This window comes from Pseudophryne corroboree, assembly GCF_028390025.1.
Source record: "Pseudophryne corroboree isolate aPseCor3 chromosome 3 unlocalized genomic scaffold, aPseCor3.hap2 SUPER_3_unloc_16, whole genome shotgun sequence".
NCBI classification, from domain to species: Eukaryota; Metazoa; Chordata; class Amphibia; order Anura; family Myobatrachidae; genus Pseudophryne; species Pseudophryne corroboree.
The window spans coordinates 859,563-1,003,741 of record NW_026967504.1 but is presented as its reverse complement, the minus strand read 5'-3'; the positions used below and the strand labels follow the sequence as shown (position 1 = coordinate 1,003,741).

The 144,179-nt window shown below is 49.8% G+C and overlaps 1 protein-coding gene and 1 pseudogene across 1 annotated transcript; one reads left to right on the top strand and one right to left on the bottom strand.

The window, feature by feature from the left end:
* Window positions 1-60,299: 60,299 nt before the first annotated feature.
* LOC134983492 (oocyte zinc finger protein XlCOF6.1-like) lies at window positions 60,300-62,037 on the top strand (annotated as a pseudogene).
* A 21,352-nt stretch (window positions 62,038-83,389) lies between these two features.
* Window positions 83,390-142,650, bottom strand: LOC134983490 (gastrula zinc finger protein XlCGF17.1-like). Its single transcript, XM_063949160.1, has 2 exons — window positions 142,396-142,650; window positions 83,390-85,712 (listed from the first exon to the last, which is right to left on the bottom strand). The coding sequence occupies exons 1-2, from the start codon at window positions 142,487-142,489 to the stop codon at window positions 84,748-84,750; spliced, it is 1,059 nt and encodes a 352-aa protein (XP_063805230.1). The 5' UTR covers window positions 142,490-142,650; the 3' UTR covers window positions 83,390-84,747.
* Window positions 142,651-144,179: the final 1,529 nt, after the last annotated feature.

Below are 144,179 nucleotides of genomic sequence, written 5' to 3'. Positions count from 1 at the left end.
CGGCCTGGCCGCTTGATCCTGGTCTCCGGCTGGATTCATTAGGTCAGTGCTTACTGTCACAACTGAGGGCCTGAGCTGACGGGAGGCAGCCTCAGTTGTAGGGGCTGAGATGTACCGGAACCTGGGAGGTTGTATCAGATCCCTGGACATGTAAGTAACATGAATAATAACTGCCCGAAGGCGTGACCACGACAACTTGGATAAAAGTCAATGATGTTTATTATGACAACTCCGCAACACAGCAGCAGTAAAAGAAAACGTAAAAGTCAGCAAAGAATAAATACAGTTCCTGGGTACTAAAGGGTGGCAGGAGCCACAGGGCACTGGTAGTGTGAGATAGTTCTTATGATCTTCTAGATGGAAAGTCCTTACCAGGCCCGACTGTAGCAATGGAGATAACCCAGGATTGTGCCAGCTGGTGTTCCAGGAAAAGCTGGGTTGCTGAAGGTAAAACAGCTGCTGTGGATACTGGCTGGAACCAGACTGTTGTTAGCACGGAGTGGATACTGGCTGGAACCAGTTAAATAATAAATGAACTTGGGAGCGATGAAATATGAACTGAAATGTAGAACTTGAGAGCGGAGAAATAATAATACCGGTGGAGAGTGGTAAAGTGTAGAAAGGACACCGGCCCTTTAAGGGAAGCTGTACTCTGCTGGAAGCTGAGCTGGAAGCAGGTAATGTTGTAGCTGGAAACAGATGAATCCACAATGGATTGGAGAGTCAGGCTACACCGCAGGTGGAATGCAGGTGCGGGTCTCTATGGTGGAAGTCTTGAGACAGGAGCTGGAACCTGGAAGACAATCACAGGAGAGAGACAAACAGGAACTAGGTTTGACAACCAAAGCACTGACGTCTTCCTTGCTCAGGCACAGCTTACTTATACCTGCAGCAAGGAAGGGGTTGGCTAGGCAATTATGCAAATCAACAATACAGACAGCAGATTGGTGGAAATGATCAGATGACAGAATCCAAGATGGCTGCGCCCATGCAGACACTTGGAGGGAAGTTTGGTTTGTATTCCATGTGGTCTGGGAAACAGTAATGGCGGCGCCGGCCACCGGAGACAGGAGACGCCAGGCTGATAGATGCACATTTAACCACGCGGGCACAGCGGAGGCCGCGGCTGATGAAAACACCACTCTGACACTCTGCATGTGGAAACTCAGGAACAGCGGGATCCGGTCCTGGAACGCTGAGCCCGCCTTAGGAGGCATCTGAAGGGTAAGTAATGGCGTCCAGATACCCGGATCGTGACAGCACCCCCCCCTTTAGGAGTGGCCCCAGGACACTTCTTAGGCTTTAAAGGAAACTTTGCGTGGAAATTTCGGACCAAGGCAGGAGCATGGACGTCAGAGGCATTGGTCCAAGAGCGTTCTTCAGGACCATAGCCCTTCCAGTCAATGAGATACTGAAGTTGACCGTAACGGTGACGTGAGTCCAGGATCTTGGCCACTTCATACTCAACACCTCGTTGAGTTTGGACTTTCGGAGTTGGTGGAAGTGAGGAATGAAACCGATTCAAGATTAGCGGTTTCAACAGGGAAACATGGAATGTCCTGGGTATTTTTAAGAAGGGAGGTAACTGGAGTCTGTAAGCAACAGGATTGATGACTTGATCAATTTTAAAAGGACCGATGTAGTGAGGTGCAAACTTCATACTGGGAACTCTTAACCTCAAATTCTTCGTGGATAACCATACCCGATCACCCACCTTGAGAGCAGGAACTGCTCGACGCTTCTTATCCGCAAACTTCTTGTACCTGAACGATGCCTTGAGCAGAGCTGATCGTACGCTCTTCCAGATATTGGCAAACTGATGCAAGGTAATATCCACTGCGGGAACAGAAGTTGCTGGAAGCGGTTGGAACTCAGGGACTTTAGGGTGGAATCCAAAGTTGGTGAAGAATGGTGTTGAAGAAGATGAAGAATGATACTGGTTGTTATGACAGAACTCGGCCCAGGGAAGTAATTGAACCCAGTCATCTTGAGAGGAGGACACATAGATGCGGAGGAAGGCCTCCAAGTCCTGATTCACCCTCTCAGTTTGACCATTGGTCTGAGGATGGTAAGCCGTGGAAAACTTTAACTTGACTTGGAGGACTTGACATAAACTTCGCCAGAATTTGGCTGTGAATTGAACTCCTCGATCTGAGATAATTTCTTCTGGAAGACCGTGGAGTCGGAAGATCTCTTGTATGAATACTTGAGCCAACTTGGAAGCTGACGGAAGACCGGTGAGAGGAATGAAGTGTGCCATCTTGGTGAACCGGTCAACTACCACCCAGATGGTATTGAACTTGTTGCACATGGGCAAATCTGTAATAAAATCCATCGACAAATGGGTCCATGGTCGACGGGGAACAGATAGTGGAACCAGTTGCCCCGCAGGCGACTGGCGGGATACTTTATGTTGAGCACACTTTGGGCAAGATGCAATAAACTCCAAAACGTCCTTTTTCAGAGTTGGCCACCAATAGGACCTAGAGATAAACTCCAGGGTTTTTTGGATACCTGTATGTCCGGCAAAACGGGAAGCATGGGCCCAATGCATGAGCTTCTTCCTTAGTGTCGGCTTCACAAAACTTTTCCCTGATGGGGGCGTAGAGTCCATCCCTACCGTGGAGAATGCCAACGGATTTATAATAGGATGCTTGTCTGAAGATTCTGACTCATTTTCTTGCTCCCATGAGCGGGAAAGGGCATCGGCCTTGCGATTCTGAGAGCCCGGACAGAACTGGAGTTTAAAGTCGAACCTGGAAAAGAAAAGTGCCCATCTGGCCTGACGAGGGTTGAGACATTGTGCACCTTTTAGATATAGAAGGTTCTTGTGGTCTGTAAGGATGGTGATTGAATGAGAAGCTCCCTCCAACAGATATCTCCACTCCTCTAGAGCGAGCTTGATGGCTAGCAACTCCTGGTCGCCAATGGCATAGTTGCGCTCCGCTGGGGAGAACTTCCGTGAGAAGAAACTGCAAGGATGTAAATGACCATCTTTAGCCCTCTGAGATAACACCGCTCCTACTCCAACGGAGGAGGCATCCACCTCTAAGATGAAAGGAGAGTCGATGTCAGGCTGTTTCAGGACAGGTGCAGAGATGAACCTCTGTTTTAAAAGATGAAAAGCTTGCATGGCTTCTTCAGACCACTTGGACGGGTTAGCACCCTTCTTGGTGAAAGCAGTAATAGGCGCCACAATGGTGGAAAAGTCTCGTATAAACTTTCGGTAATAATTGGCGAACCCTAAGAACCTCTGGACCCCTTTGAGGGTTAAGGGTACCGGCCAATTCTGGATTGCTTGTAGTTTCTCAGGATCCATCTCTAGTCCGGAACCGGACACAATGTATCCTAGAAACGGAATGGACTTGACTTCAAAGACGCATTTCTCTAATTTGCAGTAGAGATGATTGACACGGAGACGGGACAGAACCTCCTTTACCCAGAAACGATGTTCCTCTAAATCGTTGGCAAAAATGAGGATATCATCTAGATAGACCACGACATGACGGTATAGAATGTCTCTGAAGATCTCATTGACGAAATGCTGGAAGACAGCTGGAGCATTGCTCAATCCGAAGGGCATGACGAGGTACTCATAATGTCTGTCACGGGTGTTAAATGCGGTCTTCCACTCGTCACCCTCACGGATCCGGATGAGATTGTATGCACCTCTCAGGTCCAGCTTTGTAAAGATGGTAGCTCCGCTAATTCTGTCAAAGAGCTCAGTAATCAGGGGTAAAGGATAGCGGTTCTTGATGGTAATGTCGTTCAAACCTCTGTAGTCGATGCACGGCCGCAGACCACCATCTTTCTTCTTTACAAAAAAGAAGCCTGCGCCGGCTGGAGAAGAAGAAGGTCGAATTAACCCCTTTGCTAGGTTCTCTTTAATGTATTCCTCCATAGAATGCGTCTCGGGGAGAGACAACGGATAAGTTCGGCCTCGAGGTGGAACCTTCCCTGGAACGAGGTCAATCGGGCAGTCCCATTCTCTATGAGGAGGAAGGATATCGGCAGAAGCTTTACTGAACACATCCGTGAAATCTTGATATGGAGGAGGTGGAACATCAGACGACCTGGGGGAGGAAGAACAGACAGGCAACACTTTAAACAAACATGTCTTAGTACAGGAGGAACCCCATGCCAGGATTTGCGTAGTCGTCCAATCAATTGTAGGATTGTGAAGACGGAGCCATGGAAGGCCCAGGACCACAGGGTGTGTGGCTCTTGGAATCACTAAAAGTGAAATAAGTTCGGAATGAAGAACTCCCACTCTCAGACGAACTGGTAGAGTCCTTAGAGAAATAACTGTATCAAAAATTTTACTGCCATCCACAGCAGTTAAGGAAAAGGACGAAGGAAGTCTCTCGGTGGGTAGGGACCACCGTTTAACATAGGCTTCGGTAATAAAGTTCCCAGCTGCTCCGGAATCCAGGAGGGCAATGACGTTCTGATAACGTTGAGCAACTTGAAGCGAGACTGGGAGGTTACAATCTTGAGGAGATGGAGAGGAGATCATTACTCCTAGCCGGCCCTCTCCTTGGCGAGCTAGGATTTGGAGTTTCCCGGACGTTTGGGACAGGCATTAATGGTGTGAGACGGAGCTGCACAATACAGACAGAGAAACTCGGAGAGACGTCTTCGGCGCTCAGCAGGAGTTAAACGGGAACGGCCAATTTGCATGGGTTCATCTTTAGTTGGTGACAGTTGGCGAGGAGGAGGAGCAGAAGATTTTGGAGCAGATGATCTTCCACGCTCAGTTGCTCTCTCTCTGAAACGTAAGTCAACTTTCGTACAAAGTGAGATTAGCTCATCTAACTTGGAGGGTAAGTCTCTGGTAGCTAACTCATCTTTAATACGCTCGGATAAACCATGCCAGAATGCAGCATACAGGGCCTCGTCGTTCCATGCCAGTTCGGATGCCAGGATCTGGAACTGTATCAGATATTGTCCTACAGTACGTGATCCCTGGCGTAAACGGAGAATCTCAGACGAAGCTGAAGTTACCCGGCCTGGCTCGTCGAAGATGCGCCTGAATGTTGACACGAATGCAGTGTAAGAAGATAGCAGGGTGTCGGACCTCTCCCATAACGGTGATGCCCAATCAAGGGCTGAGCCACTGAGAAGGGAAATAATGTAGGCAATTTTTGTACGGTCACTGGGAAAATTGCCAGGTTGTAGCTCAAACTGAATCTCACACTGGTTGAGAAATCCCCTGCAGAATCTTGGAGATCCGTCAAATTTTGCTGGCGTTGGAAGATGAAGACGTGGAGCAGAAATGGGTAAGGTGGGTGGGGTTATAGCTGGAGTCACTGTGGTTGACGCACCAGACGCGCCTGATCCACGGAGAGTTGTCTGAATCCCATCCAGCCGAGTAGAGAGATCCTGGAGACAGCGGATGATGTGGCCCTGTGCAGCCTCCTGATGTTCTAGTCGGGCTGCCAGTTCTTGCATCGGCCTGGCCGCTTGATCCTGGTCTCCGGCTGGATTCATTAGGTCAGTGCTTACTGTCACAACTGAGGGCCTGAGCTGACGGGAGGCAGCCTCAGTTGTAGGGGCTGAGATGTACCGGAACCTGGGAGGTTGTATCAGATCCCTGGACATGTAAGTAACATGAATAATAACTGCCCGAAGGCGTGACCACGACAACTTGGATAAAAGTCAATGATGTTTATTATGACAACTCCGCAACACAGCAGCAGTAAAAGAAAACGTAAAAGTCAGCAAAGAATAAATACAGTTCCTGGGTACTAAAGGGTGGCAGGAGCCACAGGGCACTGGTAGTGTGAGATAGTTCTTATGATCTTCTAGATGGAAAGTCCTTACCAGGCCCGACTGTAGCAATGGAGATAACCCAGGATTGTGCCAGCTGGTGTTCCAGGAAAAGCTGGGTTGCTGAAGGTAAAACAGCTGCTGTGGATACTGGCTGGAACCAGACTGTTGTTAGCACGGAGTGGGTACTGGCTGGAACCAGTTAAATAATAAATGAACTTGGGAGCGATGAAATATGAACTGAAATGTAGAACTTGAGAGCGGAGAAATAATAATACCGGTGGAGAGTGGTAAAGTGTAGAAAGGACACCGGCCCTTTAAGGGAAGCTGTACTCTGCTGGAAGCTGAGCTGGAAGCAGGTAATGTTGTAGCTGGAAACAGATGAATCCACAATGGATTGGAGAGTCAGGCTACACCGCAGGTGGAATGCAGGTGCGGGTCTCTATGGTGGAAGTCTTGAGACAGGAGCTGGAACCTGGAAGACAATCACAGGAGAGAGACAAACAGGAACTAGGTTTGACAACCAAAGCACTGACGTCTTCCTTGCTCAGGCACAGCTTACTTATACCTGCAGCAAGGAAGGGGTTGGCTAGGCAATTATGCAAATCAACAATACAGACAGCAGATTGGTGGAAATGATCAGATGACAGAATCCAAGATGGCTGCGCCCATGCAGACACTTGGAGGGAAGTTTGGTTTGTATTCCATGTGGTCTGGGAAACAGTAATGGCGGCGCCGGCCACCGGAGACAGGAGACGCCAGGCTGATAGATGCACATTTAACCACGCGGGCACAGCGGAGGCCGCGGCTGATGAAAACACCACTCTGACACTCTGCATGTGGAAACTCAGGAACAGCGGGATCCGGTCCTGGAACGCTGAGCCCGCCTTAGGAGGCATCTGAAGGGTAAGTAATAGCGTCCAGATACCCGGATCGTGACAACACATTATTAATGTCCTTATAAACATAATGCGCCTTACACATTATGACAACCTTTATTAATGCCCTTTTACACATAATGTCCCTTACACATATGCCGCAAATTATTAATGCCCTTAAACACATAATGACACACATAGTGCCCCCTACACATTTGCTGCACATTATTAGTGCCCCTATACACATAATGACACACATACAGTAGTACCCTGTTACACATATGCCGCACATTATTAATGCCCTTATACACATTATGACACACATAGTGCCCCTTACACATATGTTGCACATTATTAATGCATTTTTACACGACACATATAATGATCCTTACACATATTCTGAACACTACTGCACAACCAACCCACTCACATGCACACAGCACTCACACTGCCACTAACTCTGTGACCTCTGCCTCTGCTTGTATACAGATGTGTCCTCATAAATCTTGCCTTAATGCTAACATCGGGCTCCTTTTTTTTTTAAATGAAAATGCAGCTTATTTGCATTGTTATGTGGCTAGGATGCACAAGCAGCTTCTGCTGATTAAAATGATATGCAGCATGCCTATATACTGTGTGAGCTGTGGCTGTATCTGCATATGAAATGCTACACACAGAATATAGGCATGCCGCATATCATTTTAATCAGCAGAAGCTGCTGATGCCCCTAGGCATATAAAATGCCCCAGGCGATTGCCTAGTTTGCCTATGCCTATGGCCGGCTCTGCCTGGGTACATGCCTCTCAATGCCCACTAAGGATGGCCATCACTGCGTTACCTGTGTAATGCCCCCTGCCCGGTCTCCCCATCTCACGCCTCACCTGGGTACATGCCCCTCACTGCCCGCTAGGAATGGCCATCACTGTGTTACCTGTGTAATGCCCCAGCCCTGTCTCCTCCCTCTCACACCTCACCTGGGTACATGCCCCTCCCTGCCCGCTAGGGATGTCCATCGCTGTGTTACCTGTGTAATGCCCCCACCCTGTCTTCTCCCTCTCACACCTCACCTGGGTACATGCCCCTCACTGCCCGCTAGGGATGGTTATCACTGACTTACCTGTGTAATGCCCCCTGCCCTGTCTCCCCCTTTTCACACCTCAGCTGGGTACCTGCCCCTCACTGCCCGCTAGGGATGGTTATCACTGAATTACCTGTGAAATACCCCTCGCCCTGTCTCCCCCCTCTTACCTGGGTACATGCCCCGCACTGCCCGCTAGGGATGGTTATCACTGACTTACCTGTGTAATGCCCCCTGCCCTGTCTCCCCCTTTTCACACCTCACCTGGGTACATGCCCCTCACTGCCCGCTAGGGATGGTTATCACTGAATTACCTGTGAAATACCCCTCGCCCTGTCTCCCCCCTCTTACCTGGGTACATGCCCCGCACTGCCCGCTAGGGATGGTTATCACTGAATTACCTGTGTAATGCCCCCACCCTGTCTCCCCCTCTCACACCTCACCTGGGTACATGCCCCTCACTGCCCGCTAGGGATGGTTATCACTGACTTACCTGTGTAATGTCCCCTGCCCTGTCTCCCCCTTTTCACACCTCAGCTGGGTACATGCCCCTCACTGCCCGCTAGGGATGGTTATCACTGAATTACCTGTGAAATACCCCTCGCCCTGTCTCCCCCCTCTTACCTGGGTACATGCCCCGCGCTGCCCGCTAGGGATGGTTATCACTGACTTACCTGTGTAATGCCCCCTGCCCTGTCTCCCCCTTTTCACACCTCACCTGGGTACATGCCCCTCACTGCCCGCTAGGGATGGTTATCACTGAATTACCTGTGAAATACCCCTCGCCCTGTCTCCCCCCTCTTACCTGGGTACATGCCCCGCACTGCCCGCTAGGGATGGTTATCACTGAATTACCTGTGTAATGCCCCCACCCTGTCTCCCCCTCTCACACCTCACCTGGGTACATGCCCCTCACTGCCCGCTAGGGATGGTTATCACTGAATTACCTGTGTAATGCCCCCCGCCCTGTCTCCTCCCTCTCACACTTCACCTGGGTACATGCCCCTCACTGCCCGCTAGGGATGGTTATCACTGAATTACCTGTGAAATACCCCTCGCCCTGTCTCCCCCCTCTTACCTGGCTACATGCCCCTCACTGCCCGCTAGGGATGGTTATCACTGAATTACCTGTGTAATGCCCCCACCCTGTCTCCCCCCTCTCACATCTCACCTGGGTACATGCCCCGCACTGCCCGCTAGGGATGTCCATCACTGTGTTACCTGTGTAATGCCCCTGCCCTGTCTCCCCCTATCACACCTCACCTGGGTACATGCCCCTCACTTTACGCTAGGGATGGTTATCACTGAATTACCTGTGTAATGCCCCCACCCTGTCTCCCCCCTCTCACACTTCACCTGGGTACATGCCCCTCACTGCCCGCTAGGGATGGTTATCACTGAATTACCTGTGAAATACCCCCACCCTGTCTCCCCCCTCTTACCTGGGTACATGCCCCGCACTGCCCGCTAGGGATGGTTATCACTGAATTACCTGTGTAATGCCCCCGCCCTGTCTCCCCCTTCTCACACCTCACCTGGGTACATGCCCCTCACTGCCCGCTAGGGATGGTTATCACTGAATTACCTGTGAAATACCCCTCGCCCTGTCTCCCCCCTCTTACCTGGGTACATGCCCCTCACTGCCCGCTAGGGATGGTTATCACTGAATTACCTGTGTAATGCCCCCACCCTGTCTCCCCCCTCTCACATCTCACCTGGGTACATGCCCCGCACTGCCCGCTAGGGTTGTCCATCACTGTGTTACCTGTGTAATGCCCCTGCCCTGTCTCCCCCTATCACACCTCACCTGGGTACATGCCCCTCACTTTCCGCTAGGGATGGTTATCACTGAATTACCTGTGTAATGCCCCCGCCCTGTCTCCCCCCTCTCACACCTCACCTGGGTACATGCCCCTCACTGCCCGCTAGGGATGGTTATCACTGAATTACCTGTGAAATACCCCCACCCTGTCTCCCCCCTCTTACCTGGGTACATGCCCCGCACTGCCCGCTAGGGATGGTTATCACTGAATTACCTGTGTAATGCCCCCGCCCTGTCTCCCCCCTCTCACACCTCAACTGGGTACATGCCCCTCACTGCCCGCTAGGGATGGTTATCACTGAATTACCTGTGAAATACCCCCACCCTGTCTCCCCCCTCTTACCTGGGTACATGCCCCGCACTGCCCGCTAGGGATGGTTATCACTGAATTACCTGTGTAATGCCCCCGCCCTGTCTCCCCCTTCTCACACCTCACCTGGGTACATGCCCCTCACTGCCCGCTAGGGATGTCCATCACTGTGTTACCTGTGTAATGCCCCTGCCCTGTCTCCCCCTATCACACCTCACCTGGGTACATGCCCCTCACTTTCCGCTAGGGATGGTTATCACTGAATTACCTGTGTAATGCCCCCACCCTGTCTCCCCCCTCTCACACCTCACCTGGGTACATGCCCCTCACTGCCCGCTAGGGATGGTTATCACTGAATTACCTGTGAAATACCCCCACCCTGTCTCCCCCCTCTTACCTGGGTACATGCCCCGCACTGCCCGCTAGGGATGGTTATCACTGAATTACCTGTGTAATGCCCCCGCCCTGTCTCCCCCTTCTCACACCTCACCTGGGTACATGCCCCTCACTGCCCGCTAGGGATGGTTATCACTGAATTACCTGTGAAATACCCCTCGCCCTGTCTCCCCCCTCTTACCTGGGTACATGCCCCTCACTGCCCGCTAGGGATGGTTATCACTGAATTACCTGTGTAATGCCCCCACCCTGTCTCCCCCCTCTCACATCTCACCTGGGTACATGCCCCGCACTGCCCGCTAGGGATGTCCATCACTGTGTTACCTGTGTAATGCCCCTGCCCTGTCTCCCCCTATCACACCTCACCTGGGTACATGCCCCTCACTTTCCGCTAGGGATGGTTATCACTGAATTACCTGTGTAATGCCCCCACCCTGTCTCCCCCCTCTCACACTTCACCTGGGTACATGCCCCTCACTGCCCGCTAGGGATGGTTATCACTGAATTACCTGTGAAATACCCCCACCCTGTCTCCCCCCTCTTACCTGGGTACATGCCCCGCACTGCCCGCTAGGGATGGTTATCACTGAATTACCTGTGTAATGCCCCCGCCCTGTCTCCCCCTTCTCACACCTCACCTGGGTACATGCCCCTCACTGCCCGCTAGGGATGGTTATCACTGAATTACCTGTGAAATACCCCTCGCCCTGTCTCCCCCCTCTTACCTGGGTACATGCCCCTCACTGCCCGCTAGGGATGGTTATCACTGAATTACCTGTGTAATGCCCCCACCCTGTCTCCCCCCTCTCACATCTCACCTGGGTACATGCCCCGCACTGCCCGCTAGGGATGTCCATCACTGTGTTACCTGTGTAATGCCCCTGCCCTGTCTCCCCCTATCACACCTCACCTGGGTACATGCCCCTCACTTTCCGCTAGGGATGGTTATCACTGAATTACCTGTGTAATGCCCCCGCCCTGTCTCCCCCCTCTCACACCTCACCTGGGTACATGCCCCTCACTGCCCGCTAGGGATGGTTATCACTGAATTACCTGTGAAATACCCCCACCCTGTCTCCCCCCTCTTACCTAGGTACATGCCCCGCACTGCCCGCTAGGGATGGTTATCACTGAATTACCTGTGTAATGCCCCCGCCCTGTCTCCCCTCTCTCACACCTCAACTGGGTACATGCCCCTCACTGCCCGCTAGGGATGGTTATCACTGAATTACCTGTGAAATACCCCCACCCTGTCTCCCCCCTCTTACCTGGGTACATGCCCCGCACTGCCCGCTAGGGATGGTTATCACTGAATTACCTGTGTAATGCCCCCGCCCTGTCTCCCCCTTCTCACACCTCACCTGGGTACATGCCCCTCACTGCCCGCTAGGGATGTCCATCACTGTGTTACCTGTGTAATGCCCCTGCCCTGTCTCCCCCTATCACACCTCACCTGGGTACATGCCCCTCACTTTCCGCTAGGGATGGTTATCACTGAATTACCTGTGTAATGCCCCCACCCTGTCTCCCCCCTCTCACACCTCACCTGGGTACATGCCCCTCACTGCCCGCTAGGGATGGTTATCACTGAATTACCTGTGAAATACCCCCACCCTGTCTCCCCCCTCTTACCTGGGTACATGCCCCGCACTGCCCGCTAGGGATGGTTATCACTGAATTACCTGTGTAATGCCCCCACCCTGTCTCCCCCTCTCACACCTCACCTGGGTACATGCCCCTCACTGCCCGCTAGAGATGATATCACTGTGTTACCTGTGTAATGCCCCCTGCCCTGTCTCCCCCATCTCACACCTCACCTGGGTACATGCCCCTCACTGCCCGCTAGGGATGGTTATCACTGAATTACCTGTGAAATACCCCCACCCTGTCTCCCCCCTCTTACCTGGGTACATGCCCCGCACTGCCCGCTAGGGATGGTTATCACTGAATTACCTGTGTAATGCCCCCACCCTGTCTCCCCCTCTCACACCTCACCTGGGTACATGCCCCTCACTGCCCGCTAGAGATTATTATCACTGTGTTACCTGTGTAATGCCCCCTGCCCTGTCTCCCCCTTCTCACACCTCACCTGGGTACATGCCCCTCACTGCCCACTAGGGATGGTTATCACTGAATTACCTGTGTAATGCCCCCACCCTGTCTCCCCCCTCTCACATCTCACCTGGGTACATGCCCCGCACTGCCCGCTAGGGATGTCCATCACTGTGTTACCTGTGTAATGCCCCTGCCCTGTCTCCCCCTATCACACCTCACCTGGGTACATGCCCCTCACTGCCCGCTAGGGATGGTTATCACTGAATTACCTGTGTAATGCCCCCACCCTGTCTCCCCCTCTCACACCTCACCTGGGTACATGCCCCTCACTGCCCGCTAGAGATGATTATCACTGTGTTACCTGTGTAATGCCCCCTGCCCTGTCTCCCCCTTCTCACACCTCACCTGGGTACATGCCCCTCACTGCCCACTAGGGATGGTTATCACTGAATTACCTGTGTAATGCCCCCACCCTGTCTCCCCCCTCTCACATCTCACCTGTGTACATGCCCCGCACTGCCCGCTAGGGATGTCCATCACTGTGTTACCTGTGTAATGCCCCTGCCCTGTCTCCCCCTCTCATACCTCACCTGGGTACATGCCCCTCACTGCCCGCTAGCAGAGGCGTATCTAGAGTAGGGCGAGTGGGGCACGTGCCCTGGCAGGCCCAGGAGAGGGGGGCGCCGCCGGCGTCCAGGGCATCATGCCCCACTCGCCTCGTTAACCCTAAATGTGAGGGGAGGAGAGAGCGCAGCATCTCTCCCTCCCCTCACCGCCGCTGGGAGCACTAGCAGCGCTGCCGTGTCCGGTCTCCGGCGCTAGCCAATCAGGGCTTGCGGTCCGGCTCCTGATTGGCTGCCGGTCCGCGAGCTCTGATTGGCTAGCGAACCGGCGCCAGACAGCCGCCGGCATTCGGAGCCCTGGAGCGGCGAGGGAAAGAAGAGGCGCTGCGCTCTCCTCCCCTCACAGGTGAGTGACGGGGGTCCGGCGGCGGCACGGTGGGGGCCTGGCACTGTGGGGCATTGTATGCAGCCCTGTGGGGCACTGTAACTGGCACTGAGGGGCATGTAACTGGCACTGTGGGGCATTGTATCCAGCACTGTGGGGCAATGTAACTGGCACTGTGGGGCATGTAACTGGCACTGTGGGGCATTGTATCCAGCACTGTGGGGCATGTAACTGACACTGTGGGGCATTGTATCCAGCACTGTGGGGCACTGTATCCGGAACAGAGGGGCAATGTAACTGGCACTGTGGGGCATGTATCTGGCACTGTGGGGCATGTAACTGGCACTGTGGGGCAATGTAACTGGCACTGAGTGGGGCAATGTATTCGGCACCGTGGGGCAATGTAACTGGCACTGTGGGCCATTTTCAGTGGCCACACCCCTTCTGGTGTGTGACCACGCCCATTTTTTCGGGGCGCGGACATGCTTCTTTTAGTGTTTTTTTTTTTTTTTTTTAGGGGGGAGGCGCCATTTTCCATCTTGCCCTGGGCTCCAAAAACCCTAGTTACGCCTCTGCCCGCTAGAGATGGTTATCACTGAATTACCTGTGTAATGCCCCCATCCTGTCTCACCTCACCTGGGTACATGCCCCTCACTGCCCACAAGGGACGGTTATCACTGTGTTACCTGTGTAATGCCCCCACCCTGTCTCCCCCCTCTCACACCTCACCTGCTACATGCCCCGCACTGCTCGCTAGAGATGCTTAATACTGAATTACCTGTGTAATGCCCACACCCTGTCTCCCCTTTCTTACACTTCACCTGGGTACATGCCCCTCACTGCTCGCTAGGGATGGTTATCACTGAATTACCTGTGTAATACCCCCGCCCTGTCTCCCCCCTCTCACACTTCACCTGGGTACATGCCCCTCACTGCCCGCTAGGGATGGTTATCACTGACTTACCTGTGTAATGCCCCCCACCCTGTCTTCTCCTCTCACACCTCACCTGGGTACATGCCCCTCACTGCCCGCTAGGGATGGTTATCACTGTGTAACCTGTGTAATGCCCCCCACCCTGTCTTCTCCTCTCACACCTCACCTGGGTACATGCCCCTCACTGCCCGCTAGGGATGGTTATCACTGTGTAACCTGTGTAATGCCTCCCACCCTGTCTTCTCCTCTCACACCTCACCTGGGTACATGCCCCTCACTACCCGCTAGGGATGGTTATCACTGAATTACCTGTGTAATACCCCCCACCCTGTCTCCCCCCTCTCACCTGGGTACATGCCCCTCACTGCCCACTAGGGGTGGTTATCACTGAATTACCTGTGAAATACCCCCCGCCCTGTCTCCCCCCTGTCACTACATTCCCCCATGGGCCCATCACCCCCCAGTCCCACACTGGCTCTCCACCATGGCTGGCACTGTGTGTGCTGGGATATGAAGACTAGGTGGCTGCAGCCCGGTCACTAACACAGCAGCTGTGACCACACATCACCCATTATTATTATACACACATCACAGCATCATGACGGGGCAGGCGCCATGTTCCCGGCTCCCTATGGGCGCCACCATGTTGGCTTAGTCTGAGCTAGCGCTGATTATGAAGTAACAGGGAGCCGGGTAGAGAGTAGGCGGGGCTAATGATGGCTGAGAGAAGGGAGGCAGCATGCTGGGGGCGGAGCTGGAGGTAGTTGAGTGACGGGGTATTGCGGCCTATGAGAGGGAGAGAGGGCGGGACTGGATGTAACTGTGACGGGAAGCTGCGGCCTTTGAGCAGGAGAGTAGGCGTGGCCTCCGGCAATTGGCAGTTGATAGGATACGGCAGCCAATGGGCGGGACAGTGGGCGGGGCAGTGTAATTCTGTGACGAGCCGATGCGTCCTATGGGCAGTGAGTGGACGAGGCTGGAGAAAAATGAGTGACGGAGCATTGCGGCCTATGAGACAGAGAGAGGGCGGGGCTGGCTGTAACAGTTACTGGAAGCTGTGGCCTATGAGCAGGAGAGTGGGCGTGCCCGCGGACATTAGGGAGGAGAGTGACAGGATACATCGGCCAATGGGCGGGAAAGTGGGCGGTGTAGGACGGGTTGGTGAGTGACGAGTACCTGAGTCCTATGGACAGTGAGTGGGCGGGGCTGGAGGTAAATGAGTGACGGATCATTGCGGCCTATGAGAGGGCGAGGCAGTGACTGGAGGCCGCGACCAATGGGCAGTGAGTGGGCGGGGCTGCTCGTGGTTGCTGAGTTACCGTGGTAGTCACTACCCATAATCCCATTCGCTATGCAGGCGATGGCTCAGAAATACCGCCCCGCCCACTTCCGGTACACATTCCTCCGTCCACGGTGTGATCTGTCCTGCCCACTCATCCTCCAGGTAATGTTCCCTCATCCCACCTGTCTCCTGCCCCATCCTCTCCTAATACCCCCTCTCCTGCCCCCATCCTCTCCTAATACCCCCTCTCCTGCCCCTATCCTCACCTAATACCCCCACAGTGCCCCCATCCTCTCCTAATACCCCCATCCTCTCCTAATACCCACTCTCCTGCCCCATCCTCTCCTAATACCCCCTCTCCTGCTCCCATCCTCTCCTAATACCCCCTCTCCTGCTCCCATCCTCTCCTAATACCCACTCTCCTGCCCCATCCTCTCCTAATACCCCCTCTCCTGCCCCTATCCTCACCTAATACCCCCTCTCCTGCCCCTATCCTCACCTAATACCCCCTCTCCTGCCCCCATCCTCGCCTAATACCCACTCTCCTGCCCCCATCCTCTCCTAATACCCACTCTCCTGCCCCATCCTCTCCTAATACCCCCTCTCCTGCTCCCATCCTCTCCTAATACCCCCTCTCCTGCCCCATCCTCTCCTAATACCCCCTCTCCTGCCCCCATCCTCTCCTAATACCCCCTCTCCTGCCCCATCCTCTCCTAATACCCCCTCTCCTGCCCCATCCTCTCCTAATACCCCCTCTCCTGCCCCATCCTCTCCTAATACCCCCTCTCCTGCTCCAATCCTCTCCTAATACCCCCTCTCCTGCTCCAATCCTCTCCTAATACCCCCTCTCCTGCTCCCATCCTCTCCTAATACCCCCTCTCCTGCCCCCATCCTCTCCTAATACCCCCTCTCCTGCCCCCATCCTCTCCTAATACCCCTCTCCTGCCCCATCCTCTCCTAATACCCCCTCTCCTGCCCCCATCCTCTCCTAATACCCCCTCTCCTGCCCCCATCCTCTCCTAATACCCCCTCTCCTGCCCCATCCTCTCCTAATACCCCCTCTCCTGCCCCATCCTCTCCTAATACCCCCTCTCCTGCCCCATCCTCTCCTAATACCCCCTCTCCTGCTCCCATCCTCTCCTAATACCCCCTCTCCGGCCCCATCCTCTCCTAATACCCCCTCTCCTGCCCCCATCCTCTCCTAATACCCTCTCTCCTGCCCCATCCTCTCCTAATAACCCCTCTCCTGCTCCCATCCTCTCCTAATACCCCCTCTCCTGCCCCATCCTCTCCTAATACCCCCTCTCCTGCTCCCATCCTCTCCTAATACCCCCTCTCCTGCCCAATCCTCTCCTAATACCCCCTCTCCTGCCCCATCCTCTCCTAATACCCCCTCTCCTGCCCCCATCCTCTCCTAATACCCCCTCTCCTGCCCCCATCCTCTCCTAATACCCCCTCTCCTGCCCCCATCCTCTCCTAATACCCCCTCTCCTGCTCCCATCCTCTCCTAATACCCCCTCTCCTGCCCCATCCTCTCCTAATACCCCCTCTCCTGCCCCATCCTCTCCTAATGCTCCCATCCTCTCCTAATACCCCCTCTCCTGCCCCATCCTCTCCTAATACCCCCTCTCCTGCCCCATCCTCTCCTAATACCCCCTCTCCTGCCCCATCCTCTCCTAATACCCCCTCTCCTGCTCCCATCCTCTCCTAATACCCCCTCTCCTGTCCCATCCTCTCCTAATACCCCCTCTCCTGCCCCATCCTCTCCTAATACCCCCTCTCCTGCCCCATCCTCTCCTAATACCCCCTCTCCTGCCCCATCCTCTCCTAATACCCCCTCTCCTGCTCCCATCCTCTCCTAATACCCCCTCTCCTGCCCCATCCTCTCCTGCTCCCATCCTCTCCTAATACCCCCTCTCCTGCTCCCATCCTCTCCTAATAACCCCTCTCCTGCTCCCATCCTCTCCTAATACCCCCTCTCCTGCCCCATCCTCTCCTAATACCCCCTCTCCTGCCCCATCCTCTCCTAATACCCCCTCTCCTGCCCCATCCTCTCCTAATACCCCCTCTCCTGCTCCCATCCTCTCCTAATACCCCCTCTCCTGCCCCCATCCTCTCCTAATACCCCCTCTCCTGCCCCCATCCTCTCCTAATACCCCCTCTCCTGCTCCCATCCTCTCCTAATACCCCCTCTCCTGCTCCCATCCTCTCCTAATACCCTCTCTCCTGCTCCCATCCTCTCCTAATACCCTCTCTCCTGCCCCTATCCTTTCCTAATACCCCCTCACCTGCTGCCCCAGACATTCTCCTAATAGCCCCTCACCTGCTGCCCCAGACATTCTCCTAATACCCCCTCACCTGCTGCCCCAGATATTCTCCTAATACCCCCTCTCCTGCTCCCATCCTCTCCTAATACCCCCTCTCCTGTCCCATCCTCTCCTAATACCCCCTCTCCTGCCCCATCCTCTCCTAATACCCCCTCTCCTGCTCCCATCCTCTCCTAATACCCCCTCTCCTGCCCCATCCTCTCCTAATACCCCCTCTCCTGCTCCCATCCTCTCCTAATAACCCCTCTCCTGCTCCCATCCTCTCCTAATAACCCCTCTCCTGCTCCCATCCTCTCCTAATACCCCCTCTCCTGCCCCATCCTCTCCTAATACCCCCTCTCCTGCCCCATCCTCTCCTAATACCCCCTCTCCTGCCCCATCCTCTCCTAATACCCCCTCTCCTGCTCCCATCCTCTCCTAATACCCCCTCTCCTGCTCCCATCCTCTCCTAATACCCCCTCTCCTGCCCCCATCCTCTCCTAATACCCCCTCTCCTGCTCCCATCCTCTCCTAATACCCTCTCTCCTGCTCCCATCCTCTCCTAATACCCTCTCTCCTGCCCCTATCCTTTCCTAATACCCCCTCACCTGCTGCCCCAGACATTCTCCTAATACCCCCTCACCTGCTGCCCCAGACATTCTCCTAATACCCCCTCACCTGCTGCCCCAGATATTCTCCTAATACCCCCTCACCTGCTGCCCCAGACATTCACCTAATGCCCCCTCACCTACTGCCCCTGCATTCTCCTAATGGCCCCCCACCTGCTGCCCCTGCATTCTGCTAATGCCCCCTCACCTGCTGCCCCTGCATTCTCCTAATGGGCCCACACCTGCTGCCCCTGACATTCTCCTAATGCCCCCTCACCTGCTGCCCTACATTCTCCTAATGCCCCCTCACCTGCTGCCCCTGACATTCTCCTAATGGCCCCTCACCTGCTGCCCCTGACATTCTCCTAATGGCCCCTCACCTGCTGCCCCTGACATTCTCCTAATGCCCCCTCACCTGCTGCCCCTGACATTCTCCTAATGCCCCCTCACCTGCTGCCCCTGACATGCTCCTAATGCCCCCTCACCTGCTGCCCCTGACATGCTCCTAATGCCCCCTCTCGTGCTAGCCCTGACATGCTCCTAATGCCCCCTCACCTGCTGCCCCTGACATCCTCCTAATGCCCCCTCACCTGCTGCCCAACCGGCTGCCCCTGACATTCTCCTAATGCCCCCTCACCTGCTTCCCCTGACATTCTCTAAAGCCCCCTCACCTGCTGCCCCTACATTCTCCTAATGCCTCCTCACCTGCTGCCCCTGACATTCTCCTAATGCCTCCTCACCTGCTGCCCCTGACATTCTCCTAATGCCCCCTCACATGCTGGCCCTGACATTCTCCTAATGCCCCCTCACCTGCTGCCCTACATTCTCCTAATGCCCCATCACCTGCTGCCCCTGACATTCTCCTAATGCCCCCTCACCTGCTGCCCTTATATTCTCCTAATGCCCCCTCACCTGCTGCCCCTGACATTCTCCTAATGCCCCCTCACCTGCTGCCCCTGACATTCTCCTAATGCCCCCTCACCTGCTGCCCCTGACATTCTCCTAATACCCCCTCACCTGCTGCCCCTGACATTCTCCTAATGCCCCCTCACCTGCTGCCCCTGACATGCTCCTAATGCCCCCTCTCCTGCTAGCCCTGACATGCTCCTAATGCCCCCTCTCCTGCTAGCCCTGACATGCTCCTAATGCCCCCTCACCTGCTGCCCCTGACATCCTCCTAATGCCCCCTCACCTGCTGCCCTACCGGCTGCCCCTGACATTCTCCTAATGCCCCCTCACCTGCTTCCCCTCACCTGCTGCCCCTGACATTCTCCTAATGCCCCCTCACCTGCTGCCCTTATATTCTCCTAATGCCCCCTCACCTGCTGCCCCTGACATTCTCCTAATGCCCCCTCACCTGCTGCCCCTGACATTCTCCTAATGCCCCCTCACCTGCTGCCCCTGACATTCTCCTAATACCCCCTCACCTGCTGCCCCTGACATGCTCCTAATGCCCCCTCTCCTGCTAGCCCTGACATGCTCCTAATGCCCCCTCTCCTGCTAGCCCTGACATGCTCCTAATGCCCCCTCACCTGCTGCCCCTGACATCCTCCTAATGCCCCCTCACCTGCTGCCCTACCGGCTGCCCCTGACATTCTCCTAATGCCCCCTCACCTGCTTCCCCTCACCTGCTGCCCCTGACATTCTCCTAATGCCCCCTCACCTGCTGCCCCTGACATTCTCCTAATGCCCCCTCACCTGCTGCCCCTGACATTCTCCTAATGCCCCCTCACCTGCTGCCCCTGACATTCTCCTAATGCCCCCTCACCTGCTGCCCCTGACATTCTCCTAATGCCCCCTCACCTGCTGCCCCTGACATTCTCCTAATGCCCCCTCACCTGCTGCCCCTGACATTCTCCTAATGCCCCCTCACCTGCTGCCCCTGACATTCTCCTAATGCCCCCTCACCTGCTGCCCCTGACATTCTCCTAATGCCCCCTCACCTGCTGCCCCTGACATTCTCCTAATGCCCCTTCACCTGCTGCCCCTGGCATTCTCCTAATGCCTCCTCACCTGCTGTCCTTATATTCTCCTAATGCCCCCTCACCTGCTGCCCCTGACATTCTCCTAATGCCCCCTCACCTGCTGCCCCTGACATTCTCCTAATGCCCCCTCACCTGCTGCCCCTGACATTCTCCTAATGCCCCCTCACCTGCTGCCCCTGACATTCTCCTAATGCCCCCTCACCTGCTGCCCCTGACATTCTCCTAATGCCCCCTCACCTGCTGCCCCTGACATTCTCCTAATGCCCCCTCACCTGCTGCCCCTGACATTCTCCTAATGCCCCCTCACCTGCTGCCCCTGACATTCTCCTAATGCCCCCTCACCTGCTGCCCCTGACATTCTCCTAATGCCCCCTCACCTGCTGCCCTACATTCTCCTAATGCCCCCTCACCTGCTGCCCCTGACATTCTCCTAATGGCCCCTCACCTGCTGCCCCTGACATTCTCCTAATGGCCCCTCACCTGCTGCCCCTGACATTCTCCTAATGCCCCCTCACCTGCTGCCCCTGACATTCTCCTAATACCCCCTCACCTGCTGCCCCTGACATTCTCCTAATGCCCCCTCACCTGCTGCCCCTGACATTCTCCTAATGCCCCCTCACCTGCTGCCCCTGACATTCTCCTAATGCCCCCTCACCTGCTGCCCCTGACATTCTCCTAATGCCCCCTCACCTGCTGCCCCTGACATTCTCCTAATGCCCCCTCACCTGCTGCCCCTGACATTCTCCTAATGCCCCCTCACCTGCTGCCCCTGACATTCTCCTAATGCCCCCTCACCTGCTGCCCCTGACATTCTCCTAATGCCCCCTCACCTGCTGCCCCTGACATTCTCCTAATGCCCCCTCACCTGCTGCCCCTGACATTCTCCTAATGCCCCCTCACCTGCTGCCCCTGACATTCTCCTAATGGCCCCTCACCTGCTGCCCCTGACATTCTCCTAATGGCCCCTCACCTGCTGCCCCTGACATTCTCCTAATGCCCCCTCACCTGCTGCCCCTGACATTCTCCTAATGCCCCCTCACCTGCTGCCCCTGACATGCTCCTAATGCCCCCTCACCTGCTGCCCCTGACATGCTCCTAATGCCCCCTCTCGTGCTAGCCCTGACATGCTCCTAATGCCCCCTCACCTGCTGCCCCTGACATCCTCCTAATGCCCCCTCACCTGCTGCCCAACCGGCTGCCCCTGACATTCTCCTAATGCCCCCTCACCTGCTTCCCCTGACATTCTCTAAAGCACCCTCACCTGCTGCCCCTACATTCTCCTAATGCCTCCTCACCTGCTGCCCCTGACATTCTCCTAATGCCTCCTCACCTGCTGCCCCTGACATTCTCCTAATGCCCCCTCACATGCTGGCCCTGACATTCTCCTAATGCCCCCTCACCTGCTGCCCTACATTCTCCTAATGCCCCATCACCTGCTGCCCCTGACATTCTCCTAATGCCCCCTCACCTGCTGCCCTTATATTCTCCTAATGCCCCCTCACCTGCTGCCCCTGACATTCTCCTAATGCCCCCTCACCTGCTGCCCCTGACATTCTCCTAATGCCCCCTCACCTGCTGCCCCTGACATTCTCCTAATACCCCCTCACCTGCTGCCCCTGACATTCTCCTAATGCCCCCTCACCTGCTGCCCCTGACATGCTCCTAATGCCCCCTCTCCTGCTAGCCCTGACATGCTCCTAATGCCCCCTCTCCTGCTAGCCCTGACATGCTCCTAATGCCCCCTCTCCTGCTAGCCCTGACATGCTCCTAATGCCCCCTCACCTGCTGCCCCTGACATCCTCCTAATGCCCCCTCACCTGCTGCCCTACCGGCTGCCCCTGACATTCTCCTAATGCCCCCTCACCTGCTTCCCCTCACCTGCTGCCCCTGACATTCTCCTAATGCCCCCTCACCTGCTGCCCCTGACATTCTCCTAATGCCCCCTCACCTGCTGCCCCTGACATTCTCCTAATGCCCCTTCACCTGCTGCCCCTGGCATTCTCCTAATGCCTCCTCACCTGCTGTCCTTATATTCTCCTAATGCCCCCTCACCTGCTGCCCCTGACATTCTCCTAATGCCCCCTCACCTGCTGCCCCTGACATTCTCCTAATGCCCCCTCACCTGCTGCCCCTGACATTCTCCTAATGCCCCCTCACCTGCTGCCCCTGACATTCTCCTAATGCCCCCTCACCTGCTGCCCCTGACATTCTCCTAATGCCCCCTCACCTGCTGCCCCTGACATTCTCCTAATGCCCCCTCACCTGCTGCCCCTGACATTCTCCTAATGCCCCCTCACCTGCTGCCCCTGACATTCTCCTAATGCCCCCTCACCTGCTGCCCCTGACATTCTCCTAATGCCTTCTCACCTGCCGCCCCCTGCCTGTAGCCTTCCACCCGCTGCCTGTAGCCTTCCACCCAGTGACCGATGGCAGCATGGGGTAGGGGTGCGTGACCGGTGGCTGCATGGGGCAGGGGTGTGTGTGACCGGTGGCTTCATGGGGGAGGGGTGCGTGAATGGTGGCAGCATTGGGGGTAGGATGTGTGACTGATAGGTGCACACATCACAGGTTGTGGTGGGATAAGTGTGCACAGCAGAAGTGAGGGTAGGATGCGCACACATCACAGTTAGGTTGTGGTGGGAGAAGTGTGCACAGCAGAAGTGAGGGTAGGATGCGCACACATCACAGTTAGGTTGTGGTGGGAGAAGTGTGCACAGCAGAAGTGAGGGTAGGATGCGCACACATCACAGTTAGGTTGTGGTGGGATAAGTGTGCACAGCAGAAGTGAGGGTAGGATGCGCACACATCACAGTTAGGTTGTGGTGGGAGAAGTGTGCACAGCAGAAGTGAGGGTAGGATGCGCACACATCACAGTTAGGTTGTGGTGGGAGAAGTGTGCACAGCAGAAGTGAGGGTAGGATGCGCACACATCACAGTTAGGTTGTGGTGGGAGAAGTGTGCACAGCAGAAGTGAGGGTAGGATGCGCACACATCACAGTTAGGTTGTGGTGGGAGAAGTGTGCACAGCAGAAGTGAGGGTAGGATGCGCACACATCACAGTTAGGTTGTGGTGGGAGAAGTGTGCACAGCAGAAGTGAGGGTAGGATGCGCACACATCACAGTTAGGTTGTGGTGGGAGAAGTGTGCACAGCAGAAGTGAGGGTAGGATGCGCACACATCACAGTTAGGTTGTGGTGGGAGAAGTGTGCACAGCAGAAGTGAGGGTAGGATGCGCACACATCACAGTTAGGTTGTGGTGGGAGAAGTGTGCACAGCAGAAGTGAGGGTAGGATGCGCACACATCACAGTTAGGTTGTGGTGGGAGAAGTGTGCACAGCAGAAGTGAGGGTAGGATGCGCACACATCACAGTTAGGTTGTGGTGGAGAAGTGTGCACAGCAGAAGTGAGGGTAGGATGCGCACACGTCACAGTTAGGTTGTGGTGGGAGAAGTGTGCACAGCAGAAGTGAGGGTAGGATGCGCACACATCACAGTTAGGTTGTGGTGGGAGAAGTGTGCACAGTAGAAGTGAGGGTAGGATGCGCACACATCACAGTTAGGTTGTGGTGGAGAAGTGTGCACAGCAGAAGTGAGGGTAGGATGCGCACACATCACAGTTAGGTTGTGGTGGGAGAAGTGTGCACAGCAGAAGTGAGGGTAGGATGCGCACACATCACAGTTAGGTTGTGGTGGGAGAAGTGTGCACAGCAGAAGTGAGGGTAGGATGCGCACACATCACAGTTAGGTTGTGTGGGAGAAGTGTGCACAGCAGAAGTGAGGGTAGGATGCGCACACATCACAGTTAGGTTGTGGTGGGAGAAGTGTGCACAGCAGAAGTGAGGGTAGGATGCGCACACATCACAGTTAGGTTGTGGTGGGAGAAGTGTGCACAGCAGAAGTGAGGGTAGGATGCGCACACATCACAGTTAGGTTGTGGTGGGAGAAGTGTGCACAGCAGAAGTGAGGGTAGGATGCGCACACATCACAGTTAGGTTGTGGTGGGAGAAGTGTGCACAGCAGAAGTGAGGGTAGGATGCGCACACATCACAGTTAGGTTGTGGTGGAGAAGTGTGCACAGCAGAAGTGAGGGTAGGATGCGCACACGATCACAGTTAGGTTGTGGTGGGAGAAGTGTGCACAGCAGAAGTGAGGGTAGGATGCGCACACGTCACAGTTAGGTTGTGGTGGGCAGAAGTAGGCACAGCAGAAGTGAGGGTAGGATGCGCACACATCACAGTTAGGTTGTGGTGGGAGAAGTGTGCACAGCAGAAGTGAGGGTAGGATGCGCACACATCACAGTTAGGTTGTGGTGGGAGAAGTGTGCACAGCAGAAGTGAGGGTAGGATGCGCACATGTCACAGTTAGGTTGTGGTGGGATAAGTGTGCACAGCAGAAGTGAGGGTAGGATGCGCACAAGTCACAGTTAGGTTGTGGTGGGAGAAGTGTGCACAGCAGAAGTGAGGGTAGGATGCGCACACGTCACAGTTAGGTTGTGGTGGGATAAGTGTGCACAGCAGAAGTGAGGGTAGGATGCGCACACATCACAGTTAGGTTGTGGTGGGAGAAGTGTGCACAGCAGAAGTGAGGGTAGGATGCGCACACATCACAGTTAGGTTGTGGTGGGAGAAGTGTGCACAGCAGAAGTGAGGGTAGGATGCGCACACATCACAGTTAGGTTGTGGTGGGAGAAGTGTGCACAGCAGAAGTGAGGGTAGGATGCGCACACTGTCACAGTTAGGTTGTGGTGGGAGAAGTGTGCACAGCAGAAGTGAGGGTAGGATGCGCACACATCACAGTTAGGTTGTGTGGGAGAAGTGTGCACAGCAGAAGTGAGGGTAGGATGCGCACTACATCACAGTTAGGTTGTGGTGGGAGAAGTGTGCACAGCAGAAGTGAGGGTAGGATGCGCACACATCACAGTTAGGTTGTGGTGGGAGAAGTGTGCACAGTAGAAGTGAGGGTAGGATGCGCACACATCACAGTTAGGTTGTGGTGGGAGAAGTGTGCACAGCAGAAGTGAGGGGTAGGATGCGCACACATCACAGTTAGGTTGTGGTGGGAGAAGTGTGCACAGCAGAAGTGAGGGTAGGATGCGCACACGTCACAGTTAGGTTGTGGTGGAGAAGTGTGCGCAGCAGAAGTGAGGGTAGGATGCGCACACATCACAGTTAGGTTGTGGTGGGAGAAGTGTGCACAGCAGAAGTGAGGGTAGGATGCGCACACATCACAGTTAGGTTGTGGTGGGAGAAGTGTGCACAGCAGAAGTGAGGGTAGGATGCGCACACATCACAGTTAGGTTGTGGTGGGAGAAGTGTGCACAGCAGAAGTGAGGGTAGGATGCGCACACATCACAGTTAGGTTGTGGTGGGAGAAGTGTGCACAGCAGAAGTGAGGGTAGGATGCGCACACGTCACAGTTAGGTTGTGGTGGGAGAAGTGTGCACAGCAGAAGTGAGGGTAGATGCGCACACATCACAGTTAGGTTGTGGTGGGAGAAGTGTGCACAGCAGAAGTGAGGGTAGGATGCGCACACATCACAGTTCGGTTGTGGTGGGAGAAGTGTGCACAGCAGAAGTGAGGGTAGGATGCGCACACATCACAGTTAGGTTGTGGTGGGAGAAGTGTGCACAGCAGAAGTGAGGGTAGGATGCGCACACATCACAGTTAGGTTGTGGTGGAGAAGTGTGCACAGCAGAAGTGAGGGTAGGATGCGCACACATCACAGTTAGGTTGTGGTGGGAGAAGTGTGCACAGCAGAAGTGAGGGTAGGATGCGCACACATCACAGTTAGGTTGTGGTGGGAGAAGTGTGCCACAGCAGAAGTGAGGGTAGGATGCGCACACATCACAGTTAGGTTGTGGTGGGAGAAGTTGCACAGCAGAAGTGAGGGTAGGATGCGCACACATCACAGTTAGGTTGTGGTGGGAGAAGTGTGCACAGCAGAAGTGAGGGTAGGATGCGCACACGTCACATGTTGTGGTGGGAGAAGTGTGCACAGCAGAAGTGAGGGTAGGATGCGCACACGTCACAGTTAGGTTGTGGTGGGAGAAGTGTGCACAGCAGAAGTGAGGGTAGGATGCGCACACGTCACAGTTAGGTTGTGGTGGGAGAAGTGTGCACAGTAGAAGTGAGGGTAGGATGCGCACACATCACAGTTAGGTTGTGGTGGGAGAAGTGTGCACAGCAGAAGTGAGGGTAGGATGCGCACACGTCACAGTTAGGTTGTGGTGGGAGAAGTGTGCACAGCAGAAGTGAGGGTAGGATGCGCACACGTCACATGTTGTGGTGGGAGAAGTGTGCACAGCAGAAGTGAGGGTAGGATGCGCACACGTCACAGTTAGGTTGTGGTGGGAGAAGTGTGCACAGCAGAAGTGAGGGTAGGATGCGCACACGTCACAGTTAGGTTGTGGTGGGAGAAGTGTGCACAGCAGTGAGGGTAGGATGCGCACACATCACAGTTAGGTTGTGGTGGGAGAAGTGTGCACAGCAGAAGTGAGGGTAGGATGCGCACACATCACAGTTAGGTTGTGGTGGGAGAAGTGTGCACAGCAGAAGTGAGGGTAGGATGCGCACACGTCACAGTTAGGTTGTGGTGGGAGAAGTGTGCACATCAGTGAGGGTAGGATGCGCACACATCACAGTTAGGTTGTGGTGGGAGAAGTGTGCACAGCAGAAGTGAGGGTAGGATGCGCACACATCACAGTTAGGTTGTGGTGGGAGAAGTGTGCACAGTAGAAGTGAGGGTAGGATGCGCACACATCACAGTTAGGTTGTGGTGGGAGAAGTGTGCACAGCAGAAGTGAGGGTAGGATGCGCACACATCACAGTTAGGTTGTGGTGGGAGAAGTGTGCGCAGCAGAAGTGAGGGTAGGATGCGCACACGTCACATGTTGTGGTGGGAGAAGTATGCACAGCAGAAGTGAGGGTAGGATGCGCACACGTCACAGTTAGGTTGTGGTGGGAGAAGTGTGCACAGCAGAAGTGAGGGTAGGATGCGCACACATCACAGTTAGGTTGTGGTGGGAGAAGTGTGCACAGCAGAAGTGAGGGTAGGATGCGCACACATCACAGTTAGGTTGTGGTGGGAGAAGTGTGCACAGCAGAAGTGAGGGTAGGATGCGCACACATCACAGTTAGGTTGTGGTGGGAGAAGTGTGCACAGCAGAAGTGAGGGTAGGATGCGCACACATCACAGTTAGGTTGTGGTGGGAGAAGTGTGCACAGCAGAAGTGAGGGTAGGATGCGCACACGTCACAGTTAGGTTGTGGTGGGAGAAGTGTGCACAGCAGAAGTGAGGGTAGGATGCGCACACATCACAGTTAGGTTGTGGTGGGAGAAGTGTGCACAGTAGAAGTGAGGGTAGGATGCGCACACATCACAGTTAGGTTGTGGTGGGAGAAGTGTGCACAGCAGAAGTGAGGGTAGGATGCGCACACATCACAGTTAGGTTGTGGTGGGAGAAGTGTGCACAGCAGAAGTGAGGGTAGGATGCGCACACATCACAGTTAGGTTGTGGTGGGAGAAGTGTGCACAGCAGAAGTGAGGGTAGGATGCGCACACATCACAGTTAGGTTGTGGTGGGAGAAGTGTGCACAGCAGAAGTGAGGGTAGGATGCGCACACATCACAGTTAGGTTGTGGTGGGAGAAGTGTGCACAGCAGAAGTGAGGGTAGGATGCGCACACATCACAGTTAGGTTGTGGTGGGAGAAGTGTGCACAGCAGAAGTGAGGGTAGGATGCGCACACGTCACAGTTAGGTTGTGGTGGGAGAAGTGTGCACAGCAGAAGTGAGGGTAGGATGCGCACACATCACAGTTAGGTTGTGGTGGGAGAAGTGTGCACAGTAGAAGTGAGGGTAGGATGCGCACACATCACAGTTAGGTTGTGGTGGGAGAAGTGTGCACAGCAGAAGTGAGGGTAGGATGCGCACACATCACAGTTAGGTTGTGGTGGGAGAAGTGTGCACATCAGAAGTGAGGGTAGGATGCGCACACATCACAGTTAGGTTGTGGTGGGAGAAGTGTGCACAGCAGAAGTGAGGGTAGGATGCGCACACATCACAGTTAGGTTGTGGTGGGAGAAGTGTGCACAGCAGAAGTGAGGGTAGGATGCGCACACATCACAGTTAGGTTGTGGTGGGAGAAGTGTGCACAGCAGAAGTGAGGGTAGGATGCGCACACATCACAGTTAGGTTGTGGTGGGAGAAGTGTGCACAGCAGAAGTGAGGGTAGGATGCGCACACGTCACAGTTAGGTTGTGGTGGGAGAAGTGTGCACAGCAGAAGTGAGGGTAGGATGCGCACACATCACAGTTAGGTTGTGGTGGGAGAAGTGTGCACAGCAGAAGTGAGGGTAGGATGCGCACACATCACAGTTAGGTTGTGGTGGGAGAAGTGTGCACAGCAGAAGTGAGGGTAGGATGCGCACACATCACAGTTAGGTTGTGGTGGGAGAAGTGTGCACAGCAGAAGTGAGGGTAGGATGCGCACACATCACAGTTAGGTTGTGGTGGGAGAAGTGTGCACAGCAGAAGTGAGGGTAGGATGCGCACACGTCACAGTTAGGTTGTGGTGGGAGAAGTGTGCACAGCAGAAGTGAGGGTAGGATGCGCACACATCACAGTTAGGTTGTGGTGGGAGAAGTGTGCACAGTAGAAGTGAGGGTAGGATGCGCACACATCACAGTTAGGTTGTGGTGGGAGAAGTGTGCACAGCAGAAGTGAGGGTAGGATGCGCACACATCACAGTTAGGTTGTGGTGGGAGAAGTGTGCACAGCAGAAGTGAGGGTAGGATGCGCACACATCACAGTTAGGTTGTGGTGGGAGAAGTGTGCACAGCAGAAGTGAGGGTAGGATGCGCACACATCACAGTTAGGTTGTGGTGGGAGAAGTGTGCACAGCAGAAGTGAGGGTAGGATGCGCACACATCACAGTTAGGTTGTGGTGGGAGAAGTGTGCACAGCAGAAGTGAGGGTAGGATGCGCACACATCACAGTTAGGTTGTGGTGGGAGAAGTGTGCACAGCAGAAGTGAGGGTAGGATGCGCACACGTCACAGTTAGGTTGTGGTGGGAGAAGTGTGCACAGCAGAAGTGAGGGTAGGATGCGCACACATCACAGTTAGGTTGTGGTGGGAGAAGTGTGCACAGCAGAAGTGAGGGTAGGATGCGCACACATCACAGTTAGGTTGTGGTGGGAGAAGTGTGCACAGCAGAAGTGAGGGTAGGATGCGCACACATCACAGTTAGGTTGTGGTGGGAGAAGTGTGCACAGCAGAAGTGAGGGTAGGATGCGCACACATCACAGTTAGGTTGTGGTGGGAGAAGTGTGCACAGTAGAAGTGAGGGTAGGATGCGCACACATCACAGTTAGGTTGTGGTGGGAGAAGTGTGCACAGCAGAAGTGAGGGTAGGATGCGCACACATCACAGTTAGGTTGTGGTGGGAGAAGTGTGCACAGCAGAAGTGAGGGTAGGATGCGCGCACATCACAGTTAGGTTGTGGTGGGAGAAGTGTGCACAGCAGAAGTGAGGGTAGGATGCGCACACATCACAGTTAGGTTGTGGTGGGAGAAGTGTGCACAGCAGAAGTGAGGGTAGGATGCGCACACGTCACATGTTGTGGTGGGAGAAGTGTGCACAGCAGAAGTGAGGGTAGGATGCGCACACGTCACAGTTAGGTTGTGGTGGGAGAAGTGTGCACAGCAGAAGTGAGGGTAGGATGCGCACACATCACAGTTAGGTTGTGGTGGGAGAAGTGTGCACAGCAGAAGTGAGGGTAGGATGCGCACACATCACAGTTAGGTTGTGGTGGGAGAAGTGTGCACAGCAGAAGTGAGGGTAGGATGCGCACACATCACAGTTAGGTTGTGGTGGGATAAGTGTGCACAGTAGAAGTGAGGGTAGGATGCGCACACATCACAGTTAGGTTGTGGTGGGAGAAGTGTGCACAGAAGTGAGGGTAGGATGCGCACACATCACAGTTAGGTTGTGGTGGGAGAAGTGTGCACAGCAGAAGTGAGGGTAGGATGCGCACACATCACAGTTAGGTTGTGGTGGGAGAAGTGTGCACAGCAGTGAGGGTAGGATGCGCACACGTCACAGTTAGGTTGTGGTGGGAGAAGTGTGCACAGCAGAAGTGAGGGTAGGATGCGCACACATCACAGTTAGGTTGTGGTGGGATAAGTGTGCACAGCAGAAGTGAGGGTAGGATGCGCACACGTCACAGTTAGGTTGTGGTGGGAGAAGTGTGCACAGCAGAAGTGAGGGTAGGATGCGCACACGTCACATGTTGTGGTGGGAGAAGTGTGCACAGCAGAAGTGAGGGTAGGATGCGCACACATCACAGTTAGGTTGTGGTGGGAGAAGTGTGCACAGTAGAAGTGAGGGTAGGATGCGCACACATCACAGTTAGGTTGTGGTGGGAGAAGTGTGCACAGCAGAAGTGAGGGTAGGATGCGCACACATCACAGTTAGGTTGTGGTGGGATAAGTGTGCACAGCAGAAGTGAGGGTAGGATGCGCACACGTCACAGTTAGGTTGTGGTGGGAGAAGTGTGCACAGTAGAAGTGAGGGTAGGATGCGCACACATCACAGTTAGGTTGTGGTGGGAGAAGTGTGCACAGCAGAAGTGAGGGTAGGATGCGCACACATCACAGTTAGGTTGTGGTGGGAGAAGTGTGCACAGCAGAAGTGAGGGTAGGATGCGCGCACATCACAGTTAGGTTGTGGTGGGAGAAGTGTGCACAGCAGAAGTGAGGGTAGGATGCGCACACATCACAGTTAGGTTGTGGTGGGAGATAGTGAGGGTAGGATGCGCACATGTCACAGTTAGGTTGTGGTGGGAGAAATGTGCGCAGCAGAAGTGAGGGTAGGATGCGCACACATCACAGTTAGGTTGTGGTGGGAGAAGTGTGCACAGCAGAAGTGAGGGTAGGATGCGCACACATCACAGTTAGGTTGTGGTGGGAGAAGTGTGCACAGCAGAAGTGAGGGTAGGATGCGCACACATCACAGTTAGGTTGTGGTGGGAGAAGTGTGCACAGCAGAAGTGAGGGTAGGATGCGCACACATCACAGTTAGGTTGTGGTGGGAGAAGTGTGCACAGTAGAAGTGAGGGTAGGATGCGCACACATCACAGTTAGGTTGTGGTGGGAGAAGTGTGCACAGCAGAAGTGAGGGTAGGATGCGCACACATCACAGTTAGGTTGTGGTGGGAGAAGTGTGCACAGCAGAAGTGAGGGTAGGATGCGCACACGTCACAGTTAGGTTGTGGTGGGAGAAGTGTGCACAGCAGAAGTGAGGGTAGGATGCGCACACATCACAGTTAGGTTGTGGTGGGAGAAGTGTGCGCAGCAGAAGTGAGGGTAGGATGCGCACACATCACAGTTAGGTTGTGGTGGGAGAAGTGTGCACAGCAGAAGTGAGGGTAGGATGCGCACACATCACAGTTAGGTTGTGGTGGGAGAAGTGTGCACAGCAGAAGTGAGGGTAGGATGCGCACACATCACAGTTAGGTTGTGGTGGGAGAAGTGTGCACAGCAGAAGTGAGGGTAGGATGCGCACACATCACAGTTAGGTTGTGGTGGGAGAAGTGTGCACAGCAGAAGTGAGGGTAGGATGCGCACACATCACAGTTAGGTTGTGGTGGGAGAAGTGTGCACAGCAGAAGTGAGGGTAGGATGCGCACACATCACAGTTAGGTTGTGGTGGGAGAAGTGTGCACAGCAGAAGTGAGGGTAGGATGCGCACACATCACAGTTAGGTTGTGGTGGGAGAAGTGTGCACAGCAGTGAGGGTAGGATGCGCACACATCACAGTTAGGTTGTGGTGGGAGAAGTGTGCACAGCAGAAGTGAGGGTAGGATGCGCACACGTCACAGTTAGGTTGTGGTGGGAGAAGTGTGCACAGCAGAAGTGAGGGTAGGATGCGCACACATCACAGTTAGGTTGTGGTGGGACATAGTGAGGGTAGGATGCGCACACATCACAGTTAGGTTGTGGTGGGAGAAGTGTGCACAGCAGAAGTGAGGGTAGGATGCGCACACGTCACAGGTTGTGGTGGGAGAAGTGTGCACAGCAGAAGTGAGGGTAGGATGCGCGCACATCACAGTTAGGTTGTGGTGGGAGAAGTGTGCACAGCAGAAGTGAGGGTAGGATGCGCACACATCACAGTTAGGTTGTGGTGGGAGAAGTGTGCACAGCAGAAGTGAGGGTAGGATGCGCACACATCACAGTTAGGTTGTGGTGGGAGAAGTGTGCACAGCAGAAGTGAGGGTAGGATGCGCACACATCACAGTTAGGTTGTGGTGGGAGAAGTGTGCACAGCAGAAGTGAGGGTAGGATGCGCACACATCACAGTTAGGTTGTGGTGGGAGAAGTGTGCACAGTAGAAGTGAGGGTAGGATGCGCACACATCACAGTTAGGTTGTGGTGGGAGAAGTGTGCACAGTAGAAGTGAGGGTAGGATGCACACACATCACAGTTAGGTTGTGGTGGGAGAAGTGTGCACAGCAGAAGTGAGGGTAGGATGCGCACACATCACAGTTAGGTTGTGGTGGGAGAAGTGTGCACAGCAGAAGTGAGGGTAGGATGCGCACACATCACAGTTAGGTTGTGGTGGGAGAAGTGTGCACAGCAGAAGTGAGGGTAGGATGCGCACACATCACAGTTAGGTTGTGGTGGGAGAAGTGTGCACAGCAGAAGTGAGGGTAGGATGCGCACACGTCACAGTTAGGTTGTGGTGGGAGAAGTGTGCACAGCAGAAGTGAGGGTAGGATGCGCACACATCACAGTTAGGTTGTGGTGGGAGAAGTGTGCGCAGCAGAAGTGAGGGTAGGATGCGCACACATCACAGTTAGGTTGTGGTGGGAGAAGTGTGCACAGCAGAAGTGAGGGTAGGATGCGCACACATCACAGTTAGGTTGTGGTGGGAGAAGTGTGCACAGCAGAAGTGAGGGTAGGATGCGCGCACATCACAGTTAGGTTGTGGTGGGAGAAGTGTGCACAGCAGAAGTGAGGGTAGGATGCGCACACATCACAGTTAGGTTGTGGTGGGAGAAGTGTGCACAGCAGAAGTGAGGGTAGGATGCGCACACATCACAGTTAGGTTGTGGTGGGAGAAGTGTGCACAGTAGAAGTGAGGGTAGGATGCGCACACATCACAGTTAGGTTGTGGTGGGAGAAGTGTGCACATCAGTGAGGGTAGGATGCGCACACATCACAGTTAGGTTGTGGTGGGAGAAGTGTGCACAGCAGAAGTGAGGGTAGGATGCGCACACGTCACAGTTAGGTTGTGGTGGGAGAAGTGTGCACAGCAGAAGTGAGGGTAGGATGCGCACACGTCACAGTTAGGTTGTGGTGGGAGAAGTGTGCACAGCAGAAGTGAGGGTAGGATGCGCACACATCACAGTTAGGTTGTGGTGGGAGAAGTGTGCACAGCAGAAGTGAGGGTAGGATGCGCACACATCACAGTTAGGTTGTGGTGGGAGAAGTGTGCACAGCAGAAGTGAGGGTAGGATGCGCACACATCACAGTTAGGTTGTGGTGGGAGAAGTGTGCACAGCAGAAGTGAGGGTAGGATGCGCGCACATCACAGTTAGGTTGTGGTGGGAGAAGTGTGCACAGCAGAAGTGAGGGTAGGATGCGCACACATCACAGTTAGGTTGTGGTGGGAGAAGTGTGCACAGCAGAAGTGAGGGTAGGATGCGCACACATCACAGTTAGGTTGTGGTGGGAGAAGTGTGCACAGCAGAAGTGAGGGTAGGATGCGCACACATCACAGTTAGGTTGTGGTGGGAGAAGTGTGCGCAGCAGAAGTGAGGGTAGGATGCGCACACATCACAGTTAGGTTGTGGTGGGAGAAGTGTGCGCAGCAGAAGTGAGGGTAGGATGCGCACACATCACAGTTAGGTTGTGGTGGGAGAAGTGTGCACAGCAGAAGTGAGGGTAGGATGCGCACACATCACAGTTAGGTTGTGGTGGGAGAAGTGTGCACAGCAGAAGTGAGGGTAGGATGCGCACACATCACAGTTAGGTTGTGGTGGGAGAAGTGTGCACAGCAGAAGTGAGGGTAGGATGCGCACACATCACAGTTAGGTTGTGGTGGGAGAAGTGTGCACAGCAGAAGTGAGGGTAGGATGCGCACACATCACAGTTAGGTTGTGGTGGGAGAAGTGTGCACAGCAGAAGTGAGGGTAGGATGCGCACACATCACAGTTAGGTTGTGGTGGGAGAAGTGTGCACAGCAGAAGTGAGGGTAGGATGCGCACACATCACAGTTAGGTTGTGGTGGGAGAAGTGTGCACAGCAGAAGTGAGGGTAGGATGCGCACACGTCACAGTTAGGTTGTGGTGGGAGAAGTGTGCACATCAGTGACGGTAGGATGCGCACACATCACAGTTAGGTTGTGGTGGGAGAAGTGTGCACAGTAGAAGTGAGGGTAGGATGCGCACACGTCACAGTTAGGTTGTGGTGGGAGAAGTGTGCACATCAGTGACGGTAGGATGCGCACACATCACAGTTAGGTTGTGGTGGGAGAAGTGTGCACAGCAGAAGTGAGGGTAGGATGCGCACACATCACAGTTAGGTTGTGGTGGGAGAAGTGTGCACAGCAGAAGTGAGGGTAGGATGCGCACACATCACAGTTAGGTTGTGGTGGGAGAAGTGTGCACAGCAGAAGTGAGGGTAGGATGCGCACACATCACAGTTAGGTTGTGGTGGGAGAAGTGTGCACAGTAGAAGTGAGGGTAGGATGCGCACACATCACAGTTAGGTTGTGGTGGGAGAAGTGTGCACAGCAGAAGTGAGGGTAGGATGCGCACACATCACAGTTAGGTTGTGGTGGGAGAAGTGTGCACAGTAGAAGTGAGGGTAGGATGCGCACACGTCACAGTTAGGTTGTGGTGGGAGAAGTGTGCACATCAGTGACGGTAGGATGCGCACACATCACAGTTAGGTTGTGGTGGGAGAAGTGTGCACAGCAGAAGTGAGGGTAGGATGCGCACACATCACAGTTAGGTTGTGGTGGGAGAAGTGTGCACAGTAGAAGTGAGGGTAGGATGCGCACACGTCACAGTTAGGTTGTGGTGGGAGAAGTGTGCACATCAGTGAGGGTAGGATGCGCACACATCACAGTTAGGTTGTGGTGGGAGAAGTGTGCACAGCAGAAGTGAGGGTAGGATGCGCGCACATCACAGTTAGGTTGTGGTGGGAGAAGTGTGCACAGCAGAAGTGAGGGTAGGATGCGCACACATCACAGTTAGGTTGTGGTGGGAGAAGTGTGCACAGCAGAAGTGAGGGTAGGATGCGCACACATCACAGTTAGGTTGTGGTGGGAGAAGTGTGCACAGCAGAAGTGAGGGTAGGATGCGCACACATCACAGTTAGGTTGTGGTGGGAGAAGTGTGCACAGCAGAAGTGAGGGTAGGATGCGCACACATCACAGTTAGGTTGTGGTGGGAGAAGTGTGCACAGCAGAAGTGAGGGTAGGATGCGCACACATCACAGTTAGGTTGTGGTGGGAGAAGTGTGCACAGCAGAAGTGAGGGTAGGATGCGCACACATCACAGTTAGGTTGTGGTGGGAGAAGTGTGCACAGCAGAAGTGAGGGTAGGATGCGCACACATCACAGTTAGGTTGTGGTGGGAGAAGTGTGCACAGCAGAAGTGAGGGTAGGATGCGCACACATCACAGTTAGGTTGTGGTGGGAGAAGTGTGCACAGCAGAAGTGAGGGTAGGATGCGCACACATCACAGTTAGGTTGTGGTGGGAGAAGTGTGCACAGCAGAAGTGAGGGTAGGATGCGCACACATCACAGTTAGGTTGTGGTGGGAGAAGTGTGCACAGCAGAAGTGAGGGTAGGATGCGCACACATCACAGTTAGGTTGTGGTGGGAGAAGTGTGCACAGCAGAAGTGAGGGTAGGATGCGCACACATCACAGTTAGGTTGTGGTGGGAGAAGTGTGCACAGCAGAAGTGAGGGTAGGATGCGCACACATCACAGTTAGGTTGTGGTGGGAGAAGTGTGCACAGCAGAAGTGAGGGTAGGATGCGCACACATCACAGTTAGGTTGTGGTGGGAGAAGTGTGCGCAGCAGAAGTGAGGGTAGGATGCGCACACATCACAGTTAGGTTGTGGTGGGAGAAGTGTGCACAGCAGAAGTGAGGGTAGGATGCGCACACGTCACAGTTAGGTTGTGGTGGGAGAAGTGTGCACAGCAGAAGTGAGGGTAGGATGCGCACACATCACAGTTAGGTTGTGGTGGGAGAAGTGTGCACAGTAGAAGTGAGGGTAGGATGCGCACACATCACAGTTAGGTTGTGGTGGGAGAAGTGTGCACAGTAGAAGTGAGGGTAGGATGCGCACACATCACAGTTAGGTTGTGGTGGGAGAAGTGTGCACAGTAGAAGTGAGGGTAGGATGCGCACACGTCACAGTTAGGTTGTGGTGGGAGAAGTGTGCACAGCAGAAGTGAGGGTAGGATGCGCACACATCACAGTTAGGTTGTGGTGGGAGAAGTGTGCACAGCAGAAGTGAGGGTAGGATGCGCACACATCACAGTTAGGTTGTGGTGGGAGAAGTGTGCACAGCAGAAGTGAGGGTAGGATGCGCACACATCACAGTTAGGTTGTGGTGGGATAAGTGTGCACAGCAGAAGTGAGGGTAGGATGCGCACACATCACAGTTAGGTTGTGGTGGGAGAAGTGTGCACAGCAGAAGTGAGGGTAGGATGCGCACACATCACAGTTAGGTTGTGGTGGGAGAAGTGTGCACAGCAGAAGTGAGGGTAGGATGCGCACACATCACAGTTAGGTTGTGGTGGGATAAGTGTGCACAGCAGAAGTGAGGGTAGGATGCGCACACATCACAGTTAGGTTGTGGTGGGAGAAGTGTGCACAGCAGAAGTGAGGGTAGGATGCGCACACATCACAGTTAGGTTGTGGTGGGATAAGTGTGCACAGCAGAAGTGAGGGTAGGATGCGCACACATCACAGTTAGGTTGTGGTGGGAGAAGTGTGCACAGCAGTGAGGGTAGGATGCGCACACATCACAGTTAGGTTGTGGTGGGAGAAGTGTGCACAGCAGAAGTGAGGGTAGGATGCGCACACATCACAGTTAGGTTGTGGTGGGAGAAGTGTGCACAGCAGAAGTGAGGGTAGGATGCGCACACATCACAGTTAGGTTGTGGTGGGAGAAGTGTGCACAGCAGAAGTGAGGGTAGGATGCGCACACATCACAGTTAGGTTGTGGTGGGAGAAGTGTGCACAGCAGTGAGGGTAGGATGCGCACACGTCACAGTTAGGTTGTGGTGGGAGAAGTGTGCACAGCAGAAGTGAGGGTAGGATGCGCACACATCACAGTTAGGTTGTGGTGGGAGAAGTGTGCACAGTAGAAGTGAGGGTAGAACGCTCTGCACACATGGGGTTGGGTGTACCTGTGTATCAGTGACTTGCGGGGAGACGGTGCTTTTCCTGTCATACTAACGTATACACCACAGTTTTCACTATATACAGTATATGTAAAATACAAAGAACATATAAATATCATCTTTGTATTATTCTAATCATTTCTGTAGTCAGAAGTAAAAATTCTATGGTAGGGGAGGCAGTGCTCCTCCCCCCCCCCCCCCCCTCCCCATCATGTCCACCTACCTTACCCGCAATCACCAAATTTATACTCCTCCTCCTGTGTATAATGCCCAGATGTGTATAAACTGCTACACCTGTGTATAATGTCCACATGTATATACTGCTACACCTGTGTATAATGTCCACATGTATATACCGCTGCACCTGTGTATAATGCCAACATGTGTATACCGCTGCCCCTGTGTGTAATGCCCACGTGTGTATACCGCTGCCCCTGTGTGTAATGGCCACGTGTGTATACCGCTGCCTCTGTGTGTAATGCCCACGTGTGTATACCGCTGCCCACGTGTGTATACCGCTGCCCCTGTGTGTAATGGCCACGTGTGTATACCGCTGCCCCTGTGTGTAATGGCCACGTGTGTATACCGCTGCCCCTGTGTGTAATGGCCACGTGTGTATTCCGCTGCCCCTGTGTGTAATGGCCACGTGTGTATACCGCTGCCCCTGTGTGTAATGGCCACGTGTGTATACCGCTGCCCCTGTGTGTAATGGCCACGTGTGTATACCGCTGCCCCTGTGTGTAATGGCCACGTGTGTATACCGCTGCCCCTGTGTGTAATGGCCACGTATGTATACCGCTGCCCCTGTGTGTAATGGCCACGTGTGTATTCCGCTGCCCCTGTGTGTAATGGCCACGTGTGTATACCGCTGCCCCTGTGTGTAATGGCCACGTGTGTATACCGCTGCCCCTGTGTGTAATGGCCACGTGTGTAATGGCCACGTGTGTATACCTCTGCCCCTGTGTGTAATGGCCACGTGTGTATACCTCTGCCCCTATGTATAATCCTTGGGCTCATATATTGTGTGTAAATCTGGTTCTGGTACTAGCCAGTGCCTCTTGAGAAATGTACCTCACTGCACGTCTCTGGTGTGCATGTCTAGTAGGTACATTGAGTAGAATGGAGGTAACCATAATGCAGAGGTAAGTGTGCCCATTATAGGACAGGTGCACTGTATGTTTGTGTTGGGATGAGCGTGTCTATTGGCACGATAGTAATAATACAGGGACATAACTGGGGAGGTGAGGGGATCTGGAAGCGTCACAGTGACATCACTTATATCCATTGTGATCATACAGGGACATGACTGGGGAGGTGAGGGGATCTGGGAGTATTTACAGTGATGTCTCCCCCATTTCGCAGGGTTACACAGTAGTGAAGAAGACATCTGGTGAGGGTGAGACACCGAGCAGCCATCCCCGTGTGTCAGGAAGAAGAAGGACTCAGAGCCTCATCCCGGTGCCTCCACCTCACTCACTGACACGTGAGACACATTGACAAGAAGATCCTGGAACTCACCAACAAGATCATTCAGCTGCTGACTGGAGAGGTGACTGCTGGGAATGGGGCATTATACCGTAACACCGGGGGATGTGTCTGGGTGATGACTGGAGAGGTGACTGCTGGTTATTGGACATTATACAGTAACACTGGGGAATGTGTCTGGGTGATGACTGGAGAGGTGACTACTGGGAATGGGACATTATACAGTAACACCGGGGGTTGTCTGGGTGATGACTGGAGAGGTGACTGCTGGGAATTGGGCATTATACAGTAACACCAGGGGATGTGTCTGGGTGATGACTGTATCACTGTGTGTGTCAGGTTCCTTTAAGGTGTCAGGATGTCACTGTCTATGTCTCCATGCAGGAGGGGGAGTATATAGAGGAACACAGGGGTCTGTACAAGGACGTGATGATGGAGAATCAGCGGCCCCTCACATCACTGGGTAAGAGGAGACTGTCATGTATTGTACAGGGGAGAACAGGTATGGGGGCCCCTATATACACACATCATCTGATAATCACATATATACACTGTACTCAGTCACTGTGTGTCTCCTACAGATGGGCCCAGTAACAGAGATACCCCAGAGAGATGTCCCCGTCCTCTGTATTCCCAGGATTGTACAGAGGAGAATCACAGGATCCCACAGGAGGATCAGGTAGGTGGGATTTAGGGTCTCCCCAATATACCAAAGTGACTGTCACTATATGATCTGTAGAGGAGCTGTGTGTCTTATACACTGATATTATACTGATTCACCTCAGTCTAATCTGACTGTATGCAAATGTCATTATTGTGTTTGTTTTTTAATGTCATTATAGTGTGTGTTTGTTTTTTAGGCACAACGTCTGTCTGATATTAAAACAGAAGATATAGAGGGAGAAGAAGAGACGTATGTGACTGATATAAAGGCAGAAGATATAGAGGGAGAAGAAGAGACGCATGTGACTGATATAAAGACAGAAGATGTAGAGGGAGAAGAAGAGACGTATGTGACTGATATGAAGGCAGAAGATATAGAGGGAGAAGAAGACACGTATGTGAGGGGTGATCAGCAGTGTAAGGAGGAGGAGATCCCTACAGATATCAGCACAGGTGAGTAATAAACACTTATTACAGAAATCACATATTCTCATTGCTCAGTCACTACAGCAATCTCTTATCCTACACCCTCCTCCGCCATCAGCCTTGTTCTCAGTTGGGTGTTTCTAACACAAGGCTATCCATGACAAATATCATATGTAGAGAGTTTTCTCATACGTCCTAGAGGATGCTGGGGACGCTGCGAATGTTTCTGACATGTTCGCTAATTCTTATTTTTAATTGTCTGCTTGTTCTCCCTATGTAAAATTTTCCGCAGTCACACTCAATTCCATAAAGGACACCAGGTTTGCCCCGAATGTTTTTAACCACAACCCAGACTCCTCCTCCCACAACCCCATAAAAATGTTGGCATAACTCGGGGCCATCTGTATTTTCAGGAAAGCTCCCAATCTGAAACAAAAACTCGTTAAGAGTTTTCACACAGGAAACAAAAAGAAAGGTGTTGTCACTTCAGAGGGGTTTTATAGATGCGGCACTTGTGTGGGATGCAAATGTATCCCCAACTCGTTTGGAAAGAAGGCAACCCAACTTAATATTAATGATAAAGATGTTTTATTAAGGATTTTATTACATGTCACACCACTAGTGTTATTTATGGAATTGAGTGCAACTGCGGAAAATTTTACATAGGGAGAACAAGCAGACAATTAAAAATAAGAATTAGCGAACATGTCAGAAACATTCGCAAAGGCCTGGAAACTCATGCCCTCTCTTTACATTTTAAATTAGTTCATAATTGTGACAGTACAAAAATTAAAAATTTTTATGGGCTCAAAAAAGTCAGTCTCGGGCCAAGAGATACAGATATTATATCCAAGTTGGCCAAAGAGGAAATGAGTTTTATTTATAAATATAAAACCCTTGCTCCGTCTGGCCTTAACAAGGATTTTGAAGTCAAATGGTTTCTTTAAAATGTTTGTTTGAAAAATTATTTTATTGTTGCCTAATATGTGTCTGCTTCTATTTTATATGGACTCATTATCGGGGGAATGAGACGCAAGGTGAACCGCATACATTTCCCCTATTACAATCGAGCAGTATCCGCACATCCCGCCAGCGTTATGGGTGGAACGCAAAAGACGCAACTTCCGGCATGAACGGTGGAACGCATGACGTAACTTCCGGCAGAAACAGGAAGTTCGGCGCCCGCCAACGGAAGGACCTTTTGTGATACAGCTGTTCTCATTTTGGGGCTCTAATGAACAGAACCACACGAATCTACTGGCCTGGAGGAAATGGATCGGGATTGTGCAATAGTTAGAATAGGAGGATATTAGCTGTTAGAAATCCATGTCTGGAAATAGGTGTTACCTGTTAGGGGTATAAATATTCCTACAGTATTCAACCTCATTATGCTGTGATAAAGATACCTGGGAGTATCGAAACGCGTCGCAAGGAGGTTGGTGACAGGAGACTGGATGACCATCGGTGTTTTGGACAGTGCTTGCAGGGACGCCTGATAATAACATACTTATGCCTGTTTGTCTGCTTTGCAAAGTGGACCACTACATTCGGTGAGAGTCCAGTACTTCTGCCTGTACATATTTTAATGTTTTATGTTTGTTGATATTAAATCATTTGGTACGCTATGGTGGATTCTTTCCATTATTTTTTGAGGACACGTGGATGCTATTCGTTGTTGGGTTGAAACCCTCTCCAAACACATGCGCTGTTGTCTACTCCCCATGTAGACCAATACACATGGTAGGAGTCCATTTTTAGCATCATTATCCTGAGCCACAAGAATACATACCTTTTGCCCTATGAAGTGTTTCTCTCTTCTTTATGTTTGAGGACACCTCTAGGACAGAAGATACCTTACATTGGATGAGATTTGACACACACCTCATTTCTCAGAGCGTCGAGGGATTTTGTATTGGTGATATTACTGTTTTTATATATTTGTTGGAGTGTAGGTGACATTCTTCATCAATCTAATCACAGGGGCTGCTTAGTGTGCGCAGTGGTAGGGCTCACATTTTCTTTTCTATTCCCCTCGGGGGATAGGGAAAAGTGGGAGTCACTCCCCACTGTGGACAAAGCTCTGTCACGGCTGTCCAAAAAGGTGGCGCTGCCGACCCCCGAAACGGCAGCCCTAAAGGAACCTGCGGATCGTAAGCAGGAAAATACATTAAAATCCATTCATGTCACTACAGGTACGCTGCTCAGACCTGCTGTGGCATCGGCATGGGTGAGTAGCACTATTGAAAAATGGGCAGATAACTTGTCATCTGATATAGATGCCCTGGATATGGATAGCGTTCTTTTGACACTAGGTCATATCAGGGACGCTGCAGCCTACCCAAAGGAAACTGCGACGGATATTGGCCTCTTGGGATCGAGGGCCAATGCCATGGCAGTCTCAGCCAGGTGAGCATTGTGGATTCATCAATGGAATGCTGATGCTCACTCTAAGGAGGCTATGGAGTCTTTGCCGTATAAAGGTGGTGTCTTGTTTGGAGACGGTGACACTGACCTGGTATCTACGGCTACCGCGGGTAAGTTGTCATTTTTACCTTATGTTCCTGCGCAACAAAAGAAAACGCACCACTATCAGATGCAGTCCTTTCGTCCCAGTAAGTACAAAAAAGGAGGAGGGACTTCCTTCCTTCAAGGGGAAGAGGAATGGGAAAAAGGTCACCGGCTGCGGCAAGTTCCCAAGAGCAGACTTCCTCCCCGGCTTCTACCAAATCCACCGCATGACGCTGGGGCTCCTCTGGAGGAGTCGGCACCGGTGGGGACACGTCTCAAACTCTTCAGTCAGTTCTGGGCTCGTTCGGCCCTAGACCCATGGGTTTTGGAAATAGTGTCCCAGCTAGAGTTTCAAGACGTTCCCCCTCACCAATTTTTCAAATCGGCCTTACCAGTTTCTCTTCAGGACAGGGAGGTGGTATGCGATGCAATACAAAAATTGTGTCTAAATCGGGTCATTGTCAGGTTTCCCCTGTCTCAACAAGGCGAAGGCTTTTATTCCAGCCTGTTTGTGGTCCCGAAGCCAGACAGCTCAGTCAGGCCTATCCTGAACCTCAAATACCTCAATTTCTACCTAAGGAAATTCAAATTCAAGATGGAATCTCTCCGGGCAGTGATCTCCAGTCTGGAGGAGGGGGATTTTATGGTGCCGGTAGATATAAAGGATGCCTACTTGCGTGTTCCCATTTATCTGAGTTTTGGAATGCAGGATTTCCATTATCAGTTTCAGACGTTGCCGTTTGGTCCGTCCACGGCTCCTAAAATTTTCACCAAAGTAATGGCGGAAATTATGGTACTCCTGCGCAAGCAGGGAGTCACAATTATCCCGTACTTGGACGATCTCCTGATAAAGGCGAGATTTAAGGAGCAATTACTGCAGAACATGACGCTCTCCCTGACAATTCTGCAACAACATGGTTGGCTCCTAAACTTGCCAAAGTCACAGTTGGTTCCGACAACACGGCTGTCATTCCTGGGTATGATTCTGGACACACAATTGCAGAGTCTTTCTTCCAGTGGAAAAGGCTCTGGAAATTCAGAACATGGTCAAACAGATTCTGAAACCGGCAAGAGGGTCGATTCATCAATGCACTCGGTTGCTGGGGAAGATGGTGGCGGCCTACGAGGCCATTCAGTTTAGCAGATTCCATGCCAGGGTGTTTTAGTGGGATCTGTTGGACAAGTGGTCCACGTCTCACCTACACATGCACCGGAAAATAATCCTGTCCTCCAGGACCAGAATCTCCCTTCTGTGGTGGCTGCACAGCTCTCATCTCCTAGAGGGTCACAGGTTCGGGATTCAGGATTGGATCCTGGTGACCACGGATGCAAGTCTCCGAGGCTGGGGAGCAGTCACACGGGGAAAATTTCCAGGGAAAATGGTCAATCCAGGAAGCTTGTCTGCACATAAACATTCTGGAATTAAGGACCATTTACAACGGCCTTCTGCAAGCGGAACATCTTCTGCGCGGTCTGCCCGTCTTGATTCAGTCGGACAACATAACAGCAGTGGCGTACATAAACCGCGAGGGCGGAACAAAGAGCAGAACGGAAATGGCAGAGGCTATAAAAGTTCTCCGCTGGGCAGAAAGACATGCAAGCGCTCTGTCAGCGTTCTTCATTCCAGGTGTGTACAACTGGGAAGCAGACTTCCTCAGCAGACACGATCTCCATCCAGGAGAGTGGGGTCTTCATCAAGAGGTCTTTGCAGAAGTGACAAGTCGTTGGGGAATTCCTCAAATAGACATGATGGCGTCTCGCCTCAACAAGAAGCTTCAGAGATATTGTTTCAGGTCGAGGGACCCTCAAGCAATAGCGGTGGACACCGTGGGTGTTTCAGCCGGTCTATGTGTTCCTTCCACTTCCACTCATTCCAAAAGTGTTAAAGGTCATAAGAAGAGCAAGGGTTCATGCAATACTCATTGTTCCAGACTGGCCAAGGAGGGCCTGGTATCCGGATCTTCAGGAATTACTCATAGGAGATCTCTGGCCTCTTCCTCTACGAGAGGACCTGTTACAGCAAGGGCCGTGCGTGTATCAAGATTTACCGCGGCTGCGTTTGACGGCATGGCAGTTGAACGCCAAATCCTAGCCCGAAAAGGTATTCCCAGTGAAGTCATTCCCACACTTCTTCAGGCTAGAAAAGAAGTGACGGCGAAACATTATCACCGTATTTGGAAAAAATGTGTGTCTTGGTGTGAATCCAAGAAGGCACCTATAGAGGAATTCCAGCTGGGGCGTTTTCTCCATTTTCTGCAAGCAGGTGTGGATGCGGGCCTAAAGTTAGGCTTCATTAAAGTACAAATTTTGGCCTTATCAATTTTCTTTCAAAAATAATTGGCCTCCCTTCCAGAAGTTTAGACTTTCGTGAAAGGCGTGCTGCACATCCAACCTCCCTTTGTGCCCCCAGTGGCACCATGGGATCTTAATGTGGTGTTGTAGTTCCTGCAATCTCATTGGTTTTAACCTTTACGTAAGGTTGAGTTGAAATTATTTACTTGGAAAGTAGTCATGCTGTTGGCCTTGGCATACGCAAGGCGAGTGTCTGAGTTAGCGGCTTTGTCTCACAAAAGCCCCTATTTAATCTTCCATGTAGATAGAGCGGAGTTGAGAACTCGTCAGCAATTTCTGCCAAAAGTGGTTTCATCGTTTCACGTAAACCAGCCTATTGTGGTGCAGTGGCTACTGACACCATGGTGGAATCGACGTCTCTCGATGTGGTCAGAGCTTTGAAAATTTATGTCGCCAGAACGGCTCAGATTAGGAAAACAGAGGTTCTGTTTGTCCTGTATGCTCCTACCAAGATTGGGGCTCCTGCTTCCAAGCAGACTATTGCACGCTGGATCTGTAATATGGTTCAGCAGGCTCATTCTACAGCAGGATTGCCGTTACCAAAATCGGTTAAGGCCCACTCTACCAGAAAGGTGGGCGCATCCTGGGCGGCTGCCCGAGGGGTCTCGGCATTACAGCTTTGCCGAGCAGCTACTTGGTCAGGATCAAACACCTTTGCGAAGTTTTACAAGTTTGATACCCTGGCTGAGGAGGACCTCTTATTTGGTCAATCGGTGCAGCAGAGTCATCCGCACTCTCCCGCCCGTTCTAGAGCTTTGGTATAAACCCCATGGTTCTTGAAGCATCCCCAGCATCCTCTAGGACGTATGAGAAAATAGGATTTTAATACCTACAGGTAAAAAAATTTCTTAGTCCGTAGAGGATGCTGGGCGCCCGTCCCAGTGCGTACTGTGCTGCAGTTATTGGTTACTCTCATGTTGAGTTAAGTACAGTCAGTCTGTGGCTGAGGTTGGTCATGCCGTTGCATGCGTTGTTGTTGACTGCCATGTTGTACGGCGTGTTTGAGGTGTGAGTTGGTGTGTATCTCACCTTAGTTTAAAATTAAATAAATCCTTTTCCTCTAAATGTCCGTCTCCCTGGGCACAGTTCCTATAAATGGAGTCTGGAGGAGGGGCATAGAGGGAGGAGTCAGTTAACACCCCTTTTAAAGTCTTAAAGTGCCCATGTCTCCTGCGGATCCCGTCTATACCCCATGGTTCTTGAAGCATCCTCTACTGACTAAGAGAAAAGGATTTACCGGTAGGTATTAAAATCCCATTTTTGCACATGCGCACTATGGGTGAGAGACTTTTGTTTGTTTTTTCATGTTTTTGCTCTGCCGGCCAGCGTGTTACAAATTTAGTTTGTCTAGTGATATTGTTGCTTGGGGCCCCTTGGCACTTTGGGGCCCGGTACAGGGGTCACCTTTGTACCCTCGCCGGGCCTTCATATGAATATTGGGAATGGTTTCTGCAAGCTTGGAGACAGCAGTGTTTTCCCTCTTCATCCTCCATGTCAGCCATTGCAATGGGTAACTTCCTTGTATGGAGTATTTACAAAGGGAACTCTCTTCATGCTCCTTACATCCCTGCTGCTCTAGTCCATATACTGATGGTTCCATCATCCATCAGAAGCAGGAGACATATGGTAATAATATAACCCTCCAAGCACTGGGACTAATGCTGAGAACTCAGTCCTTTTACTATAAATCACTTTTCCAAGGAGCGTAATCTGCATCAGCAGGCCCGTATCCAGGAAGCTGGCAGTGGTAGGCAACGGTTGAGGACCTCCGTCTGCAGTTACCAACAGCACAGAAGTTGGCTGCAGGTGGTATCTGCAGATCTTCTTATGCTATCCCCTCAACAGCCCCTACCCCATCCTTTGGGCCTTAAATCACTGTTGCCCCCTCAGTGGATTATTGCTGGATGTCACCTGGGGGATCCTCCATCTTCCCCAGATCGCTCACCTCTCCCAGCCTGACCGGCTGAGGGCCTGGCTGAATGCTATTCTTACTCTTGCTGGCATCTCCTTCATGACCCCAGGCGCATTATCCCTTTCTCTCCTCTGTGCTATGCTGGCTAGACTTGAGTCTTCTACATCACAGAGAAGACTGGGTTGCAAGTGTTGTCTCCTAACATCCAATGTATCAGCATTTGCTTGGATGTCTCCTAGTGCTGACATAGTTACAGTCCACAAAGCTTTTATGGGGCTTACAGTAGCGCAACATATCCCCATCTAGTTCCCGCTCTGATCTTGGGTTATCAGCATCTGATACACGTGTCCTTTCTAATCCACAAGGTACAGACCAGCTCTCAGATTTCAGCTCCTCACTCTCTAAATTGCTAAGTGGGAACAATAATTCATAATTGTCTTGTCAGCTGAATATGCTGGTCAGCCTGGGGCATGATGCCACCCTCCACTGGTGGTCAGGAAGTAGGACAATAATACCCCATCCATGGTTATCTCCTCTTGGACACAGTCCTCATAGATCCCCTGCCAGCTGGTTAATAGGTGTCCATCTTCTATATCAGCAAATGGGAAGGTGTAGTTGTGCAATACCCACTGCTTGCCACCAAATGTGAAGGTCCTAGGCCTATGTATGTGCCAAACTGGCACCCTGGTTCCTTCTCCAAGTCCTACAGATCACACAGGACACACAAGAGCAAAGATACAAATGATACCTCTATTTTACACACACTGGATATACATGTAACATCAGTAAATACAATCTATATACACTACATACGGATTGGCCAGCATTATTAACCATACTCTGAGAACCTTACCAGGTCCAAACCACTTTGGCCTGAGGAGTACCCTGGACAGGAACCAAGACTCCACAATTCCAGTATCTCAGGTTTCAGGAAGTGATCTGAGATAACATATAAAGTCCTCGGTTTGCCATTATAAAACCTCTGCTTTTACCTGATGGGGTGACACCCTTGAGGCCTAGCTTTGGGTGATATGAATGAAGGGAATGGCTACAGAACAGCCTGTTTTTCTCTTACGTGCTGGGGACTCCGTAAGGACCATGGGGTATAGACGGGCTCCGCAGGAGACATGGGCACTATAAAGAACTTTAGAATGGGTGTGCACTGGCTCCTCCCTCTATGCCCCTCCTCCAGACCTCAGTTAGATCCTGTGCCCAGAGGAGACTGGGTGCATTACAGGGGAGCTCTCCTGAGTTTCTCTGAAAAAAGAATTTTGTTAGGTTTTTTATTTTCAGGGAGCCCTGCTGGCAACAGGCTCCCTGCATCGTGGGACTGAGGGGAGAGAAGCAGACCTACTTAAGTGATAGGCTCTGCTTCTTAGGCTACTGGACACCATTGTCTCCAGAGGGTCGGAATGCAGGTCTCATGCTCGCCGTTCGGCCCGGAACCCGGCCGCTGTCCTCCTCGCAGAGCCGGAAGATAGTGGCCGGGTGAGTATAAGAAGAAAGAAGACTTCAAAGGCGGCAGAAGACTTCTGATCTTCACTGAGGTAACGCTGCGCGCCATTGCTCCCACACACAACACACACTGCAGGCACGGATGGGTGCAGGGCGCAGGGGGGGCGCCCTGGGCAGCAATAAAAACCTCTAGGCTGGCAATATAGTATATATAGGCTGTGTAGGCAGTGTATGTATGTATATATATATATATATATATATATATATATACATACAAATGAGCAAATAGACGGCACTCCCGGGCTTCTCAAAAATAACACTCGAGATCACTCAAGGTCAGTTGCTTAACGTTTCGGTTTATTAAACCGTCATCAGAAGATACAAATACAACACAACATAATCTTACCTTTATACATGCTACAATACACCGCCAGTGTCACGTCCTCGGCGTGCACGCCGGGACCAACTTCCGGTTGCGTCATCATTCTGGGACACTGTTTCCCTGACGACGGCGCAATGCCGGCTAACGTGCTCTACCCGTCACCATGACAATCTTAAAAACAAAACAGAGCAGGAGGAGATGGCAGATCTCCTATATGACAAATGCAGACTTTTATTACAAAAAGAGGCCCGCGGTGTCTCCATACGGCCTGAATGAGACTCTATCTCTGACATGTTTTCTATAGCATGTATAATCATCATTATATATTCTTTAGAATGATTCCTCATTGTAAGTAATCATGATAAGTTCTGATTGTACACGTTATTGTGTTTATAATTATATTGATATATAAGTCTGCATTTGTCATATAGTGGTATGTTTTGCATCGGAGATGCATCTCCTCCTGCTCTGTTTTGTTTTTAAGATTGTCATGGTGACGGGTAGAGCACGTTAGCCGGCATTGTGCCGTCGTCAGGGCAACAGTGTCCCAGAATGATGACGCAACCGGAAGTTGGTCCCGGCGTGCACGCCGAGGACGTGACACTGGCGGTGTATTGTAGCATGTATAAAGGTAAGATTATGTTGTGTTGTATTTGTATCTTCTGATGACGGTTTAATAAACCGAAACGTTAAGCAACTGACCTTGAGTGATCTCGAGTGTTATTTTTGAGAAGCCCGTGAGTGCCGCCTATTTGCTCATTTGTATATGATTCTGTGTCTGGAGGGCACCCGGCAGGCTGTTGATCTTCATCGTAGTGGAGTGCCGAATATCCTTTTCTCTCTCTCTCTCTCTATCTATCTATCTATCTATCTATCTATCTATCTATCTATATATATATATATATATATATATATATATATAACAATAGTGCTCGGCACTCAAACAGATTTATAAGTATCAGCTCACCGGGTGCCCTCCACAGCGTATGCAGCAATGTAGAGATGTACAGTCTGGCGGCACTCACGGATTTCAGACAAACGAGTAAGGAAGCGACCCTGGCTCGTGTTCTTAACGTTTCGGTTTATTAACCGTCTTCAGAAGTAACAACATATAAAAGTGAACATTCTTACCTTTATACACAAGTAAAATTACCACGTGCATCGTCCTCCGTTCCCTGGATGGACTTCCGGTTTCGTCATCTTACTGAGACAACGCTGTCAAAGAGATGACGTATCCCGATGTGACAAAACCATCACCATAGTAACATAACAACATGTCGACAAAGTAACAAGGGAATGTAGCGTTTCCACATAATCTTTACCTCAAACAAGTAGTCAAATCACAATGATTAATAACGACTGATAATGAAGTCATGCTAAACAACGTAATACCGTCGTGAATAAAAAGAGTAATTCAAACAAAAATCATAGAGAAAATCATCATGATGGCCATACTTTTACATGAAACTGACAAGAGACAAGGTTTCATTAAGACCGTTTGGGGCCACGGTGTTAAGTCGATGTATCCACCGTGCCTCTGACTAGCTGTAGTGTATGTGGAAACGCAAATGACCGCATTATCCAATGATTTTTTATTGCTAGTTTTATCTGCTGGTATCTTGGGTTCTAACATAGCTCTTGCCCTAGCTGTTTGCAGCAAATTATTGCTATATCCCCTCTCTAAGAATCTTTGGGTCATACAGTCCATTTGTTTGGATTCTTCTATAGAGTCACTGCAGATTCTGCGTACTCTTAGATACTGAGAATAGGGGAGCCCATTTTTTAAGGATTTTGGGTGGTGACTTGAAGACAGTAATAAACTGTTAGCATCGGTAGGTTTTTGAAAAATAGATGTAACTAATTTACCATCAAGTTTGCTTACATTTACATCTAGAAAATGTATGCTCTCAGCTTGTATGTCAAATGTAAATTTGATTGATTCATCCATCAAATTTACTTGCTCCATCATGTCTAAAAAAGCTTCTTTTGAACTTGTCCACAGTATGAACACATCATCTATGTAACGTGTGTACATAACTATGTTGGACTTATAGTTGATGTTAGACAGAATCAGATCTTTTTCTACTTTAAACATAAAAGAATTTGCATAGGCCGGTGCGGCACAAGATCCCATCGCACAGCCTTTTATTTGTTCAAAAAATTCATAAAAGAATTTGCATAGGCCGGTGCGGCACAAGATCCCATCGCACAGCCTTTTATTTGTTCAAAAAATTCATTATTAAATAAAAAATAATTTCTATGCAAGGTTAGTTTAAGTAAAGAGATAAAAAACTCTAGTTCTGGGCCAGTGTAGTAAGGATTTTCTTCAATTAATGTTTTAACTGCTTCTAAACCACGTTCATGTGGGATACTGGTATATAAGCTGACCACGTCTATCGTGCATAGCCAGCATGTATCTAGATTGACCTTCAAATTACGTAGTTTTTGCAAAAATGTAGATGTATCTTTAAGATATGTGTTCTCATTCTGTATTACTGGCTGTAAATAATAATCAATGTATTTGGCCACATTAGAAAACAAAGAATCCCTAGCTGCTATGATAGGGCGCCCTGGAGGGCATACTGGATCCTTATGCAGCTTAGGGATCGTGTAGAATATGGGCACTTTGGGAGCCTGTGTAATTAATGAGACTTGCGTATTCTTAGTAATGATACCATCAGTCACTGCTTTTGTAAGTAAAAGATCTAATTCTTTTGTATATTTACCTGTAGGATCAGAAGATAACCTTGTGTACACAGTATGGTCATTTAACTGTGTATATGCTTCTGATTTGTAATCGATCAGATCCTGAACCACTATGCCACCCCCCTTATCGGCGGGGCGCACAGTGATATCAGGATATGATGATAAATTGCGTAATGCTATACGCTCCTCCTTAGATAAATTAGAAACAGTATGAACATCTGATGTCACATTACATTCATCAATGCATTTCGATAAAGTTTTAGTATACACCTTAATGGCAGGATTTGTAGAATAAGGATCAAATACAGATTTGGTTTTAACAGGACATTCATGTGTTAGAGGACTAGTGTCAGATTTAGAATTGAAAAATTCTCTAAGACGAAGTTGTCTATTAAATTTAGACAGATCAACCAAACTATCAAAGGTGTTATGCTGGTTAGTAGGCACGAAATTCAGTCCTTTGGATAAAACCTTGATTTCAGTATCCGTCAACGTGCGTGAAGACAGATTGTGCACTATTTCTTTGGTTTTACCCCTCTTCCTCCCTTCCCTTTGGCATTGCTTGCTGCGTCTTGTTCTCGTTCGTTTGGGCTTTCTCGTCGTGCCCTGGTTTTGACGCCTAAAGGGACTTGTTGAGCCATGGGACGTCGCCTGGTGGGTGCTACATCTGATTCACTGTTGGAGGCGCCACTTGAGGTGTCTCCCTCCAATGGGAATCTCCGCCCTCTTCCATATGATTTTGGACGATAGGAGTGGGGTTTAAATGATGGATTATTAGCCCAAAGGTACACTTTGTTTTCCACATAGTCCTTAGTAACTGTAGCCAATTTTTTGGTCTTGAATTTGATCAGATCTGCTTTGTATTTTTCAACCTGCTGTGATAGTTTTTGCATCCAGTCGCAGCTTGTGTCGGTTGCTAAAATAGGTAATGTGGTTATTTCTAACCCTCTAATTTTGTCCCGGACTATATTTAATTCTCTTGTTGCTTCTTCTACAACAAGTAACATCAAATCAAACGATGCCTTATTCAATACAGCCGCCCATTTGCGGCAAAAATCAGCGTTGTATCTGCCTATTGTAGGGGTGTTTCGGATACGGAATCCTCTGGGAAGCATTTTGTCCCGGTAATAATCCGAGAGACAGACTCCATGCAGGTAAAAATCCGTTTCTTTATATTTCAATCTCAGTAACTGTTGATATAATTGTTCCGTAGAATCAGGTGTGGCAGCTGATAGTAGTTTATCTTTTATAAGAATACGTTCAGCATCTACATCAGATAGAGAGAGAAATTCTCCTTGTGGTAAACGTGTATGTCGGAAACCTGAGACATCCTCTTGTAACGTGTCCATGTTGTTATTTCGGTATATTACAACCGATGTGCAAGCAACTTCAGAAACTAATGATGGTGGTAAATAACCACTGTGTGGTGCCTTAGCAAATTGCAACACTATGGCAGGTGTGCATTTTCAATATAGAACAATAGTGCTCGGCACTCAAACAGATTTATAAGTATCAGCTCACCGGGTGCCCTCCACAGCGTATGCAGCAATGTAGAGATGTACAGTCTGGCGGCACTCACGGATTTCAGACAAACGAGTAAGGAAGCGACCCTGGCTCGTGTTCTTAACGTTTCGGTTTATTAACCGTCTTCAGAAGTAACAACATATAAAAGTGAACATTCTTACCTTTATACACAAGTAAAACCACCACGTGCATCGTCCTCCGTTCCCCGGATGGACTTCCGGTTTCGTCATCTTACTGAGACAACGCTGTCAAAGAGATGACGTATCCCGGTGTGACAAAACCATCACCATAGTAACATAACAACATGTCGACAAAGTAACAAGGGAATGTAGCGTTTCCACATAATCTTTACCTCAAACAAGTAGTCAAATCACAATGATTAATGACGACTGATGCATCTCCTCCTGCTCTGTTTTGTTTTTAAGATTGTCATGGTGACGGGTAGAGCACGTTAGCCGGCATTGCGCCGTCGTCAGGGCAACAGTGTCCCAGAATGATGACGCAACCGGAAGTTGATCCCGGGAGCATGCAAAAAACCCAGAGGGAGAATTAATCAAGAGTGAGGATACCTGAGGAAGTGTGGATGATTTTTTTACGTGCTGACGATACAAGTGGCTTACAGGAATGTATACAGTTGAGCTGTACTCTCTTTATATGAATTTGTGATATCTGTTTACATTATATATTATAGAGGAGCGCCATATATTGTTTTCACTAATCTTTTGTCGTATCGTATAACTTTCTGGTGGCATAGGAGACACCTGTATAGTGAAAATTTGATTGAGGCTGCACCTTTTTTTTGCGCACCAGACAGAAAACCAATACATTTCTTCATTCTTTTGGAGTGAATATGGGCCTAAAATTAGGCTCCATTAAGGTTCAGATTTCGGCCCTATCCATTTTCTTTCAGAAGGAATTGGCTTCTCTCCCAGAAGTCCAGACTTTCGTGAAGGGAGTGCCTCATATCCAGCCCCCTTTTGTGCCTCCAGTGGCACCATGGGACCTTAACGTGGTGTTACAGTTCCTTAAGTCTCACTGGTTTGAACCTCTTCAAACGGTGGAATTAAAGTATCTCACTTGGAAGGTGGTCATATTGTTGGCCTTGGCATCTGCAAGGCGAGTGTCTGAGTTGGCAGCTTTGTCTCACAAAAGCCCCTATATGATTTTCCATGTGGATAGAGCTGAGTTGCGGACTCGTCCTCAATTTTTGCCCAAGGTGGTTTCCTCTTTTCATATGAACCAACCTGTTGTGGTGCCTGTGGCTACGCGGGACTTGGAGGATTCCGAGTCCCTTGATGTGGTCAGGGCATTTAAAATTTATGTAGCCAGAATGGCTAGGGTTAGGAAAACAGAGGCACTGTTTGTCCTGTATGTAGCCAACAAGGTTGGCGCTCCTGCTTCTAAACAGACTATTGCTTGCTGGATCTGTAACACGATTCAGCAGGCTCATTCTACGGCTGGATTGCCGTTACCTAATTCGGTAAAGGCCCATTCCACTAGGAAGGTGGGCTCTTCTTGGGCGGCTGCCCGAGCCGTCACGGCATTACAGCTTTACCGAGCGGCGACTTGGTCAGGTTCAAACACTTTTGCAAAATTCTACAAGTTTGATACCCTGGCTGATGAGGGCCTCATGTTTGCTCAATCAGTGCTGCAGAGTTATCTGAACTCTCCCGCCCATTTTGGAGCTTTGGTATAATCCCCATGGTCCTTACGGAGTCCCCAGCATCCTCTAGGATGTAAGAGAAAATAAGATTTTAAACCTACTGGGAAATCTTTTTCTCGTAGTCCGTAGAGGATGCTGTGCGCCCATCCCAGTGCGGACAACATTTTTCAAGACTTGTATATAGTTATAGCTTGCATAAGGGTTATGTTACAGTTTTGATCAGTCTTTTATGCTGTTTTGTTCATACTGTTGACTGGTTCGTATATTCCAGGTTATACAGTGTAGATGGTGTGGGCTGGTATGAATCTTGCCCTTGGATTAACAAAATCCTTTCCTCATACTGTCGTCCTCCTCTGGGCACAGTTTCTCTAACTGAGGTCTGGAGGAGGGGCATAGAGGGAGGAGCCAGTGCACACCCCTTCTAAAGTTCTTTATAGTGCCCATGTCTCCTGCGGAGCCCATCTATACCCCATGGTCCTTACGGAGTCCCCAGCATCCTCTACGGACTAGGAGAAAAAGATTTACCGGTAGGTTTAAAATCTTATTTTCCCCCACTTACCCCTGCAGATTTTTGTGCCTGGCTGTCTGACAAAGACAAGGTTAGAATAAAGCCCACTCCATCACATTGACAGGGGGATTTGCATCTCGGGGCAATAAAACTGGTCGCTATTAACCCCTTGCAGTCATTTGTGATGTCAGAGCCCCTTCAGCTGTTCATGGCCTCCAGTGAGAGAGTGGGCAGTGTGGGGTGTCAGCCTTGGGACTTCCTGTAGGTCACACAGCAACACTGCCAAAGAGAGACAGGATAGCTTACCTGGCTGGGCAGTCACCATGGTGACCAAGTCATTACACCCTATAATACAATAATCAATATCTTCATGTATAAACAGGTCATACACATTCTGTAAGGAACAAATCCGCCTTAGAGTCCTCATTCCCTGATAGGCACACCCATATAACAAGAGGGACGATTTCCCACACTGAATACCTATATTTAATGACAGGCCTGGATGTCACCAACTGTTTTCTGCCCATGCGTGTGCAATGCATCATGGGAGGTAGCTAGATTCAGGGGACCATGCCGTAGATCGGACCCAAGACGGCTGCGTTGTTCCCAGTTTCTAAAACAGTAATGGGAACTGTGTGTGACATCTGGATACCTTTTTAAGGATGTATCTGTTTAAGGGTGAAGAAATACAAAATTGTTCCCTAAGGTAGCTACTGGCGTTGCGTAGAGACCTCATAGATATACTTATATTAGATATACCTCATAGAGTTGCTTTGTAAATCATGAGGAGATTGATTATGGGGATTCTGTATGGATGTTCTGGAGAAGGTATCCAGACTCCCTCTTTACAGAGTAGGGATCATTTTTGGAGGGATAGAATTCCTGTAAGCGGCTTCTTTGGACACCTTGTAATCTCGGAAAGGTCTACGCCATCAGCTGGAGTGGCTAGAGGAATAGTCCGGTCACACCCCCTGAGCAGAGGATCAATCTGGTTATTACACTGAGCAGAAGTCAGGTTAGGTCCGTGGGCCAGAGGAATGGTCTGGTTAGGCCCCTGGTCTAGGGGGAATGGTCTGGAAACGCCACTGGGCAGAGAAACATATAGTCTGGTTAGACCACTGGGCCAGGGGATCAGTCTTTTTAGGCCCCTGGGCCAGGGTAAAGGGTCCAGTTAGGCCCCTGGGCCAGGGGAAGGGTCTGTTTAGGCCCCTGGGCAGCAGATGCTCAGTCAGTAGACGATACTAAATTCTCTGGCAAAAGTGTTGGTGTAATTACTGTCATTCTCCATCACATCAGCAATTTAAAGACTTAAGAAACTGTAGGTCAGTAAAACAATACAGAAGAAACTATAGGTCAGTAAGACAAAACAGTAAGAAACTATAGGTCAGTAAGACATTACAGTAAGAAACTATAGGTCAGTAAGACATTACAGTAGGAAACTAAAGGTCAGTAAGACATTACAGTAGGAAACTAAAGGTCGGTAAGACATTACAGAAGGAAACTATAGGTCAGTTACACAATACAGTAAGAAAAGACAACACAGTAGGAAAATATGTCAGTAAGACAATACAGAAGAAACTATAGGTTAGTAAGACATTACAGAAGGAAACTATAGGTCAGTAAGACAATACAGAAGGAAAGTATAGGTCAGTAAGACAATACAGTAGGAAACTATAGGTCAGTAAGACAATACAGTAGGAAACTATAGGTCAGTAAGACAATACAGTAGGAAACTATAGGTCAGTAAGACAATACAGTAGGAAACTATAGGTCAGCAAGCCAATACAGTAGGAAACTATAGGTCAGCAAGCCAATACAGAAGAAAACCGTAAGACTATAAAGAAGGCAACTAGGTCAATAAGACCATACCGTAAGAAACTATATAGGTCAGTAAGACATTACAGAGGGAACTCGATCAGTAAAACAATACAGTAAGAAACTATAGGTCAGTAAGACAATACAGTAGGAAACTATAGGTCAGTAAAACAATACCTTAGGAAACATCTAAAAAGCCTTTTTAAAAGAGTTCCTCCTAACACCGCACAACTGCTCAGTGCGCAGACATTTGGGCGCAGAATTAAAATCTTGCAGTAAAACCTATGGAGAAATATCACCAAAAACTTTTTGCTGCTAATTGGTTAGGGAGTTTTTGTGATGAACTGAATCCCCCCCATAAAGTGTTTATACATACAGTATGATGTTACATTGAGATTACCGCTGGAGGAAACTCTGCCACAATATTATTGAATGTAATTTAGCCCATTCTCGTATGGGTGTAATATATTAATATTATTCTTACTGAACAGGATTACCAGCACTGAATCAGTTATCACCCAATATAATATACATGCCGATGTGTAACAACAAATACACTTGTTTTTTTATTACATTATTCACCTTTATACATTTACCTTTGTGTTTAATATATCACTGATTTATCTTACATACTTTACTGTACTTAATAAAGGTTATATATTATTTATTAGTGCACAAACAGGACAGCACTGTCTCTTCTTTGCTGTTTTATTATTGCAAAGCCCAAGACACCTCTAGTAATCCCACATGAGCATCATGTCACCTCTAGTAATCCCACATGAGTGTCCATGTCACCTCTAGTAATCCCACATGAGCTTCCATGTCACCTCTACTAATCCCACATGAGCGTCCATGTCACCTCTGGTAATCCCACATGACTGTCCATGTCACCTCTAGTAATCCCACATGAGCGTCCGTGTCACCTCTAGTAATCCCACATGAGCGTCCATGTAACCTCTGGTAATCCCACATGACTGTCCATGTCACCTCTAGTAATCCCACATGAGCGTCCGTGTCACCTCTAGTAATCCCACATGAGCGTCCATGTCACCTCTAGTAATCCCACATGAGCGTCCATGTCACCTCTAGTAATCCCACATGAGCGTCCATGTCACCTCTAGTAATCCCACAGGAGCGTCCATGTCACCTCTAGTAATCCCACATGAGCGTCCATGTCACCTCTAGTAATCCCACATGAGCGTCCATGTCACCTCTGGTAATCCCACGTGAGCGTCCATGTCACCTCTGGTAATCCCACGTGAGCGTCCATGTCACCTTTAGTAATCCCACGTGAGCGTCCTTGTCACCTCTAGTAATCCCACGTGAGCGTCCGTGTCACCTCTAGTCATTCCACGAGCGCCCGTTTCACCTCTAGTAATCGCACACGAGCGACCGTGTCACGTCTAGTAATCCCACACGAGCCACCGTGTCATGTCTAGTAATCCCACACGAGCGACCGTGTCAACTCTAGTCATCCCACGTGAGCGTCCGTGTCACCTCTAGTCATCCCACGTGAGCATCCGTGTCACCTCTAGTCATCCCACGTGAGCGTCCGTGTCACCTCTGGTCATCTGTCTGTGTCAGACATTTGGGCGCAGAATTAAAATCTTGCAGTAAAGCCTATGGAGAATTAGTACTAATAACTTTTTGCTGCTAATTGGTTAGGGAGTTTTTGTGATGAACTGAATCCCCCCCATAAAGTGTTTATACATACAGTATGATGTTACATTGAGATTACCGCTGGAGGAAACTCTGCCACAATATTATTGAATGTAATTTAGCCCGTTCTCGTATGGGTGTAATATATTAATATTATTCTTACTGAACAGGATTACCAGCACTGAATCGGTTATCACCCAATATAATATACATGCCGATGTGTAACAACAAATACACTTGTTTCTTTATTACATTATTCACCTTTATACATTTACCTTTGTGTTTAATATATCACTGATTTATCTTACATACTTTACTGTACTTAATAAAGGTTATATATTATTTATTAGTGCACAAACAGGACAGCACTGTCTCTTCTTTGCTGTTTTATTATTGCAAAGCCCAAGACACCTCTAGTAATCCCACATGAGCATCATGTCACCTCTAGTAATCCCACATGAGTGTCCATGTCACCTCTAGTAATCCCACATGAGCTTCCATGTCACCTCTAGTAATCCCACATGAGCGTCCGTGTCACCTCTAGTAATCCCACATGAGCGTCCGTGTCACCTCTAGTAATCCCACATGAGCGTCCATGTCACCTCTAGTAATCCCACGTGAGCGTCCGTGTCACCTCTAGTCATTCCACGAGCGTCCGTTTCACCTCTAGTAATCGCACACGAGCGACCGTGTCACGTCTAGTAATCCCACACGAGCGACCGTGTCAACTCTAGTCATCCCACGTGAGCGTCCGTGTCACCTCTAGTCATCCCACGTGAGCATCCGTGTCACCTCTAGTCATCCCACGTGAGCGTCCGTGTCACCTCTAGTCATCCCACGTGAGCGTCTGTGTCACCTCTAGTCATCCCACGTGAGCGTCTGTCACCTCTAGTCATCCCACGTGAGCGTCCGTGTCACCTCTAGTCATCCCACGTGAGCGTCCGTGTCACCTCTAGTCATCCCACGTGAGCGTCCGTGTCACCTCTAGTCATCCCACGTGAGCGTCCGTGTCACCTCTAGTCATCCCACATGAGTGTTCAGTGTTGATCAAGCTCCAGTCTAAGCATCCTTGTTTTGTAATAAACATAAAAGCAATGATTACAGGTAAAAAAATGTCAGTTATAGAATTATATATTGTATCCTATAACACCCTGGGTCTTGTCTGCTTTTATATTTCCATAATGTATTTTATTTCCAGCAGATGGACACACAAGCAGGAATATCTCAGAAGGACATCTAATGTTATCCCCGGATTGTGACATAAAAGATAATGACAGTATACAGGATTCTCCAGGAGATAACCCCATTACCCGAATTATACATCCAGCTCTATCAGCTGATCCCCCTGATCCTGGGAAATGTTCTCCTGATCACTCTGAAATTGGTGCATCTGTTACAGCTCTGACAGTGATTATAGAGTTTCCCTGTTCTATAGATGCGAAATGTATTACACAGAACACAAAGCCTATTACCCATCAGCCAGCTAAGGCAGGTGAGAGGCCATTTCCATGTTCTGAGTGTGGGAACTGTTTTGCATACAAATCACATCTTGTTATACATCAGAGAAGTCACACAGGTGAGAAGACATATTCCTGTTCTGAGTGTGGGAAATGTTTCTCAAAGACATCAGCTCTTGTTACACATCAGAGAAGTCACACAGGTGAGAAGTCATATTCCTGTTCTGAGTGTGGGAAATGTTTCTCACAGACATCGGCTCTTGTTACACATCAGAGAAGTCACACAGGTGAGAAGACATATTCCTGTTCTGAGTGTGGGAAATGTTTCTCAAAGACATCAGCTCTTGTTACACATCAGAGAAGTCACACAGGTGAGAAGCCATTTTCCTGTTCTGAGTGTGGGAAATGTTTCGCACACACATCAGGTCTTGTTACACATCAGAGAAGTCACACAGGTGAGAAGCCATATTCCTGTTCTGAGTGTGGGAAATGTTTCTCACAGACATCGGCTCTTGTTACACATCAGAGAAGTCACACAGGTGAGAAGCCATATTCCTGTTCTGAGTGTGGGAAATGTTTCGCACAGACATCAGCTCTTGTTACACATCAGAGAAGTCACACAGGTGAGAAGCCGTACTCCTGTTCTGAGTGTGGGAAATGTTTTGCATACAAATCACTTTTAGTTTTTCATCAGCGTGCTCACACAGGTGAGAGGCCATTTTCCTGTTCTGATTGTGGGAAATGTTTTGCATCGAAATCAGATCTTGTACCACATCACAGAAGTCACACAGGTGAGAAGCCGTATTCCTGTTCTGAGTGTGGTCAATGTTTTTCACAGAAATCACATCTTGTTAGACATGAGAGAAGACACACAGGTGAGAAGTCATTTTCCTGTTCCGAGTGTGGGAAATGTTTTGCACAGAAATCAGATCTTGTTCCACATCAGAGAAGTCACACAGGTGAGAAGCCGTATTCCTGTTCTGAGTGTGGAAAATGTTTTGTACGGAAATCAATTCTTGTTAAACATCAGCGATTTCACAGGTGAGAAGCCATACTTCTGTTCTGAGTGTGGGAAATGTTTTGCACAGAAATCACATCTTGTTCTACATCAGAGAAGTCATACAGGTGAGAAGCCATTTTCCATGTTCTGAGTGTGGGAAATGTTTTGCATATAAATCACATCTTGTTACACATCAGAGGAGTCACACAGGTGAGAAGCCATTTTCATGCTTTGAGAGAAATAAATCCGCTCTTGTTGAACATATTAGACATTACCCAAGTACGGAACCATTTAAATCTTCTGGAGTATAATTATCACTGTCATGCAATGTTCCTCAAGGGTCAATCCTGTCTCCTAAGCTTTATAAAATATACATGCTACCACTGGGTTATATAATCAGACATCATGGCCTGGTCTACCACTGCTATGCAGATGACCTGCTTTTTGCTCCATGTACTGAGAACCTAATACCAATCCTAAATGGTTGTCTAGCTGAGCGCCAGGGGTGGATGATGCCAGTTGGCTGTGATTCAGTCTTTGTGAAACATAATAGAAGCTCACCAACAAAAGACAAGACTACAGCTTTACCAACCATCTGGATTTATGCTTTGGTGTTCAGAATTGCAAAATACTGAACATGTGCTGAATCTTTGTGATGTCCTGGTTTGTGGCTGACACAGACATCAGGTATCTGCCACATACTAATCCTCATTCTTCCATCTGTGGACCATAGCCAGAATCAAGCACTTGATTCCCCCAGAAGTTCATAGACTACTGCAATGCCATCTACCTGGGTCACCCAGCAAAAGAATTACAGAGCTTACAGCTAGTACAGAATGCAGCAGCCAGGCTGTTACCTAACCAGCTCATTCCTGCCACATAACACCCATTCTCTCCTCCCTTCACCGGCTGCCTGTAAGATGACAAATCTATTTCATAATTGGCTAACTGACCTTCCCAGCCCAACATTACATGGTCCAAGGTACTAGAAGCAGCTTTTGCCTCCTTACTGCCCTGCTTGCTTGCTTCTACAGATGAAGGACTGTTACCAGCAGTACCAAAAATCTCCTGTCATTCATTTATGGGTTGAACGTTTAGCTTTGCAGCCCTGACCATGGAACTCGCTGCCTTGCACAGTCCAAGAGGCCTCCACTCTAGAGACCTTCACAAGCAGACTGATGACTGTTACTCACACTTTTCATTAATGTACCTCTATTTACTTCCTAAATAATACATCCCAAATGCTTAGGTCTTTTTTCTGCTGTTTATTTTGTATCTTGTGCTTTGTGTAAATGTGAATGTCTAATACCAGTTTGCACAATCTGTATTGCTGCACGACAGTATGGCGGCCATTGGAACGTGTTTTCACTTCTAGTTTGCCTAACTTGTTGCTGACACTCATCTTGATAAGGAGTGCTGAGTGTTTTCTGATACAAGATCCTATCCATATATACCCTGTACATTACCATGTGCATTAGAGTCACCCAGGTTCCATCTGCGGTGGTTTGTTGTATGTTACACCTATATGGTGCGGATACTCCCCTGTATTTCATAATAAAAGCTTTTGTTTGCATGTAATTATTGCATTATAGCTTTTATTTTTTTATTCTGTTTTATATTCCCGTCTGAGTAATTACGCCATAATGTCTAATCTCGGAGTGGACACCAGAAGATGTAAAGAAACCGTGTAAGTGTTCCATCATTGTGTTTCATGTAAGCATACAGGTAAGTGATGGCACGGTGGTCACTGCAGAAATAAAAAAAACTCAGCCTTTATCCTGCTTAAAAAAATGACAAAGCCCATAGATCAAACTTGGTCGGACAAGACAGAAGCCACATTAATGGTGGCACATCATCTAGGCTGAGGACCCATGCTTCTGGTATATATGGCATAACTCCTTCACCCACAAAAACCTTCCCTTCACCATTCACAATGTCCACCATTGCCCCTTCAGAAGGGACACAACTTTCCTTTGCTTGTTCCACCTCCACAGAGCCCAGGACCACCTCCATGACCATTACATGTTAATCTGGAGGCCTGGCATCTGGGAGGTTCATGGCCTGAGATGACCACAGAACCACCAGGTAGTGGGCAAGAAGAATCCACAGCCTCCTGATGAACTGGAGAGTCCAAGGATCCACCCCACATGAGGCAGAGAAGGGTCAACCACAGGGTCTGACTCACCAATTTCCTTCCTAAAAGCTGCTCTTTACCCAGTTTGGTTCCTGTGGGATCCCACTCCAATTTCCCTTGAGAGTCCTTACCCTCACTAATCCCTCTGAACCTACCAGTTCCTTCCCCTTCCAACCACTCCTCATTTTTAAGCTTTTCACCACCTGCTGTGTGAGTCCCATCCAATCACTCCTCCATTCCTTGACTCATTGGTGTAGCAACCCCCTTCTCCCACCCCCACCACACTGCTACACTGCAGTTAAGCTGTGAGACTTGCTGCTAGCAGTACTCACTACTCAACACACACATCATGATTACACAGCTGTGCCAGAGACACTGTCTCACTGACAACCAGGACGAGACACTCCCAGAAAGGCATGTATGTATGAGTACGGAGAGAGTGGGAGCAGTGGGGCTGCATCACTGACAACCAGAACGAGACACTCCCAGAAAGGCATGTATGTATGAGTACGAAGAGAGTGGGCGCAGTGGGGCTGCATCACTGACAGCCAGGACGAGACACTCCCAGAAAGGCATGTATGTATGAGTACGGAGAGAGTGGGTGCAGTGGGGCTGCATCACTGACAACCAGAACGAGACACTCCCAGAAAGGCATGTATGTATGAGTACAGAGAGAGTGGGCGCAGTGGGGCTGCATGACTGACAGCTGAGCCTGTCACGCCAGTGAGGTGACAAAATGCAAGATATAATTACCTAGCTAAAGCAGGCGCTAATTCAATGTTACATGTATTAAATGAGCACCAAATATATTGATTATCAGATAGCGCCTATGCGGCAATGGGATGCCTTAGACGATATAGATTAAGTTTCAGTGGAGACATAAAAGAGCGCTGATGGTATATAAATAAAATATCTCCTATATATTTTCCTTAATCTGTGACTGTGCTCGTAATGCTGGGCGGAGTCACAGAGCTGGGCGGAGTCAACTGCATCTGCTGCAGGGAGCTACCCCATACCCAGCGCCAGCAGCAGTCAGGTGCAAGACCCTACCTTACAGTATACTGCTGTGCCTGTCCCCCCCCAATCACCTGCGACAGCGGGCTATGTGTGCTATGCGGGTCTCAAAAAGGGGGCGGAGCTACGGCGTCACGAGGGGTGGAGCTACATGGAATAGAGGGGCGGAGCTACACGGGACCAGACAGCTGAACAGTGGTGGAATCAGCATTGCAGTGACGGCCAGCCAGACTTGGTAAGTGGAGGGTGAGAGAGAAATGTGTGTGTGTATATAGTGGGGGGGGGGGGTGTATGTGTGTGTATATAGGCCCTCATTCCGAGTTGTTCGCTCTGTGTTTTTCATCGCATCGCAGTGAAATTCCGCTCAGTGCGCATGAAGAAAGTATTTTTACTCACGGCTTTTTCATCGCTCCGGCGATCGCATTGTGATTGACAGGAAATGGGTGTTACAGGGCAGAAACACGGCGTTTTAGGGGCGTGTAGTTGAAAACGCTACCGTTTCCGGAAAAAAACGCAGGAGTGGCCGGAGAAACGGTGGGAGTGCCTGGCCGAACGCTGGGTGTGTTTATGACGTCAACCAGGAACGAAAAGCACTGAACTGATCGCACAGGCAGAGTAAGTCTGAAGCTACTCTAAGACTGCTAAGTCGTTTGTAATCGCAATATTGCGAATACATCGGTCGCAATTTTAAGAAGCTAAGATTCACTCCCAGTAGGCGACGGCTTAGCGTGAGCAACTCTGCTACATTCGCCTTGCGAGCGAACAACTCGGAATGAGGGCCATAGTGTGGGTGTGTGTGTGTGTGTTTGTATATATGTGTGAATTGTGTGTGTGTGTGAGGTATGTCTGTGTGTGCACACTTTATGGACGCCACTGCTGGGGGGGCCATTACATGCAAGGACGCTACTAATCTAGGGGGGGCATTACATATAAGGACGCTACTACTATAGGGGGGGCATTATGTATAAGGACGTTACTACTATAGGGGGGCATTACGTATAAGGACGCTACAACTATGGGGGGGCATTACGTATAAGGACGCTACTACTATAGGGGGGCATTATGTATAAGGACGCTACTACTATGGGGGGGCATTACGTATAAGGAGGCTACTAACACTGGGGGCATTACATATAAGGACGCTACTACTGGGGGGGGCATTATGTATAAGGACTCTATTACTTCTGGGGGGCATTATGTATAAGGATGGTGCTACTACTACTGGGAGGGCATTACATGTAAGGATGCTACTACTACTGGGGGGGCATTATGTATAAGGACGGTACTACTACTGGGGGCACATTATGTATAAGGATGCTACTACTACAGGGGTGGCATTACATATAAGGACGCTACTATTACTGTTGGGGGCATTACATATAACTGCTACTACTACTGGGGGGCATTACGTATAAGGACGCTACTACTACAGGTGGGGCATTACGTATAAGGATGCTGCTATTACTGTTGTGGGGCATTACATATAACTGCTACTACTACTGGGGGGGGCATTATGTATAAGGACACTACTACTATTGGGGGGGCATTATGTATTAGGACGCTACTACTACTGGGGGGGCATTATGTATAAGGATGCTACTACTACTGGGGGCCATTATGTATAAGGATGCTACTACTATTGGGGGGGCATTATGTATAAGGACGCTACTATTACTGTTGGGGAGCATTACATATAACTGCTATTACTACTGGGGGGGCATTATGTATAAGGACACTACTACTATTGGGGGGGCATTACTTATATGGACGCTACTACTACGGGTGGGGCATTACGTATAAGGACGCTACTACTATGGGTGGGGCATTACGTATAAGATGAATAAGATTGTGCTACATTGTGGCGTTAATTTTAAATGGGGGTACTATTGTGTGGCCATGCCCCTTAGTTGTGAGACCACACCACTTTCTCCGATGCACAACAAAGGAATATGGGAGGGTGCAAAATTCATAGTTTGCAGGGGGGCGCCGAACACCCTAGCACCGGCCCTGGCCACCAGTAGCAAAAGTACACCACGGCCACTGACACTATCTGCAGGGAGGGGAACAGCGCTGATATGGAGGGTACTTGCAGGCAGCGAGTCGCCACCCGCAGCTCCTCTCCCACCTACATACCATACCTGCCGCCTGACACCCACACCCCAGGGAGAGGGCGCTAGCTCAGGCACCGCTAGATCAGCATCTGCAGCATACAGACAAGGGCTGCCATGCTCAGCGGCAAGCGGTGCGGAGCATGTGCAGCGGGACAGCGCCAGGACGGGACACGCACTAATCAACATTGTTGCTGGGCCGGAGCTCCCTCCGTCTGCAGCCTAAGGACGCGCGCCGCACCTCACCAGGGAAACATCATGCCTGCCCGCCCACAGGGCTCCGGACGCTTACCTATGCTCCGCGATCACAGCAGCTGACGCTGCCATGCAGGATGGAGAAATGACGCCCGTCAGACGGGGCGGACAGTGTGCGGCGGAACGGGGCCAGGAAGGAATGCTGACCACGACCCATTGCTGCTGGGTCTGAACTCCCTCCCTCTGCAGTCACCATCTCACAGCAGCAGCCTGGAGGTTAGTGGCCACCACGACCCGCACATCCTTAGCTCACACATACCTCACATATACCTCACACATGAGAGCAAAGGTACACACACTGTGACATCATACCTGTAGCCCACCCCTATATCTGCTAAGTACTCCCCGTCACTATGCCCTGTCACCCTCATCCTGCTCTCTAACTGCCTGTCTGTGTACTGGCCTTCACCCCTCTCACACCATCACCAACCCTCACTAACTACCATAGAGACTATGTGCACTGATATCTGCCCCTCCACCACCTGCAGCGCCCCTGGACCCCTCCCCATCCCCCGCAAACCCCCGCACCTGCCCCTCCACCACCCGTGGCACCCCCACCCACTGTGTCTTCCAAACCCCTCCCCCATCTGCAGCAGCCCCTCCCCCATCCGCCACACCCCGCATCTGGCTCTCCCCCGCACCTTTGGATCCCCTACCCCACCCACGCAGCAGGCCCTTCCCAATCCGCATCGCCTACACCATTCGCAACAGCACCGCACCCGCCACTCCCCCACCCACATTACCCCCGCATCCACCCCTCCCCCACCCACCGCGCCGCCCTGGACACCTCCCCCATCCACTGCACACCCGCACCCACCCCTTCCCCATCTGCAGCGCCTTAGGTACCCCTCCTCCATCCGCAACAGCCCTGCAGCTGCCATCCCCCACCTGCGACACCCCTGCTCCTACCCCACCCACAGCGCCTTTATACCCCCTCCCCCATCTGCAGTCCCCACTCCCCAAACCCCTTCCTGTTGCAAGGGACTACGCCCCCTTCACCATCGGACGCCCTATCATTGTGCAATATTCAAACACTAACAAAACTAGGAATGCAGGTAATACTGCGTATATTGAACCCCAGTAAGGCATGCAGGGGTTAAGGGGACGTAGCCCCTTCCGACGGTGTGAAGAGCGCCCGTAGGGCGCGATGAAGAACCTAGTTTCTAATATTTATTAGAGTTCAACACAATAAAAACAGTTATGCCAATAATAACCAGATAAAATGTAGCCACAATATTTGTGATTGTATATAAACTGTACACAGATTCAGCTGTAATCACTCACATTAGATCGATTGTATTTAAATGCAGCTGAATCAGCTGATATGTTAATTAATGGACCGCAGTACTGCACATATTAGAGTGTAGGAGTACTCCAATTTATGTATATACCAGAGGGATCCCACGGTATTAAAGTGTGTAATTTAAGTAGTTCAGTATCCTCACTTATAGGTCAGTGTTCTCATCCAATGTTGGTAATCTCCGCTGGTTCCCATCAATAGCAAAGTGCAGTGTGAGCTACAAGCGGCTGCAGGTATCCTTCACAGATGGACCAGAGGGAGATGCCACAAGCTCCGATGATCAGTCTGCAGACAGGGTGTCTCAGCACAGCGGCGGGCGGTAGCGTTCCGTCCCGTGTGACAGCAGTGAGGATCAATGAAATTGTTTATAGCGGGGTTAAACGAAGTGGATGAATATCCTTCAATGGACCGACAGTAGCTACAACACTCAACGCGTTTCTCCGCCACAGGCAAACGGCGGTTTCCTCAGGAGATATGAATACCCAATGAAGAAGTAAATGGGTATTTAAACCGTTTTTATCCAATTGGCTTTTGAGTGGTGATATGCACACCTGAGTGAATGCTCGGTGTTGCTTAATTTGTATAGAGTTGATCCACATGATGTAATTAATACAGATGCTCTTTTGTTAAAAAGAAAAAGGAACTATACAGATAATATCAATCTTAAACAATAAAATTAGTACTTATAGTAGATAGTGGTGGTAAAACAAAGAACACACTAATCCGCATATATATGTATATACAGATAGAATTTCTAATGGACATACAGATACCTAATATGTTGCTTTATTAATTTGACATTAAATACGTCTTGCTTTATAGAGATTATTTTTATATATAGTTTGAATATTTATTCTCCTCTCTATTCCTTTGAAGGGGTTTCGTGTTTCAAGTTATTCCCACCACTTTCTGAAAACACATATATTCAATATAAAAAGGAATCTCTGAGGAGTATATTCATTAATTTAATTAGAAAGCTCCAAGAAACAAGTAATAACCCACCGAAAGCATATCGGACCAAACCACTGTATTCTAAATAGTAGGAGAGAAAATATTCAAATAGATGTTCCTAAGATATACAGATAATAATAATTAAACAGAAAAATCTTTTCTGAATCATCAGTCATTGTGACAGAGACCATCTGAGTAAGCCATGTGCATCGTCATATTCAGTGTAAAATGGTAAATATATATATATATATATATATATATATGTCTATTGTTGCTCATATCACACTAGACAAAGAATAATCCAGAGATAGATACAAAGTACCATGTGTATAATATACTCCATAGATATCTCAAAGGATATATATGTATGTATAGACTAAGTTTCTTAACAGAAGGATAAGAAAACAGCAATGGAAAAAGAGGGGGAGGAACGAAGAAAAAAAAGGAAGCTATAGGATAAAATAGAATAACATACAGATATTGATTCATATATTATTCAGCTCAATGTTTTCGTTGAGACCTAGAGGGAACAAAGTATCTATCATACAAATCCAGTATGCTTCCCTCTTACATAGGAGGTTATATCTATCCCCACCTCGGAATGTCTGTTTTATATGTTCAACTCCCTGTATGGGCAGAACCCCACAATCACCTCCATGGAGTGAGCAAACATGTCTAGGTACACTGTGTTTAGTTGACTTTTTAAGAATGAATCTTCTATGTTCTAAAAACCTAGAGAGCGTATTGTTCTACCGACATATTGGCAACCGCAAATGCAGGAGATTACATAAACCACAAATGTTGTCTGGGAGTTTATATTGCCCACTATATCGAAGTATTCTTTAGTTCTATATGATAAGAATTATGATCGTCAGTGAGGTGGATGGGGCATCCCATTCCCAGCTGGAACAGTACACTATATGTAAGAGCCGGAGCGGTGCAGGGCTACTGGCTGACAGCCTAGCATCTCGGTGCAGCGGGAGAAGTCTGTAACTGATGGGAAATAACATCTGGCCCATGGCTACTGTGAGGAAATGAGAGGTCTGTGACAATATAGCTATGCCTCATTTCTTATGTCAAATATGTACTTTTTATCCCCATATCCCTATACATTCATCTGTTTCCTCATTCTCCATAACATGTCCATTACTGCTCACCCAATATTGTGTTTAAATCAACCTTAATATTAATATATGCAATTGTGTTACGTTATCTGTTACCCTTTAGATAATGTATTCATGTTAGACCTAGTTTTCTATTGTTTACTACCACCACAGTGGACACTCAAACGGTGAGTCATATAAGGTGCCATTGCCCCTTTTTGTTTACTCCCTATTGTCCAACAGTGAGCTGACCAGACATGGTTGCTCTCTGGCTGATGTAATCACCTTGATTAGAATATGTATTGTATTACAATGCTGTAAGATCCTTAGACAAAGAAGTCACACACACTCCATGTAATATGAAGCTTCTGGGGGTATAAGTAGAGCTAACCAGAGAGCTGAGAGATTCTATGCTCCTGGACTAAGAAGTGATGTTCTGTCAGGAGTTTGTGGTGGGAATTGTCATGTGGAATTGGATTACAGGGGTGTGCTGAGCTGTTTATAACACATTCTGTTCAATAACCACTGTTGGTTTTTCATTTACCACTGTTCCTGAGTGATTTGGAACCCAGTATCTTCACAGCTACTATCGATGGCGGGTAACTACCTGGCTCTCTGCCTTTGATGGTAAAACTAGTTATCATCAGGTATAAACCATCAAAGATTCCTGATCATCAATGGTTGATGGCCAATCCTAGACCAGAGCCTGAGAGACCACAGCCACCACCAGATCCACAATGTGTACCTAGAAGCTGCCACATCTGGCACTTTGTTACCCGCCATCAGATCTACCTTCTCCTAGACAGCCACCTTTCCACATCTAAGCTGGAACTCTGCAGGTTTCCTTCACCACCAGCTTTGATCTCCTTTGCATTAGCATCCCGGCCAGCCACACACAGGTCCATGGAATCAGCATTATGATAACTTTTGACTCTTTATTTCCTGCAGCTGCTGTATAGTTCTTGTGATTTCCTCCAGCTTATTAACCAGCTGCACCAGCTCCTCATTTCATGTAAATCTCTCCCAGCTGCTGCAACAGATTTTTCTTCTGTAGGGTCCACAGGTTATCCACAGGATAACATTGGGATATGATGACACGACAGCAGATTTGCACCAAATGGTCAAAGCTTTTGGCCTCCCAACATGCACTTGGCCTGTCCATATATCCCCACCTCCTGGCTCAGGCAAATCAAATTTTTGTCTGTTGTGGCAGGAGCCAGATCATGGTCAAGAGGGCTGCTGGTTTTTAGCAGCCATAAGCATTCTTATTTTATTTTTATAGTCTTTTTCTTGAGTGATCTTTCTAAAAAGCGTCTTACACGCACCTTAGAGTCGCTCCAACAATTCCCCGCCGAGTCATGACAATGCTTACCCACGTGTACAGTGCCTTTTTGGCGGTAGTCTGTGTCGGATATACTAGCAAGTCCAGCAGAAGTTACCCGGCTGTGGCCGGAGCATGGGGAGAAGGTAAGGCATCGGTTCTGCTTAGAGAGGGAACACGGACACAGCTGCACTGTTTTGGGGGAGACTACCAAACAGTCACTGACATGGCTGCCACCTAGGGTGGCAGCTAGGCCTTCGGGATCATAGGCTAGGCCTATCATAGGCTAGGCCTATGATCATAGTGCTAGGCCTTCGGGATCATGCGCTCCAGAGGTAGTATGAGGCCACGATCCCTGGGATTGAGGTCAGCAGTGGAGAGTCAGACTCTCCCCTGGTCCCCCCTCCCCTCGGTTCATGACCAGTTTCCTCCGATTCTCCCACCATGAACGGTTTTCCGGCAACCATCTGAGACACTGTGTATCTAAAAGGACCCATTCACAGAGTAGGCGGCTGTGTGACTGGTGCGTCAGTGTTCTCTTGGGCACCTGTGTTCACTGTAGGTTCACGGGGCGAGTGTGTACACTATTAGCGTCTGGATCCACTCAGCATTCGCTAACATATTGATCAGTCCTGGAAGGGGGTGAGTCTCCTTGTATCACACTCTACTGAGCCGGGTAATACAGCACTAAGTCTCTATCTACCTTTTGAGTATGAATAGTTGGATAAGTGCCGGATGCATATGAGTCTAATAATTATTACTGTTTCTTTTGCTATGCGTCTGAATACGGTTAAACTAATTTATAAGGTAATAGTTACATAGTTAAATAATTAGAGAGGTTGAAAAGAGGCAAAATGCCCATCGGGTTCAAGCTGTATTCTGTGATCAGCTGATCATATTATAATGTACCTGCTGATGTAATGGCTTAGTAACAATTGACAACAATGATTCTTACCACTCCCAGTTTAATGTCACTGTGGTAAATGTTATAACCCTGGATACTCTTTCCAGTTAGAAATTTGTCTAATTGGTTTTTAAATGCATTTACAGAGTCTGCCATTACTATCTTCTCCGGCAGGAAGTACCACATTTTTATTGCCCTTACCGTGAATAACCCTTTCCTACGTTGTATATGGAATTTTCTTTCCTCTAGCCTCAGCGAGAGCCCACGTGTCCTATACAGAGTTCTTTTAATAAACAAATCCGCTGTTAGCTCCTTGTGCTGACCCTTTACATATTTGAAGATATTAATGTCACCTCTTAGTCGCTGCGTACTCCAGAGACTCTAACCCTTTAATCAATTTAGTAGCCCGCCTTTGAACCCTTTCTAGTTCTCTTATCTTTTTTATAATATGGTGCCCAAAATTGAACACAATATTGTGTTTTTTGTCCCAAAATGCATAATTTAGCATTTTTCTATATTGAACCTCATTCCCCATTTAGACGCCCAGGCTTCAAGTTTAAATAAGTCATTTTGTAGAGACTCCACATCGCTATATGAATTAATTACCTTACACAGCTTAGAATCATCCACAAAGATTGACACTGTGCTTTCCAGGACTATTTCTAGATTGTTGATAAATATATTGAACAGTAGCGGGCCAAGTACGGACCCTTGTGGTATTCTGCTGACTACTAGTGCCCAGCTGGAGAACATCCTGATGACCGCTACTCATTGTGCTATGTTATCCAGCCAATTACCTATCCATGTACAAATAGTATATCCTAGACCAAGTTCCCTTAATTTGATGATCAGTCTCCTCTGAGGCACTGTTTCAAAGGCCTTTTCAAAATCTAAATACACGACATTCACTGCTTTTCCCTGATCTAGATTCTCGCTCACTTCCTCGTAGAAGCTAATTAAGTTAGTTTGACATGATCTGTCCCTTACAAACCCAGGCTGACTTTTGCTAATAATCTTATTAACCTGCAGATAATCCTCTATGCTATCCCTCAAGATACCTTCCAATAATTTGCCCACTATAGAGGTTAAGATAACTGGTCTATAATTACCAGGATTATTTTTAGCTCCCTTTTTAAATAAAGGCACTACCTCCGCTATGCGCCAATCCTTAGGTACCTTGCCTGATCTGATTGAACTGTGGAAAATCAAGTATAGGGGTTTTGTGTTATGCACACCAGTGCCAGCAGGAATGTACTGATGTCTGAATGGAGAGGGATGCAAAACAAATGAACTCACAGACAGACTGGGGAATATGACATTACATACACAGAAGGTGATAGAGTAAAAAAATAAACACAAAGTGAACAGAGAAGCCCAAAGGCTAAGAAACTGGGTGTCTCCCTAGTATTAGGAATGCTCAGATGGAAAGAAGCGAGATGTTGTGATTTAATATGTAGAGAACCCGAAATGCTGTTGCTAAGGGCAACAGCAAAACCCTAAAGGGTTACCAATGGGTGTGGCAGTAAACTCCTTGGTCAGAGATGGAATAATAGACACAAGGAGAGTCTCCACAATCCTAGTCCTCACTTGCAGTGCACTGGTTTAGCTTACTGCCACTAAACTGACACCTGAACACCTTGCACAGTGAGAGAGGATTTTGGCAGGCAAGTCTGAGAATACAGCCGCAAACCTGCTAGGTTCACAGAGTAGCAAAAGAACCCCAGCAGGTTAAACGACTGACTCCAGTCTTACTGCTAGGTCTGGATTGGCAGAGTGTAGTACCAAATCCCAAGGCCTATTTGCAGTAAGCAACAAACAAATACAAAGTTACACAGTACTAGCTAACTTTCAGGAACTGACTAACCAACAAAGATTCAGCAGCATCTGCCTAACCTGAGAAGAGGGTTTATATAGCAGGTGCTGTCCACGCCCCACTCAGACCTCACAGACTGTAAGCACAAAAACCAGCACCGGATCCCCTGCCGTGCACAGAGCCTGTAACCACTGCACAGCAAAAGACCCGGACCGGAGTATCAGCTGTGCTCAGGTTACTCCGCTAGCACTTGTCTCCCTGTTGCCATGACGACGTGGCAGCACAGTGCAGGAGACCCTAACATCTCCAAAAGGAGAGAGTAGGAGAAATAGTCGGCTGGGGTTGCGGAAGCTTGGGTAAGGTCGGGAGCCAAGGGAAAATTTCAGGGTATAGATGAACATATAGGCCTTCCAAGGGGATCTGGTCTGACGATCAACAGTATCTAGGTCGACAATGTTTAGGTCGACAGTCACTAGGTCGACATGGATGGAAGGTCAATAGGGTTTCTAGGTCGACATGTGCTAGGTCGACATGAGTTTTTCACAATTTTATTTCTTTTTTAAATTTTTTCATACTTAACGATCCACGTGGACTACGATTGGAACGGTAATCTGTGCCGAGCGAAGCGGTAGCAGAGCGAAGGCACCATGCCCGAAGCATGGCGAGCGAAGGTGGTGCACTGATTTGGGATCCCGGTCACTCTACGAAGAAAACGACACCCAAAAAAAATCCTCATGTCGACCTTTAGACCTGTCGACCTAGAAACCCTGTCGACCTTCCATCCATGTCGGCCTAATGACTGTCGACCTAGAGTGGTCGACCTAAACTTTGTCGACCTAGATACTGTCGATTTGATGAACCACACCCCTTCCAAGACCACCCATTGTTTAACCTCCCGACTCCTGGTCCAGTCCAAGACCCTATTTAAGAGGATTGCATGGTAATAGTTTTTAATATCTGGGAGTTGAAATCCACCTTTTTTAGGCGGGCGAGTCAGGACTGATCTACCAATTTTGGACCTCTTACGGAGCCAAATAAATTGTTGGATCAAGGATCTTACGGTCTGGAACCAGGAATCCGGGATTCGGATTGGTAAGGTCTGGAGGAGATAGAGCAATTTGGGTAATGTGGTCATCTTTACAATATTAATTCTGCCTAGCCATGAAAGATTATGGTGTTGCCATCTGCAGTAGTCATTTCTAATGGTTTGGAGAATAGGGTAGAAGTTCAGGGACAGCAGACGTGATAAATCGCTGGGAAGCTGAACTCCTAGGTACGTGATGTGACAAATGATGATACAAAGAACAAAAATCAGGGGGGACAAGGGACAGCCTTGTCTCGTTCCATTACTTAGAGTAAAGTTGTCAGAAAGAATCCCATTAACCCGCACTCGAGCCAATGACCGTGTATAGAGGGATAATATCCTGTGGAGGGCTTGTGGACCCAACCCAATGTGCTCCAGTACCGCCCTCATAAAGTCCCAATTGACTCTGTCAAAGGCCTTTTTCGGTGTCTGTAGACAGCAACACAGTAGGTGTCCTGCTATTAGAGGCCTGATGTATAAGGTTGAGGATCTTTGTCGTATTATCTTTCGCTTCATGGCCCGGGAAAAAGCCCACCTGATCACTGTGAATAAGTGAGAAACTTGTTCAATCTAAGAGCCATCAATTTCGCAAAAAGTTTGATATCCACATTAAGCAAAGAAATGGGCCTGTAACTGGAACACACTGAGGGGTCCGTCCCTTGTTTAGGAATCACAGTAATTTGAGCCTCCAGGGACTGACGTGAGAAATGTGTATCAGCTGAGATGGAGTTAAAGGCCTGTAATAATCTGGGGGCGAGAGTCTCTTTAAACGTCTTATAATAAATGGCGGTAAAACCGCCCAGGCCCGGACTTTTACGTAAGGGCATGGAGGAGATAACTTGTTCAACCTCAGTTAAGGTAAAGGGTGCTTCCAGGGAGTCACAGTCAGAGAGTGACAACTGAGGGAGCGCCACTTTAGCTAAGTATTTCCTGGATCTCAACATATTAGAAAGGGGATCGTGGGTCGGAGAGGGATCACCTAGATTATATAAGGTGTTTCAGTGCTGGTCCGGGTAAATGCAGTTTGTTTTTTTGCCAAGTATGTGGATTAAAAAAATGAAGAGGACAGATGCTACACTGGATTTTGGTGAGTATAATTTTATTTTTAGGTACACCATGGATTCTACTTGGAGAAGTGGACCGAGTCTCGTGTGAACATAGGTAAGTATGTGTGTGTCGGCATGTATGTAATAAAGTTTTACTTTCACGGTGTGCCTGTACTGTTTTTATTTGGGTATTTTTTTGTAGTAGAACTACAGGTACCAGCGGGCCCGTTTCCCCCCCGCATGCTGGTACTTGTGGTTCTCCAAGTACCAGCTTGCGGGGGAGGCTTGCTGGGACTTGTAGTTCTGCTACAAAAAACAATATTCTTTCTTTGTGTCAGTTGGCTATCAGCCTCCCATACACAGCCCATGGATGGGGGGGGGGGGGACAGCCTCGGGCTTCACCCCTGGCCCTTGGGTGGCTGGAGGGGGGACCCCTTTATTTAAGGGGTCCCCACTCCTTCAGGGTACCCCGGCCAGGGGTGACTAGTTGGGGATTTAATGCCACGGCCGCAGGGACCTATATAAAAGTGTCCCCTGGCTGTGGCATTATCTCTCCAGCTAGTGGAGCCCGGTGCTGGTGTTAAAAATACGGGGGACCCCTACATCTTTTGTCCCCCGTATTTTTTGCACCAGGACCGGACGCAGAGCCCGGTGCTGTTTCTAAAAATATGGGGGATCCCCTGTCCATTTCCCCCCCGTATTTTTACAACCAGGACCGGTTCAAAGAGCCCGAAGCTGGTTATGCTTAGGAGGGGGGACCCCATGCATTTTTTTCTTGATTTTAACCCATTCCCACCCCTTCTCACTGAAAACCATGCTCTCTATTTTAGTCAGTTAAAAAAAAAAATATTCTTTTAAAAAATATATAAATAATACTTGTGGCTCCTAATAGACAAAGCAGGTACATAATCCCTTCTAATATAAATAGATATGCTATTAGCAATAAAAAAACACACAAAACAAACATGTTTTTAAATTTTTTATTAGATTCCGCCAGCAAAATGAGGCGGAATGAAATTGACGAAATTACTGTCGAACAGCACTCTTGTCGAATCGACTTTCTTCAATTGAATTTTGGCGATAAGCCGCATTTTTACCACTGCAGACATGTCGAATTTATCAACTGTCGAATTTCAAAAAGTCGAATCTGAAACGTCCGTTTTTTTGTCGAAAAGTACTGTATTGCATTGTCGAATTTAAAATACCCCGTTTTTCGACATTTGCGGCAATTTGACCACAATTACATATACCCCATCATTACAGTACTGCCAGCAGGAGACCTGCATAGGAACACTGTAACAAATGTGTTACACCGCAGCCTGCTCTCCCTCTGTGAAGGGAAGGATTTAAGCCATATCAGCTACAATCAATGTCAGAGTATGTAGCAATTGGATAAGAAACAATGTATAAATAAATCTGCTACAGTGAGGTTCTTTTCAATCCACCTTTCAATAACAGGCTTTTACATGATACGTGCTTCTACTACTTCATTTATGTTTAAACTATCTCACGATTTGAGTCATCCACAAATGAAATATGTTAAGAATGACTTATGAGCTGTTTATTTAAACAGTTCAGATAACAAATTAGGTTGAGAACCCCATAATGAGAAATGGTAATATACCCCAATATTAGGAGACTATAGATAACTCCTTGGCTGGATTAATCACTCAATACTGTAAAACACCATACATGAATGTGACTGTCACCCCTTGGTATATATAAAAAAATGACCACAGGTATACCACAAGGGACTAATGATATATTATAATCCAATCCTAAGGGAAGAGATAGATCAGTAAATGTAATATTGTGACACATCCCACAATATTCTATTGAACATAGAACTGCATAGGTGGTACTACTTGTGTCAATTCATATATTAAGTGTGGGATTGTGGGATCATTACTCAAGGGGTTTGGACTTACAGTACATTAATACGACTAGAGGTTATATAACAATGATTACAGACATACTGTAAGGGATTTAGGACATATTGTGGGATCCGAATAACTTGCTCAATATTGTGATCTATCCCACAGTAATGTGTTGGACCTAGAATTGTATAGGTGCTATTACCTGAGATAGTTGATATACTACGATTGGGGATGATTAACATTAAAAGTTATATTTAATACAAATTAATAATTTTCTCTCTCTTAGTGCACCAACAAAGAGACAATCTTCTCTTTCTTACCTTTCCCTACACCATGAGCCATAATGGCTTAAGGAAAATAACATAAACATATAGTATGTTCCCCACACTGACCATGGCATATGAAGATATAATGACACTAGGAATGTGTACAAAATGATGTTTTGATAAGATACTGATGAATATGTACTTGAGCAGAAGAAGAAATATATCACTTATCAATTGAGACACGCTTACCGAAAGTATCTATTTATATCTCGTGGTTATAGAGCTAAAATACTATGATTTACAATTAATTTACTATAAAAAATTCCCTTACTGATATGCATTTTGGCTTACTATATAGACTTGTGATAGACCTAGGAAGTTTTACTTTTATGGACTAGCTAAAAATATAAAGGCTACAAGCACCTCTATAGGACTCATTAATGAAGAACTGAGAGACATTAGAGAAGGTGTGATTCAATATCCAGTAGCCATCCATTAGTTGCTGCTCAGAGAAGGTAGCGGATGGGAATAATTTAAAGGAATGTGTTGTTTTATTATCTCAGATAATTACAATCCCATTGAACAGAAGGTTAAATTACTACAAGATTTACAGGAACACATGAACCAATCGGCTGATTGGGATCTTTTTGGATGGATGGGGGCTAGTATTTCTAAGTGGCTATATCAAGTGTTACATTATGTCATGATGATAATTCTTATAATACTCATAATCTATGTAAGCATCAAATGTCTGCCGTCCCTTGGTAGACAGTGTGGCAATATACTAACACCCCAAAGAAAGCCAAAAACTAATCTTATGGTGATGACCCCGGTTACCTACACTGCGGTAGCCCACACATGATCACACTAACAGAAATATACCCTTAATAGGTGCGTACATGCTTTTGCTTCATACACACACATAGCAAGAAGAACCTCAACCTATAGCCAGGGTAAAGAAACAGAACATGTTCTGTCGCTATCTCTTCCATTTCTCTTATCTATACAAGTTTTCGGGAGGGTTGAGGCTTTTCGCATTGATACTCAGTGGACTAGTGCCAGCGATTGTATCCAGAGAACGGGTTTTCCTTATTCTATCTCACATCTCACACTACTCCACTCATCACCAGACAAATCATTTACACATGGTGAGTATTTGATTTATTATATAATTGTTTAGAGATTAAACAAAACAGTGGAATGTTGAAGTTATATCAAATATCCTGTATTGTTTCATTAATTGTGCTATGACTCTTGATATTCTAATGTTCCCTTAAACAGTGTTTTCTTTTAGTATAGAGTTACTATGCACAGAGTAATATTCTCCCACAACCTTTGAGCATCATTTGTTTAGGTGTTTATGTGGCTAGTAGCAAGGCCTTTGTGTAGATAACGAGAGCTCAATGATATTGTATGAGACTTTGTGGCAGAACAAGGACATATCATGGAATATCTGATGGACCTTCACTTTGGACAACAACACGTTATTATGAACAAGAATGACCTTTATGACAACGAAGCCTATCAGAGAATCTAATTGTTATATATGGGAGATTCAAGATTCATGGACAAGTCTGCCATCTTATGGATAAAACCACTCTCTTTAATTAGCTAATATGACCATATTTGGCATTTCCCCTTATTGTTCATCAACCAATGTATCTCCATGATTTAATCTATATGTACGCCTTGTTTGTAAATAAACTCTGAATAATTGTATAATGTTATGGTATAAATAATGTAAAGTCAGTGTTCTAAAGACACAGGCTCATTGATGAATTCTGTCTTGGTCCACACTCCTCTGCGCAGAATATTGGGAGCGGTTCCCTCTTTGATAATAAATTCTCTATGCTGAATATCATCACAACGGAGAACTCTCTATTATTATTATAATTCGGCTTTAACACCAGACTTGTTGTATTGGGACTGTTTACCATCTCCTTTTCTTTTTGTTTTCCCTTGAGACAGAAAGGGCTGAAAAGCCGGAATTTTAGGCTTGAATATGCATGTGGAAGGAAACTTTACTTTTTTGGAGTCTGCTTCTGACTCCAAGATACTGGTTAATTCTTTACCAAAAAGAATATCTCAAGTAAACACTCCAAAACCTTTTTGGATTCTGAATCAGCTTTCCATGTACGTAGCCAAACTGCTCTGCGAGCTGCTACTGCTGAAGCTGATGCCTGAGAGGCAATAGTACCCATATTCATTGCAACCTGTTTGATATGTGCTACATGAAATTTTTGTTCTCTATATGCAATTGAAAGAACCATTTCCAATGCATCAGCCCAGGCAGCCACTGCTTTTGCCAGCCAGGCTGAAGCTTTGATTGATCTTATGATTGCCCCAGACGGGGCAAAATATTTTTTTTTACCAAAAACCATCAACTCTCCTATCCATGACACCATTTAATGATGTTGAAGGCAGAGGTAATGTGGATATTCCCACTAATAGAATTACATGCGTATCTACTTTGGGGGCCACCTCCCTGTTTAAACAGTCCTCAGCCAGAAGAGGATAACTGGAATTCCATTTCCTTGGAATTCTAAATTTCTTACTGGGTGTAACCAAAGCCTCTTCTATAAATTTCCTTCAGCTGTCCTGACCCAGGAAACTCAGTCCTGACTGTTTTGGGACATTTAAACACAGGTGACTTGGATTTTAACACAGGATCTGCTGATTATTCTAAGGATAGAATGGCTTTCATCGCATTAATTAACTCAGATACGTCCACTGAGCTGAGACCTTCCGCCTCAGCTTCGTATGCAGAACCAGAGTGTAATGAGTCTTCATTCTCCACCGAATCCTCATCTGAAGCATGTGTAGACTGTAAAGATATTGTTTCATGTCTATGTGATTTACTTACCACTGTCCTTTCAGCCTGTTTTTGTTGTGAGGCTGCTGCTTCCCCTGCTGGATGTGATAAACCCCAGGTGGAATGCTGCATGTAAGGGTTAATAGTGTAACCTAACCCTGGTACAGAAGTTGGAATTATCCGCTCAGCTACACTGGATATTGTCTATAAAAAGGTAGCCCATGGGGGTTCAACTTGCACCTGTGTCCTTGGATTTGTCAAGACTTTGATGAAAGCTAAAACTATGTTTCTGAACCAGATCCCGATAGGTTAACCCAGCTTTGACAAACATGATGAGTATTGGTGTTGCTGTGAGTGTATTTTCCTCACCCTTGCCGCTCTTAGACATGATAAATAATCAGACACTTGCACAGTGTACTACACAATTTGTGACTGTAATCACTTAAAATTTTGTTAAAGTGACATAAAATCCGACCCTACCTTGCTTTGCACAAGCATTGAAGATCGGAATAGTCAGAAAAAAACTGACAGAATTATAGTAAATGCAGCAGTCACAGGTTATACATTAGTATAATCAGCAATAGGAGCACATAGTCAACTACAAATACATTTCAAGTATGTTGGAGAAACCTATTACTGATTGAGCATCAAGCGACTAGAACCGGAAGTGACATTGGGCACGCACACACAAGGACGCACACGAGGATGGAGCGACAAGGTGCTAGAGCCGTGAGCCGGGGGAGCCAGAAGCCGGTAGCAAGGGGGAAGCCAGCGGCCGGGGAGAGACAATAGTCAGGAGGAAGCAGAGGCCGGAGGGAGCCAGCAGCTGGTGGGGAAGGGAGTCTGCAGCCGGGGAGAACAACTTCACAGATCAATGGAGCAGGGAGCAGATAAGTATTAACATTCCCTATTAGCTTTTCCCACTGTGTTGTATAACTGATTGTCTTCCTTTGTCCATTACTGCATTTTATTGTTGAGTCCCTGTATTTGTACTAAATTTATCCTTATCCTATCCATTTATTTATATATATTTGTTTTTATTTGTTTATTGTCCCTTATTCCTTTATTTTATTTATTTATTATTTATTTGTCAGTGAGAGTGTCTCTGGCACAGTGGTGTAATCATGATGTGAGTGTGTGTGCTGAGTAGTGAGTACTGCTAGCAGCAAGTCTTACAGCTTAACTGCAGTGAATCAGTGTGGTGGGGGTGGAGGGGAGAAGGGGGTTGCTACACCAATGAGTCAAGGAATGGAGGAGTTGGATGGGACTCACACAGCAGGTGGTGAAAAACTTAAAAAGGAGGAGTGGTTGGAAGGGGAAGGAACTGGTAGGTTCAGAAGGGATTAGTAAGGACTCTCAAGGGAAATTGGAGTGGGAGCCCACAGGTACCAAACTGGGTAAAGAGCAGCTTTTAGGAAGGAAATTGGTGAGCCAGACCCTGTGGTTGACCCTTCTCTGCCTCATGTGGGGTGGATCCTTGGACTCTCCAGTTCCTCAGGCGGCTGTGGATTCTTCTTGCCCACTACCTGGTGGTTCTGTGGTCATCTCAGGCCATGAACCTCCCAGATGCCTGGCTTCCAGATAAACATGAAATGGTCATGGAGATGGTCCTGGGCTCTGTAGAGGAGGAGGTGGAATAGCAAAGGAAAGTTGTGACCCTTCTTAAGGGGCAATGGTGGACATTGTGAATGGTGAAGGGAAGGTTTTTTTCGACAGAGGGTTATGCCATATATAACAGAAGCATGGGTCCTCAGCCTATACGATGTGCCACCATTAATGTGGCCTCTGTCTTGTCTGACCAAGCTTGATTTATGGGCTTTGTAATTTTTTTAAGCAGGATAAAGGCGGAGTTTTTTATTTCTGCAGTAGACTAGAATAAGCCCAGATAGTCCCACTTCCATTATACCACCGGAATGTGACGGTCAGTGACCACCGTGCCATCACTTACCTGTATGCTTACACGAAACAGAATGATGGAACACTTACACGGTTTCTTTACATCTTCTGGGGTCCACTCCGAGATTAGACATTATGGCGTAATTACTCTGACGGGAATATAAAACAGAATAAAAAATAAAAGCTTTAATGTAATAATTAGATGCAAACAAAAGCTTTTATTATGAAATACAGGGGAGTATCCGCACCATATAGATGTAACATACAACAAACCACCGCAGATGGAACCCGGGTGACTCTAATGCACATGATAATGTACAGGGTATATATGGACAGGATCTTGTATCAGAAAACACTCGGCACTCCTTATCAAGATGAGTGACTGCAACAAGTTAGGCAAACTAGAAGTGAAAACACGTTCCAATGGCCGCCATATTGTCGTGCAGCAATACAGATTGTGGAAACTGGTATTAGACATTCACATTTACACAAAGCACAAGATACAAAATAAACAGCAGAAAAAAGACCTAAGCATTTGGGATGTATTATTTAGGAAGTAAACAGAGGTACATTAATGAAAAGTGTGAGTAACAGTCATCAGTCTGCTTGTGAAGGTCTCTAGAGTGGTGGCCTCTTGGACTGTGCAAGGCAGTACGTTCCATGGTCAGGGCTGCAAAGCTAAAAGTTCAACCCTTAAATGAATGACAGGAGATTCTTGGTACTGCTGGTAACAGTCCATCTGTAGAAGCAAGCAAGCAGGGCAGTAAGGAGGCAGGAGCTGCTTCTAGTTCCTTGGACCATGTAATGTTGGGCTGGGAAGGTCAGTTAGCCAATTATGAAATAGATTTGTCATCTTACAGGCAGCCGGTGAAGGGAGTAGAGAATGGATGTTATGCGGCAGGAACGGGCTGGTCAGGTAACAGCTTGGCTGCTGCATTCTGTACTAGCTGCAAGCTCTGTAATTCTTTTGCTGGGTGACCCAGGTAGATGGCATTGCAGTAGTCTATGAACTTCTGAGGGAATCAAGTGCTTGATTCTGGCTATGGTCCACAGATGGAAGAATGAGGATTTGTATGTGGCAGATACCTGATGTCTGTGTCAGCCACATACCAGGACAACACAAAGATTCAGCACATGTTCAGTATTTTGCAATTCTGAACACCAAAGCATAAATCCAGATGGTTGGTAAAGCTGTAGTCTTGTCCTTTGTTGGTGAGCTTCTATTATGTTTCACAAAGACTGAGTCACAGCCAACTGGCATCATCCACCCCTGGCGCTCAGCTAGACAACCATTTATTGGTATTAGGTTCTCAGTACATGGAGCAAAAAGCAGGTAATCTGCATAGCAGTGGTAGACCAGGCCATGACGTCTGATTATATCACCCTGTGGTAGCATGTATATTTTATAAAGCATAGGAGATCGGATTCACCCTTGAGGAACATTGCACGACAGTGATAATTATACTCCAGAAGATTGAAATGGTTCTGTACTTTGGTAATGTCTAATATGTTCAACAAGAGCGGATTTATTTCTCTCACAGCATGAAAATGGCTTCTCATCTGTGAAATCGCTGATGTGTAACAAGTTGTGATTTCCATGCAAAACATTTCCCACACTCAGAACAGGAAAATGGCTTCTCACCTGTGTGACTTCTCTGATGTGTAACAAGATTTGATTTCTGTGCAAAACATTTCCCACACTCAGAACAGGAATACGGCCTCTCACCTGTGTGACTTCTCTGATGTGTAACAAGATCTGATTTCTGTGCAAAACATTTCTTACACGCAGAACAGGAATACGGCTTCTCACCTGTGTGACTTCTCTGATGTCTAACAAGATTTGATTTCTGTGCAAAACATTTCCCACACTCAGAACAGGAATACGACTTCTCACCTGTGTGACTTCTCTGATGTAAAACAAGATGTGATTTTGTTGCAAAACATTTCCCACACTCAGAACAGGAAAATGGCATCTCACCTGTGTGACTTCTCTGATGTATAACAAGATGTGATTTTGTTGCAAAACATCTCCTACACTCAGAACAGGAATATGGCTTCTCACCTGTGTGACTTCTCTCATGTTCAACAAGAGCTGATTTCTGTGCGAAACATTTCCTACACTCAGAACAGGAATATGGCTTCTCACCTGTGTGAGTTCTCTTATGTGTAACAAGATTTGATTTATATGTAAAACATTTCCCACACTCAAAACATGGAAATGGCTTCTTACCTGCCTTAGCTGGCTGATTGGTAATACGCTTTGTGTTCTGTGTAAAATATTTGGCATCTATAGAACAGGGAAACACTGTATCTACTCTCAGAGCTGTAACAGATGCACCAATATCAGAGTGATCAGGAGAACATTTCCCAGGATCAGAGGGATCAGCTGATAGAGCTGGATGTATAATTGGGGTAATGGGGTTAGCTCCTGGAGAATCCTGTCTACTGTCGTTATCGGTTATTTCAGAATCCAGGGATAACATTAGATGTCCTTCTGAGATGTTCCTGCTTGTGTGTCCATCTGCTGGAAATAAAATACATTAATACATAAAATGAGTAGACAAGACCCAGGGTGTTACAGGACACAATATATAATTCTATAACTGACATTTTTTACCTGAAATCATTGCTTTTATGTTTATTAAAAAACAAAAAAGCTAGGATGCTTAGACTGGAGCTTGATCAACACTGAACGCTCATGTGGGATTACTAGAGGTGACATGGACGCTCATGTGGGATTACTAGAGGTGACAAATGCAAAATCATGCACTTGGGTCTCAAAAATCCAAAGGCTAAATATAGTATTAATGGCGCTATACTGAAAACTACTGAGGAGGAAAGGGATCTAGGATTCACTATTTCAGATGACTTAAAGGCAGGTAAGCAATGTAACAAAGCAACGAGGAAGGCTAGTCAGATGCTTGGCTGCATTGGGAGAGGAATCAGCAGCAGAAAGAAAGAAGTAATAATGCCACTGCATAGGTCATTGGTACGGCCTCATCTTGGAGGGGGAGAGCAGGAGTATAATAGGGGCTGATGGCTCCTGATGTATGAGATACACCAGAGTGTGTGGGGAGGAGACTGGTCAGGTCTCTGGGCTGGTAACACACAGTGACATGATGTGAGGGGGAGAGCAGGAGTATAATAGGGGATGATGTCTCCTGATGTATGAGATACACCAGAGAGTGTGGGGAGGAGACTGGTCAGATCTCTGGGATGGTAACACACAGTGACATGATGTGAGGGGGAGAGCAGGAGTATAATAGGGGCTGATGGCTCCTGATATATGAGATACACCAGAGAGTGTGGGGAGAAGACTGGTCAGATCTCTGGGCTGGTAACACACAGTGACATGATGTGAGGGGGAGAGCAGGAGTATAATAGGGGCTGATGGCTGCTGATGTATGAGATACACCAGAGAGAGTGGGGAGGAGACTGGTCAGAACTCTGGGCTGGTAACACACAGTGACATGATGTGAAGGGGAGAGCAGAAGTATAATAGGGGCTGATGTCTCCTGATGTATGAGATACACTAGAGAGTGTGGGGAGGAGACTGGTCAGATCTCTGGGCTGGTAACACACAGTGACATGATGTGAGGGGGAGAGCAGGAGTATAATAGGGGCTGATGGCTCCTGATGTATGATATACACCAGAGAGTGTGGGGAGGAGACTGGTCAGATCTCTGGGATGGTAACACACAGTGACATGATGTGAGGGGGAGAGCAGGAGTATAATAGGGGCTGATGGATCCTGATGTATGAGATACACCAGAGAGTGTGGGGAGGAGACTAGTCAGATCTCTGGGCTGGTAACACACAGTGACATGATGTGAGGGGGAGAGCAGGAGTATAATAGAGGCTGATGGCTCCTGATGTATGAGATACACCAGAGAGTGTGGGGAGGAGACTTTTCAGATCTCTGGGCTGGTAACACACAGTGACATGATGTGAGGGGAGAGCAGGAGTATAATAGGGGCTGATGGCTCCTGATGTATGAGATACACCAGAGAGTGTGGGGAGGAGACTGGTCAGATCTCAGGGCTGGTAACACACAGTGACATGATGTGAAGGGGAGAGCAGAAGTATAATAGGGGCTGATGTCTCCTGATGTATGAGATACACCAGAGAGTGTGGGGAGGAGACTGGTCAGATCTCTGGGCTGGTAACACACAGTGACATGATGTGAGGGAGGAGCAGGAGTATAATAGGTGCTGATGGCTCCTGATGTATGAGATACACCAGAGAGTGTGGGGAGGAGACTGGTCAGATCTCTGGGCTGGTAACACACAGTGACATGATGTGAGGGGGAGAGCAGGAGTATAATAGGGGCTGATGGCTCCTGATATATGAGATACACCAGAGAGAGTGGGGAGAAGACTGGTCAGATCTCTGGGCTGGTAACACACAGTGACATGATGTGAGGGGGAGAGCAGGAGTATAATAGCGGCTGATGGCTGCTGATGTATGAGATACACCAGAGAGTGTGGGGAGGAGACTGGTCAGATCTCTGGGATGGTGACATACAGTGACATGATGTGAGGGGGAGAGCAGGAGTATAATAGGGGCTGATGGCTCCTGATGTATGAGATACACCAGAGAGTGTGGGGAGGAGACTGGTCAGATCTCTGGGCTGGTAACACACGGTGACATGATGTGAGGGGGAGAGCAGGAGTATAATAGGGGCTGATGGCTGCTGATGTATGAGATACACCAGAGAGAGTGGGGAGGAGACTGGTCAGAACTCTGGGCTGGTAACACACAGTGACATGATGTGAGGGGGAGAGCAGGAGTATAATAGGGGCTGATGGCTCCTGATGTATGAGATACACCAGAGAGTGTGGGGAGGAGACTGGTCAGATCTCTGGGCTGGTAAAACACAGTACATGATGTGAGGGGAGAGCAGAAGTATAATAGGGGCTGATGGCTCCTGATGTATGATATACACCAGAGAGTGTGGGGAGGAGACTGGTCAGATCTCTGGGATGGTAACACACAGTGACATGATGTGAGGGGGAGAGCAGGAGTATAATAGGGGCTGATGGCTCCTGATATATGAGATACACCAGAGAGTGTGGGGAGGAGACTGGTCAGATCTCTGGGATGGTAACACACAGTGACATGATGTGAGGGGGAGAGCAGGAGTATAATAGGGGCTGATGGCTGCTGATGTATGAGATACACCAGAGAGAGTGGGGAGGAGACTGGTCAGATCTCTGGGCTGGTAACACACAGTGACATGATGTGAGGGGAGAGCAGGAGTATAATAGGGGCTGATGGCTCTTGATGTATGAGATACACCAGAGAGTGTGGAGAGGAGATTGGTCAGATCTCTGGGCTGGTAACACACAGTGAAATGATGTGAGGGGAGAGCAGGAGTATAATAGGGGCTGATGGCTCTTGATGTATGAGATACACCAGAGAGTGTGGAGAGGAGACTGGTCAGATCTCTGGGCTGGTAAAACATAGTGACATGATGTGAGGGGAGAGCAGAATAATAGGGGCTGATGGCTCCTGATGTATGATATACACCAGAGAGTGTGGGGAGGAGACTGGTCAGATCTCTGGGATGGTAACACACAGTGACATGATGTGAGGGGGAGAGCAGGAGTATAATAGGGGCCGATGGCTCCTGATATATGAGATACACCAGAGAGAGTGGGGAGAAGACTGGCCAGATCTCTGGGCTGGTAACACACAGTGACATGATGTGAGGGAGGAGCAGGAGTATAATAGGTGCTGATGGCTCCTGATGTATGAGATACACCAGAGAGTGTGGGGAGGAGACTGGTCAGATCTCTGGGCTGGTAACACACAGTGACATGATGTGAGGGGAGAGCAGGAGTATAATAGGAGCTGATGGCTCCTGATGTATGAGATACACCAGAGAGTGTGGGGAGGAGACTGGTCAGATCTCTGGGCTGGTAACACACAGTGACATGATGTGAGGGGGAGAGCAGGAGTATAATAGGGGCTGATGGCTCCTGATGGATGAGATACACCAGAGAGTGTGGGGAGGAGACTGGCCAGATCTCTGGGCTGGTAACACACAGTGACATGATGTGAGGGACGAGCAGGAGTATAATAGGTGCTGATGGCTCCTGATGTATGAGATACACCAGAGAGTGTGGGGAGGAGACTGGTCAGATCTCTGGGCTGGTAACACACAGTGAAATGATGTGAGGGGAGAGCAGGAGTATAATAGGGGCTGATGGCTCCTGATATATGAGATACACCAGAGAGAGTGGGGAGAAGACTGGTCAGATCTCTGGGCTGGTAACACACAGTGACATGATGTGAGGGGGAGAGCAGGAGTATAATAGGGGCTGATGGCTGCTGATGTATGAGATACACCAGAGAGTGTGGGGAGGAGACTGGTCAGATCTCTGGGATGGTGACATACAGTGACATGATGTGAGGGGGAGAGCAGGAGTATAATAGGGGCTGATGGCTCCTGATGTATGAGATACACCAGAGAGTGTGGGGAGGAGACTGGTCAGATCTCTGGGCTGGTAACACACGGTGACATGATGTGAGGGGGAGAGCAGGAGTATAATAGGGGCTGATGGCTCCTGATGTATGAGATACAACAGAGAGAGTGGGGAGGAGACTGGTCAGAACTCTGGGCTGGTAACACACAGTGACATGATGTGAGGGGGAGAGCAGGAGTATAATAGGGGCTGATGGCTCCTGATGTATGAGATACACCAGAGTGTGTGAGGAGGAGACTGGTCAGGTCTCTGGGTTGGTAACACACAGTGACATGATGTGAGGGGGAGAGCAGGAGTATAATAGGGGCTGATGGCTCCTGATGTATGAGATACACCAGAGAGTGTGGGGAGGAGACTGGTCAGATCTCTGGGCTGGTAAAACAGAGTGACATGATGTGAGGGGAGAGCAGAAGTATAATAGGGGCTGATGGCTCCTGATGTATGATATACACCAGAGAGTGTGGGGAGGAGACTGGTCAGATCTCTAGGATGGTAACACACAGTGACATGATGTGAGGGGGAGAGCAGGAGTATAATAGGGGCTGATGGCTCCTGATATATGAGATACACCAGAGAGACTGGAGAGAAGACTGGTCAGATCTCTGGGCTGGTAACACACAGTGACATGATGTGAGGGGGAGAGCAGGAGTATAATAGGGGCTGATGGCTGCTGATGTATGAGATACACCAGAGAGAGTGGGGAGGAGACTGGTCAGATCTCTGGGCTGGTAACACACAGTGACATGATGTGAGGGGAGAGCAGGAGTATAATAAGGGCTGATGGCTCCTGATGTATGAGATACACCAGAGAGTGTGGAGAGGAGATTGGTCAGATCTCTGGGCTGGTAGCACACAGTGAAATGATGTGAGGGGAGAGCAGGAGTATAATAGGGGCTGATGGCTCCTGATGGATGAGATACACCAGAGAGTGTGGGGAGGAGACTGGCCAGATCTCTGGGCTGGTAACACACAGTGACATGATGTGAGGGACGAGCAGGAGTATAATAGGGGCTGATGGCTGCTGATGGATGAGATACACCAGAGAGTGTGGGGAGGAGACTGGTCAGATCTCTGGGCTGGAAAAACAGAGTGACATGATGTGAGGGGAGAGCAGAAGTATAATAGGGGCTGATGGCTCCTGATGTATGATATACACCAGAGAGTGTGGGGAGGAGACTGGTCAGATCTCTGGGCTGGTAACACACAGTGACATGATGTGAGGGGGAGAGCAGGAGTATAATAGGGGCTGATGGCTGCTGATGTATGAGATATACCAGAGAGAGTGGGGAGGAGACTGGTCAGATCTCTGGGCTGGTAACACACAGTGACATGATGTGAGGGGAGAGCAGGAGTATAATAAGGGCTGATGGCTCCTGATGTATGAGATACACCAGAGAGTGTGGAGAGGAGATTGGTCAGATCTCTGGGCTGGTAGCACACAGTGAAATGATGTGAGGGGAGAGCAGGAGTATAATAGGGGCTGATGGCTCCTGATGGATGAGATACACCAGAGAGTGTGGGGTGGAGACTGGCCAGATCTCTGGGCTGGTAACACACAGTGACATGATGTGAGGGACGAGCAGGAGTATAATAGGGGCTGATGGCTGCTGATGGATGAGATACACCAGAGAGTGTGGGGAGGAGACTGGTCAGATCTCTGGGCTGGTAAAACAGAGTGACATGATGTGAGGGGAGAGCAGAAGTATAATAGGGGCTGATGGCTGCTGATGTATGAGATACACCAGAGAGTGTGGGGAGGAGACTGGTCAGATCTCTGGGCTGGTAACACACAGTGACATGATGTGAGGGGGAGAGCAGGAGTATAATAGGGGCTGATGGCTGCTGATGTATGAGATACACCAGAGAGAGTGGGGAGGAGACTGGTCAGAACTCTGGGCTGGTAACACACAGTGACATGATGTGAAGGGGAGAGCAGAAGTATAATAGGGGCTGATGTCTCCTGATGTATGAGATACACTAGAGAGTGTGGGGAGGAGACTGGTCAGATCTCTGGGCTGGTAACACACAGTGACATGATGTGAGGGGGAGAGCAGGAGTATAATAGGGGCTGATGGCTCCTGATGTATGATATACACCAGAGAGTGTGGGGAGGAGACTGGTCAGATCTCTGGGATGGTAACACACAGTGACATGATGTGAGGGGGAGAGCAGGAGTATAATAGGGGCTGATGGATCCTGATGTATGAGATACACCAGAGAGTGTGGGGAGGAGACTAGTCAGATCTCTGGGCTGGTAACACACAGTGACATGATGTGAGGGGGAGAGCAGGAGTATAATAGAGGCTGATGGCTCCTGATGTATGAGATACACCAGAGAGTGTGGGGAGGAGACTTTTCAGATCTCTGGGCTGGTAACACACAGTGACATGATGTGAGGGGAGAGCAGGAGTATAATAGGGGCTGATGGCTCCTGATGTATGAGATACACCAGAGAGTGTGGGGAGGAGACTGGTCAGATCTCAGGGCTGGTAACACACAGTGACATGATGTGAAGGGGAGAGCAGAAGTATAATAGGGGCTGATGTCTCCTGATGTATGAGATACACCAGAGAGTGTGGGGAGGAGACTGGTCAGATCTCTGGGCTGGTAACACACAGTGACATGATGTGAGGGAGGAGCAGGAGTATAATAGGTGCTGATGGCTCCTGATGTATGAGATACACCAGAGAGTGTGGGGAGGAGACTGGTCAGATCTCTGGGCTGGTAACACACAGTGACATGATGTGAGGGGGAGAGCAGGAGTATAATAGGGGCTGATGGCTCCTGATATATGAGATACACCAGAGAGAGTGGGGAGAAGACTGGTCAGATCTCTGGGCTGGTAACACACAGTGACATGATGTGAGGGGGAGAGCAGGAGTATAATAGCGGCTGATGGCTGCTGATGTATGAGATACACCAGAGAGTGTGGGGAGGAGACTGGTCAGATCTCTGGGATGGTGACATACAGTGACATGATGTGAGGGGGAGAGCAGGAGTATAATAGGGGCTGATGGCTCCTGATGTATGAGATACACCAGAGAGTGTGGGGAGGAGACTGGTCAGATCTCTGGGCTGGTAACACACGGTGACATGATGTGAGGGGGAGAGCAGGAGTATAATAGGGGCTGATGGCTGCTGATGTATGAGATACACCAGAGAGAGTGGGGAGGAGACTGGTCAGAACTCTGGGCTGGTAACACACAGTGACATGATGTGAGGGGGAGAGCAGGAGTATAATAGGGGCTGATGGCTCCTGATGTATGAGATACACCAGAGAGTGTGGGGAGGAGACTGGTCAGATCTCTGGGCTGGTAAAACACAGTACATGATGTGAGGGGAGAGCAGAAGTATAATAGGGGCTGATGGCTCCTGATGTATGATATACACCAGAGAGTGTGGGGAGGAGACTGGTCAGATCTCTGGGATGGTAACACACAGTGACATGATGTGAGGGGGAGAGCAGGAGTATAATAGGGGCTGATGGCTCCTGATATATGAGATACACCAGAGAGTGTGGGGAGGAGACTGGTCAGATCTCTGGGATGGTAACACACAGTGACATGATGTGAGGGGGAGAGCAGGAGTATAATAGGGGCTGATGGCTGCTGATGTATGAGATACACCAGAGAGAGTGGGGAGGAGACTGGTCAGATCTCTGGGCTGGTAACACACAGTGACATGATGTGAGGGGAGAGCAGGAGTATAATAGGGGCTGATGGCTCTTGATGTATGAGATACACCAGAGAGTGTGGAGAGGAGATTGGTCAGATCTCTGGGCTGGTAACACACAGTGAAATGATGTGAGGGGAGAGCAGGAGTATAATAGGGGCTGATGGCTCTTGATGTATGAGATACACCAGAGAGTGTGGAGAGGAGACTGGTCAGATCTCTGGGCTGGTAAAACATAGTGACATGATGTGAGGGGAGAGCAGAATAATAGGGGCTGATGGCTCCTGATGTATGATATACACCAGAGAGTGTGGGGAGGAGACTGGTCAGATCTCTGGGATGGTAACACACAGTGACATGATGTGAGGGGGAGAGCAGGAGTATAATAGGGGCCGATGGCTCCTGATATATGAGATACACCAGAGAGAGTGGGGAGAAGACTGGCCAGATCTCTGGGCTGGTAACACACAGTGACATGATGTGAGGGAGGAGCAGGAGTATAATAGGTGCTGATGGCTCCTGATGTATGAGATACACCAGAGAGTGTGGGGAGGAGACTGGTCAGATCTCTGGGCTGGTAACACACAGTGACATGATGTGAGGGGAGAGCAGGAGTATAATAGGAGCTGATGGCTCCTGATGTATGAGATACACCAGAGAGTGTGGGGAGGAGACTGGTCAGATCTCTGGGCTGGTAACACACAGTGACATGATGTGAGGGGGAGAGCAGGAGTATAATAGGGGCTGATGGCTCCTGATGGATGAGATACACCAGAGAGTGTGGGGAGGAGACTGGCCAGATCTCTGGGCTGGTAACACACAGTGACATGATGTGAGGGACGAGCAGGAGTATAATAGGTGCTGATGGCTCCTGATGTATGAGATACACCAGAGAGTGTGGGGAGGAGACTGGTCAGATCTCTGGGCTGGTAACACACAGTGAAATGATGTGAGGGGAGAGCAGGAGTATAATAGGGGCTGATGGCTCCTGATATATGAGATACACCAGAGAGAGTGGGGAGAAGACTGGTCAGATCTCTGGGCTGGTAACACACAGTGACATGATGTGAGGGGGAGAGCAGGAGTATAATAGGGGCTGATGGCTGCTGATGTATGAGATACACCAGAGAGTGTGGGGAGGAGACTGGTCAGATCTCTGGGATGGTGACATACAGTGACATGATGTGAGGGGGAGAGCAGGAGTATAATAGGGGCTGATGGCTCCTGATGTATGAGATACACCAGAGAGTGTGGGGAGGAGACTGGTCAGATCTCTGGGCTGGTAACACACGGTGACATGATGTGAGGGGGAGAGCAGGAGTATAATAGGGGCTGATGGCTCCTGATGTATGAGATACAACAGAGAGAGTGGGGAGGAGACTGGTCAGAACTCTGGGCTGGTAACACACAGTGACATGATGTGAGGGGGAGAGCAGGAGTATAATAGGGGCTGATGGCTCCTGATGTATGAGATACACCAGAGTGTGTGAGGAGGAGACTGGTCAGGTCTCTGGGTTGGTAACACACAGTGACATGATGTGAGGGGGAGAGCAGGAGTATAATAGGGGCTGATGGCTCCTGATGTATGAGATACACCAGAGAGTGTGGGGAGGAGACTGGTCAGATCTCTGGGCTGGTAAAACAGAGTGACATGATGTGAGGGGAGAGCAGAAGTATAATAGGGGCTGATGGCTCCTGATGTATGATATACACCAGAGAGTGTGGGGAGGAGACTGGTCAGATCTCTAGGATGGTAACACACAGTGACATGATGTGAGGGGGAGAGCAGGAGTATAATAGGGGCTGATGGCTCCTGATATATGAGATACACCAGAGAGACTGGAGAGAAGACTGGTCAGATCTCTGGGCTGGTAACACACAGTGACATGATGTGAGGGGGAGAGCAGGAGTATAATAGGGGCTGATGGCTGCTGATGTATGAGATACACCAGAGAGAGTGGGGAGGAGACTGGTCAGATCTCTGGGCTGGTAACACACAGTGACATGATGTGAGGGGAGAGCAGGAGTATAATAAGGGCTGATGGCTCCTGATGTATGAGATACACCAGAGAGTGTGGAGAGGAGATTGGTCAGATCTCTGGGCTGGTAGCACACAGTGAAATGATGTGAGGGGAGAGCAGGAGTATAATAGGGGCTGATGGCTCCTGATGGATGAGATACACCAGAGAGTGTGGGGAGGAGACTGGCCAGATCTCTGGGCTGGTAACACACAGTGACATGATGTGAGGGACGAGCAGGAGTATAATAGGGGCTGATGGCTGCTGATGGATGAGATACACCAGAGAGTGTGGGGAGGAGACTGGTCAGATCTCTGGGCTGGAAAAACAGAGTGACATGATGTGAGGGGAGAGCAGAAGTATAATAGGGGCTGATGGCTCCTGATGTATGATATACACCAGAGAGTGTGGGGAGGAGACTGGTCAGATCTCTGGGCTGGTAACACACAGTGACATGATGTGAGGGGGAGAGCAGGAGTATAATAGGGGCTGATGGCTGCTGATGTATGAGATATACCAGAGAGAGTGGGGAGGAGACTGGTCAGATCTCTGGGCTGGTAACACACAGTGACATGATGTGAGGGGAGAGCAGGAGTATAATAAGGGCTGATGGCTCCTGATGTATGAGATACACCAGAGAGTGTGGAGAGGAGATTGGTCAGATCTCTGGGCTGGTAGCACACAGTGAAATGATGTGAGGGGAGAGCAGGAGTATAATAGGGGCTGATGGCTCCTGATGGATGAGATACACCAGAGAGTGTGGGGTGGAGACTGGCCAGATCTCTGGGCTGGTAACACACAGTGACATGATGTGAGGGACGAGCAGGAGTATAATAGGGGCTGATGGCTGCTGATGGATGAGATACACCAGAGAGTGTGGGGAGGAGACTGGTCAGATCTCTGGGCTGGTAAAACAGAGTGACATGATGTGAGGGGAGAGCAGAAGTATAATAGGGGCTGATGGCTGCTGATGTATGAGATACACCAGAGAGTGTGGGGAGGAGACTGGTCAGATCTCTGGGCTGGTAACACACAGTGACATGATGTGAGGGGGAGAGCAGGAGTATAATAGGGGCTGATGGCTCCTGATGGATGAGATACACCAGAGAGTGTGGGGAGGAGACTGGCCAGATCTCTGGGCTGGTAACACACAGTGACATGATGTGAGGGACGAGCAGGAGTATAATAGGGGCTGATGGCTGCTGATGGATGAGATACACCAGAGAGTGTGGGGAGGAGACTGGTCAGATCTCTGGGCTGGTAAAACAGAGTGACATGATGTGAGGGGAGAGCAGAAGTATAATAGGGGCTGATGGCTCCTGATGTATGATATACACCAGAGAGTGTGGGGAGGAGACTGGTCAGATCTCTGGGATGGTAACACACAGTGACATGATGTGAGGGGGAGAGCAGGAGTATAATAGGGGCTGATGGCTCCTGATATATGAGATACACCAGAGAGACTGGAGAGAAGTCTGGTCAGATCTCTGGGCTGGTAACACACAGTGACATGATGTGAGGGGGAGAGCAGGAGTATAATAGGGGCTGATGGCTGCTGATGTATGAGATACACCAGAGAGAGTGGGGAGGAGACTGGTCAGATCTCTGGGCTGGTAACACACAGTGACATGATGTGAGGGGAGAGCAGGAGTATAATAAGGGCTGATGGCTCCTGATGTATGAGATACACCAGAGAGTGTGGGGAGGAGACTGGTCAGATCTCTGGGCTGGTAACACACAGTGACATGATGTGAGGGGGAGGCAGGAGTATAATAGGGGCTGATGGCTCCTGATGTATGAGATACACCAGAGTGTGTGGGGAGGAGACTGGTCAGATCTCTGGGCTGGTAACACACAGTGACATGATGTGAGGGAGGAGCAGGAGTATAATAGGTGCTGATGGCTCCTGATGTATGAGATACACTAGAGAGAGTGGGGAGAAGACTGGTCAGATCTCTGGGCTGGTAACACACAGTGACATGATGTGAGGGGGAGAGCAGGAGTATAATAGGGGCTGATGTCTCCTGATGAATGAGATACACCAGAGAGTGTGGGGAGGAGACTGGTCAGAACTCTGGGCTGGTAACACACAGTGACATAATTTGAGGAGGAGAGCAGGAGTATAATAGGGGCTGATGGCTGCTGATGTATGAGATACACCAGAGAGTGTGGGGAGGAGACTGGTCAGATCTCTGGGATGGTGACATACAGTGACATGATGTGAGGGGGAGAGCAGGAGTATAATAGGGGCTGATGGCTCCTGATGTATGAGATACACCAGAGTGTGTGGGGAGGAGACTGGTCAGATCTCTGGGCTGGTAACACACAGTGACATGATGTGAGGGGGAGAGCAGGAGTATAATAGGGGCTGATGGCTCCTGATATATGAGATACACCAGAGAGAGTGGGGAGAAGACTGGTCAGATCTCTGGGCTGGTAACACACAGTGACATGATGTGAGGGGGAGAGCAGGAGTATAATAGGGGCTGATGGCTGCTGATGTATGAGATACACCAGAGAGTGTGGGGAGGAGACTGGTCAGATCTCTGGGATGGTGACATACAGTGACATGATGTGAGGGGGAGAGCAGGAGTATAATAGGGGCTGATGGCTCCTGATGGATGAGATACACCAGAGAGTGTGGGGAGGAGACTGGCCAGATCTCTGGGCTGGTAACACACAGTGACATGATGTGAGGGACGAGCAGGAGTATAATAGGGGCTGATGGCTGCTGATGGATGAGATACACCAGAGAGTGTGGGGAGGAGACTGGTCAGATCTCTGGGCTGGAAAAACAGAGTGACATGATGTGAGGGGAGAGCAGAAGTATAATAGGGGCTGATGGCTCCTGATGTATGATATACACCAGAGAGTGTGGGGAGGAGACTGGTCAGATCTCTGGGCTGGTAACACACAGTGACATGATGTGAGGGGGAGAGCAGGAGTATAATAGGGGCTGATGGCTGCTGATGTATGAGATATACCAGAGAGAGTGGGGAGGAGACTGGTCAGATCTCTGGGCTGGTAACACACAGTGACATGATGTGAGGGGAGAGCAGGAGTATAATAAGGGCTGATGGCTCCTGATGTATGAGATACACCAGAGAGTGTGGAGAGGAGATTGGTCAGATCTCTGGGCTGGTAGCACACAGTGAAATGATGTGAGGGGAGAGCAGGAGTATAATAGGGGCTGATGGCTCCTGATGGATGAGATACACCAGAGAGTGTGGGGTGGAGACTGGCCAGATCTCTGGGCTGGTAACACACAGTGACATGATGTGAGGGACGAGCAGGAGTATAATAGGGGCTGATGGCTGCTGATGGATGAGATACACCAGAGAGTGTGGGGAGGAGACTGGTCAGATCTCTGGGCTGGTAAAACAGAGTGACATGATGTGAGGGGAGAGCAGAAGTATAATAGGGGCTGATGGCTGCTGATGTATGAGATACACCAGAGAGTGTGGGGAGGAGACTGGTCAGATCTCTGGGCTGGTAACACACAGTGACATGATGTGAGGGGGAGAGCAGGAGTATAATAGGGGCTGATGGCTCCTGATGGATGAGATACACCAGAGAGTGTGGGGAGGAGACTGGCCAGATCTCTGGGCTGGTAACACACAGTGACATGATGTGAGGGACGAGCAGGAGTATAATAGGGGCTGATGGCTGCTGATGGATGAGATACACCAGAGAGTGTGGGGAGGAGACTGGACAAATCTCTGGGCTGGTAAAACAGAGTGACATGATGTGAGGGGAGAGCAGAAGTATAATAGGGGCTGATGGCTCCTGATGTATGATATACACCAGAGAGTGTGGGGAGGAGACTGGTCAGATCTCTGGGATGGTAACACACAGTGACATGATGTGAGGGGGAGAGCAGGAGTATAATAGGGGCTGATGGCTCCTGATATATGAGATACACCAGAGAGACTGGAGAGAAGTCTGGTCAGATCTCTGGGCTGGTAACACACAGTGACATGATGTGAGGGGGAGAGCAGGAGTATAATAGGGGCTGATGGCTGCTGATGTATGAGATACACCAGAGAGAGTGGGGAGGAGACTGGTCAGATCTCTGGGCTGGTAACACACAGTGACATGATGTGAGGGGAGAGCAGGAGTATAATAAGGGCTGATGGCTCCTGATGTATGAGATACACCAGAGAGTGTGGAGAGGAGATTGGTCAGATCTCTGGGCTGGTAGCACACAGTGAAATGATGTGAGGGGAGAGCAGGAGTATAATAGGGGCTGATGGCTCCTGATGGATGAGATACACCAGAGAGTGTGGGGAGGAGACTGGTCAGATCTCTGGGCTGGTAACACACAGTGACATGATGTGAGGGGGAGGCAGGAGTATAATAGGGGCTGATGGCTCCTGATGTATGAGATACACCAGAGTGTGTGGGGAGGAGACTGGTCAGATCTCTGGGCTGGTAACACACAGTGACATGATGTGAGGGAGGAGCAGGAGTATAATAGGTGCTGATGGCTCCTGATGTATGAGATACACTAGAGAGAGTGGGGAGAAGACTGGTCAGATCTCTGGGCTGGTAACACACAGTGACATGATGTGAGGGGGAGAGCAGGAGTATAATAGGGGCTGATGTCTCCTGATGAATGAGATACACCAGAGAGTGTGGGGAGGAGACTGGTCAGAACTCTGGGCTGGTAACACACAGTGACATAATTTGAGGAGGAGAGCAGGAGTATAATAGGGGCTGATGGCTGCTGATGTATGAGATACACCAGAGAGTGTGGGGAGGAGACTGGTCAGATCTCTGGGATGGTGACATACAGTGACATGATGTGAGGGGGAGAGCAGGAGTATAATAGGGGCTGATGGCTCCTGATGTATGAGATACACCAGAGTGTGTGGGGAGGAGACTGGTCAGATCTCTGGGCTGGTAACACACAGTGACATGATGTGAGGGGGAGAGCAGGAGTATAATAGGGGCTGATGGCTCCTGATATATGAGATACACCAGAGAGAGTGGGGAGAAGACTGGCCAGATCTCTGGGCTGGTAACACACAGTGACATGATGTGAGGGGGAGAGCAGGAGTATAATAGGGGCTGATGGCTGCTGATGTATGAGGTACACCAGAGAGTGTGGGGAGGAGACTGGTCAGATCTCTGGGATGGTGACATACAGTGACATGATGTGAGGGGGAGAGCAGGAGTATAATAGGGGCTGATGGCTCCTGATGTATGAGATACACCAGAGAGTGTGGGGAGGAGACTGGTCAGATCTCTGGGCTGGTAACACACAGTGACATGATGTGAGGGGGAGAGCAGGAGCATAATAGGGGCTGATGGCTGCTGATGTATGAGATACACCAGAGAGAGTGGGGAGGAGACTGGTCAGAACTCTGGGCTGGTAACACACAGTGACATGATGTGAGGGGGAGAGCAGGAGTATAATAGGGGCTGATGGCTCCTGATGTATGAGATACACCAGAGAGTGTGGGGAGGAGACTGGTCAGATCTCTGGGCTGGTAAAACACAGTACATGATGTGAGGGGAGAGCAGAAGTATAATAGGGGCTGATGGCTCCTGATGTATGATATACACCAGAGAGTGTGGGGAGGAGACTGGTCAGATCTCTGGGATGGTAACACACAGTGACATGATGTGAGGGGGAGAGCAGGAGTATAATAGGGGCTGATGGCTCCTGATATATGAGATACACCAGAGAGTGTGGGGAGGAGACTGGTCAGATCTCTGGGATGGTAACACACAGTGACATGATGTGAGGGGGAGAGCAGGAGTATAATAGGGGCTGATGGCTGCTGATGTATGAGATACACCAGAGAGAGTGGGGAGGAGACTGGTCAGATCTCTGGGCTGGTAACACACAGTGACATGATGTGAGGGGAGAGCAGGAGTATAATAGGGGCTGATGGCTCTTGATGTATGAGATACACCAGAGAGTGTGGAGAGGAGATTGGTCAGATCTCTGGGCTGGTAACACACAGTGAAATGATGTGAGGGGAGAGCAGGAGTATAATAGGGGCTGATGGCTCCTGATGTATGAGATACACCAGAGAGAGTGGGGAGAAGACTGGTCAGGTCTCTGGGCTGGTAACACACAGTGACATGATGTGAGCGGGAGAGCAGGAGTATAATAGGGGCTGATGGCTCCTGATGTACGAGATACACCAGAGAGTGTGGGGAGGAGACTGGTCAGATCTCTGGGCTGGTAAAACACAGTGACATGATGTGAGGGGAGAGCAGAATAATAGGGGCTGATGGCTCCTGATGTATGATATACACCAGAGAGTGTGGGGAGGAGACTGGTCAGATCTCTGGGATGGTAACACACAGGGACATGATGTGAGGGGGAGAGCAGGAGTATAAAAGGGGCCGATGGCTCCTGATATATGAGATACACCAGAGAGAGTGGGGAGAAGACTGGCCAGATCTCTGGGCTGGTAACACACAGTGACATGATGTGAGGGAGGAGCAGGAGTATAATAGGTGCTGATGGCTCCTGATGTATGAGATACACCAGAGAGTGTGGGGAGGAGACTGGTCAGATCTCTGGGCTGGTAACACACAGTGACATGATGTGAGGGGAGAGCAGGAGTATAATAGGAGCTGATGGCTCCTGATGTATGAGATACACCAGAGAGTGTGGGGAGGAGACTGGTCAGATCTCTGGGCTGGTAACACACAGTGACATGATGTGAGGGGGAGAGCAGGAGTATAATAGGGGCTGATGGCTCCTGATGGATGAGATACACCAGAGAGTGTGGGGAGGAGACTGGCCAGATCTCTGGGCTGGTAACACACAGTGACATGATGTGAGGGACGAGCAGGAGTATAATAGGTGCTGATGGCTCCTGATGTATGAGATACACCAGAGAGTGTGGGGAGGAGACTGGTCAGATCTCTGGGCTGGTAACACACAGTGAAATGATGTGAGGGGAGAGCAGGAGTATAATAGGGGCTGATGGCTCCTGATATATGAGATACACCAGAGAGAGTGGGGAGAAGACTGGTCAGATCTCTGGGCTGGTAACACACAGTGACATGATGTGAGGGGGAGAGCAGGAGTATAATAGGGGCTGATGGCTGCTGATGTATGAGATACACCAGAGAGTGTGGGGAGGAGACTGGTCAGATCTCTGGGATGGTGACATACAGTGACATGATGTGAGGGGGAGAGCAGGAGTATAATAGGGGCTGATGGCTCCTGATGTATGAGATACACCAGAGAGTGTGGGGAGGAGACTGGTCAGATCTCTGGGCTGGTAACACACGGTGACATGATGTGAGGGGGAGAGCAGGAGTATAATAGGGGCTGATGGCTGCTGATGTATGAGATACACCAGAGAGTGTGGGGAGGAGACTGGTCAGATCTCTGGGATGGTGACATACAGTGACATGATGTGAGGGGGAGAGCAGGAGTATAATAGGGGCTGATGGCTCCTGATGTATGAGATACACCAGAGTGTGTGGGGAGGAGACTGGTCAGGTCTCTGGGCTGGTAACACACAGTGACATGATGTGAGGGGGAGAGCAGGAGTATAATAGGGGCTGATGGCTCCTGATGTATGAGATACACCAGAGAGAGTGGGGAGGAGACTGGTCAGGTCTCTGGGCTGGTAACACACAGTGACATGATGTGAGGGGGAGAGCAGGAGTATAATAGGGGCTGATGGCTCCTGATGTATGAGATACACCAGAGAGTGTGGGGAGGAGACTGGTCAGATCTCTGGGCTGGTAAAACAGAGTGACATGATGTGAGGGGAGAGCAGAAGTATAATAGGGGCTGATGGCTCCTGATGTATGATATACACCAGAGAGTGTGGGGAGGAGACTGGTCAGATCTCTGGGATGGTAACACACAGTGACATGATGTGAGGGGGAGAGCAGGAGTATAATAGGGGCTGATGGCTCCTGATATATGAGATACACCAGAGAGACTGGAGATAAGACTGGTCAGATCTCTGGGCTGGTAACACACAGTGACATGATGTGAGGGGGAGAGCAGGAGTATAATAGGGGCTGATGGCTGCTGATGTATGAGATACACCAGAGAGAGTGGGGAGGAGACTGGTCAGATCTCTGGGCTGGTAACACACAGTGACATGATGTGAGGGGAGAGCAGGAGTATAATAAGGGCTGATGGCTCCTGATGTATGAGATACACCAGAGAGTGTGGAGAGGAGATTGGTCAGATCTCTGGGCTGGTAGCACACAGTGAAATGATGTGAGGGGAGAGCAGGAGTATAATAGGGGCTGATGGCTCCTGATGGATGAGATACACCAGAGAGTGTGGGGAGGAGACTGGCCAGATCTCTGGGCTGGTAACACACAGTGACATGATGTGAGGGACGAGCAGGAGTATAATAGGGGCTGATGGCTGCTGATGGATGAGATACACCAGAGAGTGTGGGGAGGAGACTGGTCAGATCTCTGGGCTGGAAAAACAGAGTGACATGATGTGAGGGGAGAGCAGAAGTATAATAGGGGCTGATGGCTCCTGATGTATGATATACACCAGAGAGTGTGGGGAGGAGACTGGTCAGATCTCTGGGCTGGTAACACACAGTGACATGATGTGAGGGGGAGAGCAGGAGTATAATAGGGGCTGATGGCTGCTGATGTATGAGATATACCAGAGAGAGTGGGGAGGAGACTGGTCAGATCTCTGGGCTGGTAACACACAGTGACATGATGTGAGGGGAGAGCAGGAGTATAATAAGGGCTGATGGCTCCTGATGTATGAGATACACCAGAGAGTGTGGAGAGGAGATTGGTCAGATCTCTGGGCTGGTAGCACACAGTGAAATGATGTGAGGGGAGAGCAGGAGTATAATAGGGGCTGATGGCTCCTGATGGATGAGATACACCAGAGAGTGTGGGGAGGAGACTGGCCAGATCTCTGGGCTGGTAACACACAGTGACATGATGTGAGGGACGAGCAGGAGTATAATAGGGGCTGATGGCTGCTGATGGATGAGATACACCAGAGAGTGTGGGGAGGAGACTGGTCAGATCTCTGGGCTGGTAAAACAGAGTGACATGATGTGAGGGGAGAGCAGAAGTATAATAGGGGCTGATGGCTGCTGATGTATGAGATACACCAGAGAGTGTGGGGAGGAGACTGGTCAGATCTCTGGGCTGGTAACACACAGTGACATGATGTGAGGGGGAGAGCAGGAGTATAATAGGGGCTGATGGCTCCTGATGGATGAGATACACCAGAGAGTGTGGGGAGGAGACTGGCCAGATCTCTGGGCTGGTAACACACAGTGACAAGATGTGAGGGACGAGCAGGAGTATAATAGGGGCTGATGGCTGCTGATGGATGAGATACACCAGAGAGTGTGGGGAGGAGACTGGTCAGATCTCTGGGCTGGTAAAATAGAGTGACATGATGTGAGGGGAGAGCAGAAGTATAATAGGGGCTGATGGCTCCTGATGTATGATATACACCAGAGAGTGTGGGGAGGAGACTGGTCAGATCTCTGGGATGGTAACACACAGTGACATGATGTGAGGGGGAGAGCAGGAGTATAATAGGGGCTGATGGCTCCTGATATATGAGATACACCAGAGAGACTGGAGAGAAGACTGGTCAGATCTCTGGGCTGGTAACACACAGTGACATGATGTGAGGGGGAGAGCAGGAGTATAATAGAGGCTGATGGCTGCTGATGTATGAGATACACCAGAGAGAGTGGGGAGGAGACTGGTCAGATCTCTGGGCTGGTAACACACAGTGACATGATGTGAGGGGAGAGCAGGAGTATAATAAGGGCTGATGGCTCCTGATGTATGAGATACACCAGAGAGTGTGGAGAGGAGACTGGTCAGATCTCTGGGCTGGTAACACACAGTGACATGATGTGAGGGGGAGGCAGGAGTATAATAGGGGCTGATGGCTCCTGATGTATGAGATACACCAGAGCGTGTGGGGAGGAGACTGGTCAGATCTCTGGGCTGGTAACACACAGTGACATGATGTGAGGGAGGAGCAGGAGTATAATAGGTGCTGATGGCTCCTGATGTATGAGATACACCAGAGAGAGTGGGGAGAAGACTGGTCAGATCTCTGGGCTGGTAACACACAGTGACATGATGTGAGGGGGAGAGCAGGAGTATAATAGGGGCTGATGTCTCCTGATGTATGAGATACACCAGAGAGTGTGGGGAGGAGACTGGTCAGAACTCTGGGCTGGTAACACACAGTGACATAATTTGAGGAGGAGAGCAGGAGTATAATAGGGGCTGATGGCTGCTGATGTATGAGATACACCAGAGAGTGTGGGGAGAAGACTGGTCAGATCTCTGGGATGGTGACATACAGTGACATGATGTGAGGGGGAGAGCAGGAGTATAATAGGGGCTGATGGCTCCTGATGTATGAGATACACCAGAGAGTGTGGGGAGGAGACTGGTCAGATCTCTGGGCTGGTAACACACGGTGACATGATGTGAGGGGGAGAGCAGGAGTATAATAGGGGCTGATGGCTCCTGATGTATGAGATACACCAGAGAGAGTGGGGAGGAGACTAGTCAGAACTCTGGGCTGGTAACACATAGTGACATTATGTGAGGGGGAGAGCAGGAGTATAATAGGGGCTGATGGCTCCTGATGTATGAGATACACCAGAGTGTGTGGGGAGGAGACTGGTCAGGTCTCTGGGCTGGTAACACACAGTGACATGATGTGAGGGGGAGAGCAGGAGTATAATAGGGTCTGATGGCTCCTGATGTATGAGATACACCAGAGAGTGTGGGGAGGAGACTGGTCAGATCTCTGGGCTGGTAAAACACAGTGACATGATGTGAGGGGAGAGCAGAAGTATAATAGGGGCTGATGGCTCCTGATGTATGAGATACACCAGAGAGTGTGGGGAGGAGACTGGTCAGATCTCTGGGCTGGTAACACACAGTGACATGATGTGAGGGAGGAGCAGGAGTATAATAGGTGCTGATGGCTCCTGATGTATGAGATACACTAGAGAGTGTGGGGAGGAGACTGGTCAAATCTCTGGGCTGGTAACACACAGTGACATGATGTGAGGGGAGAGCAGGAGTATAATAGGGGCTGATGGCTCCTGATGTATGAGATACACCAGAGAGTGTGGAGAGGAGATTGGTCAGATCTCTGGGCTAGTAACACACAGTGAAATGATGTGAGGGGAGAGCAGGAGTATAATAGGGGCTGATGGCTCCTGATATATGAGATACACCAGAGAGAGTGGGGAGAAGACTGGTCAGATCTCTGGGCTGGTAACACACAGTGACATGATGTGAGGGGGAGAGCAGGAGTATAATAGGGGCTGATGGCTGCTGATGTATGAGATACACCAGAGAGTGTGGGGAGGAGACTGGTCAGATCTCTGGGATGGTGACATACAGTGACATGATGTGAGGGGGAGAGCAGGAGTATAATAGGGGCTGATGGCTCCTGATGTATGAGATACACCAGAGAGTGTGGGGAGGAGACTGGTCAGATCTCTGGGCTGGTAACACACGGTGACATGATGTGAGGGGGAGAGCAGGAGTATAATAGGGGCTTATGGCTGCTGATGTATGAGATACACCAGAGAGAGTGGGGAGGAGACTGGTCAGATCTCTGGGCTGGTAACACACAGTGACATGATGTGAGGGGAGAGCAGGAGTATAATAGGTGCTGATGGCTCCTGATGTATGAGATACACTAGAGAGTGTGGGGAGGAGGCTGGTCAGAACTCTGGGCTGGTAACACACAGTGACATGATGTGAGGGGAGAGCAGAAGTATAATAGGGGCTGATGGCTCCTGATGTATGAGATACACCAGAGAGTGTGGGGAGGAGACTGGTCAGATCTCTGGGCTGGTAACACACAGTGACATGATGTGAGGGGGAGGCAGGAGTATAATAGGGGCTGATGGCTCCTGATGTATGATATACACCAGAGAGTGTGGGGAGGAGACTGGTCAGATCTCTGGGATGGTAACACACAGTGACATGATGTGAGGGGAGAGCAGGAGTATAATAGAGGCTGATGGCTCCTGATATACGAGATACACCAGAGAGAGTGGGGAGAAGACTGGTCAGATCTCTGGGCTGGTAACACACAGTGACATGATGTGAGGGGGAGAGCAGGAGTATAATAGGGGCTGATGGCTGCTGATGTAAGAGATACACCAGAGAGTGTGGGGAGGAGACTGGTCAGATCTTTGGGATGGTGACATACAGTGACATGATGTGAGGGGGAGAGCAGGAGTATAATAGGGGCTGATGGCTGCTGATGTATGAGATACACCAGAGAGTGTGGGGAGGAGACTGGTCAGAACTCTGGGCTGGTAACACACAGTGACATGATGTGAGGGGGAGAGCAGGAGTATAATAGGGGCTGATGGCTCCTGATGTATGAGATACACCAGAGTGTGTGGGGAGGAGACTGGTCAGGTCTCTGGGCTGGTAACACACAGTGACATGAAGTGAGGGGGAGAGCAGGAGTATAATAGGGGCTGATGGCTCCTGATGTATGAGATACACCAGAGAGTGTGGGGAGGAGACTGGTCAGATCTCTGGGCTGGTAACACACAGTGACATGATGTGAGGGGAGAGCAGAAGTATAATAGGGGCTGATGGCTCCTGATGTATGAGATACACCAGAGTGTGTGGGGAGGAGACTGGTCAGATCTCTGGGCTGGTAACACACGGTGACATGATGTGAGGGGGAGAGCAGGAGTATAATAGGGGCTGATGGCTGCTGATGTATGAGATACACCAGAGAGAGTGGGGAGGAGACTGGTCAGAACTCTGGGCTGGTAACACACGGTGACATGATGTGAGGGGGAGAGCAGGAGTATAATAGGGGCTGATGGCTGCTGATGTATGAGATACACCAGAGAGTGTGGGGAGGAGACTGGTCAGATCTCTGGGCTGGTAACACACAGTGACATGATGTGTGGGGGAGAGCAGGAGTATAATAGGGGCTGATGGCTCCTGATGTATGAGATACACCAGAGAGTGTGGGGAGGAGACTGGTCAGATCTCTGGGCTGGTAACACACAGTGACATGATGTGAGGGGGAGGCAGGAGTATAATAGGGGCTGATGGCTCCTGATGTATGAGATACACCAGAGAGTGTGGAGAGGAGATTGGTCAGATCTCTGGGCTGGTAGCACACAGTGAAATGATGTGAGGGGAGAGCAGGAGTATAATAGGGGCTGATGGCTCCTGATATATGAGATACACCAGAGAGAGTGGGGAGAAGACTGGTCAGATCTCTAGGCTGGTAACACACAGTGACATGATGTGAGGGGGAGAGCAGGAGTATAATAGGGGCTGATGGCTGCTGATGTATGAGATACACCAGAGAGTGTGGGGAGGAGTCTGGTCAGATCTCTGGGATGGTGATATACAGTGACATGATGTGAGGGGGAGAGCAGGAGTATAATAGGGGCTGATGGCTCCTGATGTATGAGATACACCAGAGAGTGTGGGGAGGAGACTGGTCAGATCTCTGGGCTGGTAACACACGGTGACATGATGTGAGGGGGAGAGCAGGAGTATAATAGGGGCTTATGGCTGCTGATGTATGAGATACACCAGAGAGAGTGGGGAGGAGACTGGTCAGATCTCTGGGCTGGTAACACACAGTGACATGATGTGAGGGGAGAGCAGGAGTATAATAGGGGCTGATGGCTCCTGATGTATGAGATACACCAGAGAGTGTGGAGAGGAGATTGGTCAGATCTCTGGGCTGGTAACACACAGTGAAATGATGTGAGGGGAGAGCAGGAGTATAATAGGGGCTGATGGCTGCTGATGTATGAGATACACCAGAGAGTGTGGGGAGGAGTCTGGTCAGATCTCTGGGATGGTGATATACAGTGACATGATGTGAGGGGGAGAGCAGGAGTATAATAGGGGCTGATGGCTCCTGATGTATGAGATACACCAGAGAGTGTGGGGAGGAGACTGGTCAGATCTCTGGGCTGGTAACACACAGTGACATGATGTGAGCGGGAGGCAGGAGTATAATAGGGGCTGATGGCTCCTGATGTATGATATACACCAGAGAGTGTGGGGAGGAGACTGGTCAGATCTCTGGGATGGTAACACACAGTGACATGATGTGAGGGGAGAGCAGGAGTATAATAGAGGCTGATGGCTCCTGATATACGAGATACACCAGAGAGACTGGAGAGAAGACTGGTCAGATCTCTGGGCTGGTAACACACAGTGACATGATGTGAGGGGAGAGCAGGAGTATAATAGGGGCTGATGGCTCCTGATGTATGAGATACACCAGAGAGTGTGGAGAGGAGATTGGTCAGATCTCTGGGCTGGTAGCACACAGTGAAATGATGTGAGGGGAGAGCAGGAGTATAATAGGGGCTGATGGCTCCTGATGGATGAGATACACCAGAGAGTGTGGGGAGGAGACTGGTCAGATCTCTGGGCTGGTAACACACAGTGACATGATGTGAGGGGGAGGCAGGAGTATAATAGGGGCTGATGGCTCCTGATGTATGAGATACACCAGAGCGTGTGGGGAGGAGACTGGTCAGATCTCTGGGCTGGTAACACACAGTGACATGATGTGAGGGAGGAGCAGGAGTATAATAGGTGCTGATGGCTCCTGATGTATGAGATACACCAGAGAGAGTGGGGAGAAGACTGGTCAGATCTCTGGGCTGGTAACACACAGTGACATGATGTGAGGGGGAGAGCAGGAGTATAATAGGGGCTGATGTCTCCTGATGTATGAGATACACCAGAGAGTGTGGGGAGGAGACTGGTCAGAACTCTGGGCTGGTAACACACAGTGACATAATTTGAGGAGGAGAGCAGGAGTATAATAGGGGCTGATGGCTGCTGATGTATGAGATACACCAGAGAGTGTGGGGAGAAGACTGGTCAGATCTCTGGGATGGTGACATACAGTGACATGATGTGAGGGGGAGAGCAGGAGTATAATAGGGGCTGATGGCTCCTGATGTATGAGATACACCAGAGAGTGTGGGGAGGAGACTGGTCAGATCTCTGGGCTGGTAACACACGGTGACATGATGTGAGGGGGAGAGCAGGAGTATAATAGGGGCTGATGGCTCCTGATGTATGAGATACACCAGAGAGAGTGGGGAGGAGACTAGTCAGAACTCTGGGCTGGTAACACATAGTGACATTATGTGAGGGGGAGAGCAGGAGTATAATAGGGGCTGATGGCTCCTGATGTATGAGATACACCAGAGTGTGTGGGGAGGAGACTGGTCAGGTCTCTGGGCTGGTAACACACAGTGACATGATGTGAGGGGGAGAGCAGGAGTATAATAGGGTCTGATGGCTCCTGATGTATGAGATACACCAGAGAGTGTGGGGAGGAGACTGGTCAGATCTCTGGGCTGGTAAAACACAGTGACATGATGTGAGGGGAGAGCAGAAGTATAATAGGGGCTGATGGCTCCTGATGTATGAGATACACCAGAGAGTGTGGGGAGGAGACTGGTCAGATCTCTGGGCTGGTAACACACAGTGACATGATGTGAGGGAGGAGCAGGAGTATAATAGGTGCTGATGGCTCCTGATGTATGAGATACACTAGAGAGTGTGGGGAGGAGACTGGTCAAATCTCTGGGCTGGTAACACACAGTGACATGATGTGAGGGGAGAGCAGGAGTATAATAGGGGCTGATGGCTCCTGATGTATGAGATACACCAGAGAGTGTGGAGAGGAGATTGGTCAGATCTCTGGGCTAGTAACACACAGTGAAATGATGTGAGGGGAGAGCAGGAGTATAATAGGGGCTGATGGCTCCTGATATATGAGATACACCAGAGAGAGTGGGGAGAAGACTGGTCAGATCTCTGGGCTGGTAACACACAGTGACATGATGTGAGGGGGAGAGCAGGAGTATAATAGGGGCTGATGGCTGCTGATGTATGAGATACACCAGAGAGTGTGGGGAGGAGACTGGTCAGATCTCTGGGCTGGTAACACACAGTGACATGATGTGAGGGGGAGAGCAGGAGTATAATAGGGGCTGATGGCTCCTGATGTATGAGATACACCAGAGAGTGTGGGGAGGAGACTGGTCAGATCTCTGGGCTGGTAACACACGGTGACATGATGTGAGGGGGAGAGCAGGAGTATAATAGGGGCTTATGGCTGCTGATGTATGAGATACACCAGAGAGAGTGGGGAGGAGACTGGTCAGATCTCTGGGCTGGTAACACACAGTGACATGATGTGAGGGGAGAGCAGGAGTATAATAGGTGCTGATGGCTCCTGATGTATGAGATACACTAGAGAGTGTGGGGAGGAGGCTGGTCAGAACTCTGGGCTGGTAACACACAGTGACATGATGTGAGGGGAGAGCAGAAGTATAATAGGGGCTGATGGCTCCTGATGTATGAGATACACCAGAGAGTGTGGGGAGGAGACTGGTCAGATCTCTGGGCTGGTAACACACAGTGACATGATGTGAGGGGGAGGCAGGAGTATAATAGGGGCTGATGGCTCCTGATGTATGATATACACCAGAGAGTGTGGGGAGGAGACTGGTCAGATCTCTGGGATGGTAACACACAGTGACATGATGTGAGGGGAGAGCAGGAGTATAATAGAGGCTGATGGCTCCTGATATACGAGATACACCAGAGAGAGTGGGGAGAAGACTGGTCAGATCTCTGGGCTGGTAACACACAGTGACATGATGTGAGGGGGAGAGCAGGAGTATAATAGGGGCTGATGGCTGCTGATGTATGAGATACACCAGAGAGTGTGGGGAGGAGACTGGTCAGAACTCTGGGCTGGTAACACACAGTGACATGATGTGAGGGGGAGAGCAGGAGTATAATAGGGGCTGATGGCTCCTGATGTATGAGATACACCAGAGTGTGTGGGGAGGAGACTGGTCAGGTCTCTGGGCTGGTAACACACAGTGACATGAAGTGAGGGGGAGAGCAGGAGTATAATAGGGGCTGATGGCTCCTGATGTATGAGATACACCAGAGAGTGTGGGGAGGAGACTGGTCAGATCTCTGGGCTGGTAACACACAGTGACATGATGTGAGGGGAGAGCAGAAGTATAATAGGGGCTGATGGCTCCTGATGTATGAGATACACCAGAGTGTGTGGGGAGGAGACTGGTCAGATCTCTGGGCTGGTAACACACGGTGACATGATGTGAGGGGGAGAGCAGGAGTATAATAGGGGCTGATGGCTGCTGATGTATGAGATACACCAGAGAGAGTGGGGAGGAGACTGGTCAGAACTCTGGGCTGGTAACACACGGTGACATGATGTGAGGGGGAGAGCAGGAGTATAATAGGGGCTGATGGCTGCTGATGTATGAGATACACCAGAGAGTGTGGGGAGGAGACTGGTCAGATCTCTGGGCTGGTAACACACAGTGACATGATGTGTGGGGGAGAGCAGGAGTATAATAGGGGCTGATGGCTCCTGATGTATGAGATACACCAGAGAGTGTGGGGAGGAGACTGGTCAGATCTCTGGGCTGGTAACACACAGTGACATGATGTGAGGGGGAGAGCAGGAGTATAATAGGGGCTGATGGCTCCTGATGTATGAGATACACCAGAGAGTGTGGAGAGGAGATTGGTCAGATCTCTGGGCTGGTAGCACACAGTGAAATGATGTGAGGGGAGAGCAGGAGTATAATAGGGGCTGATGGCTCCTGATATATGAGATACACCAGAGAGAGTGGGGAGAAGACTGGTCAGATCTCTAGGCTGGTAACACACAGTGACATGATGTGAGGGGGAGAGCAGGAGTATAATAGGGGCTGATGGCTGCTGATGTATGAGATACACCAGAGAGTGTGGGGAGGAGTCTGGTCAGATCTCTGGGATGGTGATATACAGTGACATGATGTGAGGGGGAGAGCAGGAGTATAATAGGGGCTGATGGCTCCTGATGTATGAGATACACCAGAGAGTGTGGGGAGGAGACTGGTCAGATCTCTGGGCTGGTAACACACGGTGACATGATGTGAGGGGGAGAGCAGGAGTATAATAGGGGCTTATGGCTGCTGATGTATGAGATACACCAGAGAGAGTGGGGAGGAGACTGGTCAGATCTCTGGGCTGGTAACACACAGTGACATGATGTGAGGGGAGAGCAGGAGTATAATAGGGGCTGATGGCTGCTGATGTATGAGATACACCAGATAGTGTGGGGAGGAGTCTGGTCAGATCTCTGGGATGGTGATATACAGTGACATGATGTGAGGGGGAGAGCAGGAGTATAATAGGGGCTGATGGCTCCTGATGTATGAGATACACCAGAGAGTGTGGGGAGGAGACTGGTCAGATCTCTGGGCTGGTAACACACAGTGACATGATGTGAGGGGGAGGCAGGAGTATAATAGGGGCTGATGGCTCCTGATGTATGATATACACCAGAGAGTGTGGGGAGGAGACTGGTCAGATCTCTGGGATGGTAACACACAGTGACATGATGTGAGGGGAGAGCAGGAGTATAATAGAGGCTGATGGCTCCTGATATACGAGATACACCAGAGAGAGTGGGGAGAAGACTGGTCAGATCTCTGGGCTGGTAACACACAGTGACATGATGTGAGGGGAGAGCAGGAGTATAATAGGGGCTGATGGCTGCTGATGTATGAGATACACCAGAGAGTGTGGGGAGGAGACTGGTCAGATCTTTGGGATGGTGACATACAGTGACATGATGTGAGGGGGAGAGCAGGAGTATAATAGGGGCTGATGGCTGCTGATGTATGAGATACACCAGAGAGTGTGGGGAGGAGACTGGTCAGAACTCTGGGCTGGTAACACACAGTGACATGATGTGAGGGGGAGAGCAGGAGTATAATAGGGGCTGATGGCTCCTGATGTATGAGAAACACCAGAGTGTGTGGGGAGGAGACTGGTCAGGTCTCTGGGCTGGTAACACACAGTGACATGAAGTGAGGGGGAGAGCAGGAGTATAATAGGGGCTGATGGCTCCTGATGTATGAGATACACCAGAGAGTGTGGGGAGGAGACTGGTCAGATCTCTGGGCTGGTAACACACAGTGACATGATGTGAGGGGAGAGCAGAAGTATAATAGGGGCTGATGGCTCCTGATGTATGAGATACACCAGAGTGTGTGGGGAGGAGACTGGTCAGATCTCTGGGCTGGTAACACACGGTGACATGATGTGAGGGGGAGAGCAGGAGTATAATAGGGGCTGATGGCTGCTGATGTATGAGATACACCAGAGAGAGTGGGGAGGAGACTGGTCAGAACTCTGGGCTGGTAACACACGGTGACATGATGTGAGGGGGAGAGCAGGAGTATAATAGGGGCTGATGGCTGCTGATGTATGAGATACACCAGAGAGTGTGGGGAGGAGACTGGTCAGATCTCTGGGCTGGTAACACACAGTGACATGATGTGTGGGGGAGAGCAGGAGTATAATAGGGGCTGATGGCTCCTGATGTATGAGATACACCAGAGAGTGTGGGGAGGAGACTGGTCAGATCTCTGGGCTGGTAACACACAGTGACATGATGTGAGGGGGAGGCAGGAGTATAATAGGGGCTGATGGCTCCTGATGTATGAGATACACCAGAGAGTGTGGAGAGGAGATTGGTCAGATCTCTGGGCTGGTAGCACACAGTGAAATGATGTGAGGGGGAGAGCAGGAGTATAATAGGGGCTGATGGCTGCTGATGTATGAGATACACCAGAGAGTGTGGGGAGGAGTCTGGTCAGATCTCTGGGATGGTGATATACAGTGACATGATGTGAGGGGGAGAGCAGGAGTATAATAGGGGCTGATGGCTCCTGATGTATGAGATACACCAGAGAGTGTGGGGAGGAGACTGGTCAGATCTCTGGGCTGGTAACACACGGTGACATGATGTGAGGGGGAGAGCAGGAGTATAATAGGGGCTTATGGCTGCTGATGTATGAGATACACCAGAGAGAGTGGGGAGGAGACTGGTCAGATCTCTGGGCTGGTAACACACAGTGACATGATGTGAGGGGAGAGCAGGAGTATAATAGGGGCTGATGGCTCCTGATGTATGAGATACACCAGAGAGTGTGGAGAGGAGATTGGTCAGATCTCTGGGCTGGTAACACACAGTGAAATGATGTGAGGGGAGAGCAGGAGTATAATAGGGGCTGATGGCTCCTGATATATGAGATACACCAGAGAGAGTGGGGAGAAGACTGGTCAGATCTCTGGGCTGGTAACACACAGTGACATGATGTGAGGGGGAGAGCAGGAGTATATTAGGGGCTGATGGCTGCTGATGTATGAGATACACCAGAGAGTGTGGGGAGGAGACTGGTCAGATCTCTGGGATGGTGACATACAGTGACATGATGTGAGGGGGAGAGCAGGAGTATAATAGGGGCTGATGGATCCTGATGTATGAGATACACCAGAGAGTGTGGGGAGGAGACTGGTCAGATCTCTGGGCTGGTAACACACGGTGACATGATGTGAGGGGGAGAGCAGGAGTATAATAGGGGCTGATGGCTGCTGATGTATGAGATACACCAGAGAGAGTGGGGAGGAGACTGGTCAGAACTCTGGGCTGGTAACACACAGTGACATGATGTGAGGGGGAGAGCAGGAGTATAATAGGGGCTGATGGCTCCTGATGGATGAGATACACCAGAGAGTGTGGGGAGGAGACTGGTCAGATCTCTGGGCTGGTAACACACAGTGACATGATGTGAGGGGGAGAGCAGGAGTATAATAGGGGCTGATGGCTCCGGATGTATGAGATACACCAGAGAGTGTGGGGAGGAGACTGGTCAGATCTCTGGGCTGGTAACACACGGTGACATGATGTGAGGGGGAGAGCAGGAGTATAATAGGGGCTGATGGCTCCTGATGTATGAGATACACCAGAGTGTGTGGGGAGGAGACTGGTCAGGTCTCTGGGCTGGTAACACACAGTGACATGATGTGAGGGGGAGAGCAGGAGTATAATAGGGTCTGATGGCTCCTGATGTATGAGATACACCAGAGAGTGTGGGGAGGAGACTGGTCAGATCTCTGGGCTGGTAAAACACAGTGACATGATGTGAGGGGAGAGCAGAAGTATAATAGGGGCTGATGGCTCCTGATGTATGAGATACACCAGAGAGAGTGGGGAGGAGACTAGTCAGAACTCTGGGCTGGTAACACACAGTGACATGATGTGAGGGGGAGAGCAGGAGTATAATAGGGGCTGATGGCTCCTGATGTATGAGATACACCAGAGTGTGTGGGGAGGAGACTGGTCAGGTCTCTGGGCTGGTAACACACAGTGACATGATGTGAGGGGGAGAGCAGGAGTATAATAGGGTCTGATGGCTCCTGATGTATGAGATACACCAGAGAGTGTGGGGAGGAGACTGGTCAGATCTCTGGGCTGGTAAAACACAGTGACATGATGTGAGGGGAGAGCAGAAGTATAATAGGGGCTGATGGCTCCTGATGTATGAGATACACCAGAGCGTGTGGGGAGGAGACTGGTCAGATCTCTGGGCTGGTAACACACAGTGACATGATGTGAGGGGGAGGCAGGAGTATAATAGGGGCTGATGGCTCCTGATGTATGAGATACACCAAAGTGTGTGGGGAGGAGACTGGTCAGATCTCTGGGCTGGTAACACACAGTGACATGATGTGAGGGAGGAGCAGGAGTATAATAGGTGCTGATGGCTCCTGATGTATGAGATACACTAGAGAGTGTGGGGAGGAGACTGGTCAGATCTCTGGGCTGGTAACACACAGTGACATGATGTGAGGGGAGAGCAGGAGTATAATAGGGGCTGATGGCTCCTGATGTATGAGATACACCAGAGAGTGTGGAGAGGAGATTGGTCAGATCTCTGGGCTGGTAACACACAGTGAAATTATGTGAGGGGAGAGCAGGAGTATAATAGGGGCTGATGGCTCCTGATATATGAGATACACCAGAGAGAGTGGGGAGAAGACTGGTCAGATCTCTGGGCTTGTAACACACAGTGACATGATGTGAGGGGGAGAGCAGGAGTATAATAGGGGCTGATGGCTGCTGATGTATGAGATACACCAGAGAGTGTGGGGAGGAGACTGGTCAGATCTCTGGGATGGTGACATACAGTGACATGATGTGAGGGGGAGAGCAGGAGTAGGGGCTGATGGATCCTGATGTATGAGATACACCAGAGAGTGTGGGGAGGAGACTGGTCAGATCTCTGGGCTGGTAACACACGGTGACATGATGTGAGGGGGAGAGCAGGAGTATAATAGGGGCTGATGGCTGCTGATGTATGAGATACACCAGAGAGTGTGGGGAGGAGTCTGGTCAGATCTCTGGGATGGTGATATACAGTGACATGATGTGAGGGGGAGAGCAGGAGTATAATAGGGGCTGATGGCTCCTGATGTATGAGATACACCAGAGTGTGTGGGGAGGAGACTGGTCAGGTCTCTGGGATGGTGACATACAGTGACATGATGTGAGGGGGAGAGCAGGAGTAGGGGCTGATGGATCCTGATGTATGAGATACACCAGAGAGTGTGGGGAGGAGACTGGTCAGATCTCAGGGCTGGTAACACACGGTGACATGATGTGAGGGGGAGAGCAGGAGTATAATAGGGGCTGATGGCTGCTGATGTATGAGATACACCAGAGAGAGTGGGGAGGAGACTGGTCAGAACTCTGGGCTGGTAACACACAGTGACATGATGTGAGGGGGAGAGCAGGAGTATAATAGGGGCTGATGGCTCCTGATGTATGAGATACACCAGAGTGTGTGGGGAGGAGACTGGTCAGGTCTCTGGGCTGGTAACACACAGTGACATGATGTGAGGGGGAGAGCAGGAGTATAATAGGGGCTGATGGCTCCTGATGTATGAGATACACCAGAGAGTGTGGGGAGGAGACTGGTCAGATCTCTGGGCTGGTAACACACAGTGACATGATGTGAGGGGAGAGCAGAAGTATAATAGGGGCTGATGGCTCCTGATGTATGAGATACACCAGAGAGTGTGGGGAGGAGACTGGTCAGATCTCTGGGCTGGTAACACACAGTGACATGATGTGAGGGGGAGAGCAGGAGTATAATAGGGGCTGATGGATGCTGATGTATGAGATACACCAGAGAGAGTGGGTAGGAGACTGGTCAGAACTCTGGGCTGGTAACACACAGTGACATGATGTGAGGGGGAGGGCAGGAGTATAATAGGGGCTGATGGCTCCTGATGTATGAGATACACCAGAGAGTGTGGAGAGGAGATTGGTCAGATCTCTGGGCTGGTAGCACACAGTGAAATGATGTGAGGGGAGAGCAGGAGTATAATAGGGGCTGATGGCTCCTGATATATGAGATACACTAGAGAGTGTGGGGAGGAGACTGGTCAGAACTCTGGGCTGGTAACACACAGTGACATGATGTGAGGGGAGAGCAGAAGTATAATAGGGGCTGATGGCTCCTGATGTATGAGATACACCAGAGAGTGTGGGGAGGAGACTGGTCAGATCTCTGGGCTGGTAACACACAGTGACATGATGTGAGGGGAGAGCAGAAGTATAATAGGGGCTGATGTCTCCTGATGAATGAGATACACCAGAGAGTGTGGGGAGGAGACTGGTCAGATCTCTGGGCTGGTAATACACAGTGACATGATGTGAGGGGGAGGCAGGAGTATAATAGGGGCTGATGGCTCCTGATGTATGATATACACCAGAGAGTGTGGGGAGGAGACTGGTCAGATCTCTGGGATGGTAACACACAGTGACATGATGTGAGGGGAGAGCAGGAGTATAATAGAGGCTGATGGCTCCTGATATACGAGATACACCAGAGAGAGTGGGGAGAAGACTGGTCAGATCTCTGGGCTGGTAACACACAGTGACATGATGTGAGGGGGACAGCAGGAGTATAATAGGGGCTGATGGCTGCTGATGTATGAGATACACCAGAGAGTGTGGGGAGGAGACTGGTCAGATCTTTGGGATGGTGACATACAGTGACATGATGTGAGGGGGAGAGCAGGAGTATAATAGGGGCTGATGGCTGCTGATGTATGAGATACACCAGAGAGTGTGGGGAGGAGACTGGTCAGAACTCTGGGCTGGTAACACACAGTGACATGATGTGAGGGGGAGAGCAGGAGTATAATAGGGGCTGATGGCTCCTGATGTATGAGATACACCAGAGTGTGTGGGGAGGAGACTGGTCAGGTCTCTGGGCTGGTAACACACAGTGACATGAAGTGAGGGGGAGAGCAGGAGTATAATAGGGGCTGATGGCTCCTGATGTATGAGATACACCAGAGAGTGTGGGGAGGAGACTGGTCAGATCTCTGGGCTGGTAACACACAGTGACATGATGTGAGGGGAGAGCAGAAGTATAATAGGGGCTGATGGCTCCTGATGTATGAGATACACCAGAGTGTGTGGGGAGGAGACTGGCCAGATCTCTGGGCTGGTAACACACAGTGACATGATGTGAGGGACGAGCAGGAGTATAATAGGGGCTGATGGCTGCTGATGGATGAGATACACCAGAGAGTGTGGGGAGGAGACTGGTCAGATCTCTGGGCTGGAAAAACAGAGTGACATGATGTGAGGGGAGAGCAGAAGTATAATAGGGGCTGATGGCTCCTGATGTATGATATACACCAGAGAGTGTGGGGAGGAGACTGGTCAGATCTCTGGGCTGGTAACACACAGTGACATGATGTGAGGGGGAGAGCAGGAGTATAATAGGGGCTGATGGCTGCTGATGTATGAGATATACCAGAGAGAGTGGGGAGGAGACTGGTCAGATCTCTGGGCTGGTAACACACAGTGACATAATGTGAGGGGAGAGGAGAAGTATAATAGGGGCTGATGGCTGCTGATGTATGAGATACACCAGAGAGTGTGGGGAGGAGACTGGTCAGAACTCTGGGCTGGTAACACACAGTGACATGATGTGAGGGGGAGAGCAGGAGTATAATAGGGGCTGATGGCTCCTGATGGATGAGATACACCAGAGAGTGTGGGGAGGAGACTGGCCAGATCTCTGGGCTGGTAACACACAGTGACATGATGTGAGGGACGAGCAGGAGTATAATAGGGGCTGATGGCTGCTGATGGATGAGATACACCAGAGAGTGTGGGGAGGAGACTGGTCAGATCTCTGGGCTGGTAACACACAGTGACATGATGTGAGGGGGAGAGCAGGAGTATAATAGGGGCTGATGGCTGCTGATGTATGAGATACACCAGACAGTGTGGGGAGGAGACTGGTCAGATCTCTGGGATGGTAACACACAGTGACATGATGTGAGGGGGAGAGCAGGAGTATAATAGGGGCTGATGGCTCCTGATATATGAGATACACCAGAGAGACTGGAGAGAAGACTGGTCAGATCTCTGGGCTGGTAACACATAGTGACATGATGTGAGGGGGAGAGCAGGAGTATAATAGGGGCTGATGGCTGCTGATGTATGAGATACACCAGAGAGAGTGGGGAGGAGACTGGTCAGATCTCTGGGCTGGTAACACACAGTGACATGATGTGAGGGGAGAGCAGGAGTATAATAAGGGCTGATGGCTCCTGATGTATGAGATACACCAGAGAGTGTGGAGAGGAGATTGGTCAGATCTCTGGGCTGGTAGCACACAGTGAAATGATGTGAGGGGAGAGCAGGAGTATAATAGGGGCTGATGGCTCCTGATGGATGAGATACACCAGAGAGTGTGGGGAGGAGATTGGTCAGATCTCTGGGCTGGTAACACACAGTGACATGATGTGAGGGGGAGGCAGGAGTATAATAGGGGCTGATGGCTCCTGATGTATGAGATACACCAGAGTGTGTGGGGAGGAGACTGGTCAGATCTCTGGGCTGGTAACACACAGTGACATGATGTGAGGGGGAGAGCAGGAGTATAATAGGGGCTAATGGCTGCTGATGTATGAGATACACCAGAGAGTGTGGGGAGGAGACTGGTCAGAACTCTGGGCTGGTAACACACAGTGACATGATGTGAGGGGGAGAGCAGGAGTATAATAGGGGCTGATGGCTCCTGATGTATGAGATACACCAGAGAGAGTGGGGAGAAGACTGGTCAGATCTCTGGGCTGGTAACACACAGTGACATGATGTGAGGGGGAGAGCAGGAGTATAATAGGGGCTGATGTCTCCTGATGAATGAGATACACCAGAGAGTGTGGGGAGGAGACTGGTCAGAACTCTGGGCTGGTAACACACAGTGACATAATTTGAGGAGGAGAGCAGGAGTACAATAGGGGCTGATGGCTGCTGATGTATGAGATACACCAGAGAGTGTGGGGAGGAGACTGGTCAGATCTCTGGGCTGGTAACACACAGTGACATGATGTGAGGGGAGAGCAGGAGTATAATAGGGGCTGATGGCTCCTGATGTATGAGATACACCAGAGAGTGTGGGGAGGAGACTGGTCAGATCTCTGGGCTGGTAACACACGGTGACATGATGTGAGGGGGAGAGCAGGAGTATAATAGGGGCTGATGGCTGCTGATGTATGAGATACACCAGAGAGAGTGGGGAGGAGACTAGTCAGAACTCTGGGCTGGTAACACACAGTGACATTATGTGAGGGGGAGAGCAGGAGTATAATAGGGGCTGATGGCTCCTGATGTATGAGATACACCAGAGTGTGTGGGGAGGAGACTGGTCAGGTCTCTGGGCTGGTAACACACAGTGACATGATGTGAGGGAGAGAGCAGGAGTATAATAGGGTCTGATGGCTCCTGATGTATGAGATACACCAGAGAGTGTGGGGAGGAGACTGGTCAGATCTCTGGGCTGGTAAAACACAGTGACATGATGTGAGGGGAGAGCAGAAGTATAATAGGGGCTGATGGCTCCTGATGTATGAGATACACTAGAGAGTGTGGGGAGGAGACTGGTCAGATCTCTGGGCTGGTAACACACAGTGACATGATGTGAGGGGGAGGCAGGAGTATAATAGGGGCTGATGGCTCCTGATGTATGAGATACACCAGAGTGTGTGGGGAGGAGACTGGTCAGACCTCTGGGCTGGTAACACACAGTGACATGATGTGAGGGGAGAGCAGGAGTATAATAGGGGCTGATGGCTCCTGATGTATGAGATACACCAGAGAGTGTGGAGAGGAGATTGGTCAGATCTCTGGGCTAGTAACACACAGTGAAATGATGTGAGGGGAGAGCAGGAGTATAATAGGGGCTGATGGCTCCTGATATATGAGATACACCAGAGAGAGTGGGGAGAAGACTGGTCAGATCTCTGGGCTGGTAACACACAGTGACATGATGTGAGGGGGAGAGCAGGAGTATAATAGGGGCTGATGGCTGCTGATGTATGAGATACACCAGAGAGTGTGGGGAGGAGACTGGTCAGATCTCTGGGATGGTGACATACAGTGACATGATGTGAGGGGGAGAGCAGGAGTATAATAGGGGCTGATGGCTCCTGATGTATGAGATACACCAGAGAGTGTGGGGAGGAGACTGGTCAGATCTCTGGGCTGGTAACACACGGTGACATGATGTGAGGGGGAGAGCAGGAGTATAATAGGGGCTTATGGCTGCTGATGTATGAGATACACCAGAGAGAGTGGGGAGGAGACTGGTCAGATCTCTGGGCTGGTAACACACAGTGACATGATGTGAGGGGAGAGCAGGAGTTTAATAGGTGCTGATGGCTCCTGATGTATGAGATACACTAGAGAGTGTGGGGAGGAGACTGGTCAGAACTCTGGGCTGGTAACACACATGATGTGAGGGGAGAGCAGAAGTATAATAGGGGCTGATGGCTCCTGATGTATGAGATACACCAGAGAGTGTGGGGAGGAGACTGGTCAGATCTCTGGGCTGGTAACACACAGTGACATGATGTGAGGGGTAGGCAGGAGTATAATAGAGGCTGATGGCTCCTGATATACGAGATACACCAGAGAGAGTGGGGAGAAGACTGGTCAGATATCTGGGCTGGTAACACACAGTGACATGATGTGAGGGGGACAGCAGGAGTATAATAGGGGCTGATGGCTGCTGATGTATGAGATACACCAGAGAGTGTGGGGAGGAGACTGGTCAGATCTTTGGGATGGTGACATACAGTGACATGATGTGAGGGGGAGAGCAGGAGTATAATAGGGGCTAATGGCTGCTGATGTATGAGATACACCAGAGAGTGTGGGGAGGAGACTGGTCAGAACTCTGGGCTGGTAACACACAGTGACATGATGTGAGGGGGAGAGCAGGAGTATAATAGGGGCTGATGGCTCCTGATGTATGAGATACACCAGAGTGTGTGGGGAGGAGACTGGTCAGGTCTCTGGGCTGGTAACACACAGTGACATGAAGTGAGGGGGAGAGCAGGAGTATAATAGGGGCTGATGGCTCCTGATGTATGAGATACACCAGAGAGTGTGGGGAGGAGACTGGTCAGATCTCTGGGCTGGTAACACACAGTGACATGATGTGAGGGGGAGAGCAGGAGTATAATAGGGGCTGATGGCTCCTGATGTATGAGATACACCAGAGAGTGTGGGGAGGAGACTGGTCAGATCTCTGGGCTGGTAACACACAGTGACATGATGTGAGGGGGAGGCAGGAGTATAATAGGGGCTGATGGCTCCTGATGTATGAGATTCACCAGAGAGTGTGGAGAGGAGATTGGTCAGATCTCTGGGCTGGTAGCACACAGTGAAATGATGTGAGGGGAGAGCAGGAGTATAATAGGGGCTGATGGCTCCTGATATATGAGATACACCAGAGAGAGTGGGGAGAAGACTGGTCAGATCTCTAGGCTGGTAACACACAGTGACATGATGTGAGGGGGAGAGCAGGAGTATAATAGGGGCTGATGGCTGCTGATGTATGAGATACACCAGAGAGTGTGGGGAGGAGTCTGGTCAGATCTCTGGGATGGTGATATACAGTGACATGATGTGAGGGGGAGAGCAGGAGTATAATAGGGGCTGATGGCTCCTGATGTATGAGATACACCAGAGAGTGTGGGGAGGAGACTGGTCAGATCTCTGGGCTGGTAACACACGGTGACATGATGTGAGGGGGAGAGCAGGAGTATAATAGGGGCTTATGGCTGCTGATGTATGAGATACACCAGAGAGAGTGGGGAGGAGATTGGTCAGATCTCTGGGCTGGTAACACACAGTGACATGATGTGAGGGGAGAGCAGGAGTATAATAAGGGCTGATGGCTCCTGATGTATGAGATACAACAGAGAGTGTGGAGAGGAGATTGGTCAGATCTCTGGGCTGGTAGCACACAGTGAAATGATGTGAGGGGAGAGCAGGAGTATAATAGGGGCTGATGGCTCCTGATATATGAGATACACCAGAGAGAGTGGGAAGAAGACTGGTCAGATCTCTGGGCTGGTAACACACAGTGACATGATGTGAGGGGGAGAGCAGGAGTATAATAGGGGCTGATGGCTCCGGATGTATGAGATACACCAGAGAGTGTGGGGAGGAGACTGGTCAGATCTCTGGGCTGGTAACACACAGTGACATGATGTGAGGGGGAGAGCAGGAGTATAATAGGGGCTGATGGCTGCTGATGTATGAGATACACCAGAGAGAGTGGGGAGGAGACTAGTCAGAACTCTGGGCTGGTAACACACAGTGACATGATGTGAGGGGGAGAGCAGGAGTATAATAGGGGCTGATGGCTCCTGATGTATGAGATACACCAGAGTGTGTGGGGAGGAGATTGGTCAGATCTCTGGGCTGGTAGCACACAGTGACATGATGTTAGGGGGAGAGCAGGAGTATAATAGGGGCTGATGGCTCCTGATGTATGAGAAACACCAGAGAGAGTGGGGAGGAGACTGGTCAGATCTCTGGGCTGGTAACACACAGTGACATGATGTGAGGGGGAGAGCAGGAGTATAATAGGGGCTGATGGCTCCGGATGTATGAGATACACCAGAGAGTGTGGGGAGGAGACTGGTCAGATCTCTGGGCTGGTAACACACAGTGACATGATGTGAGGGGGAGAGCAGGAGTATAATAGGGGCTGATGGCTGCTGATGTATGAGATACACCAGAGAGAGTGGGGAGGGGACTAGTCAGAACTCTGGGCTGGTAACACACAGTGACATGATGTGAGGGGAGAGCAGGAGTATAATAAGGGCTGATGGCTCCTGATGTATGAGATACAACAGAGAGTGTGGAGAGGAGATTGGTCAGATCTCTGGGCTGGTAGCACACAGTGACATGATGTGAGGGGGAGAGCAGGAGTATAATAGGGGCTGATGGCTCCTGATGTATGAGATACACCAGAGAGAGTGGGGAGGAGACTGGTCAGATCTCTGGGCTGGTAACACACAGTGACATGATGTGAGGGGGAGAGCAGGAGTATAATAGGGGCTGATGGCTCCGGATGTATGAGATACACCAGAGAGTGTGGGGAGGAGACTGGTCAGATCTCTGGGCTGGTAACACACAGTGACATGATGTGAGGGGGAGAGCAGGAGTATAATAGGGGCTGATGACTCCTGATGTATGAGATACACCAGAGAGAGTGGGGAGGAGACTAGTCAGAACTCTGGGCTGGTAACACACAGTGACATGATGTGAGGGGGAGAGCAGGAGTATAATAGGGGCTGATGGCTGCTGATGTATGAGATACACCAGAGAGAGTGGGGAGGAGACTAGTCAGAACTCTGGGCTGGTAACACACAGTGACATGATGTGAGGGGGAGAGCAGGAGTATAATAGGGGCTGATGGCTCCTGATGTATGAGATACACCAGAGTGTGTGGGGAGGAGACTGGTCAGGTCTCTGGGCTGGTAACACACAGTGACATGATGTGAGGGGGAGAGCAGGAGTATAATAGGGTCTGATGGCTCCTGATGTATGAGATACACCAGAGAGTGTGGGGAGGAGACTGGTCAGATCTCTGGGCTGGTAAAACACAGTGACATGATGTGAGGGGAGAGCAGAAGTATAATAGGGGCTGATGGCTCCTGATGTATGAGATACACCAGAGAGTGTGGGGAGGAGACTGGTCAGATCTCTGGGCTGGTAACACAGTGACATGATGTGAGGGGAGAGCAGGAGTATAATAGGGGCTGATGTCTCCTGATGTATGAGATACACCAAAGTGTGTGGGGAGGAGACTGGTCAGATTTCTGGGCTGGTAACACACAGTGACATGATGTGAGGGAGGAGCAGGAGTATAATAGGTGCTGATGGCTCCTGATGTATGAGATACACTAGAGAGTGTGGGGAGAAGACTGGTCAGATCTCTGGGCTGGTAACACACAGTGACATGATGTGAGGGGAGAGCAGGAGTATAATAGGGGCTGATGGCTCCTGATGTATGAGATACACCAGAGAGTGTGGAGAGGAGATTGGTCAGATCTCTGGGCTGGTAACACACAGTGAAATGATGTGAGGGGAGAGCAGGAGTATAATAGGGGCTGATGGCTCCTGATATATGAGATACACCAGAGAGAGTGGGGAGAAGACTGGTCAGATCTCTGGGCTGGTAACACACAGTAACATGATGTGAGGGGGAGAGCAGGAGTATAATAGGGGCTGATGGCTGCTGATGTATGAGATACACCAGAGAGTGTGGGGAGGAGACTGGTCAGATCTCTGGGATGGTGACATACAGTGACATGATGTGAGGGGGAGAGCAGGAGTATAATAGGGGCTGATGGATCCTGATGTATGAGATACACCAGAGAGTGTGGGGAGGAGACTGGTCAGATCTCTGGGCTGGTAACACACGGTGACATGATGTGAGGGGGAGAGCAGGAGTATAATAGGGGCTGATGGCTGCTGATGTATGAGATACACCAGAGAGAGTGGGGAGGAGACTGGTCAGAACTCTGGGCTGGTAACACACAGTGACATGATGTGAGGGGGAGAGTACGAGTATAATAGGGGCTGATGGCTCCTGATGTATGAGATACACCAGAGAGTGTGGGGAGGAGACTGGTCAGATCTCTGGGCTGGTAACACACGGTGACATGATGTGAGGGGGAGAGCAGGAGTATAATAGGGGCTGATGGCTCCTGATGTATGAGATACACCAGAGAGAGTGGGGAGGAGATTGGTCAGATCTCTGGGCTGGTAACACACAGTGACATGATGTGAGGGGAGAGCAGGAGTATAATAAGGGCTGATGGCTCCTGATGTATGAGATACACCAGAGAGTGTGGGGAGGAGACTGGTCAGATCTCTGGGCTGGTAACACACAGTGACATGATGTGAGGGGGAGAGCAGGAGTATAATAGTGTCTGATGGCTCCTGATGTATGAGATACACCAGAGAGTGTGGGGAGGAGACTGGTCAGATCTCTGGGATGGTAACACACAGTGACATGATGTGAGGGGAGAGCAGGAGTATAATAGGGGCTAATGGCTCCTGATGTATGAGATACACCAGAGCGTGTGGAGAGGAGATTGGTCAGATCTCTGGGCTGGTAGCACACAGTGAAATGATGTGAGGGGAGAGCAGGAGTATAATAGGGGCTGATGGCTCCTGATATATGAGATACACCAGAGAGAGTGGGAAGAAGACTGGTCAGATCTCTGGGCTGGTAACACACAGTGACATGATGTGAGGGGGAGAGCAGGAGTATAATAGGGGCTGATGGCTCCGGATGTATGAGATACACCAGAGAGTGTGGGGAGGAGACTGGTCAGATCTCTGGGCTGGTAACACACAGTGACATGATGTGAGGGGGAGAGCAGGAGTATAATAGGGGCTGATGGCTGCTGATGTATGAGATACACCAGAGAGAGTGGGGAGGAGACTAGTCAGAACTCTGGGCTGGTAACACACAGTGACATGATGTGAGGGGGAGAGCAGGAGTATAATAGGGGCTGATGGCTCCTGATGTATGAGATACACCAGAGTGTGTGGGGAGGAGATTGGTCAGATCTCTGGGCTGGTAGCACACAGTGACATGATGTTAGGGGGAGAGCAGGAGTATAATAGGGGCTGATGGCTCCTGATGTATGAGATACACCAGAGAGAGTGGGGATGAGACTGGTCAGATCTCTGGGCTGGTAACACACAGTGACATGATGTGAGGGGGAGAGCAGGAGTATAATAGGGGCTGATGGCTCCGGATGTATGAGATACACCAGAGAGTGTGGGGAGGAGACTGGTCAGATCTCTGGGCTGGTAACACACAGTGACATGATGTGAGGGGGAGAGCAGGAGTATAATAGGGGCTGATGGCTGCTGATGTATGAGATACACCAGAGAGAGTGGGGAGGGGACTAGTCAGAACTCTGGGCTGGTAACACACAGTGACATGATGTGAGGGGAGAGCAGGAGTATAATAAGGGCTGATGGCTCCTGATGTATGAGATACAACAGAGAGTGTGGAGAGGAGATTGGTCAGATCTCTGGGCTGGTAGCACACAGTGACATGATGTGAGGGGGAGAGCAGGAGTATAATAGGGGCTGATGGCTCCTGATGTATGAGATACACCAGAGAGAGTGGGGAGGAGACTGGTCAGATCTCTGGGCTGGTAACACACAGTGACATGATGTGAGGGGGAGAGCAGGAGTATAATAGGGGCTGATGGCTCCGGATGTATGAGATACACCAGAGAGTGTGGGGAGGAGACTGGTCAGATCTCTGGGCTGGTAACACACAGTGACATGATGTGAGGGGGAGAGCAGGAGTATAATAGGGGCTGATGACTCCTGATGTATGAGATACACCAGAGAGAGTGGGGAGGAGACTAGTCAGAACTCTGGGCTGGTAACACACAGTGACATGATGTGAGGGGGAGAGCAGGAGTATAATAGGGGCTGATGGCTGCTGATGTATGAGATACACCAGAGAGAGTGGGGAGGAGACTAGTCAGAACTCTGGGCTGGTAACACACAGTGACATGATGTGAGGGGGAGAGCAGGAGTATAATAGGGGCTGATGGCTCCTGATGTATGAGATACACCAGAGTGTGTGGGGAGGAGACTGGTCAGGTCTCTGGGCTGGTAACACACAGTGACATGATGTGAGGGGGAGAGCAGGAGTATAATAGGGTCTGATGGCTCCTGATGTATGAGATACACCAGAGAGTGTGGGGAGGAGACTGGTCAGATCTCTGGGCTGGTAAAACACAGTGACATGATGTGAGGGGAGAGCAGAAGTATAATAGGGGCTGATGGCTCCTGATGTATGAGATACACCAGAGAGTGTGGGGAGGAGACTGGTCAGATCTCTGGGCTGGTAACACAGTGACATGATGTGAGGGGAGAGCAGGAGTATAATAGGGGCTGATGTCTCCTGATGTATGAGATACACCAAAGTGTGTGGGGAGGAGACTGGTCAGATTTCTGGGCTGGTAACACACAGTGACATGATGTGAGGGAGGAGCAGGAGTATAATAGGTGCTGATGGCTCCTGATGTATGAGATACACTAGAGAGTGTGGGGAGAAGACTGGTCAGATCTCTGGGCTGGTAACACACAGTGACATGATGTGAGGGGAGAGCAGGAGTATAATAGGGGCTGATGGCTCCTGATGTATGAGATACACCAGAGAGTGTGGAGAGGAGATTGGTCAGATCTCTGGGCTGGTAACACACAGTGAAATGATGTGAGGGGAGAGCAGGAGTATAATAGGGGCTGATGGCTCCTGATATATGAGATACACCAGAGAGAGTGGGGAGAAGACTGGTCAGATCTCTGGGCTGGTAACACACAGTAACATGATGTGAGGGGGAGAGCAGGAGTATAATAGGGGCTGATGGCTGCTGATGTATGAGATACACCAGAGAGTGTGGGGAGGAGACTGGTCAGATCTCTGGGATGGTGACATACAGTGACATGATGTGAGGGGGAGAGCAGGAGTATAATAGGGGCTGATGGATCCTGATGTATGAGATACACCAGAGAGTGTGGGGAGGAGACTGGTCAGATCTCTGGGCTGGTAACACACGGTGACATGATGTGAGGGGGAGAGCAGGAGTATAATAGGGGCTGATGGCTGCTGATGTATGAGATACACCAGAGAGAGTGGGGAGGAGACTGGTCAGAACTCTGGGCTGGTAACACACAGTGACATGATGTGAGGGGGAGAGTACGAGTATAATAGGGGCTGATGGCTCCTGATGTATGAGATACACCAGAGTGTGTGGGGAGGAGACTGGTCAGGTCTCTGGGCTGGTAACACACAGTGACATGATGTGAGGGGGAGAGCAGGAGTATAATAGGGGCTGATGGCTCCTGATGTATGAGATACACCAGAGAGTGTGGGGAGGAGACTGGTCAGATCTCTGGGCTGGTAACACACAGTGACATGATGTGAGGGGAGAGCAGAAGTATAATAGGGGCTGATGGCTCCTGATGTATGAGATACACCAGAGAGTGTGGGGAGGAGACTGGTCAGATCTCTGGGCTGGTAACACACGGTGACATGATGTGAGGGGGAGAGCAGGAGTATAATAGGGGCTGATGGCTGCTGATGTATGAGATACACCAGAGAGAGTGGGTAGGAGACTGGTCAGATCTCTGGGCTGGTAACACACAGTGACATGATGTGAGGGGGAGGGCAGGAGTATAATAGGGGCTGATGGATCCTGATGTATGAGATACACCAGAGAGTGTGGGGAGGAGACTGGTCAGATCTCTGGGCTGGTAACACACGGTGACATGATGTGAGGGGGAGAGCAGGAGTATAATAGGGGCTGATGGCTGCTGATGTATGAGATACACCAGAGAGAGTGGGGAGGAGACTGGTCAGAACTCTGGGCTGGTAACACACAGTGACATGATGTGAGGGGGAGAGTACGAGTATAATAGGGGCTGATGGCTCCTGATGTATGAGATACACCAGAGTGTGTGGGGAGGAGACTGGTCAGGTCTCTGGGCTGGTAACACACAGTGACATGATGTGAGGGGGAGAGCAGGAGTATAATAGGGGCTGATGGCTCCTGATGTATGAGATACACCAGAGAGTGTGGGGAGGAGACTGGTCAGATCTCTGGGCTGGTGACATACAGTGACATGATGTGAGGGGAGAGCAGGAGTATAATAGGTGCTGATGGCTCCTGATGTATGAGATACACTAGAGAGTGTGGGGAGGAGACTGGTCAGAACTCTGGGCTGGTAACACACAGTGACATGATGTGAGGGGAGAGCAGAAGTATAATAGGGGCTGATGGCTCCTGATGTATGAGATACACCAGAGAGTGTGGGGAGGAGACTGGTCAGATCTCTGGGCTGGTAACACACAGTGACATGATGTGAGGGGGAGGCAGGAGTATAATAGGGGCTGATGGCTCCTGATGTATGATATACACCAGAGAGTGTGGGGAGGAGACTGGTCAGATCTCTGGGATGGTAACACACAGTGACATGATGTGAGGGGAGAGCAGGAGTATAATAGAGGCTGATGGCTCCTGATATACGAGATACACCAGAGAGAGTGGGGAGAAGACTGGTCAGAGCTCTGGGCTGGTAACACACAGTGACATGATGTGAGGGGGACAGCAGGAGTATAATAGGGGCTGATGGCTGCTGATGTATGAAATACACCAGAGAGTGTGGGGAGGAGACTGGTCAGATCTTTGGGATGGTGACATACAGTGACATGATGTGAGGGGGAGAGCAGGAGTATAATAGGGGCTGATGGCTGCTGATGTATGAGATACACCAGAGAGTGTGGGGAGGAGACTGGTCAGAACTCTGGGCTGGTAACACACAGTGACATGATGTGAGGGGGAGAGCAGGAGTATAATAGGGGCTGATGGCTCCTGATGTATGAGATACACCAGAGTGTGTGGGGAGGAGACTGGTCAGGTCTCTGGGCTGGTAACACACAGTGACATGAAGTGAGGGGGAGAGCAGGAGTATAATAGGGGCTGATGGCTCCTGATGTATGAGATACACCAGAGAGTGTGGGGAGGAGACTGGTCAGATCTCTGGGCTGGTAACACACAGTGACATGATGTGAGGGGAGAGCAGAAGTATAATAGGGGCTGATGGCTCCTGATGTATGAGATACACCAGAGAGTGTGGGGAGGAGACTGGTCAGATCTCTGGGCTGGTGACATACAGTGACATGATGTGAGGGGAGAGCAGGAGTATAATAGGTGCTGATGGCTCCTGATGTATGAGATACACCAGAGAGAGTGGGGAGGAGACTGGTCAGATCTCTGGGCTGGTAACACACAGTGACATGATGTGAGGGGAGAGCAGGAGTATAATAAGGGCTGATGGCTCCTGATGTATGAGATACAACAGAGAGTGTGGAGAGGAGATTGGTCAGATCTCTGGGCTGGTAGCACACAGTGAAATGATGTGAGGGGAGAGCAGGAGTATAATAGGGGCTGATGGCTCCTGATATATGAGATACACCAGAGAGAGTGGGAAGAAGACTGGTCAGATCTCTGGGCTGGTAACACACAGTGACATGATGTGAGGGGGAGAGCAGGAGTATAATAGGGGCTGATGGCTCCTGATGTATGAGATACACCAGAGTGTGTGGGGAGGAGACTGGTCAGGTCTCTGGGCTGGTAACACACAGTGACATGATGTGAGGGGAGAGCAGAAGTATAATAGGGGCTGATGGCTCCTGATGTATGAGATACACCAGAGAGTGTGGGGAGGAGACTGGTCAGATCTCTGGGCTGGTAACACACAGTGACATGATGTGAGGGGGAGGCAGGAGTATAATAGGGGCTGATGGCTCCTGATGTATGAGATACACCAAAGTGTGTGGGGAGGAGACTGGTCAGATTTCTGGGCTGGTAACACACAGTGACATGATGTGAGGGAGGAGCAGGAGTATAATAGGTGCTGATGGCTCCTGATGTATGAGATACACTAGAGAGTGTGGGGAGAAGACTGGTCAGATCTCTGGGCTGGTAACACACAGTGACATGATGTGAGGGGAGAGCAGGAGTATAATAGGGGCTGATGGCTCCTGATGTATGAGATACACCAGAGAGTGTGGAGAGGAGATTGGTCAGATCTCTGGGCTGGTAACACACAGTGAAATGATGTGAGGGGAGAGCAGGAGTATAATAGGGGCTGATGGCTCCTGATATATGAGATACACCAGAGAGAGTGGGGAGAAGACTGGTCAGATCTCTGGGCTGGTAACACACAGTGACATGATGTGAGGGGGAGAGCAGGAGTATAATAGGGGCTGATGGCTGCTGATGTATGAGATACACCAGAGAGTGTGGGGAGGAGACTGGTCAGATCTCTGGGATGGTGACATACAGTGACATGATGTGAGGGGGAGAGCAGGAGTATAATAGGGGCTGATGGCTCCTGATGTATGAGATACACCAGAGTGTGTGGGGAGGAGACTGGTCAGGTCTCTGGGCTGGTAACACACAGTGACATGATGTGAGGGGGAGAGCAGGAGTATAATAGGGTCTGATGGCTCCTGATGTATGAGATACACCGGAGAGTGTGGGGAGGAGACTGGTCAGATCTCTGGGCTGGTAAAACACAGTGACATGATGTGAGGGGAGAGCAGAAGTATAATAGGGGCTGATGGCTCCTGATGTATGAGATACACCAGAGAGTGTGGGGAGGAGACTGGTCAGATCTCTGGGCTGGTAACACACAGTGACATGATGTGAGGGGGAGGCAGGAGTATAATAGGGGCTGATGGCTCCTGATGTATGAGATACACCAAAGTGTGTGGGGAGGAGACTGGTCAGATTTCTGGGCTGGTAACACACAGTGACATGATGTGAGGGAGGAGCAGGAGTATAATAGGTGCTGATGGCTCCTGATGTATGAGATACACTAGAGAGTGTGGGGAGAAGACTGGTCAGATCTCTGGGCTGGTAACACACAGTGACATGATGTGAGGGGAGAGCAGGAGTATAATAGGGGCTGATGGCTCCTGATGTATGAGATACACCAGAGAGTGTGGAGAGGAGATTGGTCAGATCTCTGGGCTGGTAACACACAGTGAAATGATGTGAGGGGAGAGCAGGAGTATAATAGGGGCTGATGGCTCCTGATATATGAGATACACCAGAGAGAGTGGGGAGAAGACTGGTCAGATCTCTGGGCTGGTAACACACAGTGACATGATGTGAGGGGGAGAGCAGGAGTATAATAGGGGCTGATGGCTGCTGATGTATGAGATACACCAGAGAGTGTGGGGAGGAGACTGGTCAGATCTCTGGGATGGTGACATACAGTGACATGATGTGAGGGGGAGAGCAGGAGTATAATAGGGGCTGATGGATCCTGATGTATGAGATACACCAGAGAGTGTGGGGAGGAGACTGGTCAGATCTCTGGGCTGGTAACACACAGTGACATGATGTGAGGGGAGAGCAGAAGTATAATAGGGGCTGATGGCTCCTGATGTATGAGATACACCAGAGAGTGTGGGGAGGAGACTGGTCAGATCTCTGGGCTGGTAACACACAGTGACATGATGTGAGGGGGAGAGCAGGAGTATAATAGGGGCTGATGGCTGCTGATGTATGAGATACACCAGAGAGTGTGGGAGAAGACTGGTCAGATCTCTGGGCTGGTAACACACGGTGACATGATGTGAGGGGGAGAGCAGGAGTATAATAGGGGCTGATGGCTGCTGATGTATGAGATACATCAGAGAGTGTGGGGAGGAGACTGGTCAGATCTCTGGGCTGGTAACACACGGTGACATGATGTGAGGGGGAGAGCAGGAGTATAATAGGGGCTGATGGCTCCTGATGTATGAGATACACCAGAGTGTGTGGGGAGGAGACTGGTCAGGTCTCTGGGCTGGTAACACACAGTGACATGATGTGAGGGGGAGAGCAGGAGTATAATAGGGGCTGATGGCTCCTGATGTATGAGATACACCAGAGAGTGTGGGGAGGAGACTGGTCAGATCTCTGGGCTGGTGACATACAGTGACATGATGTGAGGGGAGAGCAGGAGTATAATAGGTGCTGATGGCTCCTGATGTATGAGATACACTAGAGAGTGTGGGGAGGAGACTGGTCAGAACTCTGGGCTGGTAACACACAGTGACATGATGTGAGGGGAGAGCAGAAGTATAATAGAGGCTGATGGCTCCTGATGTATGAGATACACCAGAGAGTGTGGGGAGGAGACTGGTCAGATCTCTGGGCTGGTAACACACAGTGACATGATGTGAGGGGGAGGCAGGAGTATAATAGGGGCTGATGGCTCCTGATGTATGATATACACCAGAGAGTGTGGGGAGGAGACTGGTCAGATCTCTGGGATGGTAACACACAGTGACATGATGTGAGGGGAGAGCAGGAGTATAATAGAGGCTGATGGCTCCTGATGTATGAGATACACCAGAGAGTGTGGAGAGGAGATTGGTCAGATCTCTGGGCTGGTAACACACAGTGAAATGATGTGAGGGGAGAGCAGGAGTATAATAGGGGCTGATGGCTCCTGATATATGAGATACACCAGAGAGAGTGGGGAGAAGACTGGTCAGATCTCTGGGCTGGTAACACACAGTGACATGATGTGAGGGGGAGAGCAGGAGTATAATAGGGGCTGATGGCTGCTGATGTATGAGATACACCAGAGAGTGTGGGGAGGAGACTGGTCAGATCTCTGGGATGGTGACATACAGTGACATGATGTGAGGGGGAGAGCAGGAGTATAATAGGGGCTGATGGATCCTGATGTATGAGATACACCAGAGAGTGTGGGGAGGAGACTGGTCAGATCTCTGGGCTGGTAACACACAGTGACATGATGTGAGGGGAGAGCAGAAGTATAATAGGGGCTGATGGCTCCTGATGTATGAGATACACCAGAGAGTGTGGGGAGGAGACTGGTCAGATCTCTGGGCTGGTAACACACAGTGACATGATGTGAGGGGAGAGCAGAAGTATAATAGGGGCTGATGGATCCTGATGTATGAGATACACCAGAGAGTGTGGGGAGGAGACTGGTCAGATCTCTGGGCTGGTAACACACAGTGACATGATGTGAGGGGAGAGCAGAAGTATAATAGGGGCTGATGGCTCCTGATGTATGAGATACACCAGAGAGTGTGGGGAGGAGACTGGTCAGATCTCTGGGCTGGTAACACACAGTGACATGATGTGAGGGGGAGAGCAGGAGTATAATAGGGGCTGATGGCTGCTGATGTATGAGATACACCAGAGAGTGTGGGGAGGAGACTGGTCAGATCTCTGGGCTGGTAACACACGGTGACATGATGTGAGGGGGAGAGCAGGAGTATAATAGGGGCTGATGGCTGCTGATGTATGAGATACATCAGAGAGTGTGGGGAGGAGACTGGTCAGATCTCTGGGCTGGTAACACACGGTGACATGATGTGAGGGGGAGAGCAGGAGTATAATAGGGGCTGATGGCTCCTGATGTATGAGATACACCAGAGTGTGTGGGGAGGAGACTGGTCAGGTCTCTGGGCTGGTAACACACAGTGACATGATGTGAGGGGGAGAGCAGGAGTATAATAGGGGCTGATGGCTCCTGATGTATGAGATACACCAGAGAGTGTGGGGAGGAGACTGGTCAGATCTCTGGGCTGGTGACATACAGTGACATGATGTGAGGGGAGAGCAGGAGTATAATAGGTGCTGATGGCTCCTGATGTATGAGATACACTAGAGAGTGTGGGGAGGAGACTGGTCAGAACTCTGGGCTGGTAACACACAGTGACATGATGTGAGGGGAGAGCAGAAGTATAATAGAGGCTGATGGCTCCTGATGTATGAGATACACCAGAGAGTGTGGGGAGGAGACTGGTCAGATCTCTGGGCTGGTAACACACAGTGACATGATGTGAGGGGGAGGCAGGAGTATAATAGGGGCTGATGGCTCCTGATGTATGATATACACCAGAGAGTGTGGGGAGGAGACTGGTCAGATCTCTGGGATGGTAACACACAGTGACATGATGTGAGGGGAGAGCAGGAGTATAATAGAGGCTGATGGCTCCTGATATACGAGATACACCAGAGAGAGTGGGGAGAAGACTGGTCAGAGCTCTGGGCTGGTAACACACAGTGACATGATGTGAGGGGGACAGCAGGAGTATAATAGGGGCTGATGGCTGCTGATGTATGAGATACACCAGAGAGTGTGGGGAGGAGACTGGTCAGATCTTTGGGATGGTGACATACAGTGACATGATGTGAGGGGGAGAGCAGGAGTATAATAGGGGCTGATGGCTGCTGATGTATGAGATACACCAGAGAGTGTGGGGAGGAGACTGGTCAGAACTCTGGGCTGGTAACACACAGTGACATGATGTGAGGGGGAGAGCAGGAGTATAATAGGGGCTGATGGCTCCTGATGTATGAGATACACCAGAGTGTGTGGGGAGGAGACTGGTCAGGTCTCTGGGCTGGTAACACACAGTGACATGAAGTGAGGGGGAGAGCAGGAGTATAATAGGGGCTGATGGCTCCTGATGTATGAGATACACCAGAGAGTGTGGGGAGGAGACTGGTCAGATCTCTGGGCTGGTAACACACAGTGACATGATGTGAGGGGAGAGCAGAAGTATAATAGGGGCTGATGGCTCCTGATGTATGAGATACACCAGAGTGTGTGGGGAGGAGACTGGTCAGATCTCTGGGCTGGTAACACACGGTGACATGATGTGAGGGGGAGAGCAGGAGTATAATAGGGGCTGATGGATGAGATACACCAGAGAGAGTGGGGAGGAGACTGGTCAGAACTCTGGGCTGGTAACACACGGTGAAATGATGTGAGGGGAGAGCAGGAGTATAATAGGGGCTGATGGCTCCTGATATATGAGATACACCAGAGAGAGTGGGGAGAAGACTGGTCAGATCTCTAGGCTGGTAACACACAGTGACATGATGTGAGGGGGAGAGCAGGAGTATAATAGGGGCTGATGGCTGCTGATGTATGAGATACACCAGGGAGTGTGGGGAGGAGTCTGGTCAGATCTCTGGGATGGTGATATACAGTGACATGATGTGAGGGGGAGAGCAGGAGTATAATAGGGGCTGATGGCTCCTGCTGTATGAGATACACCAGAGAGTGTGGAGAGGAGATTGGTCAGATCTCTGGGCTGGTAGCACACAGTGAAATGATGTGAGGGGAGAGCAGGAGTATAATAGGGGCTGATGGCTCCTGATATATGAGATACACCAGAGAGAGTGGGGAGAAGACTGGTCAGATCTCTGGGCTGGTAACACACGGTGACATGATGTGAGGGGGAGAGCAGGAGTATAATAGGGGCTTATGGCTGCTGATGTATGAGATACACCAGAGAGAGTGGGGAGGAGACTGGTCAGATCTCTGGGCTGGTAACACACAGTGACATGATGTGAGGGGGAGAGCAGGAGTATAATAGGGGCTGATGGCTGCTGATGTATGAGATACACCAGAGAGTGTGGGGAGGAGTCTGGTCAGATCTCTGGGATGGTGATATACAGTGACATGATGTGAGGGGGAGAGCAGGAGTATAATAGGGGCTGATGGCTCCTGATGTATGAGATACACCAGAGAGTGTGGGGAGGAGACTGGTCAGATCTCTGGGCTGGTAACACACGGTGACATGATGTGAGGGGGAGAGCAGGAGTATAATAGGGGCTTATGGCTGCTGATGTATGAGATACACCAGAGAGAGTGGGGAGGAGACTGGTCAGATCTCTGGGCTGGTAACACACAGTGACATGATGTGAGGGGAGAGCAGGAGTATAATAAGGGCTGATGGCTCCTGATGTATGAGATACACCAGAGAGTGTGGAGAGGAGATTGGTCAGATCTCTGGGCTGGTAGCACACAGTGAAATGATGTGAGGGGAGAGCAGGAGTATAATAGGGGCTGATGGCTCCTGATATATGAGATACACCAGAGAGAGTGGGGAGAAGACTGGTCAGATCTCTGGGCTGGTAACACACAGTGACATGATGTGAGGGGGAGAGCAGGAGTATAATAGGGGCTGATGGCTCCGGATGTATGAGATACACCAGAGAGTGTGGGGAGGAGACTGGTCAGATCTCTGGGCTGGTAACACACGGTGACATGATGTGAGGGGGAGAGCAGGAGTATAATAGGGGCTGATGGCTGCTGATGTATGAGATACACCAGAGAGAGTGGGGAGGAGACTAGTCAGAACTCTGGGCTGGTAACACACAGTGACATGATGTGAGGGGGAGAGCAGGAGTATAATAGGGGCTGATGGCTCCTGATGTATGAGATACACCAGAGAGTGTGGGGAGGAGACTGGTCAGATCTCTAGGCTGGAAACACACAGTGACATGATGTGAGGGGGAGAGCAGGAGTATAATAGGGTCTGATGGCTCCTGATGTATGAGATACACCAGAGAGTGTGGGGAGGAGACTGGTCAGATCTCTGGGCTGGTAAAACACAGTGACATGATGTGAGGGGAGAGCAGAAGTATAATAGGGGCTGATGGCTCCTGATGTATGAGATACACCAGAGAGTGTGGGGAGGAGACTGGTCAGATCTCTGGGCTGGTAACACACAGTGACATGATGTGAGGGGGAGGCAGGAGTATAATAGGGGCTGATGGCTCCTGATGTATGAGATACACCAAAGTGTGTGGGGAGGAGACTGGTCAGATCTCTGGGCTGGTAACACACAGTGACATGATGTGAGGGAGGAGCAGGAGTATAATAGGTGCTGATGGCTCCTGATGTATGAGATACACTAGAGAGTGTGGGGAGGAGACTGGTCAGATCTCTGGGCTGGTAACACACAGTGACATGATGTGAGGGGAGAGCAGGAGTATAATAGGGGCTGATGGCTCCTGATGTATGAGATACACCAGAGAGTGTGGAGAGGAGATTGGTCAGATCTCTGGGCTGGTAACACACAGTGAAATGATGTGAGGGGAGAGCAGGAGTATAATAGGGGCTGATGGCTCCTGATATATGAGATACACCAGAGAGAGTGGGGAGAAGACTGGTCAGATCTCTGGGCTGGTAACACACAGTGACATGATGTGAGGGGGAGAGCAGGAGTATAATAGGGGCTGATGGCTGCTGATGTATGAGATACACCAGAGAGTGTGGGGAGGAGACTGGTCAGATCTCTGGGATGGTGACATACAGTGACATGATGTGAGGGGGAGACCAGGAGTATAATAGGGGCTGATGGATCCTGATGTATGAGATACACCAGAGAGTGTGGGGAGGAGACTGGTCAGATCTCTGGGCTGGTAACACACGGTGACATGATGTGAGGGGGAGAGCAGGAGTATAATAGGGGCTGATGGCTGCTGATGTATGAGATACACCAGAGAGAGTGGGGAGGAGACTGGTCAGAACTCTGGGCTGGTAACACACAGTGACATGATGTGAGGGGGAGAGCAGGAGTATAATAGGGGCTGATGGCTCCTGATGTATGAGATACACCAGAGTGTGTGGGGAGGAGACTGGTCAGGTCTCTGGGCTGGTAACACACAGTGACATGATGTGAGGGGGAGAGCAGGAGTATAATAGGGGCTGATGGCTCCTGATGTATGAGATACACCAGAGAGTGTGGGGAGGAGACTGGTCAGATCTCTGGGCTGGTAACACACAGTGACGTGATGTGAGGGGGAGGGCAGGAGTATAATAGGGGCTGATGGCTCCTGATGTATGAGATACACCAGAGAGTGTGGGGAGGAGACTGGTCAGATCTCTGGGCTGGTAACACACAGTGACGTGATGTGAGGGGAGAGCAGAAGTATAATAGGGGCTGATGGCTCCTGATGTATGAGATACACCAGAGAGTGTGGGGAGGAGACTGGTCAGATCTCTGGGCTGGTAACACACAGTGACATGATGTGAGGGGAGAGCAGGAGTATAATAAGGGCTGATGGCTCCTGATGTATGAGATACACCAGAGAGTGTGGAGAGGAGATTGGTCAGATCTCTGGGCTGGTAGCACACAGTGAAATGATGTGAGGGGAGAGCAGGAGTATAATAGGGGCTGATGGCTCCTGATATATGAGATACACCAGAGAGAGTGTGGAGGAGACTGGTCAGATCTCTGGGCTGGTAACACACAGTGACATGATGTGAGGGGGAGGCAGGAGTATAATAGGGGCTGATGGCTCCTGATGTATGAGATACACCAAAGTGTGTGGGGAGGAGACTGGTCAGATCTCTGGGCTGGTAACACACAGTGACATGATGTGAGGGAGGAGCAGGAGTATAATAGGTGCTGATGGCTCCTGATGTATGAGATACACTAGAGAGTGTGGGGAGGAGACTGGTCAGATCTCTGGGCTGGTAACACACAGTGACATGATGTGAGGGGAGAGCAGGAGTATAATAGGGGCTGATGGCTCCTGATGTATGAGATACACCAGAGAGTGTGGAGAGGAGATTGGTCAGATCTCTGGGCTGGTAACACACAGTGAAATGATGTGAGGGGAGAGCAGGAGTATAATAGGGGCTGATGGCTCCTGATATATGAGATACACCAGAGAGAGTGGGGAGAAGACTGGTCAGATCTCTGGGCTGGTAACACACAGTGACATGATGTGAGGGGGAGAGCAGGAGTATAATAGGGGCTGATGGCTGCTGATGTATGAGATACACCAGAGAGTGTGGGGAGGAGACTGGTCAGATCTCTGGGATGGTGACATACAGTGACATGATGTGAGGGGGAGACCAGGAGTATAATAGGGGCTGATGGATCCTGATGTATGATATACACCAGAGAGTGTGGGGAGGAGACTGGTCAGATCTCTGGGCTGGTAACACACGGTGACATGATGTGAGGGGGAGAGCAGGAGTATAATAGGGGCTGATGGCTGCTGATGTATGAGATACACCAGAGAGAGTGGGGAGGAGACTAGTCAGAACTCTGGGCTGGTAACACACAGTGACATGATGTGAGGGGGAAAGCAGGAGTATAATAGGGGCTGATGGCTCCTGATGTATGAGATACACCAGAGAGTGTGGGGAGGAGACTGGTCAGATCTCTGGGCTGGTAACACACAGTGACATGATGTGAGGGGGAGAGCAGGAGTATTATAGGGGCTGATGGCTCCTGAATCCACACTGGGCAAATAAAGTTCCCTAATTTGTACTGACAGAGGGTGTAGGATAAGAGATTGCTGTAGTGACTGAGCAATGAGAATATGTGACTCTGTTCTGTAATAAGTGTTTATTACTCACCTGTGCTGATATCTGTAGGGATCTCCTCCTCCATACACTGCTGATCACCCCTCACATACATCTCTTCTTCTCCCTCTGTATCTTCTGCCTTCATATCAGTCACATACGTCTCTTCTTCTCCCTCTATATCTTCTGCCTTTATATCAGTCACATACGTCTCTTCTTCTCCCTCTATATCTTCTGCCTTTATATCAGTCAGATACGTCTCTACTTCTCCCTCTGTATCTTTGACTTTAACATTATTTATTTGGGCTTCACCCTATGTAAACCATCAATAAAAGAAGACTGTAATAATTGTTGATTTCAGTAATAGATTAAACAATACAAATGTATTGACACACACAGCTGCTCTACACATTATATAGTGACAGTCACTTTGGTATATTGGTGAGACCCTAAATCCCACCTACCTGATCCTCCTGTGGGATCCTGTGATTCTTATCTGTACAATCCTGGGAATACAGAGGACGGGGACATCTCTCTGGGGTATCTCTGTTACTGGGCCCATCTGTAGGAGACACACAGTGACTGAGTACAGTGTATATATGTGATTATCAGGTGATGTGTGTATATAGGGGCCCCCATACCTGCTCTCCCCTGTACAATACATGACAGTTTCCTCTTACCCAGTGATGTGAGCGGCCGGTGATTCTCCATCATCACGTCCTTGTACAGACCCCTGTGTTCCTCTATATACTCCCCCTCCTGCATGGAGACATAGACAGTGACATCATGACACCTTATAGGAACCTGACACAGAGTGATACAGTCATCAACCAGACACTTCCCCTGGTGTTACTGTATAATGCCCCATTCCCAGCAGTCACCTCTCCAGTCATCACCCAGACACATCCCCTGGTGTTACTGTATAATGTCCCATTCCCAGCAGTCACCTCTCCAGTCATCACCCAGACACATCCCCCGGTGTTACTGTATAATGTCCCATTCCCAGAAGTCACCACACAGACACATCCCCCGGTGTTACTGTATAATGCCCCATTCCCAGCAGTCACCTCTCCTGTCATCACCCAGACACATCCCCTGGTGTTACTGTATAATGTCCCATTCCCAGCAGTCACCTCTCCAGTCATCACCCAGACACTTTCCCTGGTGTTACTGTACAATGCCCCATTCCCAGCAGTCACCTCTCCAGTCATCACCCAGACACATCCCCTGGTGTTACTGTATAATGTCCCATTCCCAGTAGTCACCTCTCCAGTCATCACCCAGATACGTCCCCTGGTGTTAATGTATAATGTCCCATTCCCAGCAGTCACCTCTCCAGTCATCACCCAGATATGTCCCCTGGTGTTACTGTATAATGTCCCATTACCAGCAGTCACCTCTCCAGTCATCACCCAAACACGTCCCCCAGTGTTACTGTATAATGCCCCATTCCCAGCAGTCACCTCTCAAGTCATCACCCAGACACTTTCCCTGGTGTTACTGTACAATGCCCCATTCCCAGCAGTCACCTCTCCAGTCATCACCCAGACACATACCCTGGTGTAACTGTATAATGTCCCATTTCCAGCAGTCACCTCTCCAGTCATCACCCAGACACATTCCCTGGTGTTACTGTATAATGTCCTATTCCCAGCAGTCACCTCTCCAGTCATCACCCAGATACGTCCCCTGGTGTTACTGTATAATGTCCCATTCCCAGTAGTCACCTCTCCAGTCATCACCCAGATACGTCCCCTGGTGTTAATGTATAATGTCCCATTACCAGCAGTCACCTCTCCAGTCATCACCCAAACACGTCCCCCAGTGTTACTGTATAA

Coding starts and splice junctions, on each gene's coding strand:
- LOC134983490 (XM_063949160.1), bottom strand. CDS start 142,489: ATGAAGGCAGAAGATACAGAGGGAGAAGAAGAGATGTATGTGAGGGGT. Junction 85,713..142,395: donor CCCTACAGATATCAGCACAG/GTGAGTAATAAA, acceptor TATTTCCAGCAG/ATGGACACACAAGCAGGAAC.